The sequence below is a fragment of the Ovis aries genome, chromosome 25, assembly GCF_016772045.2.
Source record: "Ovis aries strain OAR_USU_Benz2616 breed Rambouillet chromosome 25, ARS-UI_Ramb_v3.0, whole genome shotgun sequence".
Lineage (NCBI taxonomy): Eukaryota > Metazoa > Chordata > Mammalia > Artiodactyla > Bovidae > Ovis > Ovis aries.
The window spans coordinates 44,633,364-44,772,216 of record NC_056078.1 but is presented as its reverse complement, the minus strand read 5'-3'; the positions used below and the strand labels follow the sequence as shown (position 1 = coordinate 44,772,216).

The window sequence follows — 138,853 nt, the reverse complement described above, 5'->3', positions numbered from 1 at the left end:
GCTCTGGGAGGCATGGGCGTCAGGGGCTGTGGCTCCGGGCCCTACAGGAGCAATAGTCGTGGTGTGTGCACTTAGCTGCTCCACGGCGTGCGGGATCTTTCTGGATCGAACCTGTGGCTCTTGCGTTGGCAGGCAGATTCTTTACCACTGAGTCAGCAGGGATGCCTGAGATAACACATTTCTGACTTCTGCCAATTTTGCTGAGGCCCAAGGACCATTGAAGAATCAATAAACACCCAAGACAGCCGGGCCGCTTGTGTTACACATGTGGAAGCCGACACCAGCGGAGTGTGTGGATGGTGTCCCTCCACATGTGGCGCTGCTCAGGCCGTGGTCCTCACTGACGCCCAGGGTCTCTCCTGAGCCCACCGCTTCCTCCCCCAGGTGAGAGGAGAACACGGGGACCCACACCAGGCCTCTCAGGGTCTGTGACCCTCGGGAGGCATGTCTGAGGGTCTGGGGGTCAGACAGAGCCTGTATCAGAGGGGCTGAGAGGGGCCGGCTCCTCTCCTGCGGCCCAGCTGTGAATTCTGCGGGCTCACTTTCTACTCCTCGCGGTGACCAAGAATGTATAGCTTCCCAGGGAGGCCCCTTCCATATTTTAACAAGAGTAGTAAAGGGTCCTTCCTGTCACTGTATATTTTATTTGCTACAAGAGCTTTGAACAAGCAGTGACCCACTCCGTTAAGCCGTCATGTAATGTAGACGCTTCTAAGAAGGGTTCCAGATAAAACTTAAAAAAAAAAAAAAAGGTCCTAGGCAATTGAACCACTTGAGCTGTGACATAAAATCATGTCCTTGAATCTAGTTTATTCATTGTGGATAGCACTCCAGAATAATACTTTAAAAGTCATAGTGGTCTTTTTGCCCTCATTTCTGAAGGTCTTTGCTGGTGGGCCCCATCTGTCTGAGGAGATCCGGATGTGAACATGAAACAGCATCGTCTCCAGTCTGGTGAGCGTTGCCATTCTCCTCTTCTCTGCAAGGGAAACACCACCTCGGCTCACCCCCAGCTATTTTGCACTGTCAGGAACGGAGGCCAACAAAGCCCCTGTGCTGTACTCATAAGTGTAACTGGATCCCTTAGAAACCAGCCCAGCTAATCTCCACCCTCAGGAGCTCTGACACCTTGCTACTCAAAGTGCAGCCAGGGATCTGCAGGAACTGGCATTTCTGGGGAGCCTGTGAGAAATGCAGAGCCCCAGGCCTGTCCCATCCGCTGCCTCCAAGGCTGTAAGTATCCTTTACTTTACTGAGAGGAAGGGGAGCCTGCAGACCCTGATGCAAAGCTCAAAGCTTTATCTTTCTCAGCAATTGTGAGAGCGCATGTCATCCTTCCACCATTTTCTGTTGTTTTTTTTTTTTTTAATTGATGCATAGCTGACATATCCCTTCATGTTCATTTTGGGTGTGCAACATAATGATTCAATATTTGTATATATTGTGACACTATCACCATGATAAGTCCATCTCACGTCCATCATATTACACTGTGACATCTTTTGTGTGTGTGTGATGAGGACTTTTTAGATCCACTCTTTTAGCAACTTTCAAATACACAAAATAATTTTTTAATAGTATTATTAGCCATAGTTGCCATGCTGCGAATTATGATCCCAGGAGTCACTTTCCTGTAATTGGAAGTCTGTGCCTTTTGACAACCTTCGCCTACTTCTCACGCCCATGGCCCACCTTCTGCAAACACCGATCTGTGCCCTGGATTGACGACCTTGGTGCTTTGCTTTTCATTTATTTATTTTTTAAGATGCCACATGTAAGTGAGCTCACCCTTTTCCTGTGCACCTGTAAGACTAGTGCAGGTCTTAGTAGGTCCTGGATGTGTTACCCTCTCAAAATTCCATGCGGAGTCTTGGCTGCTGTGTGAGAATGATCATTCAGTGGATGGTGAACTCGGTAAGATGGGAATGTGATCTCCTCCCACCGCCTGTCATGGGGCAGATTCTCCCAGGCCTGGTGTGTGGCTCTGGGGCATTTCCACTCCACATCAGTAAAGCGTGTGGTCATTCAGTAATGACTCTGTTTCCAATAATCGTGATAACGGACATCACGTTTGATAAACATTTCATTAATTAGAGCAACTACTGTTTGGAAACACAAGTCCAGACTTGAATCTCTCCCTTTGAAAATTCACACATCTGGCAGGGAACAGCTCCCTAGGAGACTTTCCCCCAGATTTTAGTCACAGAGTCAGCAACCCTGAAAACTTCACATGTTCTATAGGCCTTTACAGAAGGTTGCTTTTACATTAACTAAGCCACAGGAGTGGGTTTGAACCTGCCCTAATCCTAGGTGATGTAGAACTGACTTCTGTAACTCAGGGAACATTAATTGTGCTCTTGGAATCTATGGACAGATAGGAATGAGAATTCACTCATATGAAAAGCCACAAGCAAAGATCTTAACCGTTTCTCAAATTTTAATTGCAGGTATGGCTGGGAGAGTTTTGCCCTGTATAGTTCCCATTTCAGAGATTGTTGAAAGCTTTGAATAAAGTGAGATTCCCATGGGGAGGACCCCTTGTGTTTCTAGAGTACACGTTTCAACCTGATTGATTAGTCCCCCCAGAGGACCCTGGGGTGAGGGAATTAAAGCCAGGTGATCATCAGTCACTTTCCAGTGTCAGCATTTACCGGAAGATAAAGGCTGCCGTGAGTCAGCTTCTCCATTGTGCAAGCATGGCTAGTTCTAGACCTTCAGACACAACACTTGGTTCTTTGGCTACAGGGCTTTAGTGCCCGGGAAACTATGTGGCCAAGTGCATGACTATGCGGTTTTGGTGGCTATTCTCTGAGCTCTGTAGCTGGAGGAAGATCTCAGACATTATGCAGATTATTTTATGTGTGTACCAAGCAGCTGTCACTCTTAACTCTTTTATCCACAGCCTAATCTTGAATCTCAAGTTCAGTACAAGGAATGTTCAACCAAACATCTTGGAGCAAATGGAACAGGCTGGGGGTAAGCCTAAAGATTAATAGATGTCTGAGCTGATGAACGTTAGCAATTACCTCGTCCAGTCTCCAAATCCTCCGAAGATGTGTGGCATCTCCAGATCATCGCAGAGCCAGGCCCCTCCCAGCACACCCCCGTCACTCATCCTTCAACCATCCATTCAACAGTGACCGAGAATCAATGTGTCAGGAGCCAGCAAAGAACCACGAGCAAGACACAGCCCTGCTCTCCCAGAGTTTTCTGTCCAGCAGGAGATTCCATAAGAACTGGCAATCTGATGAATGTGACAGAGGGGGAATGCAGGTGCTCGGGGAGCTGGTGGAAGGGTTAGGAAGACGCCCCTGAACAAGGAGTACTGAACATGAAGATGAAATGGTGGGAGCTGGTGGAACAAGGGGTAGGGAGAAGAGCTCCCCAGGCAGGAGGAGCGGCATATATAAAGCCTTGACTCAGGGGGAAACGTACGGTGCCAAGCACTCAAAGAAGTCCAGGATGGCAGGGAGATTAGCGTGAGGAGAAACACAGGGGTCATTCATGGAAGGTCCTGGAATCGTGGGTCTGGTGGTAGTGAGAAATTACTGAAATTTTAAAGGAGGATTTGGGTTTTTATTTTTTTAGTTGCATTTTCTGCTGTAGGAAGCATAGGTTGGAAGGAATGCAGAGAGACCCTTTGGGGGCAGGGGGCAGGAAGAGATGGAAAATTTGACAAATCAAGGCAGAAAAGGGTGGGAGATTCAATTAAGGGGTGATATTTGAGACAGAAAGTAGAGTAAACATCACTCTGAGAACTCGATTCAGCTTGACCATTCTCCTGAGAGGTTTCCCTGGTGGCTCAGATGGTAAAGAATCCACCTGCAATGAGGGAGACCCAGGTTCGATCGCTGGGTTGGGAAGATCTCCTGGAGGAGGGCCTGGCAACCCACTCCAGTATTATTCTTGCCTGGAGAATCCCCAGGAATGGAAGAGCCTGCAGGGCTGCAGTCCATGGGGTCACAAAGAGACACAACTTAGCAGCTGAGTAGCAGCTGAGTACACAGGCGCAGTGTTCATGCTGGTGAGATTTCTGGGAGCGATGTGACCAGCTGGACGTCTACCCACAGGAGGTTTGTTCCAAAGAACAGAATGCACAGTGTAATGTGAACTAAATTCACAATGTCTCTAATGTATAGCCCTCAGCATATGCTTTAAAAACAAACAAATAAACAAAAGCCCTACCATATTTCTACAGTGGAGGTGGGCAAACCTCTATAAAGATCCAGAGAGTGAATATTTTAGCTTTGCCACATGACATCTGTTGGATCCACTCAGCTCAGTCATTGTATCCAAGAAGCACCACAGATAAGAAGTACATGAAGAGCCTCTTTCAAGAAAACACTCCTTATAGACAATGAAATCTGGATGAATATGAGTATAATGAATAGAATTTTCATGCTGCAAATATTAACTTTAAGAATTATTTTCAACCATTTAAAGGTAAAAACCATTTTCAGCTTTCAGGCCCTACCAGCACAATCTGGGAGTGGAATTTGGTCCATGGGATGTAAGATGCAATGGCCTATTCTATCCATTTATAGTGGACTCTCCCACCCATAGGGACCGCCATTCCAAAACAGCGTGATTGAGCTATGTGCTGTAACTATGAAACCTATACTCAGAAAACAAAACCCAAATTACCAAAAGCTGCCTGAGGTGTGAGGGTTCACGTCCTCCCCAGCCCCAGGATACTCCGCCCCTGCCCCGCCTCCCACTCATGCGTGGCCGCCTTGTTACTGCCAACATCTCTCCTTTCTCTGCCCACCAATGCTCAATGAAAAAATACGGAGACGGAATTTTGGAGGAAGTAGACGGCTTTACTCCTCAGCTGGCCAAGGGGAGCACACAGCAGGCTAGCCCCCAAGGAACAGGGCCCTGTCCCTCCTGGGGGACCCGAGAGACTGCGTACAGCCTGGGTCTCCTGGGTCCGCCAGCCTGCCACCTGCCTCCCGAAATGCAAACGGCTCTAAGGGGTGACTTGCTACAAGAGGGTGCAGGGAGAGCAGAAACGTGGTGCAGGATGGAAAGTACGCAGGATCGGGGACTCCTGGTTACAGACACACAGGTTAGAAACGCCTCAAGTAAAACTAGGAGTGATTAACTCTTTGGCGACCGGCCACGTTTCTCGTCTAGTCTTCGCTGTTTACTTTCCTTGCTCTCAGGACAGGAAACACTGCATTTCTCTTTTGCTGCAACAAGCTCATTTGTGCATCCCCAGCCTCCAGCAGGAGGGAAGCTGTCCTGTTCGGTACCCCTTTCCTGCTGCGCGCTGGCGCCCATCGAGTTTTGAGCAGCAGTTACTTGCTGGGCACAGTTCCTCGCCCATCAGGTCGTCAGTACCTACTGAGGCTCCCAGCGGGACAGAAGCCGCCTTTCCAGCCCCAGCCCTGGAGCTGGAGTCCAGCCCTGAGAGTGACTCTCTGACGGCTGAGGAGCAGCCGAGGCGGGCACTGCTCTGTGCTCCGCGCACCCACAGCGGGTCGGGCTCAGACCTGCCCTTCAGGCGCACCCCCAACAGCGTGGGTGACGGTGGCGTTTCAAATCACCAACCCTCTTATTTTGGCCGGGGAAAGAACGCCTTCTACAAAACCTTTATAGAGAACCTTTCTTCCGCCCAGGGTGGGAACTCTGGGTTCTTTCACACCAGAGACGTGGATCAAAGAAGCGGCGCGCGTGCAGTTGACCCCAAGTCGTAGTTTAGGGGCCGCCCCTGCGCTCCGCGGGCAGACGGCGAAGCCGCCTCGCTTGGTGTCCACCGGCCCTGGGGCTGCAGCTGGGGCGGGCGGCGGAGCCGGAAGCCGAGGCGGCCCCGTGTCCGCGTCCGACGGCGCCTCCAGCGGCCGCATCTCCCTGGCTGGGACTGCCGCTCGGCCGGCCGCTCCGGGAAGCCGCGCCCGCGGGGCAGGCGACGCGCACGGACGGCCCGGGCCGGGCGGGATCTGGGGTCCGGTCCCCGCAGGAGCTCCGGGCCCCTGGCCGCCGCTGGAACCCGGGAGCCCGGTGCGCCCCGAGAAGCCGGGAGGCGGCGAGGAGAGAGCGGGGCGGTCTCCGTGCCCCGGAGACGTTTCCGATCCCCCGCGGGCAGGAGATGCGGAGGACCCGGGGATCCCGCGGGCGGCACAGCGGCCCCTTCGCCGGGCTAAGGGCTTCCGACCGACCGGGCTCGGCCCCGCGGGGAGAAACTGCACCCGCTCCCCGCACGCGGCCACCAACAGGGCCTCGCGTCCCCGCCCGCTCGCCTCCCCGGGCCCGACCGCGGCCCTCCTGCCGCTGCGGGAACCGGGACCGGAAGACCGGGAGAAGGGGCGCGCGGCACACCCGAGCTCGGTCGCGAGGCCCAAGGCTCAGACGTGCGGGCGCCCGGGCCCCTCTCCAGCAGAAGACCGGATCGGGAAGCTCCGGGGCTGGGGATCGCCGATGGGCCGGGGCGGAAGGAGTCTCCCGGGGCTCCGGGCTCAGCATCGGTGCTGCTTCTCAAGTGGTTCTTGATCTCAGCGGGCCGAACCGCCCTCTGCAGTCCTGCCACGCTGCTGTTAATACGCTGCGCTTTTGTGTTGAATGGACGCTGTAGACCAGGACATCACGGGGTAACTAGGAGTTAAAGAGGGTGGGGCCCTTGCACAAATCGGTGGTGAGAAGTCTTGGCGTCTCAGGGACCCCCACACGCGCAGCAGCATCCGGCCCACCCAGCTCCCACCCTGACATCCGGGGCTCCTCCTGCCTGAGCCTGCAGAGGCCTCGCTGTCCCTTGGATTCCGAGCCTGTGTTCACCGGGACCTCGCCCGCCTCAGCCCTGTCTGTGCAGACCGCACCCACCCTCCCCGACCTCATGCTTCAGGAACGACCCCAACAGGTGTCACCCAAATGCAACCTGATCGTCGTTTCTCGCGGGTGAAAAATTAGGAAAGCATTCTTCTAGGCCTGTTTATTGTGACCCACATTATGGCCCAACTGTTGTGTTATCTGTACGTCATATTTTAGCAGGTGATGCTACTCTGAGCTGTTGTGAAGGGACTTTGCAATTGTTTAAAGTAATTTTCTCTCAAGTTGCGCAGAGAGAGTAGTGTGATCAACAGTTTCCCTCCCCCTAAAGACGTCTGGGTCCTAATCCCCAGAACCTGTGACTGTTAACTCACCGGGCAAAAGGGACTTGTGTGGGTGTGGTTAAAGAAAGGATATACACCCGGAGGCCCTCGGGTCACTGGTGAGGGTGCAACGTAGTCCCAAGGGCCCTCAGAAGTCAGAGAGGGAGTCAGGAGGGTCACAGCTGATGAAGGAGCCGTGAGGACGTGAGCCACCGCGGGGCTGAAGTGGCTGCTGCGCCCGCAGGCGAGCAGTGCGGCGACCCCTAGGAAGAGTACCCCCAGGTCCTCCAGAAGGAGCACCTCAATGTCCACGCAGCAAGATCCACATCGGACTTCTCCAGACGGATGAGAAAGTGAACTTGTGCTCATTTGTTATACCAGTTGTAAGAAATGAAAACAGGTAGGGAAATGTATCTTTTTTAAAGATACATGGTTTCCTACTGATAGGAAGAATTTTTTTAATTTAAAATGTGTTCCTTAAAAATGTATCTTTTAAAAGATACATGGCCCCCCCTTCTGGTAGGAAGAATTTCTTTGTATCAGGGAGTTAGAATGAAGAAAGGTAATTAGATAATATGTATCCTCTGAAAAGCAATTCAGAAGCCACTCCTCTGAGCAAGAGGGAAGGGAAGATGTGGGTAGATAAGAAAGGCCCTCCCTGGGGGCAGGAAGGGACTGCAGGCAGAGGAGCCTCAGGGAAACAGCTGGGAGGGCTGTGTGCTCATGATCTTACTCAGATCTGGAGATGCTCTGGAGACAGCTGAGCTGAGAGAGGGTGATGCACAAGGGGGCTCCTGGGGCCTTGCGCCTGCATCTTCACCACCAGGTGAGCGCCATCCCTCAAAGATGAGCATCTAGAACCAGGGGGGGTCGCCACTGAAGGAAAAGAGTAACCAGGAAAAAAAAATGACCTTATATCACAACGTGCCCCATGCAGACTTAGCTTTGCATCTTTCTCTTTCTTCTGATGCCTAGCTGAGTGTGACAGCAATGCGGAGGTAAGAAGCCAGTCGTTCTCAGTGCACAAGCCTGAAGCAACTGTGCTTGTGTGAGCAGGGTGAACACGAGCTGGCTCTGAGTCACACAAACATCCACATACCATCGCTACCCCTGTCTACTTGTGTGACTTTGGACAGGACACCTAATGTCTTTAATCACCTGTTTCTTTACTTCCAGAGTAGAAATGACAATCCTATTGCTCACAGAGCTGTGTGAAAAATTACATTAGATAAGACATGCATTGGCACTTCTATGAGGGGAGCTCAGTTCAGTTCAGTCCTGCAGTCATGTCCAACTCTCTGTGACCCCATGGGCACCAGGCCTCCCTCTCCATCACCCACTCCCGGAGTTCACCTAAACTCATGTCCATCGAGTCGGTGATGCCATCCAGCCATCTCATCCTCTGTCGTCCCCTTCTCCTTCTGCCTTCAATCTTTCCCAGCATCGGGGTCTTTTCCAGTGAGTCAGTTCTTCACATCTGTGAGGGCAGCTAGCATAGTGAGGGTAGCTAGCAATCCCCCCAAACCCCAGGGAATGACTCGTGATACTGAGCGCAGGGTGACCATGCTTAGCATCCTCTGGATTCTGGTCCTGCTTTGGATTCTTTCTAGCCATCTGGCCTGTTTCTACTTTGCATCCCCCTTGGTTCAAAAAGACCTCATTACTCTCAACTTTAAAAGTCTACTTTTCAACCTTCTACTGTACAAGGTTGGAGGATTTGGTGAGCAGCAGCCTTTCTCTGTGCCCACTCTGAGCCCTTTGAGTTCAGGAAACAAGGTTCTGAGGCAGCTGACAAAGCTCAGACTTTGCTACTTTTAGAAACCCAGCCAAGATTACAGAGCAAGTGAGAGTGACCAAGACTCAAATGCAGATGAGTCCTGTCCCTGGGTCTCAGGCCCACAGGGGTCCGCTTCCCACTCTGCTCAGACCCACGGGGGTCCGCTTCCCACTTTACTCAGATCCACGGGGGTCTGCTTCCCAATCTGCTCAGATCCCTCAGCAGTTGCTTTCATGTCTCTTTGATTATAGATTTCCTGCGCTTCCCTGGAGGCTCAGCTGTAATAAATCTGCCTGCAGTGCTGGAGTTATGGGTTCCATCCCTGAGTCGGGAAGATGCCCTGGAGAAGGAAATGGCAACCCACTCCAGTGTTCTTGCCTGGAGAACCCCAGGGATGGGAGAGCCTGGGGGGCTGCAGTCCATGGGGTTGCACAGAGTAGGACATGACTGAGCGGCTCAGCAGCAGCAGCAGCCCATAGTGTTTTCCCCTTGACCCCAGAGAGAGCAGGGTTCCCCTTATCTCTGCATGCCCGTGGTTTGGTGGGAGGGGTCACCCCCAGGTGAGTGTTGGGGACTCAGCCTGGAGTATCCAGCAGGGCTTTAGAGGCTTGGCTCTCATGATGGCTTTCTGTCTCCTCAGCTTTATCTGGTCAGTTTCAACCGTCCTGCGTGAGGATGCAGAGGAGGACAGTGGGGGCTGAGTTCTTGACCTTGAAACAACGAGAGGGACTTGCTCTCTTTCCTCGTTTGATCTGTGTCTTGCCAAATTGTCCGGTTTCTCCTTTCGGCCTGGATCTTCTAACACCACCCAGGAAATATTGATGCCAGTGACATCCACCACTCTGTTAGGCCTATGGCAGCTCAGGGACTGATATGGAAACAGCCTCTTTCTGTCATTCACACCCGCTCGCTACAGCATCTGTAAAGGTTGTGAGTTTAGAGGATATTAAAAGAAAACAACAACAACAACAGCACCCCTGAGGCTCACTGGAGAAAACCCCTGATTCACCATGGGAACGGCCCCGTGGCCGCAGGTGTGCAGCGGGCATAGACGACAGTGATGAGTGTGAAAAAGGTCCCCAACCAGGAGAACAGGCGTGTCGTCAGGCAAGCCCAGTGTGATGGAAGCTGGGGCAGAGGTGGTGATGGGCAAGGAGGAGTAATGAGGGCTTATTTACTTTTCCCAACTTTAAAAAATATTAAGCTTTTATAGACTATGTTTGAACATTTTGGTAGCTACAAAACAGATAAAATTTTCTCACTACCTTCTTCACAATAACTCAGTTTCTCTGTGTTTTTAAACTTTGTTCGGATTTGAAGGCTGAACGCAATGTGTGTCGATTCTCATTTCTTATTGCTGAGTGTGCATTGAGGAGAAAGGGTAGAGTGGACCGAATAGAGCGCAGGGCGGTGGAGAGCAAACTACAGACCAGGGCGCTCCAAGCCCGCACTCTCCACAGTGAAATCAGTGAAGCCACCAGGGTCTGTCAGCGCAGAGGACCCGAGAAGTAGCAACAGTGATCTCTTCTCTGCTCCCACCATTGCCAGCCCTAGCAGGGGTCCAGAGTGGCTCCTGGGGTATGTGTGTGCTTCTATGTTTGTGCATGTGTGTGTGTGCTCGTGTGCGTGCGTGTGTGTGCGTGTGTGTGTGTGCGTTCGTGTGTGTGTGTGCGCCTCGTATTTCTTCCTGCCACAGACGTGAGTCTGGATGCTTCAAGTAAGCAGTGGCCATGCCACGCAAACAGCGCGGTGAACAGGGTAGTGTCCTTTGGAGCTGAGTGTGCACAGAGTTTGTATAATGGGTCCAGGTGCAAACTTCCAGTTTTCCCCATGGTCCACACCTGTTTCGTGAGGGGAATGGTCTTCCCTGGGATATCAGCTCAAAGCTTATGGAGGGAAGGACTACACAGGTGTGTGTTAGAGCCAGCAGCTCTGGGCACGCATGATTGGGCAAGCCAAGTGAATAGCTCGAGGCTCCTGACCTGAAGGAAGAGACTGTGGAAATAGGGATCCCAGGCCTGCAGAGTCAGAGCTCTGATTGCCCGCAGGGGCTCTGGGTGTTAGTGGAGCAGAGAGGTGGAGGGGCTGAGATGCCAGCTGCCTGTCCCAAGGCCAGAGCAGAAGGGAGCAGAAAAGCACGTCGTGTGGCCCATCTTTGTTTCTGCACGTCTTTCTGTCCAGACACCAGGCTATAGGGAAACCTCGATTGTTACTTTTGAAAACCTCTTTAGCTACTCTAACTCTTTACTTTTCCACTGCATTTTTTAAAAAGGTAAATGTGCATATATATGCACCGCTGGAAGTGCTAGAACTTTCTGTTTTCATTTAACAATTTGCCATAGATACCTTTCTAATACCTATAGATCTAACTCACTTAAATAACACCAGTAAAGCAAAAAGCAAGTTGATAGTGTTGTGTTATGTAAATACACTGAAGGTTTACGTAACTGGTCCCTTGCCATGTTTTCTAAATATTCTGTGATTAAGTAATGCTGACGTCAACATCGCTGTTATACGTGTAGTTGCACAAATGTTTCCGTACACCCATTTCTTGTCATCTGACTCTGTTTGCTAAAGATTAAAAGATCAGTTACCTAGTCAAATTTTCAGTCCTTTTCTTTATGTCTTCTGAGCCTTGGCTTTTATACTTCAGCAGCATCTAGACTCTGAAATTACAGAATAAAATATCTTCCGTGTTTGCTTTTTTTCTTTCTTTGTGTTTCTGTCGCTGTTTCAGCCTGCAGTTCACACAGCCCAGCCCCCTGCAGAATCTCCCTTGCTCGGGTTCGCCTGGGCCTTGCATCTCGCGGGGAGGGCCTCTCCGCCGCGGCCTCCCGCTCTCCGCCCGCCCTGGGCCGCTCCGCGCCGTGCTGTCCCGAGCGGGGAGCCCCCTCCGAGGCAGAGGCCCCCGGCGAGCTCGGGCGTTCGGGCGGTAGGCGCCACTGCGGCCTGCCGGCGACGGCGCCTCGTCCCGGGGACGCTCGAACCGGTTGTCGTGCGCCCCCGGCGGCCGCTTGCAGAGCGTTCCCGTCCTTCGGCGACCTTCACAAGGGCTGCGATTCAGCCGGCAAACGCGGAGGAGAGCTCCAGAGGCCGGCAGTAGTGGCGGTGATAACCCCGGTGCTGCTGAGGCCTGGGTAGGCCTGCTCCTGCTGAAGTTTGGATCTGCAGTGTTCCGGGAGGCGGCCTGGCGCCGCAGTGGAGTGGTGTGGCTGCTCGCTCGGGTCGACCAGCATCTCCCCGCGCCCATCCATATGTAGGACTTCGGAGCGGGCAGAGAAAGGGTCTTCCACGCCGGAACGCTGTTGGCTCGGCAGCCAGGCTCTGGGGCGTTAGTTTTCTTTCTACGATAACCCCGTTCCAGGCTGCGGGGTTTGGCCAGCCCGCGCGAGTCCTGCTCGGAGAGCTCGTTGGCGGGCGCGCCGGGGCCCCGTCTCCCGGCCTGAACGCGTCCTGCTCTCGCTTGACTTGAACGGGCAGGCTTGCGTGGCGAGGCCGGGCCGTGTCTCTAGGAGCTGGAGAGCGGTCGGGACGTTTCTCTGGTCCCGTGTACCGCCTGGGCTATAGCTGGCGGCTGAGACTCACCGTGCCCCGCGGGATGTCCTGGGCCACATTGTTCGGTTTTCCCGTTTTGGTTGCGAGTTGCCGTGTCTCCGGCGGCTAACGCGCTGGGTTCCCCGGCCGTCCCTAGATCCCCTCCCACTTTCCCGAGAGCGGGGACCGGGCGAACGCACGGGGCAAGGCGGCTCTCGCCGCCTGGGGCTCAGGTCCGCAGCAGAGTAGGGAGGCGGGGAAGCTGCTCCTCGACGCCCATTGTCGTTTCTCCAGGCTCTGCGATCGTCCGAGGCCGGGCTGCGTCTTCACGGGGACCGTCTGTGGTCCCTTCTGCTCCCTTTGCGGCCTTGGATCGCACACTAATGGCTTCCCTCAGCGCGGGTGATAATAGGGAGCGTGGCCCAATGCCTGGCTCCAGTCCTGCCTGGGCTTTGAGGTCAGAAGCGCCGAACAGATGTGACACAGAAAGCGTTCGGGGCCGTCCGTTGGAGGATGCTGGGGGCGTGGTCTTTTAATTAGAAGAGCCTCTGAACACGGGAGGATGGGGGAGAGAGAAATGCAACCTCCGGCGGACTCGGAGGGAACGGGTGCGGAGTGGTCATGCTGTGCCTTCCCCCTGCGATTCGGGTTTGTCCTGGTGGCGTTTATGCTGTTAAGTTGCAGCTGGGTCATCGCCGTCGACCAGATGGCCAGACAACTTTGGCGCTTTAAAGTTTGCCACAATGCAGGTTTTGGTAGTGAGGAGGCAATGGCAACCCACTCCAACATTCTTGCCTGGAAATTCCCGGGGGCGGAGGAGCCTAGTAGGCTGCAGTACACGGGGTCGCACAGAGTCGGATAGGAGTGACTTCACTTTCACTTTTCACTTTCATGCATTGAAGAAAATGGCAACCCATCCCACTGTTCTTGCCGGGAGAATCCCATGGATGGGGGAGCCTGGTGGGCTGCCATCTATTGGGTCGCACAGAGTCAGACACGACTGAAGCGACGTAGGAGCAGCAGCAGGTTTTAGTAGCTGACAGTGAAATCTATAATGAAAATTGCTATTGTTACTCGGCGTTACTGTAATTATTACTGTTGTCTGTAATTATGAAGTTTATCTGTAGAACAGCTGCTCAGTTGAAGATGGCCCAAAAGGAGTTTCAGTATGTCTAAGTATATAAAAGCAGAGAAAACTACAACCCACAAGGCCTTGTCCCCTGCCCCATAGCAACCATTTTGGAAATCCACATCCCCAAACTGCTGCATTAGGCCTCAATGTCTGGTCTGGGCCAGTGACTGTTTCCTCCCCTGCGCTTTCCAATTAGAAACAAATCGGTGGGAACATGCTCCTCTAAGCAATCCCGGGGGAGCCTCTCTTCCCCGCAGCCGGCCTCCAGCTTCCCTACATCACAAGCTCTGAGCAGGACATGCCTTCCTGGTTTGCTACCACTCCTCTGCGTACCCCTAGTCTCAGCCTAATGCAAGTGGTGCTGGCTGACCCCTTGCAACGCAAATAGTAGCTTGGAAATGCACATCCTGGTCTGTATTTTAAGATCTTTATAAACATGACAATGGAAGCATAATGTTGAGTGAGGAACATGTGTAACACGGTCAACGATTTCTTTACTAAAGCTATTCAAGGAGGGGAGAGAGGCTCAAGAAGCAAGTGATGGACAAATATATACATGTATTCAATAATTATGGCTAATTTGCATTGTATGGCAGAAACCAACACAAAATGGTAAAACAATTTTCCACCAATTAAAAAAAATTTTAAAGGAACAATACTAAAGCTATTCCAATGCCTTTCGTAGGCAGAGAGATATCCACGTTACTCTGCATTTTTTCCATAGAATTCTAAAACTGGCATGACGACGAGGTTTCCTGACATCTTTAAAACATTGCTTTCTAGAAACATATCCATTTATGTATGTGTGTACTGCTCACTAGCCTTCATTTAATTGCCATACTTTGAAAAAAATTTAATGTGGAAGGAATTTTTATTTTTTGCTTTGAGACCAATGTTTTTGTGTTTTTATTAATTATGGAATCTCACCTCTGTGTCCTCCAATGGGTAGTCGATAGACTCAAAGGGATCATTCAGCAGCTGTGGAACTTTTTCTGAGTAGCTCCCTCCTTTCCGATGCCCTGCCACACAGATCAGAGCCTCGTGGCTGCCAGAATGTTCATGGGCTCCTCTGCCTGCAGTTGCAGCGTGAAGACCGCCTGAAGGCAGAGAGCAGCGGAGTCATCAGGTTGGTGTGTGTGCTCACCTTCGCGGGAGGAACCTAGCCCTGGAACCCCCACACTGCCTGCTGTTCCGGGTCTGAGAACAGTTTCCTGTTTTGTTCAGCTTTCTAATTCCCAATGGTAGGTGAGCAAGTTAGACACTGTTCCTATTATCGTTGCAGGAAGGGGAACCCTCTGCAGGGCCCTAGAGTGGGCTCACACTTGCTGACAAAGCAAGAGACTTGGCTGGAGGGGCGCCCGGGAGGACAGCAGCAGGGTGGGGAAGCCCCGGGGACTTCTCCGCCACGTGACCTGCATTCTCAGGTTTTATGTTGATGGGGTTGGTTTCCAGGTTGTCTCTGGCCAAGCATTCTGACCCGGGGTTGGTTTCATGTAGTTTGTTCAGCTTTCTAATTACCAGTTACTAGTGCTGAGGAAGTCCAGACACTCGTATTTATTTGGAAGCAGAAATCACATTTTAAGAGAAAATTATACTTCTGCATCAATAATTTAAAATCACCTAACCACACATGCGTGAAGGCGTCTGTCTCATATTCTTTGTTTTTGCTCATGAACATGTTAAAATAAAATGAAATAGGACAAGACACTTAGATGGCTTTCCTCACCCCCCAGAAGAACATTATGCCAGTAAGTCCTGGGTAAGGTCTTAGGAGTCTCTGAATTTGAATCCTTCAGGTAGCATCAAGTCACTGAGGCAATTTTTGCTCCTGTTTTCGTAAGATCTGTTGGTGTAATAAGTCACACTAAATTTTCCCACAGCTTATACTGTGGAGAATTTTTTTTTTTTCCCTGAATCCCAGTGTCCATCTTCTTGCATATCAGTGTTCATCCCAATGCGGATGGGCAAAGTGTATTATAATAGCACATCATCCATTCAGTGCCCTGCTGTACAGGAGAGCATGTCCTGATGGAGCATGCTTAACATACCACTCTTTGTGTTTTTAGTTAGGGCATGAAGGAGAAATATACTTTCATGTTTGCTTACAGGGAACTAGAAGGATCCGTAAGAAACAAAAACTACCTGTGGAGGGCAGATGGTCCTGGACACACAGGCTAAATGATAGGAGGCACAAATTAAGGCAAAGCATATCCTGTACCTGTATTATATCCTCTTGGGAATTTTCACTAAATTGAATTTTCTAAAACCTCCAAAGAATAAAATGCATTTTACTGTTTTTATTTTACGATATTATTTTACTGTTTTTACCAACTGAATGGATTTCTGGTTTGTTTTACGAAGGCTGCTGTTGGGCTTCTCTAAAATGTCTATCCGTGAGATTTTCCTGGTGGTTTTGATGGTTTTTATTTAACTTTGATAAAGAAAAAGATTTTTCTCAACACCCTAGGTAGTTCATCCGTTTCTTTTTTCCTCCTTTCAGATACTTTGTATACTTTGTGGGTTTTGGCACTATTTTCACAACTTTTGTTTGCAGGAAAGAGGATAAAGCTTTGCTAGTTTGCTAGGGTCGCCAGAATAAAACACCGCAGCCTGAGGCTTAAATAATAGCGCTGCATCCAGGTTATCCAGCCTCGTAGCATCCGGCTGTGCAGAGTCCTCCCGCAGTGCTCTGCTTTGTCGTATCAGCAGTAATGTTTCCTCTTCTGTTCCTGTTGTCTTGTCTCTTAGTCAATACAGCTAAAGATCTGTTACTTATGTCAACCTGGTTGAAGTAACTTTTGTTTTAAATTGATTTCTTTGGTTTTCCTCTTCTGTGTATGTATCTGAGAGCTAATCTTTACTATTTTCATTCCTCCTTCTAGCTTTGAGTTTGGTTTGATCTCCCTTTTCTGCCTAGGTGTAAAGATAGGTTGCATATTTGAGCTTTCTTTTAAACGCATGCATTACCAGCTTTGCATTTCATTGTTGATGTTTTTGCAGAATCCCGCACATTTTGGTATGTTCTGTTTATATTTCGGCTTGTCCCCAGGTATTCTCTGAGCTCCTTTCTTATTGCTCTTGCTTTTAGCCTGCTGGTTACGCAAGAGTGTGTTCAATCTTCACCTGTTGCGGATCTTCCCCCCTTTCCTTCTGCTGTTAACTTTTCGCTTCGTTGCATTGTGACAGGAAACAGTGCCTTTGCAGGATTTGAGTCTATTTATAGTGGGCTTATTTTCTGGCCTAACATCTGGTCAATTTTGGAGAATGTTCCCCGTGCACTTGTGAAAAGTATGGAGTCTGTCTGTCTCTGCCCGGGTCACACGGTGCCCTAGCTGCACGGTTCTCAGGGGTCACCTCTCACTGTCAGGCGCGCCTGTTGGGTCGGGCGGCCATTTTCATGCATTAGTCACAGGGGAGATCACTGGGACAAAGGGGACTCCTTTCTGTCAGCCGGTGACTCTGAGTACCCCCATTCTATGGTAGATAGGCTAAGAGTGAGCTCTGGTACGTCCCAGGAGCCTCTTTCAGACTCACCCCTTGGCTACATTCTCAGAAACTGGAAAATTTAGCCCTGCAAAGGCCTGGCCCAAATACAAACTCAGTTCAGTTCAGTCATTCAGTCGTGTCCGACTCTTTGTGACCCCATGGACTGCAGCACAGCAGGCCTCCTTGTCCCTCACCAACTCCTGGAGTCCACCCAAACCCATGTCCCTTGAGTTGGTGATGCCATCCAACCATCTTATCCTCTGTCATCCCCTTCTCCTCCTGCCCCCAATTGCTCCCAGCATCAGGGTCTTTTCCAATGAGTCAGCTCTTTGCACAAGGTGACCAAAGTATTGGAGTTTCAGCTTCAGCATCAGTCCTTCCAATGAACACCCAGGACTGATCTCCTTTAGGATGGACTGGTTGGATCTCCCTGCAGTCTAAGGGACTCTCACAAGTCTTCTCCAAGACCACAGTTCAAAAGCATCAATTCTTCGGGGCTCAGCTTTCTTTATGGTCCAACTCTGTGTTCACTCTTGCTATTGTAGCCATGCATTCTGTGAAACAAACTCACTCAGAAGGACAATGCAGATAGTGGAGTGCAGTGTATTACACCGGCTGGCCCAAGGCAGAGTCCTCTTAGCCAAGGACCCGACCAGTTCTTCTGAAAACCTTATATACCCTAAGTGTACGTGTCCAAACCCACCTCCCCAAATTCCCTGAAACTAATCTGAACAAAGAAAAGAAAGATACAAAATTAATCCATAATTCATATGCCTTAAGCCCAGGTAGTTAACAGTGGACGATTATCAATAGGCCTATGGTCATACCCCAACAAGCATAATAGAATTTATGATTCTATTCGGTCACACAGATAATCAGGGTATTCTTTTAGGCAACAGAGAGTCCAGGTACGAGCCCGGGGGCTCTTCCCTCCAGGGGCCTGGTTTTCCAGTTGGTGTGCCGTTTCCATAGATACTGGGAATAGAGCTCAAAGTCCATGGTCTGGCCCAAGATGGAGTCCTGCTTTCAAGATGGAGCCTGTTCTGTCTGTTTCCTCCTTCATTGCCATCTCCTGTTTAACCACTTCCAATCTGCCTTTATTCATGGACCTAACATTCCAGGTTCCTATGCAGTATTGCTCTTTACAGCATCGAACCTTGCTTCTGAGACCAGTCCCATCCACAACTGGGTGTTGTTTTTGCTTTGGCTCCATCCCTTCATTCTTTCTGGAGTTATGTCTCCACTGACCTCCAGCAGCATATTGGGCACCTACCGACCTGGGGAGTTCATCCTTCAATGCTTGTTCACACTGTTCATGGGGTTCTTGAGGCAAGAATGCTGAAGTGGTTTTCCATTCCCTTCGCCAGTGGACCACATTCTGTCAGACCTCTCCACCATGACCCTCCTGTCTTGGGTGGCCCCACACATCATGGCTTAGTTTCACTGAGTTAGATAGGGCTGTGGTCCATGTGATCAGATTGGCTAGTTGTCTGTGATTGTGATTCCGTCTGTCTGCCTTCTGAGGCCCTCTCTCAGCGCCACTGTCTTACTTGGGTTTCTCTTACCTTGCACATGGGGTGTCTCTTCACGGCTTCTCCAGCAAAGCGCAGCCCCTGCTCCTTACCTCAGATGTGAGGAAGCTCCTCTCAGCTGCCGCCCCTGACCTTGGACGTGCGTTAACTCCTCCCAGCTGCACTCCTGCGCCGTCGCAGCTGCTGCACTCCTACACCGTGGGGACCTCCCAAAAGATGGCCTCTGAAAGGCACACTAGCTTTTGCCAAAAGCAGTGAGAGAACTCAGAATCTCCTTACGTTCAGTCCTCCGTGGCCCTCAGTCGGAATCCGGATTTCAGGGACTCATGCCACATGTCTTCCTGTTGCCTCCCTATCTCCTGTCCCCCTCTGTCTCTCTCCATCAGGTTTCCTAGACGACCCCTACTCGACCTTTCATGTCCACATGATCTCTAGGAAAGGGTTCTGAGGTTCCCTTTGGTCCAGGTCTTTCTCTGTATTCAAAAGCCTGAAGGATCAAAAGCTCTCCTAACATTCTGAAGATCACCTTCTAACTATGCTTGTCTCTCAGGTGGGCAGGGAACAAAGCTTCCCCCACCCCTGAACATCCTAAAGAATTCCCTTGTAACTATTCCTGTTTCTCAGGATGGGGAAGAACCAAGCTTCCCCCACTTCTGCAAACTCCTGTAACCCTTCAGGTCCTTCTGATGGGACAAAGACCTCCCTTCCCACCAGAGGGACAATCCAAGATTTTCATCAGCTGATCTGCCCCTGATATCAGAGTCAATTTGAGCACTGTTTGGCCTATAATTTAGGTATAAAGGGATCAACCTGGTGGCTCAGAGGGTAAAGTGTAGAGAGAGACCTGGGTTGGATCCCTGGGTCGGGAAGATCCCCTGGAGAAGGAAATGACAACCCACTTCAGTCTTCTTGTCTGGAAAATCCCGTGGACTGAGAAGTCTGATAGGCTATAGTCTACAGTCCATGGGGTCGCAAAGAGTCGGACAGGACTGAGTGACTTCACTTTCACTTCAGTTATGAAACTGTGACTACAGAAAGGAAAGGCAACTTTCTGACACAGGATGGCCACGATATTCTTTAGACTCTGGAGAAAACTGGTTAAAGTGAAAAATTTTTTTCTCGGAAACTGCAAAATCAGTTCTTTTTGCATATGCAATTAAAAACAAGTTTGTTAAAAAGCCTGCCTAGGGAAAAGCTTGAAGTTAACCCTTTCAAGTCCCTGAAATACACAGCCCACTTTGCCTGAGACCTCAGCCTTGGGCAAATTAGAACTTCAAAAAATGGGGAGGGGGTCAAAGAGACATTTTAAATATCAAGTGGAAAACTATGAGATTTCCATCTGTCTGTCTGAATTTGTGTATGTCTCAGTGTGTGTCTTTTGTTTGTTTATTTGTTTTAATAATATTGTCAAAATGGTAAATGAGTTCTAATAATTGGCCTAAAGAAAAGTTGAATAGGAGGGGCGGTCCTAAGATGGCGGAGGAATAGGATGTGAAGACCACTCTCTCCCTCACAAATTCCTCAAAAGAACATTTCAACACTGAGCAAACTCCACAAAACAACTTCTGTAGGCTGGCAGAGGACATCAGGCAACCAGAAAAGCAGACCATTGTCTTCAAAAACAGTGAACCTCTCTGGGTGTCCCTCAATGTGGAGAAACTTTTCATCTTTAACCTAGATGTTTTATCATCGGTGCTGTATAGATGGAGAAGTCTAGAGGCTACTGTAAAAATAAAACTGAAAACCAAAAGCAGGAGGGCTTAAGTCCAAAGCCTGAAAACATCAGAGAACTCCTGAATTCAGGGAACATTAAGCAATAGGAGCTCATCAAATGCCTCCATACCTACACTGAAACCAAGCTCCACCCAAGGGCCAACAAGTTCCAGAACAAGACATACCACACAAATTCTCCAGCAACACAGGCACACACTCCTGAGCTTCAATATACAGGCAGCTCAAAGTTACTCCAAAACCTTTGACGTCTCATAACCCATTACTGATCACTCCACTGCACTCCAGAGAGAAGAAACCCAGCTCCACCCACCAGAACTCCAACACAAGCCTCCCTAACCAGGAAACTTAGACAAGCCACTGATACAACCCCACCCACAGTGAGGAAGCTCCATAATAAAGAGAACTCCACAAATTACCAGAATATAAAAAGGCCACCCCAAACGCAGCAATATAATCAAGATGAAGAGACAGAGGAATACTCAGCAGGTAAAGGAACAGGAGGGTTGCCCACCAAACCAAACAAAAGAGGAAGAGGTAGGGAATCTACCTGAGAAAGAATTCCGAATATTGATAGTGAAAATGATCCAAAATCTTGAAATCAAAATGGAATCACAGATAAATAGCCTAGAGACAAGGATTGAGAAGATGCAAGAAAGGTTTACAAGGACCTAGAAGAAATAAAAAAGAGTCCATATATAATGAATAATGCAATAAATGAGATCAGAAACACTCTGGAAGCAACAAATAGCAGAATAACGGAGGCAGAAGATAGGATTAGTGAAATAGAAGATAGAATGGTAGAAATAAATGAATCAGAGAGGAAACAAGAAAAACGAATTAAAAGAAATGAGGACAATCTCAGAAACCTCCAGGACGATATGAAACGCTCCAACATTCGAATTATAGGAGTCCCAGAAGAAGAAGACAAAAAGAAAGACCATGAGAAAATCCTTGAGGAGATAATAGTTGAAAACTTCCCTAAAATGGGGAAGGAAATAATCACCCAAGTCCAAGAAACACGGAGAGTTCCAAATAGGATAAACCCAAGGTGAAACACCCCAAGACACATATTAATCAAATTAACAAAGATCAAACACAAAGAACAAATATTAAAAGCAGCAAGGGAAAAACAACAAATAACACACAAGGGGATTCCCATAAGGATAACAGCTGATCTTTCAATAGAAACTCTTCAGGCCAGGAGGGAATGGCAAGACATACTTAAAGTGATGAAAGAAAATAACCTACAGCCCAGATTACTGTACCCAGCAAGGATCTCATTCAAATACGAAGGAGAAATCAAAAGCTTTACAGACAAGCAAAAGCTGAGAGAATTCAGCACCACCAAACCAGCTCTCCAACAAATTCTAAAGGATAATCTCTAGACAGGAAACACAAAAAGTGTGTATAAACCCGAACCCAAAACAATAAAGTAAATGGTAACGGGATCATACTTATTAATAATTACCTTAAACGTAAATGGGTTGAATGTCCCAACCAAAAGACAAAGACTGGCCGAATGGATGCAAAAACAAGACCCCTCTATATGCTGCTTACAAGAGACCCACCTCAAAACAAGGGACACATACAGACTGAAAGTGAAGGGCTGGAAAAAGATATACCATGCAAATAGAGACCAAAAGAAAGCAGGAGTGGCAATACTCATATCCGATAAAATAGACTTTAAAACAAAGGCTGTGAAAAGAGACAAAGAAGGCCACTACATAATGATCAAAGGATCAATCCAAGAAGAAGATATAACAATTATAAATATATATGCACCCAATATAGGAGCACCGCAATATGTAAGACAAATGCTAACAAGTATGAAAGGGAAATTAACAATAACACAATAATAGTGGGAGACTTTAATACCCCACTCACACCTATGGACAGATCAGCTAAACAGAAAATCAACAAAGAAACACAAACTTAAAATGATACATTAGACCAGTTAGACCTAATTGATATCTATAGGACATTTCACCCAAAAACAATGAATTTCACCTTTTTCTCAAGTGCTCATGGAACATTCTCCAGGATAGATCACATCCTGGGCCATAAATCTAAACTTGATAAATTCAAAAAAATCAAAATCATTCCAAGCATCTTTTCTGACCATAATGCATTAAGATTAGATCTCAATTACAGGAGAAAAACTACTAAAAATTCCAACATATGGAGGTTGAACAACACACTTCTGAATAACCAACAAATCACAGAAGAAATCAAAAAGAAATCAAAATATGCATAGAAACTAATGAAAATGAAAACACAACAACCCAAAACCTGTGGGACACTATGAAAGCAGTGCTAAGAGGAAAGTTCATAGCAATACAGGCATACCTCAAGAAACAAGAAACAAGTCAAATAAATAACCTAACTCTACACCTAAAGCAACTAGAAAAGGAAGAATTGGAGAACCCCAGAGTTAGTAGAAGGAAAGAAATCTTAAAAATTAGGGCAGAAATAAATGCAAAAGAAACAAAAGAGACCATAGCAAATATCAACAAAGCCAAAAGCTGGTTCTTTGAAAGAATAAATAAAATTGACAAACCATTAGCCAGACTCATCAAGAAGCAAAGAGAGAAAAATCAAATCAATAAAATTAGAAATGAAAATGGAGAGATCACAACAAACAACACAGAAATACAAAGGATCATAAGAGACTACTATCAGCAGTTATATGCCAATAAAATGGACAACGTGGAAGAAATGGACAAATTCCTAGAAAAGTACAATTTTCCAAAACTGAACCAGGAAGAAATAGAAAATCTTAACAGACCCATCACAAGCACGGAAATTGAAACTGTAATCAGAAATCTTCCAGCAAACAAAACCCAGGTCCAGACGGCTTCACGGCTGAATTCTACAAAAAATTTCAAGAAGAGCTAACACCTATCCTCCTCAAACTCTTCCAGAAAATTGCAGAGGAAGGTAAACTTCCAAACTCATTCTATGAGGCCACCATCACCCTAATACCAAAACCTGACAAAGATACTACAAAAAAGAAAACTACAGGCCAATATCACTGATGAACATAGATGCAAAAATCCTCAACAAAATTCTAGCAATCAGAATCCAACAACACATTAAAAAGATCATACACCATGACCAAGTGGGCTTTATCCCAGGGATGCAAGGATTCTTCAATATCCGCAAATCAATCAATGTAATTCACCACATTAACAAATTGAAAATAAAAACCATATGATTATCTCAATAGATGCAGAGAAGGCCTTTGACAAAATTCAACATCCATTTGTAATAAAAACTCTCCAGAAAGCAGGAATAGAAGGAACATACCTCAACATAATAAAAGCTATATATGACAAACCCACAGCAAACATTATCCTCAATGGTGAAAAATTGAAAGCATTTCCCCTAAAGTCAGGAACAAGACAAGGGTGCCCACTTCCACCGCTACTATTCAACATAGTTTTGGAAGTTTTGGCCACAGCAATCAGAGCAGAAAAAGAAATAATAGGAATCCAAATTGGAAAAGAAGAAGTAAAACTTTCACTGTTTGCAGATGACATGATCCTCTACATAGAAAACCCTAAAGACTCCACCAGAAAATTACTAGAGCTAATCAATGAATATAGTAAAGTTGCAGGATATAAAATCAACACACAGAAATCCCTTGCATTCCTATACACTAATAATGAGAAAGTAGAAAAAGAAATTAAGGAAACAATTCCATTCACCATTGCAACGAAAAGAATAAAATACTTAGGAATATATCTACCTAAAGAAACTAAAGACCTATACATAGAAAACTATAAAACACTGGTGAAAGAAATCAAAGAGGACACTAATAGATGGAGAAATATACCATGTTCATGGATCGGAAGAATCAATATAGTGAAAATGAGTATACTACCCAAAGCAATTTACAAATTCAACACAATCCCTATTAAGCTACCAGCCATATTTTTCACAGAACTAGAACAAATAATTTCAAGATCTGTATGGAAATACAAAAAACCTAGAATAGCCAAAGCAATCTTGAGAAAGAAGAATGGAACTGGAGGAATCAACTTGCCTGACTTCAGGCTCTACTACAAAGCCACAGTCATCAAGACAGTATGGTACTGGCACAAAGACAGACATATAGATCAATGGAACAAAATAGAAAGCCCAGAGATAAATCCACACACATATGGACACCTTATCTTTGACAAAGGAGGCAAGAATATACAATGGAGTAAAGACAATCTCTTTAACAAGTGGTGCTGGGAAAACTGGTTAACCACTTGTAAAAGAATGAAACTAGATCACTTTCTAACACCATACACAAAAATAAACTCAAAATGGATTAAAGATCTAAATGTAAGACCAGAAACTATAAAACTCCTAGAGGAGAGAATAGGCAAAACACTCTCAGACATAAATCACAGCAGGATCCTCTATGATCCACCTCCCAGAATACTGGAAATAAAAGCAAAAATAAACAAATGGGATCTAATTAAAATTAAAAGCTTCTGCACAACAAAGGAAAATATAAGCAAAGTGAAAAGACAGCCTTCTGAATGGGAGAAAATAATAGCAAATGAAGCAACTGACAAACAACTAATCTCAAAAATATACAAGCAACTTATGCAGCTCAATTCCAGAAAAATAAACGACCCAACCAAAAAATGGGCCAAAGAACTAAATAGACATTTCTCCAATGAAGACATACGGATGGCTAACAAACACATGAAAAGATGCTCAACATCACTCATTATTAGAAAAATGCAAACCAAAACCACAATGAGGTACCACTTCACACCAGTCAGAATGGCTGCGATCCAAAAATCTGCAAGCGATAAATGCTGGAGGGGGTGTGGAGAAAAGGGAACCCTCCTACACTGTTGGTGGGAATGCAAACTAGTACAGCCACTATGGAGAACAGTGTGGAGATTCCTTAAAAATTGCAAATAGAACTACCTTATGACCCAGCAATCCCACTGCTGGGCATACACACCGAGGAAACCAGAATTGAAAGAGACACATGTACCCCAATGTTCATCGCAGCACTGTTTATAATAGCCAGGACATGGAAACAACCTAGATGTCCATCAGCAGATGAATGGATAAGAAAGCTGTGGTACATATACACAATGGAGTATTACTCAGCTGTTAAAAAGAATACATTTGAATCAGTTCTGATGAGATGGATGAAACTGGAGCCAATTATACAGAGTGAAGTAAGCCAGAAAGAAAAACACCAATACAGTATACTAACACATATATATGGAATTTAGGAAGATGGCAATGACGACCCTGTATGCAAGACAGCAAAAAGACACAGATGTGTATAACGGACTTTTGGACTCAGAGGGAGAGGGAGAGGGTGGGATGATTTGGGAGAATGGCATTCTAACATGTATACTATCATGTAAGAATCGAATCGCCAGTCTATGTCTGACGCAGGATACACCATGCTTGGGGCTGGTGCACGGTGATGACCCAGAAAGATGTTATGGGGAGGGGAGGTGGGAGGGGGTTCACGTTTGGGAATCGCATGTACACCCGTGGTGGATTCATGTCAATGTATGGCAAAACCAATACAGTATTATAAAGTAAAATAAAGTAAAAAAAAAAAAAAAGGAAAAGAAAAGTTGAATAACAAAGATTCTTAAAGTAAGGGTTGGGGGTAGTTGGTTGGTTTGTTTCACTTAATGGCTCTCTAGTTGTTCCACCACCACTTGTTGAAAAGACCACCCTTTCAGGATGCTTGTTGCAAGTCAGCTGGCCGTATATTTGAGGGTAACATTTCCCTGGTGGCTCAGATGGTAAAGCCTCTGCCTACAATGCAGGAGACCCGGGTTCAATCCCTGGGTCGGGAAGATCTCCTGGAGAAGGAAATGGCAACCCACTCCAGTGTTCTTGCCTGGAAAATCCATGGACACAGGAGCCTGTTAGGCTACAGTCCATGGGGTCGAAGAGTTGGACGCAACTGAGCGACTTCACTTCACTTCAAAGAAAAATAAGTACTTACAAATCAGACAATTCTAAATACAAGTGAAGTTAACCTAAATGAATATCCGATTCACATGAACTGGGAAATATTCAGTATTGAATATCTAGTATTAATGTTTGTTTGCTAATCTAATGTAGACATGTCTAAGAGTCATTAACATTAAGCATAATGTTTTCATTGTGCCTAGGTTTATTATAAGTTAAATATTGTTATATTGTTATATCTGCTACAAGTTTGTCAACAAGGAAAACTCTAGGGGAAAAAAAAACTCCTAAGAAATGTAAATGAGATATGAACTTTTAGATACACTATTGAGAATAATTATATTTTAGGAACGTCTGTCTAAAATAGCCTCTCCAGATTGGGGTAACTTGAGTTTCCAGGGGTGTGCTAAACTAAGTGACAGAAGCTTATTGAATAGCCAGTCATGTCCAAATAAAATGAGATTCTCAGACATTCATTACTGAATACTAACTTCCTCCTAGAGAGAAACTAGAGATTTTGGACCATTAATGAATAATGTTTGAATCCATCCTGAGATGTTCTCTAGAGTTTTCCTTAGAAATTATCACTGGTAATTATGTTCACCAATCTATAGAATGCTAATATAAAGGTCAGTTCTTGGTTGATTAAGGAAAGCAGGATGTATGTTATCAGTAAAAAAAGATGAGAAATGAAATTACATTTTATGAAGGGAGAAGGAAATAGGTCTGACTTACAGGTGGCTGTTTCAGGATGGGAGAACAAAGTAATGGATACAGAACGTGATGAGAAGGTTTTATGGGAAGTGGACCCCAAGGGAAGAGTTTTGTGCATAAATACAAGTTTTCTTGAGATGTTGAACTGCCTTTGATCATGGATTTCAAGTTTCTTCATCTCTGAAGTGATCTATGTTTACCTTTGAAATCTTTTGTTAACTTTGGCTAAGTGAGTAACTATTGTTTCATAGTGACTTATATGATCCAATCCGACTGAGTGTTATAAACCGCTTGATATTTATTGAAAACATTTCCAAAATCATTTGACTTCGAGCTAACTTTGGGGTGCTCCACAGGGCCCCTGAGACATCCTGAAGAGAGATATTAAACTACCTGAGTACATTTGAGATGTTAAATTACATGGGGAGCATTGTTGGAGGAGTGATGAATCTTCCCAGGTTATATTGTATGGTTGATGTTACTAATATAGATATCCTAGAAAGTATGTGAAATTCATGAAAATCTGATATGTCCTGGTAAAATGTTGACAGTTATAATTCTAGTTATCATATTAAAGTGTTACATATCACAGCAATGATCAGGATACTTTGTCAATTGCAATTTAATCAGATTTTAAGCATGCCTTCTATGGTCTCATTCTGATGCCTTTGCAAGAATACTGCTACTTCAAGATTTATGGAAAAGACTTCTAAGATTAAATGATAAACACATTTTGTTTGTTTGTTATCTGGTAAGCTGGTACCAGACTGGAATTTAGTCTTCTCTGTGTTAAGAGAACAAAATTTTGTTAGAATGAGGCCTTCAAAAACAGATTATGAATTTCTTTGCCTTTAAGTGATTTACATTTGTTTTTAAAATGTTTTTGTTAATTTGGTAAAGTAAATAAGCATTATTTAAGATTGGATCTTCCCTGGTGGCTCAGAGGTTTAAGCATCTGCCTGCAATGTGGGAGACCCGGGTTGGATCCCTGGGTTGGGAAGATCCCCTGGAGAAGGAAATGGCAACCCATTCCAGTGCTCTTGCCTGGGAAATCCCATGGATGGAGGAGCCTGGTGGCCTACAGTCCATGGAGTAGCAAAGAGTCGGACACGACTGAGCGACTTCACTTTCAAGATTATGGAACTTGTAAAAGCTCATTCTGCTTCCACAAAAAAATAACCCCTCACTGTTTGACTTTTGCTATTCTGATGTCTTTAAAACATGGCAACAGTCTACTCCTAAAATGGGGAATTAAAAATGCATGAACAGTAGCTGTAAATCAAAGAGTCAGGGCGGCCACTTGGCTTCTCCCAGCTCCCTGACAAACCTCATTTTTAGTTGATGGGTTAAAGCCTTCCCTGGCTACAGGGTTAATGCCCTCACAATGACAAAAAAAATTATATTTCACTTAATATTAAGTGAAATTTTGTTCGTTAAGGTCTGTATTTACTACAACTCACTTCTGAGATAGTTCCTTGTTGTTATGTTATATTGCTAAAAGGTTTAATTAATTAAGTCATTTAAAAGGACACTCTAAGTTTGTTTCTAAAGCTTATCTCAGTAACCAATCTTTGGATAAAGGTCAGGTCCTCCATGATGTACAACCAGGAGATTAACACCTGGCTATAATCATTTAACTAAGTGAGATAGCCTGATATACTGGGCTCTACCTAATGAAAGTTCTTGACATAAATTCTTGCTTGTGACCTTACTAATAACTGCTAGCTATGTTATTTACTGTCGCCTGTTTCAGAAGATTGTTTCTTACATTACTAAATATGTGACTGACCTGTGATAAAATGCTGATATGCAGTCCCGTATGATGTCAATGACTGTAATAATGCAACTCTAGATATGGAAAGAAGCAACATGAGGGAGTATTCTCCTGGGCCAAGAGGCTAGTAAGACAGGTATGGCCCTGAGACTTTTGCTACTTGCAAGGTCTGGTCTAGTAACAGCACACAGTGGCCTGTCAATGGAATCTTCATCAGACCCGGGACACAAGGGCCGTGAAATGCCCCCAAAGCATGGTCAGATCTGTGGCTATGAAGGGACCCTGCTGACTGGAAGTTGGCACTTGCCAGCTGTCTCTACAAAGATTACATCATGACCACTGCAAGCTGCTGACCTTGAAAGGAGTTCAGGGTGGAGATCAGAAATGAGGCACTCTGTGCTCTGGGAAAAAACCAGAAGAACCGGCCTGCAGAGAGTCGGGTGTTTTCAGGTAAAGGTTATTATGAGCCCAGCTTCTCGCCTCTTCTTGCACCTAGAGAGACACTAACGTCGCGGTCCAATGTCTGATCCTGGTTCTCCCCCAGCTCCTCGGGAGCTTTTCTGCTTCTCTCAATCTTTGGGCCATGTATCTTTAACTTTCTTGTTAAGTTTGCTTCTTCTAGAATACAACAAATCTCCAACTGATAGTCTGACAAGAATATTCCCTGGCCAACACCCAGACAACGCTGAAACAAGCCGCCTTATCATTCCATGGACTCTCATCTCCTTCCGTAAAGGCACCCTGGCAGAGAGCAGGCAAGGGAACCTAGAGCCCCAGACGCCCCTACAGCCTGAAGAAGCCAGAGCGGTCACCGTCCCCTTTCCCCCTGAGGCCAGATTCCCAAATGCCTGAGAAGAGAAATAGGCAGATAGTTAGACGTGAGCAGGGTATCAGACGGGGCCAAAGAATGGGCCCTAAAAATAAAGAGAGGGAGGAAGGTGGAGACCCAAGGATGGAAGAGCAGAGAAGACCAAGGGGAAGGGAACGCAGGAACGGAGGACCCGCCCTGACCATCCTTCCCTCCCCCATGGTGTGCCTACTAATGGATTTCAGGTCCTCCTGAGCAGTATAACCTGTCTCCCCTCCTGGCCCTTAGGGAGAAGGTCTTTGCTTTACTCCCCACCCTCCCCTTCTCATCCAATCAGCAAATGACCCGCAAGACCCCTATCCTGCTCCCTGTACCCTGGGTATAAAATTGGACTAAGGGCCCCTGTTCAAAGACGGTTCTCTCTTGAGCTGGCCCTCTAATAGCATCTCCCACTCGAATAAACTTTATTTCCCTTTCACTCTGTCTCATGTCAGGAAATTATTTTCCAACCAGCGCCCAGACCACAACAATTTTCCTTACTGCTGTTACAAAATACTGATTAAATTTTCCTATCTAAAATAGGAATGTCTGATTTACTTACAAGGATGACTGTAACTGACACAGGAAGCCCCGTGAGGCTATCAGGGGATGTCTCAGAAGAAAACTACAGGCCAGGAGAGGGTAAAATGGAATATTCAGAGGGCAGAGCAATAAAATTGCCAACCAGGAAAACTCTATTCACCAAACTTATCCTTCAAATATGAAGGGAAAATAAAGGCTTTATTTCTGGAGTTCATCACCACCAGACCAGCCTTGCAAAGAAGCCGAATAAGTTCAAGCAGAACAAAAAAGATGCAAAGTAACACATGAACACACATATGTGGCTCAGAGGTTAAATCATCTGCCTGCAGTGCGGGAGACGTGGGTTCGATCCCTGGGTCTGGAAGATCCCCTGGAGAAGGAAATGGCAACCCACTCCAGTACTCTTGCCTGGAGAATCCCATGGAGAAGCCTGGTGGGCTACAGTCCACGGGGTCACAAAGAGTTGGACACGACTGAGCGACTTAACTAACTTAACCCACGAACACACACAAAAGTATATAACACACTAGGCAAGGTAAAAATACGTACTCAGATTTAGTTAATTCCAATTACTTAGAAGAGGGCTATATGAACAGCTTCAAGTATAAAGACTCAAGGAAAGGATGACTAAGAGTAACTACAGCTAATCCACCTTATTACCAAACACAGCATAAAGGAGAGAACGGGACCATCAAAGCCTTACCGAGGGAGAGGTGAATGGGGGCCGCTTAATTGGCGAATAAAGACCGGCTGCAATCAGCACAGGAGAAACGGCCTTAGGTGTACATTTTAATGTAAGCTTCATGGTAACCACAGTAAAAATCTAGAGTAGATGCCGGAAACATAGAAAGGGGAAACAATACCCTGATGAAGAGCCACCAGCTTACAAAAGTCAGAAACGAAGGGAAGAGGAATCAACGGAGACAAACAGCAACCAGAAAGCATCACTCAGACGGCAGGAGTCGGTGCTCACACATCCGCACCCAGTCTAAATGCAACCAGAGTGGGCGCACCAACAAAAGGACACAGACGCTTATGAAAAATAAGACCCGACTGTGTGCTGTCTACAAGAAACGCACTCCAGCTTTAGGGATACACAAAGGCTCAAAGCGAGGGGATAGATAAAGGTACTTCACAGAACTGAAATCAGAAAGAAAGGGGGCATCGTAATTCTTATATCAGACAAAATAGACTTTAACAAAAAGCGATACAAACACCAAGGAGGCCATTGTATGACAAAGGGTTAATACATCGAAAAGTATACATACACACACTCACACATATGCAAACATATAAAACAACGTTGGATCACCCAAGGATTTTAAGCAAATAAAAACAGATCCATAGGAAAAAAAATAGACAACATTACGAAAACGTAGGGGGTTTCAACATCTCGCTCTTAGCAATGCATAGATCATGCAAACAGAAAATCAAGAATGACATGTTGGGATTAAACCAAACTTTAGACCAAGTTAAACTGAGAGACATATAGAGAACATTCCACCCAGTGGAACCAGCATACACATCTCCTCAGGTCTACAGAAAACCTTCTCCGAGGACAGACAGCGTGGCAGACAGGACACAAGCAAGTCTAAGCAGACGTCGCGGTTGTTGCAGATGTTGCAACGTCTCTCAGCTGCGTCTGACCCTTGAGAGCTCTGTCCTGAGATTTCCCAGGCAAGAATCCGGGAGTGGGTTGCCATTTCCTTCTCCAGGGGATCTTCCTGACCCGGGGATCAGACCCAAGTCTCCTGCATTGGCGGGTGGATTTCGTACCATCTGAGCCCCCGCAGAAGCCCCCAAGAAGTGTATACTACATGTGTTACAAATAATTTTATTCCCTTAAAGACAGTAAAGTGCTGGCTTAAAAATTGTGCACAACCTAAAAGTTTAGAGTTATGTCTTATTCAGCAGGAATTTTTAGGATTTCAAAACAGGGAGAGAGCACCTCAAGAAAACCTGAGGGAACTGCTCTGAGGTGAGGGGGGAGCCAGGTTATGTAGAAGTTTTGCACAAAGGGCAAGTAGTCAGAACATCAGCGATTATTGTTAATTAAAAGAAAGCCAGATATCTCAAGTGAATGAATTTAGCACTTTTCTATGTGTGGGAAGATGCAAGAGGCTGGGCTCACTGAAATCCTTCCTTGGATATGCATCTCAGCTGTTTGGGGACAGGATCCTGTGGTTTTGTTCTGGAAGGAATAGCAGTCTTTATTTATTTATTTGGCTGTGCCAGGACTTGGCTGTGGCACGTGGGACATTTTAGTTGTGGCATGTGGGACCTAATTCCCTGACCAGGGATGGGACCCCAGCCCCCTGCACTGGGGGGCACAGTCTTGGTCTTGAAGTAGGATCTTATTTCCCCATCTAGGAAATGAACCTAGCTGCCAGTCCACCAGTGGCTAGAGGCTACAGGCTAAGTTCCTTGATTCTGACTCCATTTGAAAGCAAAAATGTTTCAAGGAAGCAAAAACTGCAGAACAGGTGCAAAGTTTTTTATATAGAGACACAGCGCAACATGTAGGAGAGCACTCAGAGAAATAATTATGTCAGAAGCACGACGGTAACACAGACTGGGAGAGGAGCACGGGTGTGCTGAATGGGGAGCGCAGTCAGGAGCCGATTTAAAGCCCTTATATAGGAGTGCCCTTATATGGGGTCTTTGTTTACATTTGGCCAATTATTTTGTTTCTTTTCTCACACCTGGCTGGTCCTTCGACCCTAAGATGCTTGTGCAAATTTTTGCTAATATGGATTCCACCACACAGGCCAGTAGGTGTATGTCCACACTTATGGTGCGGGACTCCCTTCCCTTTCTGACCCCAACAAGCCTTCCTGCACATGTGTGGACAGAGATGTCCTCTTAAGGAGTGGGCACTGTATCTCTTTACTTCAGCAGAGCTCAGTGTTTGCCACTAGCTTTGTCCTTGGAATGTCTGGGTGAGAGCAAAGCTTCAACTTTACTCCCCTTGACAATCACCAGGTGTCCAGCCTGGGACCCATCTCTATCCTACCGCATTTTCACGTCTTGAGTTCCCTCGGGGCTCGCCATGGGGCACAGCTGCAGTGCGAAGGCTGCCAAAGGGCAGATAGCCTTTCCCTCCCGAGTCCCCTCAGGGCGTCACCAGCTCAGCTTTGGCTGGCGGCTGCAGCACTGATGACTGTGAAATCGTTTGTTACTGATATGGCAGGAAATATTCCATTTCTCAATGGGAAAGCAAAGTATAATAAATTCTGATTCCTTAAAATATAAAACCTGCCGACTCAACCACCACGAAGGATTTTAGCACTTTTCTAGATACTGGGAAGTACAAGAATTGGTCTTATAAACTTGACTCCTGAAAATATCTATCTGAAGACTTGTTCCACCAGCTTTTCCCACAGCAGAGAGGGCTTCATTTCTGCTCTCCACCCTGAACTCCTGAAAATCAGCAGCTGCAGCAGCACATTATTTAATCCTTGCAGAGGCAGAAGGCACGTGACCATTGCAAGCGCCAATTTGCAGTTGACAAGCCCAACCGAGTGCGTTTTAATACAGCTCAGTTCTACCTTTTCAATATTTTCTCAACTACTTCCACATGATATCACTGTCAGCTACAAATCGGCACTTGTAAAGAGCACTCGCCAGGGACTGACCCGCAGCAGGGGATTTGCCAGCTGCCTCAGCGGAGACGGAACCCTGTGCTGCTGAGGCTGCTGACCTTTAGCATCTGCTGAGGGGGATTCAGGGAGGAGAAGCAGGCACCCTGCTCCAGGGAAACTGGCGGAACAGGCCTGTTAGATAGTCATATATTTTCAGGAACTGATTTCTTGATCCCAATTCTCACATTTCTTCATATCTAGAAAATCACTAAATCCCTTCATGGTGACATCGTGACCAGCAGAAAACCTTTTGTACAATAAGCGTTTGATTGCACTGAACTCCCCATTCACCAAAATCTTATATATTGACCTTCCCCCACTGCCTCTTTGGAGCAGACTCTCAGAGTTATCTGAGGCACTGTCTCCTGGGCTGCAGTCCTCATTTTGCCCAGAATAAAATTTAGCTTGGCAGCTATCTATTGTGCATATCTCCAGTTTTCTCAATGAGCTCTCTAGTCTTTCTCATTCTATTGCTTTCCTCTATTTCTTTGCGATGTTCAGTTAAGAAGATTTTCTTATCTCTCCTTTCTATTCTTTGGAACTCTGCATTCAGATGGGTATATCTCTCCTTTTCTCTTTTGCCTTTCACGTCTCTTCTTTTCTCAGCTCTTTGTAAGGCCTCCTCTGACAACAATTTCTTTCTTTGGGGGATGGTTTTGGTCACTGCCTCCTGTAAAACTTTATGAACTTCCATCCGTAGTTCTTCAGACACTATCAGACCTAAATCCCTTGAATTTATTTGTCTCCTCCACTGTATAACCATAGGGATTTGAGTACATCATACCTGAATGGCCTAATGGTTTTCCCTACTTTCTTCAATTTAAGTTTGCATTTTGCAATAATGAGCTCATTATCTGAGCCATAGATAACTCCTGGTCTTGTTTTTGCTGACTGTACAGAGCTTTTCCATCTTTGGATGCAAAGAATATCAGTTCAGTTCAGTTCATTTCAGTCGCTCAGTCGTGTCTGACTTTCCGCGACCCCATGAATCGCAGCACGCTAGGCCTCCCTGTCCATCACCATCTCCCGGAGTTCACTCAGACTCATGTCCATCGAGTCCGTGATGCCATCCAGGCATCTCATCCTCGGTCGTCCCCTTCAATCTGATTTTGGTACTGACAATCTGGTGATGTCCATGTGTAGCCATCTCTTGTGTTGTTGGAAGAGGGTGTTTGCTATGACCAGCGCGTTCTCTTGGCAAAACTCTGTTAGCCTTTGCCCTGCTTCATTTTGTATTCCAAGACCAAACGTGCCTGTTACACCAGGTATCTCTTGACTTCCTACTTTTGCATTCCAGTCACTACAAACAAAGCTAGTGGAGGTGATGGAATTCCAACTGAGCTATTTCAAATCCTAAAAGATGATGCTGTGAAAGTGCTGCACTCAATATGTGCCCCAAATTTGGAAAACTCAGCAGTGGCCACAGGACTAGAAAAAGTCAGTTTTCATTCCAATCCCAAAGAAGGGCAATGCCAAAGAATGTTCAAACTACTGCACAATGGCACTTATTTCACATGCTAGCAAAGTAATGCTCAAAATTCTCCAAGCCAGGCTCAACAGTATGTGAACCAAGAACTTCCAGATGTTCAAGCTGGATTTGGAAAAGGCAGAGAAACCAGAGATCAAATTTCCAACATCCATTGAATCATAGAAAAAGCAAGAGAGTTCCAGAAAGACATCTACTTCTGCTTCCTTGACTATGCTAAAGGCTTTGACTGTGTGGATCACAACAAACTGTGGAAAATTCTTCAAGAGATGGGAATACCAGGTCATGTTACCTGCCTCCTGAGATACCTGTATGCAGGTCAAGAAGCAACAGTTAGAACATGAAATGGAACCAACTGACTGGTTCAAACTTGGGAAAGGAGTATGTCAAGGCTGTATATTGTCACCCTGCTTATTTAACTTATATGCAGAGTACATCTTGCGAAATGCCAGGCTGGATGAATCACAAGCTGGAATCAAGATTTCTGGGAGAAATATCAATCACCTCAGATATGCAGATGACACCACCCTTATGGCAGAAAGCAAAGAGGAACAAAAGAGTCTCCTGATGAAGGTGAAAGAGAAGAGTGAAAAAGCTGGCTTAAAGCTCAAGATAAAAATAAAAATGAAGATCATGGCGTCCGGTCCCATCACTTCATGGCAAATAGAATGGAAAACAGAGACACAGTAACAGACTTTATTTTCTTGGTTTCCCAAATCACTGTAGTTTGTTGACGGCAGCCATGAAGTTAAAAGATGCTTGCTCCTCAGAAGGAAAGCTAGGATGACCCTAGACAGCATATGAAAAAGCAGAGAGACTTTGCCTACAAAGGTCCATAGAGTCAAATCTGGTTTTTCCAGGAGTCCTGTATGGACGTGAGAGTTGGACAATAAAAAAGACTGAGCACAAAAGAACTGATGCCTTGGAACTGTTGTGCTGGAGGAGACTTTCGAGAGTCCCCTGGACAGCAAGGACATGAAACCAGTCAACCTGACAGGAAATCAACCCGGAATGTTCACGGGAAGGACTGGTGGTAAAACTGAACCTCCAGTGCTCTGGCCCTGATGCGGAGAGCTGGCTCATTAGAGAAGACCCTGATGCTGGGAAGGACTGAGGGCACCTGAGGCAGAGAGCTGGCTCATTAGAAAAGACCCTGATGCTGGGACGGACTGAGGGCAGGAGGAGGAGGGGATGGCGGAGGATGAGACAGTTGGATGGCATCACTGACTCAATGGACATATATTTGAGCAAACTTTGGGAGATGTTGAAGGACAGAGAGTCTGTACTTCAGTCCATCGGGTCACAAGAGTCAGACACGACTGAGCGACTGAACAACAACCCTTATGATGAAAAGAACTTTTTTTTGTTGTTGTTGTTAATTCTAGAAGGTGTTGTTCTTCTCCGGCATTAGTGGTTGGGGCATAGACTTGAATTATTTTGATGCTGAATGGTTTGCCTTGGAAATGAAGTGAGATCATTCTGTCATTTTTGAGATTGCACCCAAGTACTGCATTTCAGACTCTTTTGTTGACCTTGAAGACTACTCCATTTCTCCTAAGGGATTCTTGCCCACGGTAATAAATATAATGGTCATCTGAATTAAATTCATCCATTCCCATCCATTTTAGTTCACTGATTAAAATGTCGATGTTCACTATTGCTATCTCCTGTTTGACCACTTCCAATGTACCTTGATTCATGGACCTAACATTACAGGTTCCTATGCAATATCGTTCTTTACAGCATCCAACTTTACTTTCACCACGAGACACCTCCACAACTGGGAGCCGGTTCCACTTTGGCTCAGCCTCTTCATTCATTCTGGAGCTATTTCTCCACTCTTCTCCAGTAGCACACTGGACTCCCACTGACCTGAGCGGGTTTTCAGTGTCATATCTTTTTGCTTTTTCATACGGCTCATGAATGCTAAGTCATGGAAAATCTCAGTGCTCAGCCTATCTGCAGATGGCACTTGTGATGCTCTGATCCAGCCGTGCCTGCTCTCATGCCTAGGGTGTGCCCGACTCCTTGGAGCCATGCTTGAAGAATAAGAGGGTCATCTGGCTTTTAGGTCTTCTGGGCGCGGGGGTGTGGAGATGCCTCTATTCTGTGCCACAGTCACCATATCCATTTCAATTCCTAGAAAAGAGCCCCCAACATCCACCATCAGATTCTCCACTGGATGTTTAACCCATTAGACACAGAGGACAGCTGCTGTGCTTGGAATAAAATTTTCCAAACTACTATACAGCCTTGATCACAATCACAAATAACTGAAACAGAAGGTGGAAGTGGAAAATCTATGGACTTTTCGCCATTTGAGAATAGGAGGCCAGAGTTAATTCCAAGGAATCAATAGCCATCTGAAGCAATGGGATACAGCCGGTATAGCTTGGAGCTTGTCAGGTAGGGAATCAAACTGTGCTTTTCCCTCATTTAGCAAATCTGTTGTAGCCACGCGTTCTGGGAAACAAACTCACTCAGAAGGACAATGCAGATAGTTCAGTTCAGTTGCTCAGTCGTGTCCAACTCTGCAATCCCATGAACCGCAGCACGTCAGGCCTCCCTGTCCATAACCAACTCCCAGGTCTACCCAAACCCATGTCCATTGAGTTGGTGATGCCATCCAACCATCACATCTTCTGTCATCCTCTTTTCCTCCTGCCCTCAATCTTTCCCCGCATCAGGGTCTTTTCAAATGACTCACCTCTTCGCATCTGGTGGCCAAAGTACTGGAGTTTCAGCTTGAACATCAGTCCTTCCAATAAGCACCCAGGAGTGATCTCCTTTAGGATGGACTGGTTGGATCTCCTTGCAGTCCAAGGGACTCTCAAGAGCCTTCTCCAACACCACAGTTCAAAAGCACTAATTCTTCAGCGCTCAGCTTTCTTTATAGTCCAACTCTCACCTCCATACATGACCACTGGAAAAACCATAGCCTTGACTAGGTGGACCTTTGTTGACAAAGTAATGTCTCTGCTTTTTAATAATGCTCTCTAGGATGGTCGTAACTTTCCTTCCAGGAGTAAGCTTCTTTTCATTTCATGGCTGCAGTCACCATCTGTAGTGATTTTTGAGACCCCCAAAATAAAGTCTGACACTGTTTCCACTGTTTTCCCATCTATTTGCCATGAAGTGATGGGACCGGATGCCATGATCTTCGTTTTCTGAATGTTGAGCTTTAAGCCAACTTTTTCACTCTCCTCTTTCACTTTCTTCAAGAGCTCTTTAGTTCCTCTTCACTTTCTGCCATAAGGGTGGTGTCATCTGCATATCTGAGGTTATTGATATTTCTCCCGACAATCTTGATTCCAGCTTGTGCTTCTTCCAGTCCAGCGTTTCTCATGATGTACTCTGCATAGAAGTTAAATAAGCAGGGTGACAATATACAGCCTTGACGTACTCCTTTTCCTATTTGGAACCAGTCTGTTGTTCCATGTCCAGTTGTTTGTTTGTTTGTTTGTTTGTTTTTCTGCCGTGTCCAGTTCTAACTGTTGCTTCCTGACCTGCATACAGGTGTCTCAAGGGCAGGGCAGGTGGTCTGGTATTCCCATCTCCTTCAGAATTTTCCACAGTTTATTGTGATCCACACAGTCAAAGGCTTTGGCATGCAGATAGTGGAGTGCAGTTTATTACACTGGCAGGCCCAAGGCAGAGTCTCCTCTTAGCCAAGGACCCCAACCGACTTCTGTGGAAACCTTATATACCTTAAGTGTACTCATCCCCAAATTCCTTAAACCTAGCCTGGGAAGTGTTAAAGGGAGATACAGTCAGGTTACAGCCATGATTCATAACCAGAAGTCAGCTGGTGAGACACTGCAGCCTACACCAGTGGGTGCCATAAAGCTTACAAAGGTAACTGACTATAGAGGGGAGTATTACAATCTTTTTGGCAATGGGAAATCTTGGTATGGAATCTCATGTTTGTCAGTCTGGGAGGCCAGTTCGGCCAAAGGCGTCTTATCCCCATGGCTACCAGGTACATAGTCCTGAGAGAGAAGACTCTTGAGAGTCCCTTGGACTGCAAGGAGATCCAACCAGTCCATCCTTAAGGAAATCAGTCCTGAATATCCACTGGAAGGACTGATGCTGAAGCTGAAACTGCAATACTTTGGCCACCTGATGCAAAGAGCTGAGTCATTTGCAAAGACCCTGATGCTGGGAAAGACAGATTGAGGGCAGGAGGAGACGACAGAGGATGTGATGGTTGGATGGCATCACCGACTCAATGGACATGGGTTTGGGCAGACTTCATCTCAGGCAGAGAGACACTTCAAGGCTGAGGGAGTTTCATCAGGCCCCTCTCCCACAATAAGCATTTCTGAGATAGAATGGCACAAGGTGTGTCATCCCCAGCCATAAAACAGTTGACATGAATACTGATTTGTTGAGCCATTATCAGCCCAAGGTTTGAGACAAAAGTCAGTCTTAGGCAGAACCGATTTGAAGAAAGTGGGATCCCAAAGCAAGTACATAGTTTCATTAGCATAGCTGAAGAGAAACATTTCCATAAGAAAAATGCATTGTTTCACTCAAGGTTTGAGAAAAGTTCAGTTCAGACAGAACCAGGTGTCACTTGCAGCTTATTTCTTCCTGCTGCTTTGGGGCCCCTAGCCTCCCTACTGAGGCTGCTAACACTCTCAGTTGTTACCATTAGCACCACCTGGCAAGCTCTCTTCATTTAACAGCTCATAAAAATAAAATAAAAATCACTTTCAAATAGCAAGTGATTCTTCTTATTGATTTTCCTCCAGTCAGAGATTCTGGGACCAGCAACCTTTATCTGTGGATTTTCCATCATCAACATGTGTTCCTTGGGCTTATTTCACTCGGTCTTAAAGGGGAAATGTATGGCACATCACGGGGCGTGATTTCATATCCTGAGCGTATACACGGCAAACACCCCTTCCACATTCCATTTACTTGCTGGGAACCACTTCCATGTGAATTATCTGTCCTTAGGGCTCCAGAAAATGTGTGCCTTTTAGAGGCTGCAGGTGGGGTATCCGAAAGAACTCACCTTCTGAGCAGAGCCCTTGGTCCAGTGTTGGTGCCTGTGCGGGGAGGCGGGGCACAGGTGCGCTCACTGTCCCCGGGCCTGCACATGCCCTCTGGCTGGTGCTGGGACAGGGCAGGTGTCCTGGCCATCCTGCTACGAGCTCGCCTGCCTCTGCGCACATCAGGAGCACAGGCCTCCTGAGACCACCCATGCCAACGACCCGCCTATTGTTGCTGGAGTCAGAGGACACGTTTGCCTGTGCCTGCGCTTATGCAGCTTCTGATCCAAGCCCTCTTGGTACAATTTGAAAACTAAAGCCTAGAAAGAGGCAGACTTGTCCGGAACACAGTATGTGAGCAGAGGCCAGTAGGAAAGTGAGGACCCCAGCTCCCTAAGCCAGTTCGCAGTCCTATCCTTCATGCTTGCTTTGGAAGTGAGAGACCCTAAGTTCCTGGTGAACTCTACCAACCTGGCCCCATTTGGGCCATTATTCTCTGTGCATTTTCATGCTCACACAAGCAGGCACAAACAGAAATAGGGTCCATGGTGGGGGACGATGTCAGATGGTAAAGGAAGAGAACACACAGTGTCAGTGCTGGGAGCGCAGGAAGGGCTGGAGGCAGCTCTGCCATGGAGCAGGGGCCTCCACACCCCGCTCCTGGCAATGGGCGATGCGTTCAGAAGTCCAAAGCGCGAGGGGGATTCTCCACGCTCCCTGAGTCCTGTCTGGGTGTGGGCCCTCTCCACAGTGTTCTCCAGTGAACACTGGCTCAGTCCCACAGTCCTCCTTTCCGGGCTTTTAAAGCCAGGCTGAGCACACACTCCATTCCCCAGTGTAGACGGTGCTACAGGACAGAAGGACTTGCTTTCCTTTCCTAAACATTGTGTGCTTGCTATTGGACCCCCCAAGGGTTCACTCAGTACGCTTGGGAAATCTGTCGACCTTGGTTCCCCACCTTTGACTCCTGTGTTCTGAGAGCTTGGAAAATGCTTTCCACTCACAGAGGTCCCTCGGACGAGACAGTAGCTGAAGGAACAAGGGCTTGTGGTGAGCAGGAGAGGGCACAGTTGTGGACTCAGAGTCAGGGTTCCAGAAAGGAGACCAGCCCTAGCCGGGTTCTAGAGGTTCTCATCTGAAAGTAGGAGGAAATCATTGTCCTCTGTGAGCCGAGGATGCAACATGAGCGAGCTAAACGCCAAAGAGAGGAGAGGAAATGAAACATCAGAAGGCGATTCCCGGGTCTCTCCACAGCCCTGGAAGCCTGCCTGAAGTACACTTTCGTCTCTGGAACTCTGGAGAGCCTCTACCTTGAAGACCTGAATGAAGGTTCCGGTTAGTCCTGCAATGCTAGCGTGGGCCACCAGGAGGCACCAGGTCGGGGTTGCTGGCTGAGCTTTGCTGGAGCAACTGGAGAGAGAAAAAGGATGGCGGAGGTCATTGTGGCCATGCTCCCGCCTCAGAAACAGCATGCGCTTCCTAGTAAGAGTGATCATCTCAAGAAACTGACCTGGACAGAAGGGGAAGGGGAGCCCCAGGATCTTCCCGTTTATTTACTCAGCACCCAGGCTGTGAGTACTCACTCTATGCCAGGTGACTCAGTGGTACCAAGGACAGTGCTGAAAATGACCAGCGGCCCCTGCCTTTCAAGGAGCTCTTGGTCTGGAGTGAGGAAAGAGAAAAGTATGGAAACCAGACAGGGGAAGGAAAAGAACAAGAGCTCTACAGAAAATAAAAAAGGGCGTTGTGAGGGAGGGCTTGGAGTCACTGGTCAGGAGGATCTAAAAGGCCTTGCTGTGGTGACCAGGCGGAAGGGAAGGTGCTGGGCCTGCACAGTTCTAGGAGAAGCGCAGCCCTTACACAGGCATGGAGAGCAGGCAGCCCTTACACAGGCATGGAGGCCGCAGTGAGCCGCCAGGTGAGGCTGGGAGTGTGAGTGTTGTGTCCAGAGGGAGGCTGGTAGGCGATGGTGCTCAGTGGTGGGGTCAGTTCCTGGTTCCTGGTAGACCGTGCTTTCTGTTCCTCTCTGACAGCATTACTCCAACACTGCACTCTTAAACCTTGCCTATTAAACTCCTCACAGTCTGTGAGCCAGAAATGGCTTACTTGGGTGTTTCTGCCTCAAAGTCTCTTTGCTGCGGTGGCGGAGAACTCAGCTTATATTATTTTGGAGCTTCAAAATCATTGCAGGTGGTGACTGTAGCCAGGAAATTAAAAGATGCTTGCTCCTTGGAAAAAGAGTTATGACTAACCAACACAGCATATGAAAAAGCAGAGACATTATTTGCCAACAAAGGTTCTATGAGTTAAGGCTATGGTTTGCCCACTAGGCGTGTATAAATGAGAACCAAAGAACTGATGCTTGAAAACTGTGGTGTTGGAGAACACTATTGAGACTACCTTGGCTGCAAAGAGATAAAACCAGTCCATCCAAAAAGAAATCAGTCCTGGATGCTTACTGGAAGGACTGATACTGAAGGTGAAACTCCAATAATTTGGAAATCTGATGAAAAGAAATGACTAATTTGAAAAGACCCTGATGTTGGGAAAGATTGAGGCAGGAAAAGAAGACAACAGACGATGAGATCGAAGGATGGAACCAACAACACAAAGGATATCACACTGAAAAAATTCTGAGAATATGCAAAGGATAGGGAAGACTGCCGACTGGCAGTCCATGGGGTTGCCAAGAGAGGAACACTAGTTACTACATAACTGATATGAAATGAATGAATTCATGCATGCAGAGGAATTCCGAGGGCTCACCATTCACATCCTAACACACTTCTGGAAACATATGTCTGCCCACCTACCCTCTCCCCTTTAGGGGTCTCCCCACCCCAGACCCCTGCCTGAGGACAACCCCTCCCCAGATAACAAGAAACCCTTGCCTCAACTTTGCTCTCCAGTGAGGTCCACTCCGATTTCTGTGCTTTCTCAGGGGACACTCTTCTAGCGTTCAGGGTCCTGGCACCAGAAGCTGCCGGGAGAGGGGCACATATGCTTTTCTCCCTTCAGAACCATTGGTCAAGCCCCAAAGCGAGCTCATTCCAAAAGGCATAGACTTGCTGCAACTTCGGGTTCATTGCTTCAGCTCCTTTTGTGTCTCCGTGGCCTATTTCCTTCCTTTTCCTTCTTCCGTTTGTTCTGATGGTTGTTGTTGCTGTCGTTGCTTCCTTTGTTTGTTTTGGGTTTTGAGGGTTTTATTTTTTTGTTTTCCATTTATTTCTTATTTTTGTCTCTGTGTGTTCATGTTGTTATTTATTTGTTGCTTGTATTCTCTTTCAAATTTTATAAACACTACTTGACTCATGCAGTCGTCTTTCCAATTCCAGGCTCAAAACCCGCTATAAGTCAAGGTATAAAAAAGGTTTCCCTCCTGGAGGAGGATGACTGTTGCTTTCCTTCTCGGTGTGGGACAGGTGTGTTTGTTTGCTCTCCCGTCCTGGACATTATGCTTGCCTTCCAGGACGATGGGGGTTTCACGGTCCACGTGTTTCCCATACATAGCTGAAGCGTTGATTCCGTGGATCCTTACTATGAAAGAACAGCCCTGACCCCGCTTTCTTCCTTAGCCTCTTGCACCCCTCCCACGTCCCGCTTCCCCATCCCATCCCAGGACCCTACCGCTTTGTGCTTTATTGTCCAAGTGCTCACACCCTTGCTGTCCTCTTGCCTCCTTCCCATGGCACAGAGAAGCGAGATCAGCCAGTATCTTTCTCGCTTTTGCACGGATTTCCCCCAGCATAAGGCCACCTTCCCACTTGCTCTGCCACGCCGCTCCAGTCGCCATTCTTCTCCTTTTTCTCCTTCTCCTTCTCCTTCTTCTTCAGAGGGGGTGGGTGGGGCAAGCAGTAAGTCCATTGGAGACGATGGGGCGGAGGAAGATGGGTGGTGATGATGAGGGAGGGCTGTGGGCGGCTCCACGTCCTCGCGCGGGGCACGCTTGTTCGTGTTCTTGGGGGAAGATACTGCTCATCATTCTTTTCCTCTCCACGTGTGGAGGGCATGGTGCGCTGTAGGTGAGCATGAGGGGGAAACGAGCCATCAGAACGTTCTCTGTTCCATGCCACGCCTCCTCACGCAGTCAGCAGCCAGAGCTGTCCCTCGAGGTCTGAGATGTTAAACCGCAAATTCCCGGTCTGCCCTTTGCTGGAGTGTTTGGGGTTCGCAGCCGTCAACCAAGAAACAGAAATAAAATGCAAGAGGTGATCGATAAGGGTCCTCAGGCGCCCCTCCACCGGGTCATGGGAATCATGAGGCAGTCGAGAAAGCAGCTAGGGGAGGACAGTTTCCCCACCGCCCCAGGCACTTCGGAGGCCGGCCGCATCCTCTCGCGTCCAGCGGCGTTTGTCCGGGGCCCAGCTGGAAGACACAACTGACTGCCAGGCAGGACGGGCAGGGTCGGAGGTCCAGTTGTCTTGCTATCCCAATCTAGGGTAGGCTCGGGCCTTTCCTCAGTGCGGGGAGGACCTTTGCTTTCAGAAATGAACGTTGCGCGACGGATCTCCACCTAGGCCCCGGTGCACAGCTGGTGGAGAGGTTTCTTTGGGACTAGTTGGCTCGCCTTTCTCCCCTTGGCCTTCGTGTCGGTGCTGGTGGTGCCGGTGGTGGTGCTCATGGCATCGTGGATCGCTTCTCCTGTTTGGCACTCGGCGCTTCTCCAGCATGCTCCTTGCACCGGAAATGGAGCCCCAGGGAACTTTGCGGACGAGCGTCCTGCCAGGGACGCACGGATCCCCGCCTCATTCCTGCCGGACACGCTGTCTAGTAGCCCGAGGCCTCCCGAGGGCAGCCACCCATAAAGACTGCTTGCCCATCTTCCCCCCCAGACGCTGCTCGACGTTTGGGGCATTTTCGAGAGCCTGGCCGGCTGGAAGGACACGGTGCGTGGACCTGCACCCGCTCTTCCTTTCCCCTGGAAGGGCTCCGGAGATTTCTGTCTCCTTGCTCGGCTGGCTGTGAGCGTTCTGGGAGGCGGCTCCAGGCCGCGTCACTCACCAGAGGCCAGCGGTGTGGCCAGGGACTGGAGACGGGGGAAGAAAGGCAAGGCCACACCCAAAGCCCCATCCAGAGAGGACTCTCCCCCCCTCGCAGAAGTGGCAGGCCCTGGCACCGTGCTCAGACCCGCTCACGCGCCCCATTCGCTCCGCCGACTTCCCAGCAGAGCCAGCCCTCGAGAGCCGAGCCGCTCGGGCACAAACCCGTTCCCAGGGAACACCGAGACCCCGGGCTCACTCCCGGCCCCGCCTTTCCCCCGGAGGCCGCATCGTCCTCACCGCCAGAGAGGAACTCGCTCCTCGTCGGCACTCTTGGTGTGTCGCCCAGGGCGTGCCCCACGCAGGGTGTGCCTGGGCGTCTGCACGCGTGTGCATCAGAGCCGGCCTACCGCCACAGCCCCAGAGATGGCCGCGGCTTCTTGTTCCTCCCCTTGGTCGCTCTGGCCCTCCCGCTGGCACAAGGGCTCATCCCTTCGGCCTCTGTGTCCCCCGGGGAATCCTGCGACCCAGGAGCTCTGCCGCTGGCGTCTCCTGCAGGCTGCCCGGGGTCTGTGGGGTCAGCCCCGAGGGGGGCCGCTGCCCCTCCCCCAGCGCCCCCTTCCCACGCACCCTCCCGGGCGTAGAACAGGACGTAGGCGCTCTGGCTCAGGGCAGCGGTCTCGTCACAGGCGGTCACCTTGGCATCGTCCATCTTATACCACTGGCCGCTGCCCGCTCGGATGTAACAAAGGTAGTGTCCTCGCTCACAGCTCCACCCGGAGTGCACCAGCACGGCATAGAGCACGTAGCCCAGTGGCCCTGCCTTCCGCTCAGACGTGTAGGGCTGCATGTCCAGGCACTGGGGATAGCGCACCTCCTGAGCCCTTTTGGCCCCGCTCAGCTGTGTGAACCGCTTCAGCACCAGCACCAGGACCTGGGAGGTCCTGTGCAGAGTCAACCTCTTGGTGGCAGGCACCTTCCGGAGACAAACGCCACAGTCATAGGCATTTTCCGCCTCCAGCTTCTCGGGCTTGACCAGCTCTCTCAGAGCTTGCTCCACACTCTGAGCCGCCGTGATATCCAGGCTGATGTCCAGATAAGGGTCGAACGTGTCCGAGACACCGAGGCAGTGGAGACACTGGATCTGAGACCTCCACGTCCCGCCGAAGATCTGACGGACGACGCTGGTGTCCTCGGAGGCGTGGCCCGACTGCTGGGATGCACTCAGGCACCCTTGCTGCATGCCATTCAGAGTGAACATCAGAAACTCGTGGGCATCTTCCTGCTGGTGTCTGTGGAAGCCCGCCAGCAGGTCCCTGTGGGGCCGGATCACCTCTCCCGCGTGAAGGAGGGCTCGGGTCACGTGAGCTTGCATGGCACAGAGCGTGCAGGAGCCGCCGGCCGGACAGAGGGTGGCGTGCTGCCGGGACACCAGCCAGCTGGCCAGGGGCGGCGTGTGGCTCAGACACTGCAGCGCCGCATTCACGTAGCACGTGTTCCCCAGATTCTGAAGCCCAGCGCCCACCCCCCACGGCTCCTAAGCTAAAAGCATAGGAGAAAGGAAAGTTATAAGCATTTGAATGCAGAGTTCAAAAGAATATCAAGGAGAGATAAGAAAGCCTTCCTCAGTGATCAATGCAAAGAAATAAAGGAAAACAATAAAATGGGAATGACTAGAGATCTCTTCATGAAAACTAGGGATATCAAGGGAATATTTCATGCAAAGATTGGCTCAATAAAGGACAGAAATGGTATGCCCCTAACACAAGCAGAATATATTAAGAAGAGGTGGCAAGAATACATAGATCTGCGCAAAAAGGATGTTCATTACCCAGATAATCACGATGGTGTGATCACTCACTTATAGCCAGACATCCTGGAATGCGAAGTCAAGTGGGCCTTAGGAAGTATCACTACAAACAAAGCTACAGGAGGTGATGGAATTCTAGTTGAGCTATTTCAAATCCTAAAGATGATGCTGTGAAAGTGCTGTACTCAATATGCCAGCAAATTTGGAAAACTCAGTAGTGGCCACAGGACTGGAAAATGTCAGTTTCCATTCCAATCCCAAAGAAAGGCAATGCAAAAGAATGTCTAAACTACCGCACAGTTGCACTCATCTCACACACTAGTAAAGTAATGCTCAAAATTCTCCAAGCCAGACTTCAACAATACATGAACCATGAACTTCCAGATGTTCAAGCTGGTTTTAGAAAAGGCAGAGAAATCAGGGATCAAATTGCCAACATCTGATGACTCATCAAAAAAGCAAGAGAGTTCCAGAAAAACATCTGTTTCTGCTTTATTGACTATGCCAAAGCCTATGACAGTGTGAATCACAATCAGTTCAGTTCAGTCAGTGTCATGTTCAACTCTTTGCGACCCCATGAATCACAGCATGCCAGACCTCCCCGTCCGTCACTAACTCCCGGAGTTCACTCAAACTGATGACCATCGAGTCGGTGATGCCATCCAGCCATCTCATCCTCTATTGTCCCCTCCTCCTCCTGCCCCAATCCCTCCCAGCATTAAGGTCTTTTCCAATGAGTTAGCTCTTCACATGAGATGGCCAAAGCATTGGAGTTTCAGCTTCAACATCAGTCCTACCAATGAATATTTAGGACTGATTTCCTTTAGGAGACCCTTTGATCTCTTTGCAGTCCAAGGGACTCTCAAGAGCTTTTTCCAACACCACAGTTCAAAAGCATCAATTCTTTAGCTCTCAGCTTTCTTTATGATCCAACTCTCACATCCATACACGACAACTGGAAAAACCATAGCCTTAACTAGACGGACTTCTGTTGACAAACTAATGTCTCTGCTTTTGAATATACTATGTAGGTTGGTCATAACTTTCCTTCCAAGGAGGAAGCAGCTTTTTATTTCATGGTTCTGCATTCGCTATCAGCAGTGATTTTGGAGCCCCCCAAAATAAAGTCTGTCACTGTTTCTCCTTCTATTTGCCATGACGTGATGGGACCAGATGCCATGATCTTTCTTTTCTGAATGCTGAGCTTTAAGCCAACTTTTTCACTCTCCTCTTTCACTTTCATCAAGAGGCTTTTTAGTTCCTCTTCACTTTCTGCCATAAGGGTGGTGTCATCTGCATATCTGAGGTTATTGATATTTCTCCTGGCAATCTTGATTCCAGCTTGTGCTTCTTCCAGTCCAGCGTTTCTCATGATGTACTCTGCATACAAGTTAAATAAGCAGGGTGACAATATACAGCCTTGACGTACTCCTTTTCCTATTTGGAACCAGTCTGTTGTTCCATGTCCAGTTCTAATTGTTGCTTTCTGACCTGCATATAGGTTTCTCAAGAGGCAGGTCAGGTGGTCTGGTATTCCCATCTCTTCCAGAATTCTCCACAGTTTCTTGTGATCCACACAGTCAAAGGCTTTGGCATAGTCAATAAAGCAGAAATAGATGTTTTTCTGGAACTCTCTTGCTTTTTTGATGATCCAGCGGATGAAGGCAACTTAATCTCTGGTTCCTCTGCCTTTTCTAAAACCAGATTGAACATCTGAAAGTTCATGGTTCATGTACTGTTGAAGCCTGGCTTGGAGAATTTTGAGCATTACTTTACTAGCATGTGAGACGAGTGTAATTGTGTGGTAGTTTGGGCATTCTTTGCCTTCGTCTTTCTTAGGGATTGGAATGAAAACTGACCTTTTCCAGTCCTGTGGCCACTGCTGACATTTCCAAATTTTCTCGCATATTGAGTGCAACACTTTCAGAGCATCATTTTTGAGGACTTGAAATAGCTCAGCTGAAATTCCAACACCTCCACTAGCTTAGTTTGTAGTGATGCTTCCTAAGACCCACTCGACTTCACATTCCATGATGTCTGGCTCAAGGTGAGTGTTTACACCATCATGATTATGTGGGGCATGAAGATCTTTTTGTACAGTTCTTCTGTGTATTTTTGCCACCTCTTCTTAATATCTTCTGTTAGGTCCATACAATTTCTCTTCTTTATCGAGCCCATCTTTGCATGAAATGTTCCCTTGGCATCTCTAGTTTTTTTTTTTAAGAGATCTCTAGTCTTTCCCATTCTGTTGTTTTCCTGTTTCTTTTCATTGATCAGTGAGGAAACCTTTTTTCTCTCCTTGCTATTCTTTGGAACTCTGCATTCAAATGGATATATCTTTCCTTTCCTCCTTTGCTTTTTGCTTCTCTTCTTTTCACAGCTATTTGTAAGGCCTCCTCAGACAGCCATTTTGCTTTCTTGCATTTCTTTTTCTTCGGGATGGTCTTGATTTCTGTGTCCTGTACAGTGTCATGAACCTCCATCCATAGTTCATCAGATACTCTATCAAGTCTAGTCCCTTAAATCTATTTCTAACTTTCACTGTATAATCATAAGTGATTTGAGTTAGGTCATACCTGAATGGTCTAGTGGTTTTCCCTACTTTCTTCAATTTAAGTCTGAATTTGGCAATAGAGATTTTATGATCTAAGCCACAGTCAGCTTCTGTTCTTGATTTTGCTGACTGTATAGAGCTTCTCCAACTTTGGCTGCAAAGAATATAATCAATCTGATTTTGGTGTTGACCATCTGGTGATGTCCACATGTAGAGTCTTCTCTTGTGTTCTTGGAAGAGGGTGTTTGCTTTGACCAGTGTGTTCTCCTGGCAAAACTCTATTAGCCTTTGCCCTGCTTCATTCCACATTCCAAGGCCAAATTTGACTGTTAGTCCAGGTGTATCTTGACTTCTTACTTTTGCATTCCAGTCCTCTATAATGAAAAGGACATCTTTTGGGGGTGTTAGTTCTAAAAGGTCTTGTAGGTCTTCATAAAACTGTTCAGCTTCAGCTTCTTCAGCATTACTTGTCAGGGCATAGACTTGGATGACTGTGATATTGAATGGTTTGCCGTGGAAACAAACAGAGATCATGCTGTCGTTTTTGAGATTGCATCCAAGTACTGCATTTAGCACTCTTGTTGACCATGATGGCTACCCCATTCCTTCTGAGGGATTCCTGCCCGCAGTAGTAGATATAATGGTCATCTGAGTTAAATTCACCCATTCCAGTCCATTCTAGTTCGCTGATTCCTAGAATGTCGATGTTTACTCTTGCCATCTCCTGTTACACCACTTCCAAGTTGCCTTGATTCGTGGACCTGACATTCCAGGTTCCTATGCCATATTGCTCTTTACAGCATCGGACCTTGCTTCCATTACCAGTCACATCCACAGCTGGGTGTTGTTGTTGTTGTTGCTTTGCTTTGGCTCCATCCCTTCATTCTTTCTGGAGTTATGTCTCCACTGATCTCCAGTAGCATATTGGGCACCTACCAACCTGAGGGATATATCTTTCAGTGTCCTATCTTATTGCCTTTTCATGCTGTTCATGGGGTTCTCAAGGCAAGAACACTGAAGTGGTTTACCATTCCCTTCTCCAGTGGACCACTTTTTGTCAGAACTCTCCACCATGACCTGTCCATCCTGGATGGCCCTACACAGCATGGTGCACAGTTTCATTGAGTTAGATAAGGCTGTGGCCCATGTGATTAGATTGGTTAGTTTTCTGTGATTATGGTTTTCAATCTGACTCTCCTCTGATGGACAAGGATAAGAGGCTTATGGACACTTCCTGATGGGATAGACTGACTGAGGCAGAGTCGGACATGACTGAGTGACTGAACTGAATTGACTGAAACTATGGTGGAGGTAATGATGATAATGGTGACCTCTCAAAAGATCCCATGCGTATACTGCTACCCTCAATGTCCCCGACCCTGCAGCAGGCCAATACCAACCCACACCTCCACCGGAGACTCCTGGATACCCACAGACATGTCCGGGACAGTCTTTTGTGGGGTCACTGCCCCTTTCTCACGGGTCCTGGTGCACAAGGTTCTGTTGTGCCGTCCAAGGGTCCATTTCCTAGTGCCCAGAGCCCCTGCACCTGTGGCAGACCACGGCTGGCCCGCACGTCCAAAGCAAACGCTCAAACACTGGGGATGGCAATGGTTGTCGAACCACTGATCACGCAATCAAACCCTCTTTGGCATACATCTTCAGTATTCTAATACAGTCTTCTATTAGAACCTGACAGCAATCTCCTTTAAGATTGTCTAAGCCATCCCCACACTTTTTTTTTGTTTGTTTTTTGTTTTTTGCTGTATTTCACATCCGTCTCTATCATAGTGAACATGTTTGGTTCAGCTTGACTATTTCACATAATGAGCCCCCATCTCTGCCTCCTAGAATGAGCACATCTTTTCCAGTGTAATCTTCTGTTCCTGATACCCTGAAAAGTGAAGAATGAAAGTGGTTCAGTCATGTCCGACTCTTTGTGACCCCATGGGCTATACAGTCCATGGAATTCTCCAGGCCAGAATCCTGGAATGGGTAGCCTTTCTCTTCTCCAGGGGATCTTCCCAACCCAGGTCTCTGGCATTGCGGGAGGATTCTTTACCAGTTGAACCACAAGGGAATCCCACAATGATAGCCTGGGGTATATGCCAAATCACTTTCCACCAAATTAACAACCCCACTGAGGATAAGAACATTTCGAAATTGTTTTATTTTTTCATTTTTATTAATTTATTTTCTTATTGAAGGATAATTGCTTTACAGAATTTTGTTGTTTTCTGTCAGACTTCAACATGAATCAACCATAGGTAAACATATAACCCCTCCCTTTTGAACCTCCCTCCCATCTCCCACCCCATCTCACCCTTCTAGATTGATACAGTGCCCCTGGCTTGGAGAATTTTGAGCACAACTTTATTAGTGTGAGATGAGGGCAATTGTGCGGTAGTTTGAACATTCTTTGGCATTGCCTTTCTTTGAAATTGCAATGAAAAGTGACCTTTCCCAGTCCTATGCGGCCACTGCTGAGTTTTCCAAATTTTCTGGCATATTGAGTGCAGCACTTTCACAGCATCATCTTTGAGGATCTGAAATAGCTCAGCTGGAATTCCATCACCTCCAGTAGCTTTGTTTGCAGTGATACTTCGTAAAACCAGTTGATTCACACTCCAGGATGTCTGGCTCTAGGCGAGTGATCATGCCATTATGTTTATCTGGGTCATGAAGATCCTTTTTGTACAGTTCTTCTGTGGATTTTCGCCACCTCTTGTTAATACCTTCTGCTTCTGTTAGGTCTATGCTGTTTCTGTCCTTTATTGAGCCCATCTTTGCATGAAATGTTCCCTTGGCAACTCTAATCTTCTTGGAGAGAGCGCTAATCTTTCCCATTGTACGGTTTTCCTCTGTTTCTTTGCATCGATCACTGAGGAAGGCTTTCTTCTCTCTCCTTGCTACTCTTTGGAACTCTGCATTCAGATGGGTGTATCTTTCCTTTTCTCCTTTGCCTTTCGCTTCTCTTCTTTTCTCAGCTGTTTGTAAGGCCTCCCCAGACAGCCATTTTGCCTTTTTGCATTTCTTCTTCTTGGGGATGGTCTTGATCCCTGTCTCCTGTACAATGTTAGAAATCTCCGTCCAAACTTTCTCAGGTTTAATTCCTTGAATCTATTTGTCACTTACACTGTACAATTCTCCTTGGAGGGAGAAAGGCTGCCCACCTCAGTATTCTGGCCTGGAGAACTCCATGGATTCCAGAGGACTGCAAACAGTCAGACACGACTGGGCAGCATTCACTTTCACTTTTTACTGTGTAATCGTAAGGGATTTGATTTAGGTCATACCTGAATGGTCTAGTGGTTTTCCCTACTTTCTTCAACTTAAGTCTGAATTTGGCAATAAGGAGTTCATGATCTGAGTCATAACCAGCTCCAGGTCTTGTTTTTGCTGACTGTATAGAGCTTCTTCATCTTCGGCTGCAAAAAACTATAATCAATTTGATTTCAGTGTTGGCCATCTGGTGATGTCCATGTGTAGCGCCATTTCTTGCGTTGTGGGAAGAAGATGTTTACTATGACCAGGGCATCCTCATGGAAAAACTCTGTTAGCCTTTGCCCTGCTTAATTTTACACTCCAAGGCCCTAACTTGCCTGTCACTGTAGCATCTCTTACTTCTTACTTTTGCATTCCGGCCCCTATGATGAAAAGGACACCATTTTTGTTGTTGTTATTTCTGAAGGTCTCGTAGGTCTTCATAGAACCGTTCAGCTTCTGCTTCTTCAGCGTTAGCGGTCGGACATAGTCTTGGATTGTGGTGATCTGACTGGTCAGCCTTGGACACGAACAAAAATCTCTTTGTCGCTTTTGAGATTGCACCCAAGCACTGCGCTTTGCACTCTTTTGTTGACCCTGAGGGCTACTCCATTTCTTCTGAGGGATTCTTGCCCACAGCAGTAGATTAATGGTCCTCTGAATTAAATTTGCCCATTCCAGTCCATTTTAGTTCACTGATTCCTAAAATGTTGATGTTCACTCTTGCCATCTCCTGCTTGACCACTTCCAATTTACCTTGTTTCATGGACCTAACATTCCAGTTTTCTATGCAATATTATTCTTCTCAGTATCAGAATTTACTTCCATCACCAGTCAAATCCACGATTGGGCATTGTTTTCACTTTGGCTCAGGCTCTTCATTCTTTCTGGAGCTATTTCTCCACCCTTCTCCAGTAGCATATTGGGCACTTACTGACCTGGGGAGTTCATCTTTCAGTGTCATATCTTTTTGCCTTTTTTTTTTTTTTAACTGTTCATGGGATTCTTAAGGCAAGAATACTGAAGTGGTTTGCCATTCCCTTCTCCAGTGAACCACGTTTTGTCAGAACTCTCCACCATGACACATCCATCATGGGTGGCCCTACGTGGCATGCTCATAGTCTAACTGAGTTAGACAAGGTTGTGATCCAAGTGATTAGTTTGGTTAATTTTCTGTAATTTTGGTTTTCATTCTGTCTGCCCTCTGGTGGATGAGGATAAGAGACTTGTGGAAGCTTCTTGATTGGAGGGATTGGCTGTGAGGGAATCTGGTTCTTGCTTTGACATGCTTAGTAAATCTTTAATCTAATTTTCTGTTGACAGGTGGGGCTGTGTTCCCTCCCTGTCGTTGGCTTGAGGCTGAACTATGGTAGGGGCGATGGCAACCTCCTTCCAAATGGTTTACGCCAGGACTGTTGTACTCAGTGTCCCTGACCTCGCAATAGCCATGTTGGCCCGTGCCTCCCCTGGGGACTCTGGACACTCACAGGCGAGAATGCCTCAGCCTTGTGAGGGTCACTGCTCCTTTCTCCTCATTACTAGTGTGCTCAAGGTTTTGTCTGTGCCCCCTAAGAGTCTCTTCCACCAGTCCCATGGAAGTTCTGTAATCAAACCCCACTGGCCTTCAAGGTCAAATTCCCTGAGGGTTCTCAGTCCCTTTGCTGGATCCTCATGTTGGGAAATCCGTTGTGGGCCTTAGAACCTTCTTTGGAATAACTGATGTCCACTTTGCGGGTTGTCTACTCGGTGGCTCTATGGCGGGGCCCACACATTGCACCTCCCCAGTCTGCTGAAGCCGCAGCCCCGGCCCCCGCAGCAGGCCGCTGCTGACCCATCTCCCTGCAGGAGACACTCAGACTCTCAAAGGCAGGTCTGGCCCAGACCTGCATCCGTGTTTTAAAAATGTGACAAGTTTCCTTTTTGCACTAACTTGAATGCGAGAATCTCATTTTGAGGTGTTGTCTTCCTCTGTCCCACTCTTTCTTAAGGACTGTTAGGGGTTAATGTTATCTCCAAGGTGAAAACAGCCTTGGGAGGAGCAGCCTACACCTGGTGTATAAAGGCAAAGTCTGCAGGAAGAGGAGTTGCGGGGTGAAGAGTGTCAAGTGAGGTTTGTAGTTTGAGTTATCAGTCTCAAGGAGGAAAAAAGAAAAGTGAGTCCTCATCATTTGATCATGGTATTCAGAGCCAGAGGCAGGGACCTTGGGAAAGTGAAGAAGAGAAAAGGAAAGAAAAATGTCAAAATAAAATTGGGATGTATGGGGGCAAGAGGAGGGAGAAAGTCTGAGAAAATGGGGTTGGGTGTATGATCGCATTGATTTGCTCCTGTTGTTTAGTCTCTAAGTCGGGTCTAACTCTTTTGTGACCCCACGGACTGAAGCCCACCAGGCTCCTCTGTTCATGGGATTTCCCAGGCGAGAATACTGGAGAGGGTTGCCATTTCCTTCTCCAGGGGAATCTTTCCAACCCAAGGATCAAACCTACCTCTCCTTCATTAGCAGATGGATTCTTTATTGCTGAGCCACCAGGGAAGCCCAATCACATGGTTACTGGCCTCAAACACAAAAATTTGCTATTCCTAGTGAAAAATGGAATCAGCTCATTTGAGTCACTCAGTCCTGCCTGACTCTTTGCAACCCCATGGACTGCAGCACGCCAGGCCTCCTTGTCCATCACCAACTCCTGGAGTTTATTCAAACTCATGTCCATTGAGTGGGTGATGCCACCCAACCATCTCATCCTCTGTCATCCCCTTCTCCTCCAGTCTTCAACCTTTCCCAGCGTCAGGGTCTTTTCCAGTGAGTCAGTTCTTCACATCAGGTGGCCAAAGTATTGGAGTTTCAGTTTCAGCATCAGTCCTTCCAATGAATATTCAGGACTGATTTCCTTTAGGATGGACTGGTTTGATCATGCTGTCCAAGGGACTCTCAAGAGTCTTCTCCACCACACAGTTCACAAAGCATCAATTCTTTGGCGCTCGACTTTCTTCGTAGTCTAATTCTCACATACATACCTAACTACTGGAAAAACCATAGCTTTGACTAGGTGGACCTTTGTTGGCAAAGTAATGTCTCTGCCTTTTAATATGCTGTCTAGGTTGCTCATAACTTTTCTTCCAAGCACCAAGTGTCTTTTAATTTCATGGCTGCAATCACCACATGTAGTGATTTTGGAGCCCCCCTCCCAATAAAGTCTGCCACTGTTTCCATTGCTTCCCCATCTATTTGCCATAAAGTCATGGGACCAGATGCCATGATGTTAGTTTTCTGATTGTTGAATTTTAAGCCGACTTTTTCACTCTCCTCTTTCACTTTCATCAAGAGGCTCTTTAGTTCTTCACTTTCTGTCATAAGAGTGGTGTCACCTGCGTATCTGAGGTTGTTCATATTTCTCTCGGCAATCTTCATTCCACCTTGTGCTTCATCCAACCCAGCATTTCTTATGATGTACTCTGCATATAAGTTAAATAAGCAGGGGGACAAAATACAGCCTTGATGTACTCCTTTCCCAGTTTGGAACCAGTCTGTTGTTCCATGTTCAGTTCTAACTGTTGCTTCCTGATCTGCATACAGATTTCTCAAGAGGCAGGTCAGGTGGCCTGGTATTCCCATCTCTTTCAGAATTTTCCACAGTTGATTGTGATCCACACAGTCAAAGGCTTTGGCACAGTCAATAAAGCAGAAATAGATGTTTTTCTGGAACTCTCTTCCTTTTTTGATGAGCCAGTGGATGTTGACAATTTGATCTCTGGTTCCTCTGCCTTTTGTAAAACCAGCTTGAACATCTGACAGTTCATGGTTCATGTACTGTTGAAGCCTGGCTTGGAGAATTTTGAGCATTACTTTACTAGTGTGTGAGATGAGTGCAATTGTGCAGTAGTTTGAGCATTCTTTGCCATTGCCTTTCTTAAGAATTGAAATGAAAACTGACCTTTTCCAGTCCTGTGGCCACTGCTGAGTTTTCCAATTTTGCTGACATGTTGAGTGCAGCACTTTCATAGCATCATTTTTGAGGATTTGAAATAGCTCAACTGGAATTCCATCACCTCCAGTAGCTTTGTTTGTAGTGGTGCTTCTTAAGGCCCACTTGACTTCACATTCCAGGATGTCTGGCTCTAGGTGAGTGATCACACCATCGTGATTATCTGAGTTGTGAAGATCTTTTTTGTATAGTTCTGTGTATTCTTGCCACCTCTTCTTAATATCTTCTGCATCTGTTAGGTCCATACTACTTCTGTACTTTGTCGTGCCCATTGTTGCATGAAATGTTCCCTTGGAATCCCTAATTTTCTCGAAGAGACCTCTAGTCTTTCCCATTGTATTGTTTTCCTCTATTTCTTTGCATTGATCACTAAGGAAGGCTTTCTTTTTTTTTTTTTTTAATTTGATCACTGAGGAAGAAGATATGGAATAGTTTCTGCCATATCAATAAACAAAGGATATCGCAGTCATCAGCAATTGCAGCCACCATGGAAGGTAAGCTAGTGAGCCCTGAGGGTCGTCAGGATGGAAATAGTGCCTGCAGTCTAGCAGCCATCAAACTGCAGCCTTTCCCTATGGTGAGTCCTGAGGGAGCGCAGACGTGCAAACAGACTGCTGGCCCCAGGTAGTTGAGGGCGTATCAAAGGAATAACCTCAGTAAGCCTAGTCTCTTGCATCCTCCTTTACGTAGAAAAGCGCTAAATTTCTCAACTTGCGATATCTGGTTTTCTTTAAGTTACAAAACATTTTTGACGTTCAGACTACCTACACTTGGTTGCAAAACTTCTGTGTAACCTGATCCCCACCTCCCTGCCTCCTCACAGTAGTTCTCTCAGGGTCACTTGAGCTGGTATCTCCCGGACTTGAAGTCCTAAAAATTCTCACCGAATGGAACATGACTCTCAACTTTAAGGCTGTGAATGGTTCTAAGTAGACACTGCCTTAGATTAAAAATAAATATGTATGCGCACGTATTAGTCTGCTATGTTCTGACTAGGCAGGTGATGAGATGCTCTTTAAGAAGAGTGAAGACCAAGGTTATTCAAAGGTGCTCCCTTAAGAAGAGTGAAGACCCAAGGGTACTCCGACCTCCCAGCTGGATCTGAGCCAGACCTGGCGCAAGATCAGGGAGAAGATCCTGGAAGAATGCTGCAGGTACATTTTTCCCAGTGGAAACGGTGGCTGGAGAGGAAGCCCCAGACTCCTCCAGCCAGTGCCCTTCAGCCTCAGACCTACCTGACTGGGAGCCAGACTGCCCAACCCAGCTTGCCTGAGCTGCAGTGCCGCCCTCCGCCGCACGGAGGCAGCGTGACCTGCAGCGCGGCGGCAGCGGCGATGCCCTCGCCCCTCTTGGCGGCGGCGGGCGGAGCCCGGCCCGCGGAGCCCTCGCTGATTGGCCCCAGCGCGGCCGCTGCCATGTTGGCGGAAGTGGCGCTCTCCGTGCCGCGGCAACTGGCTGTGGCTGCGGCTGCGGCTGCAGCTGCCGGGTCGGTGCGCACAGGGTCTTCCTTCTTCCCCTCGCCCGGGGTTGGCGCTGAGAGGCGGCGTCCGGTGGGATGGAGAAAAGTAGGATGAGCCTGCCCAAGGGGCCGGACACGCTGTGCTTCGACAAGGACGAGTTCATGAAGGTGCGCGCCGGGGCTGCGCTCTCGGAGCCGGGGCTGCGCTCTCGGAGCCGAGGCGGGTGGCCTGCCGTCCTTTCCCTCCGGGGCCTCCTCGGGCTGCTCTTGCGGGGTCCTGGGCCGCGCACACCCCGGATCAGCTCCCGGCGGGACCTCGCTGCCTTCGCAGTGAGTCTTTGGGCCTCAGGTGTGGCAGGGGCAGCCTTCTGTGAGAAGGCACTTCTGTGAAATTGTGCATAGTGACCAAAAGGCCTGAAGTTGTGAGCAAGTGGTTTCGAGCTAGGTGTAAAAGCTCCTGTTATTACCCGAGCCCGTTACCATGCAGTGCAGTCGGAATTGCCAGATCCTGGGCAGACAGAAGTTTGTCGACCGCCGCCTTGCACCTAGAAGCTCAGTACGAATGTATTGACCAAATCTCTGGACCCACGTCCCTACCCAGGGATTCAGTTCAGTTCAGTTCAGTCGCTCAGTCGTGTCCGACTCTTTGCGACCCCATGAGATTAGGTGGGTGGAAAAGGCAGTTGAAAGTTTTTCCTTAACGTTCGCCTAAAGTTTCTGAATGGGATATTTAAAAGATTAGAATCTTATTACTGATTTTGTTGCAGTACAACAAAACAAACCCCAGAAACAGAATTGCTGGATCGGATGGTAGGCCTATTTTTTAAAAGGTATATACACTTAAGGAGTATAGCATTATACTTCAACATCTGTATAACTACAAAGTGAGCACCATCACAAATTTAGTTACCAGTCATCACCATACAGTTGGCCCCCTTCCCCTCTGGTAACCACTAATCTAATCTCTGTATCTAGGAGTTTGTACTGTTTATAAGGTGAACTTGAAGTTGGTCTGCAGGTAAATATAGGACATAAGCTTACATAAACAGAATTGAAATATTATGGATATTAAAGGTTTATCAGGCACAGCCTTGAAAATGTCCAAGATTTGAATCAGAGCTGGGTGGAACTTTGCATATTTTTTTGGTGCAATGCTCTGGGACTGTACATACACCATCAAGAAATACAGTTATCCTTTATTTCTAAGGACTGAGGTTTTTGATACCACTTAGTGGATGCTTTCAGTGTTAAAAAGTTAAACGTTTTGGCTCAGTAGACACGTAAACTTTTGAGCAACTGAATTTAAGTCTTACTTTTCTTGTTTTTTTGATGACTTCAAGTCATAGTATTTTTTTTCTTTGTAGCTTCATTAGTTTATCTTTTTGATACTTGCATTCAGTTCACAGTATCTGGTTTTAAAAAGTATTTACATCTGTTCTTTTTTATAGCTGAGTAGTATGTACCACCAGAGAAGGCGATGGCACCCCACTCCAGTACTCTTGACTGGAAAATCCCATGGATGGAGAAGCCTATTGGGCTGCAGTCCATGGGGTCATGAAGAGTCGGACACAACTGAGTGACTTCACTTTCACTTTTCACTTTCATGAATTGGAGAAGGAAATGGCAGCCCACTCCAGTGTTCTTGCCTGGAGAGTCCCAGGGACGGGGGAGCTTGGTGGGCTGCCGTCTATGGGGTCGCACAGAGTCGGACACGACTGAAGCGACTTAGCAGCAGCAGTATGTACCACATGGACATGAGCTTGGGCAAACCTGGGGAGACGGTGAAGGCCGGGGAAGCCGGCGGCGCTGCAGTCCATGGGGTCGCAGAGAGTCAGGTGTGACTTGGGGACTGAGCAACACCGCATCTTCTTTATCCATTCCTGTGAACTTTTAGGTCGTTTCCGTGTCTTGGCATCTCAAATAGTGCTGCAGTGAATATTAGGGTGTGTGTCTTTTCAAATGATGAGTTTCTTCAGATATATGCTCAGGGGTGGGGCTGCTGAATGATGTGGTGGTTCTGTATTTAGTTTTAAAGGAGCTTCCATATTGTTCATAAAAAAGCAGGATAATGCCATTTGCAGCTACGTGGACGGACCTAGAGATTATCATACTAAGTGAAGTAAGAGAAAGACAAGCATGCCATTTACATCCGGGCTCTAATAAAGGTGATGCGTGCGCGCATGCATGCCCAGTCGTAAGCGACGCTTTGCAACCTCATGGACTGTTGCCCGCCAGGCTCCTCTGTCCATGCGATTCTCCAGGAAGGAGCCCTGGGGTCGTTTGCCGTTTCTTTATCCGGGGGTATTCTTAACCCAGGGGTGACGCTCACGCCTCCCGCGCTCCCGTGCTTCGGCAGGTAGTTGATTTACCGCAGAGCCACCTGGGAAGCCTGGGAAGTGATGGCAAAGGAACTTATTCACGAGGCAGACACGCAGATCTCAGCGTTAGATGTATGGTCCAGCTCAGTTCAGTCGCGCAGCCGTGTCTGACTCTTTGCGACCCCATGGAGTGCAGCACACCAGGCCTCCCTGTCCCAGAGTTTACTCAAAGTCATGTCCATTGAGTCGGTGATGCCATCCAGCCACCTCATCCTCTGTCGTCCCCTTCTCCTCCCACCTTCAGTCTTTCCCAGCACCAGGGTCTTTTCCAACGAGTCAGTTCTTTGCATCAGGTGGCCAAAGTGTTGGAGTTTCAGCTTCAGCATCAGTCCTTCCAGAGAATATTCAGGACCAATCTCCTTTAGGATGGGCTGGTTGGATCTCCTTGCAGTCCAAGGGACTCTCAAGAGTCTTCTCCAACACCACAGTTCAAATGCATCAGTTCTTCAGTGCTCAGCTTTCTTTATGGTCCAGCTCTCACATCCATACATGACTCCTGGAGAAACTATAGCCTTGTCTAGACAGACCTTTGTGGTTAACAAAGGGGACACATGGGGAGAGGTGATAAATTAGGAGATTGGGATTAACATATACACATTACTATATATAAAATAGATTAGCAAAGGTTTACTATATAGCACAGGGAACTCTACTTAGCACTCTGTAATAACCTACATGGGAAAAGAACCCAAAAAAGAGTGGATACATGTCTGCATAGAAACGACCTACTTTGCAGTACATCTGGAACTAGCAGAACGTTGTATGTCAACTAGAATAAAAAAAATTAAGTGATGTAGTTTTTTTTAAAAAAGCGTTTCCATCTGGCTCTTCTCCAGTGTGGCCATGTCGTCTATTTTATGCAGGCCATCTAGACCCAGGAATGATGTGCTCTTGTTCTTGTACAGTGATGTTTCTGCTTAGCCTCTGTAACGAAGGGCGTAATTTGAAAGGGAGTGCAGAGTGAACTTGCTGATCTCGAAACACTTTGTCCCATGTCCTGGCTGAGAGCTGTCCTGGAGCAAGGGGCAGAAGGAGAGCCTGATGAGAAGAGGTGTGATGGACAAAGCCAAGGCACAAGCAGCGATTAGGGGTTCGGCCTGTTCAAGAATCTCGGAACACAGAGAGCTTAACGTGACCAACTGTTGCCTCCTTCAAGGCTTCCTTCAGGCTCAGCACCAGCATTCTTTCTGACTTGCTAGCCCCACCATGTTTCTTGCTCTGAACTGATAGAATGCCTTTGGGAAGAGAGGCTTTGGAAAGTAGAAACCTCAGAATAAGTTCGAAAGTAGAACCTGATGAAGGAGAGAACAGACTGGGGAGGTGGCTGACATGGCAGCAGTTTCACATTCTTTCATGCCTCTGAGTGTGCTCTGTAATTTGTAGTGCTAACAAATGTGACCACTTCACATGTAAGAGAAAAATACACAGGACAGCTGCCCTGTGTCACATGTTGGTTCCTCGGCGAGACTCGGAGATAAAGGCTGCTTGCAGTTTCCTTCAGAGAGACATTTAGAAAGTTCCGGTCACATGGCAGAAATGAGAGAGAGTTTGCCTTCGGGGTTATATTTCTTAAGTCTGTCTGTGAGAAAGGTAGAGAATGTCCGATTTGCATTAGGAGAGTGGAGGTTACTCAGAAAAAATCCAGTCATTGGAAACTTCGTTTCCAGTCAAAGGAGACTGTCACACGTGTGATGAGGCCCTGTTAGGACAATCGCAGCAATCATTCATTTAATAAACAGGCACTCATTGATCACCTTGGAGAAGGAAATGGCAGCCCGCTCCAGTATTCTTGCCTGGAGAATCCCATGGACGGAGGAGCCTGGTGGGCTACCGTCCACCGGGTCGAAAGAGTTGGAGACGACTGAGCGACTTCACTTCACTTGACTTCACTTCAGATAAGATTTAGGCTTTTGAGTATGGTCACAGAAAGACCACAGTATGTGCTGAGAAACTGGACTTAGTCCAGAGAAGCTGGGAGGATGACCAGAATTGAGACGGGAAAAGTAGGACAGCTGGGTGGGCTGCGGGTCGCTCGTGTGCTGCACTGAGGGGCTTGCGCTGGATGAGCTGCGCTCAGCTGTGCAGCAGGGAATGACGCAGTCATGTCTGCTGCATTGAAGCCGTGTTAGAGGATGCCGTGCCACTGGTTACTTCAAGTTAAATTAGGGTTCTGTTTCAAGGGGAAATTATGGTGGATCTGAACTGATGAGCTAGTATTTTGGTTTGGGCCATTCTTGCACATGTATTTCAGCCCTAACTCAATGTCGTAGTGGTATCTCAGACTTTTAGGAAGTTATTTAATAAAAGCTTAAGAAACAACCAATTACCTTTCTGAACTCAGAAAAAAGAGGCTACTGAAAATGCTTCAGTGGTCCTTGTAAGATCCAATGAGAAATACAGAGCAGAGGACAGACTTGTGAAAGATGCAGGGAGATTAAAAGACGAGAGTGGCAGATGGTAGTAGGCTTCTATCGCTTGGTAATAGAGGTGGTGATGACATCACAGCCTTAGTTTTGTCAGCTTAAAAAATACAAAAATCCTTAGCGAGGGTTGATAGCCAACTAATACACGGAATAGGACATAAGATACTAGTAGTACGGGACAGAAGAGGCTGCTAACAAAGACAAGTGAGACCCATTCCCCTAGGGGTGCTGCTGAAATCTATCCTTCTATCCCAGCATATGATTCCTATTTTATAGAAAAAATAGTGCCATCGGGTGGGGACGTCGTCATCTTAACTGATGACAGCTCCCGTCCTGTGTGTGTGCCCATCCCCTCTCTCCTCCTCGCCTGTTTAGGAAGGGGTTTCCTTCCTGAGGTTGGTCCTTCCCACCCCACTCCTCCCCGAGCTTGCAGCCCAGACCCCCTGGTGCTCTCCTCTGACCTCACGCCCAGGGGCTTTTAAACACGCTCCTGCTTTGGTCTCTTCCTCTTGGCCCTCCTGCCTCTAGTCATTTCCATATCACTCTCTTCCGCATCACAGCCAAACTCTTGAGTAGTTTTTAATTTCTTATATGCTGATTGGCTATTTGTATATCTTCTTTGGAGAAATGTCTATTCAGATCCTTTGCTAATTTTTGAATTGGTCTGTTTGTCTTTTAGCTGTTGAGTTGTAAGAGTTTTTATACTCTGGATATTAGACCCGTGTCAGATACATGATTTGCAAATATTTTCTCCCATTCACTGGGTTGTCTTTTCACTTTTTAAATAATGTGTTTTGACACACAAGTTTTAATTTTGATTGTGTTCAGTTTGTCTGATATCTTGATGCTTTTTGTGTCAATGACTGCCTAATTCAAGGTCACACATATTCGCACCTGTTTTCTCCTTAGAGTTTTATTGTTTTAGCTCTTCTATTTGTCTTTTAATCTATCTTGAGTTGAACTTTTGTGTATAGATACCAACCTCACACTTGAGGTTGGTATCTAAATCCACTCTCTTCCATATGGATATTTTCTGGATGATAATGTGAGTCGCTGGATGCTTAGCAAACCCACAGCATAAAGTGAAACTTTGTGGTGAATGAAGTGCGGCAGCTGTTCTGCGCCACTGTGAGTTTGAAGCTGCTTGCTCCCATAGCAGAAGCTGCCTCATCCAGCATCCACACGCGCTCTAAGCCATTTTCTCCTGTGTGGCGCATCATTTATCCAGGAACAAACAGACAAATGGCGAATTGAGCACCAATATTGGCTAGTAGCATTTGTTAGAGCTCCAGCTCTGTGATCTAGAATGCCGTCATGAAGTTCAGATCTGAACTGCATCCATTTGGAGTTCATGCTCTCAGAGTAACAGGCCGAGTGCTCCGCGCAGTCATGCGGCGGGTCAGTACCTAGGCCGAGATGTCAGGCTGAGCCCTGCCCCCACATTCTTTCTGATTGTTGTGTGACTGTGAGTCTGTGTTATCTGAGGTAGTCTCAAGAAGTAAAAGAAGCACATGGTTTTTCACTAGGTGGCTGTGAAATTATAGTTTGGTAAGAAATTGCTTATCTGACACTGTTACAGCAAGTGTTTGGGTGATTAGTTAAGAAAGTCCGTTTTTATAAGTACTCTTACAGAATGGTGCATGTTGTCCTTGACATACGTGTACATCTGTTCTACACTGATGTGGCATGAAATTCTTTTCTCTGGAAATTTGTCAGTGAATTAGACTTTTTTGTTGTACTTTAAGTTGAATGAGAACCCTAAGGCATTTGCAGAGAATCTGGTGGAGAACCCTTCGAGATCCGTGTGGTCCTCCTTCCCACAGCGCTGCCTGGCTCGTGGTCATCTCGTATATCTAATGTGATTCAGCAACGACTGTCTTATCAGTTTCTCAGCAGCAGGTCTTTGCAAAGCATCTGCCTTAGTTTTCATGAAAACAGTTACCATTTTGTACTTATATTTTGTAGGTTTATACAATGTTTAATAAAATTATGTAATTTTGGTGATAAGTATAAGTGGCCTTAACAAGTCTGGGAATCACCATACCTGACACTTGATAACCAAACAGCTCAGTTAGTACCGAGGTCATAAGTAGACAGTGATTTGCTGTCTGTATGCCTGTGTGCCTACCAGGGGCATCAGAATGTTATAAAGGGAAACCGGGCATAAGGATTCTGTGAACAATGCTTGGAAGTTGGTTTTGAAAGATTTTGAACATCTTTTCAGTTGAATACTCAACATCCATATAAAATGTCAATACCAATTAATATGTATTATGAAAAGACATTGGAGTTATATGTAAAAGGAGAAAAATAGCTTAGAAAAGGTTTATTAAGATTCTGTGTATGTGTGTGATTCTGCGTGTGTGTGTGAACATAAAGGTCAAGGGTTTCATTCAAGGAGGATCCTACAACACTTACCTCCTCCCATGGACACATGAAATCAGTAGCTAAACCTGGAATAGTTTCCTCCTCTGAGCAACTCCTGCACATCTGGCCAACAGCCCACATCAAAGTGGATAGGAAAGGCTGAGACATGGTCTCACCGTCCACCCCACTCCCAGCATGGTGACCCACAATTGGAAGGAAGCTACCATCCCCAGCTGCTGCCTGAGAAGTGAAGGGTGTGAACCCTAAGCTTGGCACCCCTCCTGTAAAGACTTGCATCTGGGAGCTGAGCCCCCAGACGTCTACCTTTGAAAGTCAGTGGAACTGCAAGACCCACCAGGCTCATGATGGGAGAAACCGCTTTTGAAGGGCAGCGTGAATTTGGTCACCCTCCTGGGGACTGGCACGGGGACAGCAGCTGAAAAGGGTCCAGACTTTCTGTGAAAGAGGCTTATCTCAAAGCATCATCAGCCTAAGGGGCCGACCTCTAATTTAACACTCTCTAGGGGCTTGGCGGCGGGCAGGAGCCATCTTTGCTCTCTCTGCCTTGTTCCAGCCGGACAGTATCTCCTAGAAAGGAACTTGAGTACTTACCTGGTGCCCTGATGTTTGCAGTTGCTGCCCGGAGACGACTCTAGGCCACCCGGCTTTGGTGGCCAGTGAGGCTCACACTTGTAGGTCCCCAGTGTTCACTGCAGGATTATTTGCAATCGTCAAGCCACGGAAGCAGGCTTCGCACCCACTGAGAGGTGAATAGACAAAGAAGCCGTGATCCACACACTCCGCACACGCAGAGGAACATCATCCAGCCGTGAAAAGGAGATGAGCCTTGACTCCCCTGGTGGTCCTGAAACGGAAAAGTCACAATTTTACATGGCCTCCTGCTCGTTCCGCCTGTGTAACTCAGCTTGCTCCTTGCAAAGTCAATCACGTAGGTCACGTAGTCTCAGAAAGTGGGGACTCAAAACACTAGGAACTGGAGCTTATCTCGCCACCCTTGTCCTGCTCTCTGCAATTCCCCAGCCCCTGTAAACCTGCTTAATCATGCCTGTCCATGTAAAGGCCAGGCATCCCCCCCCGCCCCCCCCCCCGCCCCATCTTGACTGCTGTTCCCGGAAACTGCTTAGTTTAAACCAGCCTATTAGCAGCTAGTGTAGCCCGCCGTAGTCTGTCTGTGAAAACTCTGTAACGCCTTTGTTTGGGGCCCGGAGCTTGGAGTGTTAACTGCTCTGGGCCCGCTGGCGTCATAAATGTGAGCTCTCCAGCTCTCTGAGTGTGCTGCTTGATGTCTCGATGATTGGTTTCTGCGAAAGTCCAGTGGCTAAGGATCTGCCTGCCAATGCAGGGGGTGCGGGTTTGACCCCTGGTCCGGGACGATTCCGCCTGCCACGCAGCACAGGAGCCTCTGAGCCACAGCGGCTGTGCCTGTGCGCTGGAGTCCATTGCCCACAACAAGGAAAACCGCCACAGAGAGGAGTCTGCAGACGGCAACGCAGAGCAGCCCCTGCTCGCCACAGCTAGAGAAAGCCTGCCCGCGGCAGTGAAGGTGCAGCACCGTCAGGAACAGTAAACAAAGGTGTTTTTAAACAAGAAAGAAATCTTGCCATTTGTGGCAACGTGGATGGACCTTGAGGGCATTAATGCTACATGACATAAGTTAGGGAAAGGTGATCATGATCTCAGGTTTATGTGAAATATAAAAAACAAAACAAACGTTAACTCAAGGGTACTGAGGACAGGTTGGTGGTTGCCAGAGCAGGGGCTGGGGAATGGACGAAATGGGTGCAGGGGTCAAACGGTACAGACTTACAGCCCATTAGTTAAGTGACTCGTGGGGATGTGATGGAAGCATGGTGATTGTAGTTAATAATACTGTACTGCACATTTGAAAGTGTAAGAGAGTAAATCTTAAAATTTATCATAGCAAGAAAAGGAAATTTGTAACTGTGTGATAGATGATACCTCATCGATCCTCACAGTGAAAATATTTGGGAAAAAAATTCCAGAAAGTTTCAAACACAAAATTTGAATTTGCTGCAACAAATAGTTGGCAACTATTTGCATAGTATTTTCCATTATCTATATAACATTTACATTTTATTAGGTGTTATGTAATCTAGAGATGATTTAAAGTGCATGTAAGTACTGTGCCATTTTATATTAGAGACTAGGACATACTAGATTTTGGTGTCCTCGGCTGTCCTGTAAACAGGCCCCCATGGATGCTGAGGGATGGCTTTATTTATAGGTTGAAATTGTCACAGTGAATATTTGTTACTTTTAAAACTTAAGGGAAAAGAAACTATTTCTGTTTTGAGAAGAGCCTATTTAATGTGTGTAGTTAAAAACGAATGAAATCCCTTTTAGGATTTAGGCAGCAGGAGAGAATGCTCTTGGTCAGGGGCCTCCCTCTGGGCACCTTGATCGTGTGCAAGCGCCTTTATGTCCTGTGTGTTTAAAGGGCTTTATCCTGACAGCAGTTAACCTTTCAAATGAACAGAATGGTGTTTCTCTGTTATTCTCTCTCCTTTTATTTTTATATGTAAGATGTGATGTTGTTGCGATAATTCTTTTCTTCTGGCTTTATTTTCAGGAAGACTTCGACGTGGATCACTTTGTGTCTGACTGTCGGAAGCGAGTCCAGCTGGAAGCGCTTAGAGACGACCTGGAACTCTACTATAAGCTGCTCAAAGCAGCCATGGTCGAGCTCATCAACAAGGACTACGCAGACTTTGTCAACCTGTCGACGAACCTGGTAACCCTGGCCTGCGCAGCCCTGCCCGCCAGCGTGCTCACACAGGCGCTGGACACTTTCTTCCTCAGTCACGTTCATTCTTGACAGCTCTGAGTCTTTTTAGAAACCTTTTAGTTATTTTTTTTCCCCAGAAACTTGAAGGGATTGCTAATCTTATTAATAAAGGAACTAAGCTTTCTTGATACACATTTCTTGTTTTTAGTTTGGTTTGATGATTTTTTGAATGACTTATTAAGAAGTGTTGAAAAGTAAAGGATAGCAACACCAAGAATGTTTGTTTTTGTTAGTTGCTAATTGATTGCCATGAAATCTCACCAGCTTAGACTAATTTCCGAGAGCAGATGTCAACTCTTCTTAAGGAAATGTTTACTTTACTTTCAGGCACATGTGCTAGCCAGAGGTAGGTTGAGAAGACATTGGCCAATATTAATCATTAAGAGGCCTATTTTTACACATTTTATAAAAGTGTAGGAATTGTTTATAAGAAGCATATCAATTACTTGGAAAAGTTGCTTAGAAATACTTGAGTTCTCATGGTTGTGAAAGTCTTCTTCATATTTTAAGTCTGTTTGTCAAAAGACAAATGGAAAATAGCCATCTGTATGGGAATTTCAAGAAGCATTGAGAATAACGAGCCATAGTTGCTTTTGGGAAATACACCACTAAGATAAATGTTCCAGTAGGATTAGAAACCCTGAAAATTTTATTTCCATCCTGTTTAATTTGGATTTTTCTGAAGGGTTGTAATAATGCTTAGGAGAAATGTAGTCCATCAGACTTTCATATCAGCTGGTTGACTGTCATAAACAACAGATATAGCTATTTTTCCTGTTAGTTTTGTAAGTCATTAAAAATTTCATCCAAAGGCAAACTGTGCATAGGAATTTTTGACTTATTATGACTTTCCTTATTTTTATAGTTCTTGTATATCAACAGGTTTTTCACATGCAGTGAGCAATATTTATGGCAGAGGAACATTTTTGTTACGTGGTTGCTAGCAGAGTATAATTGTGCAGAAAGAATAGCCTAAGTCTGGTACGGCTCTGATCGTTAAGCGTAGGCTTCCCTGTTAATCCTGGCCCTGATGTGTTTGTGCCAACTTGCCTTTAGGTCGGCATGGACAAGGCCCTCAATCAGCTTTCTGTGCCTTTGGGACAGTTACGAGAAGAGGTTCTGGTAAGTCCCCAAGTAGCAGTGAACAATCTGCCATAAGGCGTCTTACACTTGTTTGCCTTCCCCGAGAATTCTTTTATTAATCTGTTAGAGTGTTGTTGGTGGTGTTTTTTAATGTTCCATGATTATAGGGTAATGCTTTCAAAATGTAAATGATTTGCATGTGATATTACAACCTAAGAAACATATTTGGTTTGAAGAAGGCAAATTCTCAAGAGTAGACACTTTTAAATGTCGGGGAGGAGGAGAAGGGTATTTCAAAATTTAAATTTGTTAATACCACCTCACCCAGTGGTCTCCAGCTTAGAACTGGCTTACTTATATTTTAAAATTTGTCATTTTACAAGTATTTTCCCAGACAATATTTTATATGTAGTTAGATTCGTGGACCAGTTTATACCAGCCATTTAACCCCTGATGTAACTGAAGGGTAATATAAATGTCATGTAATACCTAGTTTCTCTGAGAAGATCTCTCCCTTGGGAATGGAACTGTCTGCCTCTAAGCCATGAGAACAAGGACTTCATCCAGATGAACAGTGGAGAGGGAGTTTTGGTATCACCTCCGACAGAAAACTGTGCCGCCCTGTCCCCCTCACCCTCTAAGCTGTGCTGGGCACCTGGACCTCCATCCTCCCTTAGCTGTGAAGCACTGTGCCGTCACTTCCGGTGTGTGTCAGCGCTGGACCGTGCCGGACCCAATGGCCTTACGCACCTTGCCTTGAGACAGCAGCTGGCACACGCAAGGCTCTCAGCAGATAGTGTGATAACGAGCTTCTGCATGGATAAAGCTGCAGGAAATGCAGGACAGTGGGAATGTCAGGGCTGAGAAGTCCCGAGGAGGCCAGGCAAGAAAAAATTCGTAAAAGAGGTTGAGTTGTGAGCTGTGCCTTGAACTAGCAGGTTGTTTGAAAGTTTGTGTCTTGTTTGAAGTTTACAAAGCTTATTACAGTGCCTTTTGTTGGAATGGAAAAGAAAGAAGTTCTTGGTCTGCTGCTGGATTCCACACCAGCCGCTGTGTGGCCTTCCTGCCCCCTTTTCAGGACTCCTCTTCCTTCTCCCAACCTGTAGCCATGACAGTTCCCGAGCCCCATCCTTTATTAACCTTCCACTCTCTGAACTCTCTCCACTCTGCTGACCTGTGCTTGAACTTCCTCGACGGCTCTCATACCTTCAGGCTCTTGTCCTGCACTGCCAGCTGCCAGCCCCGCCTCCCGTCCCTTACTCTGCAGCTGTCTTTATGACCTTCCTTCTCCTCATCAACCATAGAGCTCACCTGCCTTTTTATTCTCAACTCAAGAAGCTTCTCTGGGATTCTGAAATCATTGAGGGATAAGACTGTTTCTGTCCAGTTCATCGTGTATCCTCATTGGCTGACAGTTGGTAGACATTTCATGGTTGCTGAATGAATTAATTCACTTTTCTGTAAAATCTTTGTGATTTGGCTGGTGGTGGTGGTTTAGCCACAGAGTCGTGTCTGACTTGCGACCCCGTGGACTGTAGCCGCCAGGCTCGTCTGTCCATGGGATTCTCCAGGCGAGAGGACTGGAGGGGCTGTCACGTGTGGTTCCTTCTGATCGTTTCTTTCGCCTCTGTTTTGGCCTGATTCTTCACATTTTGTTTAATTTTTTAGCTTCTGGACATGTTTCTCCACCTGTGAGCTGCCTTTTCCTGGCCCTTCTGTTCCTTACTCCTTGATTCTTAGTATCCTTAGAACAGCAGGGCGTCGTGGTGTGTCAGTGCTTAAGGATTGCTTAATTCCTGATAGAATCTAGTCGAACATCCTCCTAAATCAGCCCCCGCCCGTTTATTTCTGCTTCTCTCCTGAAGGAAGCCTGCTGTGCACTCGGGCGTACCCCCCAGCCCCGCGTGTGCCCTGGGAGCTCTGCCCCTCCACCCTCTGTCTTCTGGTGACTCCTCCCCTCCACCGTCGGCCCCTCAGCTCTCCACGGCAGACTCGAGTTCCATCCCCTGTGCCAGATCCTCCTGTTCTTTGATTCGGATGATTCTTTCTGTTCTCTGACCAAGTATGACGGTGATTGTATATGTATTGGGTTGGTGAGCAAGTTCCACTGGTTTTTAGGTAAAAATAAAAGCAGTTTTCATTTCGACCAAGAACTTTATTGAACAGTGTATTCACAGTTTTGTTCCACTACCTTCCGCTGTTTTTTCAGGCAGCTTCATAATTCCATCTTCCCAAAACTTTTCATATTTTTGAGCAAAGAACTGTTGCGAGTGCCTCTTATGGTCTTCCAGGGAATTGAAATTTTTCCATTAAGAGAATTTTGTAAAGACCAAAATAAGTGAAAATCTGAAGGTGCAATGTCTGGTGACTGTGATGGATGAGTCAGAGCTTCCCAGCCAAGCTGTAACAGCTTTTGCCTGGTCATCAAAGAAACGTGGTCTTGAGTTATCCTGATGCAAGACTGTGCGTTTTCTGTTGACTAATTCCAGACGCTTTTCATCTAGTGCTGCCTTCAGTTTGTCTAACTGGGAGCGAGTGCTTGTTAGAATTAATCATTTGGTTTTCCAGAAGGAGCTCATAATAGAGAGTTCCCTTCCAATCCCACCATGTACACAGCATCACTTTTGGATGAAGAGCAGCCTTTCGTATGATTGTGGTGGTTCGTTTTGCTTGCCCCACGAGCGCTTCCATTCCGCACAATTGTACAGTATCCACAGGGGAAGAGATGGTTGGATGGCATCATCGACTCAATGGACATGAGTTTGAGCAAACTCTGGGAGATAGTGAAGGACAGGGAGGCCTGGCGTGCTGCAGTCCACGGGGTCGCAAAGACAGACACAACTGAGCCACTGAGCAACAACAGCAGTCCAGTTTTCTCTCTCTGTCACAATTTGTTTCATTTTATCTTTTAAAACATCTAACTACTCTAATTGGAGGTTGCTTACTTTACGACATTGTGCTGGCTCGCCACACATCAGCATGAATCCGCCACAGGTGCGCTCATGTTCCCCATCCTGGACCCCCTCCCACTGCACAAGCTGTTTTTAAAACATTTTTTTGTTACTTTTAAGTAGAGAATTACCTGTGGAAATACGGTCAAGAAGGTTCTTTTTTCACTTCACTTATGTGGAACCCAAACATCAAAATGATTCACATAACCAAACTGGTACAAATGGTGTTCAGCAGTTGATTTGAATGTTTTGAGTATGTTGGCCATCTCCTGCATGGTATAAATATTGAGTGTTCTCAGTTAAGGTCTCAATTAAAGTGCTGTCAACTTCAACTGCTCATTTCAACCGTGGCGAAATCTATCCAGTTAGAAGTCTCCAGCACAGAACTTTGCAAGGCATTTTGACACTTGAGTCAGTCACAGCAGCTTCTCCATACACTGCACAAATCTTCCTTGCATTTCAGTTGTATTTCTACCTTTCTTGAAATAATAAAGCATAATACATAGAAAATGTTGAATTTTTTTCCTCCTTTGATATTAAAATGACTACACAAAAATTCAGTAGTCGTGATTTTTTTTTTAGTGCACACTGATATGACAGCTGTCACAGTACAGTCTTACAAAATTATTTCTAATGAAATTAAAGACAGCCAAGCACTACTAGAGCCATCTTATGATAAAAAGTAAGCTAACTTTTTTGCCAACCCAATATTATTATTCTTTTGGCCGTTAATCCTAGCTTTATATGTCATTTTGCCCTCAATTCATGAGTACCCTCAACAGCAGCTGTATTTGATATTATGTATTTTTGTCAATATCTACATAATACTGGCCCAAAGATAATTAAGTCACTTGGAATTTAATGTATAAGTTTCGTAATGCCACAAAACAGTTTCTGCAGTACGTTTTCTTTATTCTTTTAGAGTCTGCAGTCATCTGTCAGTGAAGGGATTCGGGCAGTAGACGAGCGACTGTCTAAGCAAGAGGACATTAGGAAGAAGAAGGTATCCTTGAGCGTCAGACTGGGAAGCATGGGCTCATGGTAGCACCTTGGCGCTAGCGGCACTGTCACGGATGCGGTGTGGTGTACTCCTCTTGGTACCTTTGCAGAAAGGAGTGTGGGACCTCCCTTTCTCTTTGGGCATCAGCATTCAGCCAAGCTCCGGAGGGGTTCAGCCGGAGCTGGAGCCCAGGTCTCCTCATTCCTTAGCTGATTAAAGTCCTATTAATAAGAAGGGTGTGGTGAGGTGACTAATTGAAGAAAAAGATGAAGAATATTGCATATTCTTCTTGTGCTTTATTAATGATAGCGTTAAGATTTAAATGTAGATTTCTCATGCTACGTGCCAGCTAAAAGCCTCATGTCTTCTCACCTTCTCACCATATGAAACTTTTTTTTTCTTCCCAAAACTGTTTCTATGCTTCTAATGTCATGTTAACTGTTTGAAATAAAGCAGAATTTTAGAGGTACCCAAATGGGCACAGAATTAACATTCCTCAGTTTTTCCAGAATAAGAAACAGTAATAACCGGTATCAGTGAAGCATTTTGCAGTTTAACAGGCATGAAACTAATTTCTCAGCACCCTCAGCAATTTTAGTGATTAGGGAGCAAGTAGGCCTCTACGGCCAGCTCTCCCGCTGTTCTGCTGCAGGTTGAAGGCTAGTGAGTCGCTCTCTCTTTCTGCCACGTTCGCTGCTTTTGTTTCCACTTCGTAACTGCGCCTCTGCATGCACCGCTTTTAATTTTTAGCAGTCTTACGTTTTGGTTTTATTTTCTGACTTTAATGGATATATAACATTATATATCCATTATTCTATGTATTATAATAATATATAATATATATCATATATATCCATTATTATTGGATATAATAGGATTAGAATTTGAGACAATTACCAGCTTTTGTCCAGAGATGTCAAGCATGTAGTGCCTTTCTAGAAAGGCTGTAAGCTCTATGAGAGCAGGGACGCTCTGACTGTTCCATTCCGTCGTGTCCTCCCTGTCTGGAACAATGTCTGCACAATAGGTGCTCAGTAACTATTTACATATTTTGTTTTGTCTTTTTTTAATTTAGTTTTTATTGGCGTATGCTTGCTTTCCACGTCTTAGTTTCCGCTGCAGAGCGAATCAGTCACACTGTGTCGCGTGTATCCCCTCGTCTCTCGGTTTCTCCCCACTCGGGTCACTGCAGAGCACTGACTAGAGTCCCCTGTGCTCTGCAGCAGGTGCTGGCAACTGTCTGTCTAATGACTGGCTTCATGGCTTTCTGCTCTTTTAAGGATGGGATCTTTTATACTGCTCAGCTTCTTCGATGGTGTTGTGCAGCCATGCCGTTGATGAATGGGCGCTTAAGCATATAATCATGTCATATACATGTAAACAGGGTAAAGATGATCAGAAGCTACGGTTACGACGTGGAAAAGGCTCATAAGAAGGGAATGTAGCACCTATAGAGGCTCGTTTAAGACAGGACAAGAAAGGAATAAAAGTGTGGGAAATGAGAAGACAAACAGTCTGGTTTTCTTCTTCTTTAACTATAAACTTGCAGCAGAATATTGAAAATGTGCTTCTTCTTGACACCTAAAATTAAGATTTGCGTTCTTGGGAATTCAGTTTTCTGTAGAAGTATTCAAAATATAGAATGCCCTACATACTCTAAGTTGACTTTTTGCTTTGTATTTCCCTGTATTTAGAATGGGGAAATAAGATGGTTAAGATTAAATATCGTGATAAGTTTTTTTTGCTTAATTATTATTTTATAGATATGTGTATTGCGGCTTATACAGGTTATTCGATCAGTTGAGAAAATTGAAAAAATCTTAAATTCTCAACATTCTAAAGAAACATCTGCTCTAGAAGCAAGCAGGTAAGTATTTTCTTTACTAAATATTACATAAATTAATACTTCACATCTAGCCTAATTTTTCTTTTTTTTTTTTTTTCTGTTAAAATTCATTTCTGAAAGAGAAGAAAAGCCAAGTCTGTGGTTCAGTGTTTTTGAGTGTAGCTTGTGGGAAGTGGAGGGTGTGAGACAGTAAAGTTTGTAATACATCCTTATAAAGCCTTTATGGTTATGGGCCGCAGTTCCAATACATCACTTCACAGGGAATCAGAGGAGTGTGTTTTATTGCAATAATTTTATCTTTGGAGTTGCCTTGTAGAAGCACGGGCAAAATTTTGTTGATCTTCAAGATGTGAAATAGCTTTCATCCTTCCTAAATTCATTTAGACGAGAGTAACGCCCAGAGTGTTGTCACTTAAGTGGCTAACCCTAGCATTACATCATTAAGAAGCAGGATAGGCACGTTTAGTTAGCATTTGTCAACAAGAAAAAAAAAGCTTGTGAAATTAGAAAAAGATGACCATTTTCTTTTTGTTATATACTGCAACTGTCTTATCTTTCTAGTCTGAATTTTAAATCAGCCAGGTAGGTGAGTGACTCGGGAAACGAGCAGCTCACACCAGCGCCATGGGAAGCGCCGTGGTGCCGTGGACAGGTCTGTGCTTCATATTCCACTGGGCAGCCTGAGCCGTGGAGCCCAGCTCCTGGTGGTGTTGACAGTGGGAGGCCAGTGGGAGCTCTGCTGGCAGGGCTGTGACACTGAGACACCGCCAGCCCCCACCTGGCATGCAGTTGGCCCTCAGCTCAGTGGCGTTGCCCAGTCGTGGTCAGCTGTTTGTGACCCCGTTTGATGGGTCATCCCTCCTGGCCCATCCAGGTGCGCTGTTGGTCTCAACTGTTCCAGGCCTCTCGCCTTGGCAGCTCCTGCCGGCTTATCCTCACTCGGCATCCGCCGTGCCTGCCTTCCTGTTTGCTTTCCGTTTTTGCCCAATCCTACTCTTCCTTTGATAGAAGTGCGTCACAAGGTCTCTTTCTGTAATACTGTCCCTTTGTGATGCTCCGTCTTTAATGTAATAGATACCATGCTGGTTCTTGCTCAGAATCACCTTCGAGGACTTTTTCAAAATTCAGATCAGCAACTTTGGGTTGTAGAGGAGGGAAACCAGGGCAGTGTGATGAGAATAACAGGGCAGAGCTAAAGGGGGAAGGAAGTTAGAATGAAGAAGGCCCTGAACGGGAGAGACTGGGGGAGGAGACGTAGACACCCACGCTGGCCTGGCCACTCTTGCTTCTCAGCTGGACCCTGTGGTGGGGCTGGCAGTGTCGGGCGTATGCTTAACTGTTAGAGTTTTCCGCTGCCCTAGAACAAGCTGTAAAAGCTCATGGCACAAAGGATGCTATAGCTTCTGCCTTATAACAGGGGGGCTATGGAAAAGCACAATGGAAGCATCAGGATTGCTGATCATGTGATGTATTCTTGGAAATTAAAAAACTTTAGGAATTAACTCTTTTCAATTGTCTCCACTAGCCCGCTTTTGACTGGACAAATTTTGGAGAGAATTGCCACAGAATTTAATCAGTTACAGTTTCATGCTGTTCAAAGCAAAGGCTTGCCTCTTTTGGACAAAATAAGACCAGTAAGTGTTGTTTTAGATCTTCACCCTTCAGTATTTAGGAATTTGCTAAATGGTACAGGCAGACCTTGTTTTATTGCCCTTAGATTTATTGTGTTTCACAGATATTGCACTCTTTTCCAACAATTGAAGGTTTATTCAGCTCTGCGTCAAGGAGATCTATCACCATGCCAGTACCCTTTTAACAGCACTTGCTCCCTTCACGGGCTGTTATCCCTGTATCTCATTCTGGCAGTTTTCACAGTATTTCAGACCTCCACCAGCAAAACGATTGTAGCTTGCTGAAGGTTCACATGATGATGGCATTTTTAGCAATAGAGCATTTCTTAATTAAGTAAGGTCTGTATCTTGTTTTTCTACATATAATGCTTTTGCAAACTCCGTATGCTCCCTGTAGTACAGTATAAACATCCCCTTTATATCTGCTTGGAATCCAAGAAGCCCCATAACTGGCTCTATTGAGGTGGTAGTCGGCTCACTGCGGCGGCCTGGAGCCGCCCCTGCAGTATTGCCAGCGCGCGCCTGTGTTGTTCTGACAGTTGTGGTCTGCAGGGTTTTGAAACTGGCTTTGAATTTTCTCTCTCAGTTTTTGTTTTTAGGCCCCTGCCTCCTAATGCGTCACACAGTATAGACTTTGTGTAAAGACACAGGCACAGTCTCTGAATTATAAGGGTGGCATTAGCTCTAAATTTCACGTGATTGACACACTGTATGATTTAGTCAGAATTGGTTTATCCCGAACTCTTGACTGGACTTTAGAATCATGATGTTTGTCAGATTTACTCTGTAACTTAAAAGAACCTCATTCTGAAGTGACATCTAAATCCTCCTTTGATACAGCCAAGATTAACTTAGAAAGAGATGTGAGGAGGAGGAGAGATTCATTGTTGCTCTCCAGAAAATGTTAATTTTACGTATATTCTGTTGGAATAAGAAATGTGTTATGTGTGTGTTTGGATCTTTAGAAATTATTTCAGCTGGAGCTTTTTAACCTGTCTTTCTTGCAGCGCATAGCTGGCATCACAGCCGTGCTGCAGCAGTCACTGGAAGGCCTCCTGCTAGAAGGCATTCAGACTTCCAGTGTCGATATTATTCGGCACTGCTTACGGACTTACGCCACGATCGACAAGACCCGGGATGCAGAGGCCTTGGTCGGTCAAGTCCTTGTGAAGCCATACGTAGACGAGGTTCGTGTGCTGTGGGATAAGGCCTTCATTCAGCAGATGTTTGTGGAGCATCTGCTCTGTCTTGGATGCTTTACTGGGTGTAAGGGGTGGCTTAGAGGCCTTTCTGTAAAGATTCTCAGTTACTGTAGTACCATCAGTTGTGAGAAAAGGTTGGTCCCTGGTGGTTACAACCAGCATGCCGGAGTCAGGCACCTTCTCAAGTGTTTTTAGTGATGCTATAGCCCAGGGGTCATGTTAATTTAGTGGGAGGAGGGTCTTGCCTAGGGAGAAGGAATGTATCAAAACATTTTTAGGTCAGTTTTATGGTATGTAAATTATTTGCCACTAAATTCTTAAAATGAATTTTTAACTGCTGGTCTAGTGGGTAAAATGGAATGAGTAAGCAGATACCAAAACTGCAGTGTTGCTGGTAAAGGAGCCTGCTGAACCCCGACCATGGAAAGCCTGTGCTGAAGGGCGTCTTCACAGAGCTGTGGCCTAAGTCTTGAATACTGAGGAGTCTCTTAGCCAGGAAGATGGGAGGGAGGAAACAGTCACTGACGCAGGCCTTTCATAGGCAGATGAGCGGCACAATATGCTAAGTCCAGAGCTTGCCTATCCAGTGTCCTTCATCTGCAAGGATACAGGTAAACTTTGGAGAGTGAGCATATTCTTCCTTTGAGCAGCCAGAATATAAACTGTACCACATGAAGCTGCCAATACTCAACATTTGCTGACACACAAAAATGGCAGCTGCATCTGGTCCAAACTGGTGAGAGTCACAAGCCCGCCCTCAGTATCTGCAGGCTTCTCCAGTCCTCCGTCGGCGCGGACGCTCTTTCTGCCCAGTAAGCAAAAGCCCTGCTTTCCGTGACTTTGGGATGAAAGTCTCCCATCTATAAATGGGGGAAATTGAATCTCACTGATAAAAATGAAATTTGAGGATTAACGTCAGTAATCCTCTCAGCTTTTACTAAAAATAAATGATCTGTCAGACTCCTCTCTTCCTAACCTGTTAAGTTTCATATCTAACTTGATAAGAATGAAAAAGACAAATTACCTACATTATTTCTTTATCAGTAAGTGAAAATCGTTACTAACTTATGCCTTTGTTTTTCATTGAACTGAACCTAATGTGCTAACTTAGAGAAACATTTGATGTTTCAGTGGCATATTAAATAAACTAAGGCCACATTTTAATTTTTTTTTCAATTCATATGCTTATCTTGTCATTAACCTTTTAACTCTCAACCTTAACACAAAAGATAAAATAATAAAGTAAACTAAAATATATATTTCCATCTTTCTCTGTCTCACACCTTCCCCTGATCTAAATTATGGTAGAAGAAAGGGCCAAGGTCGGTACAGGGAGGGGCTGTTGTTATGGGAAATTGTCATTTTATTTTGCTTTCAATCTCGGGAGGGAAGGAGGCAAATGTGCTTGGCTTCCCAGCTTCAGGCCAGTCTCTGTCACCCAGCCTGTGTCTCCCGTGGGTCAGAGCTGTGCTTCCAAATCCTGAAACTAGTTCTGAGTATAGCTGTTACTGTTAGAAACATGTTAGCTGGGGAGGAGGGGCATGAGGAAGCATACTTTTGAGGTTTTCTCTATTATTTTTCCTGTAGTGTGTAATTCACACCTCTCTTTTAGATGCTTTTTAAAAAATGCTGTTCATTTAATAGGTGATTCTAGAGCAGATTGTTGACAGTCATCTGAGTGACCTCCAGCTCATGTATGCTAAGCTCTTGGAGTTCGTTCCGCATCACTGCCGCCTTCTTCGAGAGGTCACAGGAGGAGCCACCTCAAGGTAGTTTGAGCAGCTGTACTTAGAGCTTGCGCCGGCTGATTACCGCCGCCTTGTCTGGGGCGGGTTCCTCTGCACTCCCCTAGTGAATTGTTACCGTGGCACTTCGAGGTGGGTGTGGGTCACCCCTCAGAAGGTCATCGCCTTAGAAGGGAGCGGTAATGAGCAGGGCAGAGGTGAAGGGAGCATCTTTCTGAATTCACGACCCATACTTTCCCCTTTTCTATACTTTTTCCTAAATTACTTGTGAAATAAAAGTTGGTTTCCTTACATTATTCTAATGTTGTAATCTGTTTATAAATATCAGTTCAGTTTAATTCAACAAGTTTTACATTAATTGTGGTTAAAGTCATCTTGTGTTCCCTCCTCTTGCCTGATTTCCATACTTTTAGCTTTGTTTCAAAAATACCCGACTGCCTTTCACCATCACCACTGGCCTGATCCGGGCCTTTGTCATAGTTTTATCCAGAATAACAGGATCTGCCCACCTCCTCTCCCTGCCTCCACCCTCTCCCTTCTCACCCTTTCCCTCTGCCCTTCGGCTGTCGCATTTACCCGCAGTTCTGATATTTAGGCACTGCCTTCTTCCTAGGTCTTCAGTGGCTTCTTGCTGCTCGTCAGGGAAAGTCTAGGCTTCTTGACGCGGCACTGCCTTCTCCCTAAGCCTGCAGTGGCCTGTTGCTGCTCATGGGGGAAAGTCTAGGCTCTTGACGGGGCACTGCCCTCTCCCTAAGCCTGCAGTGGCCTCTTGCTGCTTGTCGGAGAAAGTCTAGGCTCTTGGCGCGGCACACGAGGCCCTGCGTGCTCTGGCCTTGGCGGTCCTTGCACGGGGCACTCTGCGGGCTCCCCTTGCTCCGCTGGCCCAGCACACACCCCGTGGGCCTGGGTTTCCCTCCGAGTCCTCTGCCTTTCCCTTTCTCTTTGTTGGTCTGTCATTCCGTGTGAAGCCCCACCTCAGATGCCACTTCCTTCAAGAGACCACCTTTCATCCTGAAGTCTAGCTTTAATCCTGTTCTCTGCAGGCGATTGCATGTTGCTTTTACTTCTGTTGAGGACTAATTTCCATCTTAACTGCTTGCTCCCATCCTGCACAACGCATACTCCCCACCCTTGGCACAGTGTCTTAAGACAGCAACTATCCAATGTTTTTGAAATGAAAGACTCCGTCAATGTGCAGCATTAGAAAGGCAAATAAAGTCCCTTTCTTCATGGAGTAAAAATTATTTTTAGTCTTGAATTTTTTTCTTTGAAAGGAGAAACCTGGGGAATAATTGTGCTGATAGACGGTGAACTGCCCTCTCTGTTTCCACTAGATGATTTCAGATGAAGCTTTGTTTTGCCACTTTTGTTTAATAATCATGAAGATTTAGTTGGATCTGGATTTGGGGTAAGAATTTAACAGAAGCCATCATGTGAAATTAAAGAGGCCACAGCAACGAAACAGCCAGTCATTAGACTTGACAAGCCTAGTCTTGGTCCTGAAGTGTCAAGTCTCATGCCTCACGTTTGTCCTCTTCCACAGTTTTCAGTGTGGCAGAACTCATGTAGAAAGCTCAGAAGTTTGAGTGTCTAGACTGTGCCTTGGTAGGTCATCTGCCTTCGCTTCACGCCCCATCGTCTTGTTGCCCTGGACCCTCCCTTGCTCAGCATCTGCCTTTGGGTGCTTTGTATACCCAGCAACACCAGTGATGTTCAGGAGTTATTTTCCAGAGAACATAAATTAGCCTTTCTAATGGTTGATCTTGCAGATTTAAATTTTCTTTTTGAGGCTTTAACTGTATATTTAGTTTGGAAATGAGGTGATCTTGTCATTCATTGTTGCTCATATTATGTGCATTTTTATTATAAAATCTTCAATTTTGTTCTCTCTTCCTATACCTGATTAGAGCTGGTTCTTATTGTGATTAAAAGCATGATATGATACGTGAAATTGGGTATGTGGGACGTAGGCATCTCCTTCCCCTCATTGAATGTAAAGAAGATTACCTTAATATAGAGCATGTTAACAGTGCACCGAAGTGGGTAGGTCAGTGAGGTGGTGTTGCCTGAAGATATTTACAGATTTTTAAGTGCAGAGAAGCTTAGGGAGCCCACCTCTTTTATTTACGTACCGTGTATTTCACACTGTTAACATAGCACTTACTATATGCTGCTGCCCTTGCTGCTGCTGAGTCGCTTCAGTCGTGTCCGACTCTGTGCGACCCCATAGACGGCAGCCCACCAGGCTCCCCCGTCCCTGGGATTCTCCAGGCAAGAGCACTGGAGTGGGTTGCCATTTCCCTCTCCAATGCATGAAAGGGAAAAGTGAAACTGAAGTCACTCAGTCGTGCCCGACTCCTAGCGACCCCATGGACTGCAGCCTACCAGGCTCCTCCATCCATGGGATTTTCCAGGCAAGAGGACTGGAGTGGGGTGCCATCGCCTTCTCCCTACTATATGGTAGTAAGTGCTAAATGCTTTACAAATCTTATTTCATATAATGACCCTATGATTTTAAAGATGAGGAAACCAAAACACAGAGAAGTTTAGTGACCCGAGATTTGAACTGAGGTGCTGTGGCTCCTGAGAGCATGATTTTATCTCAGTGTTCTCTGTCACCTAAGTGTGTGAATTAGAGACTCAGAATTCGGCCTTTTTGCTGACGATGCAAAATAGAGCATGTGCATATGGAAACCATGAATGTTAGCAGTTTTCTTTATTAAGATTTGTGATCCAGATTCTACATGAAATGAAATTTTACATCAGACCTGAAGATAGTCGGAGGCAGCTGAGTCACAAAGCTGTTAGTGATTGGTAAATTAGTGTGACTTATAGTGTTTTAGAGTTGAGTGTGGAGAAGGTGATGGCACCCCACTCCAGCACTCTTGCCTGGAGAATCCCATGGACGGAGGAGCCTGGTGGGCTGCAGTCCATGGGGTCGCTAGGAGTCAGGCACGACTGAGTGACTTCAGTTTCACTTTTCACTTTCATGCATTGGAGAAGGCAGTGGCACCCCACTCCAGTACTCTTGCCTGGAGAATCCCAGAAACAGAGGAGCCTGGTGGGCTGCCGTCTATGGGGTCGCACAGAGTCGGGCACGACTGAAGCGACTCAGCAGCAGCAGCAGCAGCAGAGTTGAGCGGTGTTAAGATTGAATACAAAGATTGCTTTTCCTGTGGTACTAGATTGCTGCTTTTTCAAGATAGTGTGTAAACGTGGTAGCCCATTTTAGGGGAGAAAGCTGTGCCACGGCACGTCTGCGTAGTTTTCCGTTACCTTGACCCCAGCTGTCTGCTCTGTGATGATTGTAGGAGTCGGGACACAGAGGGTGCGTCAGGCTGTAGGTGAGAATGAGATCAAGGAGTGAGAGAGAAGTCTGGGCCTAAAACAAGATAATTGACAGATACAGTTGTTTTCAAAAGGTCAAAGTAAACTTTAGGCTGAGGAAGTTTTGTTTTAACGAAACACCACAGTGGGATTCTGCTTTTTGTAAGTAGATGTTTCTGGTGTATTTGACTGAAACTTTTCTCTCATCTCACAGTGAAAAGGGCAACACTGTTCCCGGCTATGATTTTTTGGTGAATTCTGTCTGGCCAGAAATAGTACGAGGATTAGAAGAAAAATTGCCCTCGCTGTTTAATCCTGGGGACCCTGATGCGTTTCACCAGGTACCTTTTCCTCTGCTGTCTGGACTTTTGATGGTGCTGACCTGAGATAATCATGTCTTTTTTGCACAGTCTTGGTTCTGTGGTTCATGGAGCCAGCATTTACCTTAAAAATACAGACATTGTTTTATTCAAGTCATAGTCTCTGATACTTTGGGGACTAAGAATATTTTTTAGGATGTAAGGTAGAATTCAGTCGAGAAGCACTTATGACTAGATATGGATGTTTTTTATGTAAATTTTAAAAAAGATCTTAAGGACTGTTGAAAACAAATCTCTTCACAGTTGTTTTAGATGAAACATTAAGCTTGTAGAACTCTGCTATATCAGTTTGAAGGAAAACAGGAAGTAGTGATTGGATTGCAGTATATATTATATCCAATCACTGCTTCTTGTTTTCCTTCAAAGTGATACAGCAGAGTTCTACAAACTTGATTTTCATCAAAAACAACTGTAAAGAGATTTATATAGTTAATATTATAATTATTAATGTAGTATAAAAGTATCCTATATAATTTGAAAGATTAGGAGGCCTTGATATTTCTTTAAAAAAAAATCATGTTTTCTATTTAAAGGACTTCGTGGTTGATATATCAAAAGTGAACCCATATGTTGATTTTCCATTTTTTAAAGATGTTATGTAGTGTCCTGGAGAAGAATGAAGACTCTAGGCCACACGGCCTGAGCCTGCACCCCGCTCTCCTGCTCAGTACCCTGCTGCTCAGGCTCTTGGTGCCTCTCCTCCTCTTCTGCTCTGGATTTTGATTCTTGTTTTTTATTCTTTTATTCAATATGACCATCTTTGTCTTATAATCACGTGATTTATTAACTTTACATGACCGTAGTGACGGATACACTTGTGGATTTTTCAGTTTTTCCTATGTGTCCCATTTTTCTTCCTTCTTTTCCTTTCTCTCTTCATTTTTTTTCTTTTCCACCTTCTTTGTATTTTTCACTTTTGGGAATTTGTTTCTCTCATTTATTCTCTTTTACCCCTCTACTAATTTAGAAGTTCTGCCGTCTATTTATTTGTGTATTAAGTAACCTTAGTGGTTACTTAACAGAATTTAAAGTTACTGGTGTCCTTTGGCCTCCCAAACAGCACAAGGATCTCAGACGCCGATCATGCCATCCCGTAGTGTATGTTAGTTACCAGGGTCTTCTTTCTATTCTGATTTCTCATGCCCCCAGTTGGGCATTTTCTCATTGCTCTGACACGGCCGTCGTCCTCCTCTGAAATCCCTCTGCATGTTCATCGTGTGCTCTGCTCACTGCTGCGTCTTGGGCGCTAGGCCTTTTCTCTTGGGTCATTTTCCTTCCTCCTGAAATCCATCTGTTACCAATTTCTGTTGGTGATAAATTTCACTTTTTTATGATAAACCCTCAGTTAATATTTGTTTGAAAATAACTTTGTACCTTTTATGTTTGAAAGGTGGTTTTGCTGGAAGCAGAGTTCTCTGCACTTTGAACTTTGTCACTTGAAGGCAATAGTTGCTGCTGTCTCTTGGGGGTCACAGCGGCTTCTCCCCCCGCTGCTGCCGCCGCCGCTGAGTCGCTCGGTCGTGCCCAACTCTGTGCGACCCCACAGGCGGCAGCCCACCAGGCTCCCCCGTCCCTGGGACTCTCCAGGCAAGAACACTGGAGTGGGCTGCCATTTCCTGCTCCAGTGCATGACAGTGAAAAGTGAAAGTGAAGTCGCTCAGCGACTCTTAGCGACCGACTCTTAGCGACCCCGTGGACTGCAGCCCACCAGGCTCCTCCATCCATGGGATTTTCCAGGCAAGAGGACTGGAGTGGGGTGCCGTTGCCTTCTCCGCTTTTCCCCCTGGCTCCTTTTAAAATTTTCCCAGTGACTTTGGTGTGCTGTTTCGTTATGATATATCTAGTGCAGACTTCTTTTTATTTGCTGAATTTAAGATTTGTGGGGTTTTCTGAATCTGAGGATTGGTGGTTTTCTAAATCGTTTCTATATCATTTTTGTTCATTAACTGAATTGTGCTTCTGTCTCATTCCTTTATCATTCGCCTTTAGACTCTTAATTAATCGTCCTCACTCGATCTTTCATGTTTCCTGAATTGACTTTTTTATTTTTGTCTCTTTGTGCTACATTCTGGGTAATTTCTTGGGACTTTTCTTCTAGTTCAAGAACTCCTTCTTCAGTTGTGTCTGAATTCTTCTTCACCTGTTTCAAACTTATCATTATTTTCGTTTCTAGAAGCTCTATTTGCCTCTTTTTCTAATTGTGCTTGGTCGCTTTGCTTACTAATTTTTAAAGTGTAGAGAGGCAGAAGTTGAGTGTGGTGAGCCTGGGCCTAATAACTTCACAACAGATAAGACACCAAATTTGGAACTTTATTATCCCAGAAATACCACTTATCTGTTCTCTTGGCCCTTGTTACAGTGTGTTGAACCATATAATTAGGTAATATGATTTTCAACAAGTTGTGTGACACTGAGTTTTGTGAGTTTATAAAATAAACCTTTATAAATAAATAAAGTAGGGCTTTTAAAAATAGATACCATAAGCAGAATGAAGTAATGGTCTTAAGCATTAGCAATTTAGACCCTTTACATCCCTCTTTGAGAATCATATTGATCATGTTAGGCTCAGGAGATTTTTCAGCTCAGAAATGAAGCTTTCTGGTGAAATGTTGACTTTAAAATTCTAAACCAATACTTAATGTTCATGGTTAAACATTTCTTGCAAGAAATGCTTTCAGTTTTCAGTGTTAATGGGACATGCTTTTGAGAAGAGAGGAGTATTTTTACATTTCTTTAACATCCATTATATGCAGGGGTGTAGTTTTATCCCAAAAGGGATGAGTAATACTTTTCTTTGTCTCGGCTCCTCACATCTAGACCACACTTAGGAAATTCAGTAAGTGTAGCTGAGAGTCTGACATGACTGAGCAACTTCACTTTCACTTTCCATTTTCATGCACTGGGGAAGGAAATGGCAACCCACTCCAGTGTTCTTGCCTGGAGAATCCCAGGGATGAGGGAGCCTGGTGAGCTTCCGTCTATGGGGTCTCACAGAGTCGGACACGACTGAAGCGACTTAGCAGCAGCAGCAGCTCAAAACCGGCTGAAAGGAATTTAACACTATAGTAGTGTTTACTGTCCTACAATTCCTGTGTAGTCACAGGCGCCATATCTAGGTGACTGGTTTGGTGACCCGTGTAGTCACAGATGTCATATCTAGGTAACTGGTTTGGTGACCCGTGTAATCACAGGCGTCATATCTAGGTGACTGGTTTGGTGACCCAGAATAGAACTTCTCTTAAATGGGAAGTGCATGGGAAATCCTGCGGTGTTCTCCGTAGAGCCTGGGGATCCAGAGCCCTCGCCAGGGGATGTGCAGCTGCAGTTTTGCGCTGCTGACTGACTGGGCTTCTGGTTCCTCTATGTCCTTGCTTTGTTTCTGAGTAAATTCTCTCTGAGCCTGAGCAGAAGAGGAAGTGTCATCTCTGTGGGAGATGATAATAAAAGCAGTCAACCCAGTAGTGTGGTTTGCTGGGTTAAATTAAAGAATACAGTTGTAAGCACTGTGTCCAGATGATACATGTTAAGTAAGTGTTACCTGCTGCTCTTAGTGGTGTTGCTAGATGCCCCTTGTCAGTCTTCATGGTGGCCTATCTATAAAAATGATGTAATTACTCACATGGTTTCAGTAATTTCTTTCCTTTTTTCTCCCCCTCTTTCCTTTTTTTAAATTTTCTACTTCTTCTCGAAAGGCAGTGAAAATTATACCACTTAATCTGTGATCTCTTGTGGTTCCAGTGGACAGTTAGGGGTGCCCTAGAAGACGAGTGAGAGCTGTCCCTTAAAGACCGCTGGAGTTAGAATGCCTGGGTCTCTTGAGGGGCTTGCCACCTAAGACCTTGAACAAGTCGTAGAGCCACTTCGGGCGTTGAAGTGTGGGGACCTTCAAAGGAAGATGCTGTAAGGCCTAATGAGACCCAAAACTTGGGATTCTGTGTGCTGGTCTTCATCTTGATTTCCATTTTTCAGTATTTGATCCCGATTCTGGTTAGTTTACTTAAAATGAAAATTCCACCTGTTTGTTCTTATTTTAGAAATATACCATAAGTATGGATTTTGTAAGAGCGTTTGAACGGCAGTGTGGATCACAGGCCAGTGTCAAAAGATTAAGAGCGCATCCTGCCTATCACAGCTTCAATAATAAGTGGAACTTGCCTGTTTATTTTCAAATAAGGTCAGTAATTTATTCCCATCGCCTCCACCCTTCTGAAATAGGATGTGAACACCAGTTCAGATGGACTGAACCCCGTCTCACAGCCCCTTCCTGGAGATCATCATGTTATTCCTGGGAAACAGCTTAGAGCAGAAGTGCACAGAAGTGCCGTGATTGCCAGAGCTCTGGCTTATAAGACAGAAGGGTTGCGCTTCACTCCTGTGTCTCTGGCAAGCTGAGAGCGCTAGTCCAGGGGAGCGAGCCCGGCCCGGCTTCCTTCCCGGGTGCTGCGCCTCACTCGCCATGAAGGACCGCGGGAGCTGGCCGCCTGGCAGCTCCCCTCCCCCTTCCCCTCCGCCAGCGCCTGCTCCGCGGGGCAGCCCTGCCCTCTGTCTGTAGCTCTGCCCAGCTGTGACAGTTTATCTTCAGAGGGAATCACGAAAAGTATCCCGTCTTGAAATATTTTTTGTAGCTGATTCCATCCATCAGTTTATAAGAATTGTAGTTATTATTTTGGCTTCCTTTATAATCTTGGTGAGTATTCTGGAAAATGGTGACACTTTCCTTCCAGATAGCATAGTGACATCACCAGTGTCAGTTAAGTGGTCCTGTAGACGGTTTGGGGCAATTTAGGATAAATTCTTAACAATGTATGTTCCTCTAGAAAAATAGATGATAATATAGCCATTTTTGCAGATTCTCTTGAATGAGGTCACAGTAAGTTCCTCCATAAAATGGTGTTAGCTAGAGCATTTTAGGTAGGATGGTCTTTAAAGACTTGCAAGCTTTGTGTTTAAATTGTGGACGCTTCCATTAATCATGGTGGAGCCCTTCCCTGGAGTTCTGAGGAGTAATTGACAGAGAGGGAAATACGTAGATACCTTGACTTGTAATCACTTGCCGTGATTGGGAATGTGTATAGTCACCTTTCGATGAGGAAGTCAGAGCTGTCACACTGTTAGTATGGTGCTCTTTTAGATATAATACTGAGCTTTATACTTAATTTTTCAAGGTTATATTATCATGTAGCTAAGAAATTAAGGATTTGTTTATCTGAGATACTCATGGACTGCATGGGGAGTAACCGTTATGCGATGATCAAGATGTAGCCAGGGCAAGAAGCCCTTTTGGTTTATGAGAAAAATTTAAAATGGTGAAGCATCATTTTATAGTGTAAGAGTGCCATGGAGAAATAATACTTAGACTTTCCATATCTCCTGTAGTCTACGTTTTGGGTTAGGTTGCTTTAGATCCCTAATAACCGTCACAGCCCATACCCCTGCTCACTGCCTCCAGCAGCCTCTTAGCCATTCACTTCCCCAGGCCCCACACCCCCACACTTGGTCACCTTGCACTCTCGCATCATTCCGCCTTCTGGAGTTCTGGGCCCTGCAGGGTAGCACAGCCTGGCCTCAGCCCGTTCTCCTCTCACCATAGGTTCTCTCAAAGCTGGTAATTGAGTCTTAAACGATGCTGAAACTCACCCAGTCCCATGAAAAACATTTTTAATCTTCACCAGAGTTTACCATAAGCATTCAAAGGAATTGCTTAACTTTTCTTTGTAAATAGTTTTATTCAAAATTTATGAAATTAAAAAAGTTACATTTGAGTTATGAGGTGTGGAACCTGTTTTCAGTACATTTGCTCTTCCACTTAAAAAGAAATTCAAGTAATACTTTATAGAACGCCACTCTGTTGATTTTCGTCAGTGGTTGGGTTATTTATTCTCTGGGATAACAGAATGTTTTGCAAACATGGCTAGTGTCAAAGCTGTATTGCTCTCTGATTCGCTTCAGGGTCATTGAAAGTAAGCCTGAACGCCAGTAGGGTGGTGATGTTCCAACAAGTTTCTAGGAAGGAGTATCAGTACTAATACTGCACTCTCGGTAGCGATTCGATAGCCCCGGGTCTGACTCTGCCTGCGCCCCCATCATCTTCAGGAAGGAAGGCCCGCCTCCCGCCGCCAGTGTCCCGTGAGCCACGGGCGCCCCTTGCGTCTCTGGCGCCCTGTTGCGTCAGCACTCCATCTGTCCTTACGGGAGTTTTGGAAAGTAGGGTTAGGAATTACTTTTCGTAGAAAGAGATTAAATACACATGGGCCCCCAACAGTCTCAAATGGTAGTAGATCAGTGGCTGCCTGGAAGCTGGGTGTTAGCCCCTTAAATGCTACAGGCAGTGTTCTCTCTTTTTAAATTGGACTCCTGCTGGAGTGTTCTGTGCCTCCAGGATGGCCACGTGTGTGCTGTCCCGCTCAGCACGTGCTTAGCAGGGTGTAGCTCCGTCACAGCATGGAGTCTGGGTGGTGCTAGCCTGCCTGCCTTCCCCTGCACCCTCCTCACGTTGTGTCCATGCGTCAGTAGACCCGTGCTTGGGGAAGGGGGTGTGTGTCTCCAGATCATCCCCATACCCAAATGTGAGACTTCAGGAGTGTTTGTGCTTGGGGTGGCCTTTCTTACAGATCCTCTATCAAGACTAGGATGGCACCCCATATACATGTGAAACTATAGGATAACTTCAAATTTCACCAAAGCAACATCTCGATGAATTTGTTTATTTTCTAAGAAGTACAACCTAACACTTCAATCCTGGAAGTTACTGGCCAGCAAAGCTACTTGAGGGGCTGGTGCTGGGCTCCTGGAGGGCAGGGCGAGAGGGCACGTGGGCCACCTGACACGGACAGTTTAGTTTTAAGGGCCTCACACCTGGTCACACGTAACCTGCAAGTCTGTGTAAAAGGCATTAATGTTGGGGGTGTGCTGCGTTTGCTTCTTGCACTTTCTCGTTTGTATGGTTTTCGGGTTGTTGTAGCATACGCGTAGTTTTATCCTGTGTCTTTACTCACACTGGATTATGCCTGTTCCTCTGGTGGCCGCGGAACTTCAGGCTGGCCTCTCTTCACGCTGCCTTCAGTCGGACTGTGCCGCAGGCTACCGCAGCCTTCCCTTCTGGGGCTGCGAAGGCCGCTTCTGGTTTTCCGTGCTCTGAACAACGCTGTGTTAGTGTTGGGCCTTTTCTGTGTTGAAGCTTACTTCCTGTGTTTTATGTATTAATAGATCTGGGCAAAAGGTGGAATTAGGGTCTGAGGCTAATGCAGGAGCCGGTCTGCTCCCTTCGCAGCAGGGCAGCCCCTGCCCTCTCCTCCCCGCTGTGCTCGGGGGCGCCGCCTTCCTCGCGCTCTCCAGCGCTCTCTCCTCTCCCTCCACTTCCTCTTCTGTCCCTTGTTCCCTCCGTGCCTCTGCCTGCTGCCCGGAGAGACCCGCCCTTCGCAAGCTGCACGGGGCAGTTGCTGAGTTCTTTCCTCCGCATGGGGCGCGGCCCGCTCCAGCAGTCAGGGTGGCCCAGAGCCCGCTGCTCTCAGCCGCCCGTGCGTTTGCGGGCAGGGCTGCTGCTCTTTGTTGGAAGCGCTGCTCCGTTTACGCTCCAGTTTCCCGAAGATAAGTCTCTGAACCGCTTTTAAAAAGCATATAAGTACTAAAAAGAGCCAAGATTATGGATTAGGTAAATTGATGTTAAGTATGTGCGAGAATTTCTTGGTAGCTAGGGGGCTAGTGGGTGACAGGAGAATGTATGGTAAAGAAAGTATGGACATGGAAGGTTACATAGGTGGGAAGGAGGGTGCTACACAGGCAGCTAAGGAAATAGATACACAGTTTTAGTTCACAGTCTTAACAATGTGTCCACATCAGATATTAAAACGGAAGTCTGTGAGAAGATGGTATGAAATGACAAATGGCTCAGCAGAGAAAACAGGAAGCGCATCGGGGAGCAGACCCTGAGCCTCAGGGTGGGCACGCAGTTCCCAGTAGCAGCACGAGAGACGGGCAGCAGGCGCTTGGTGAGCGCCAGGCAGAGACTTGTTCTAGCTAACTGCCTCCTTTCAGTGACATGTCTCAAGCTGCAAACAAAGATACAGAATAGAGCTTCTCCATTTCTTAGTTTGAGGGACATTTGCTTTCTTCTGATAGTGTGGAGGTAAGAGGACTGGAAAAACCAGTCTTAGGGTCCTGAAATGATTACCTGATTATAGGTGGTGGGACCTACCAGAAATGGTTTCCCGGTCAAGTAATTCAGATAAGTTTATTTCCTGCTCAGTTAAGCAAAAAAGTCTGGAGGCCAGGCATCAGGGCTGCTGGGACATCTCTGAGGCCCTAACCCCGCGAGCGGGCAGGAGAAGGGTCCTGTTGCCTGGGGCGGGGGAGGCTGGGGGATAGGCACCTGGAGCAGAAAAGACAGCCGTTTACACTCTTGTTTTTCTCTCAGATTTAGAGAAATAGCGGGATCCTTAGAAGCAGCACTTACAGATGTCCTGGAAGATGCACCAGGTAACATCCTCACAGTGACGAAGGCCAGCATTAAGTGGGTTAATTCCATTCGCCAAGTCTTCTTGGCGGCCTGAGCCCCCTGGGAGCACCTTGACCTTTTGCTGTCTTCCAATAGTGTTGCTCGCTCAGTCGTGTCCGACTCTTTGCAACCCCATGGGTTGTAGCCTACCAGGCTCCTCTGTCCATGAAATTCTCCAAGCAAGATTGCTGGAGTGGGCAGGCATTCCTGACCCAGGGATCAAACCCAGGTCTGCTGCCTTGTATGCAGATTATTTACCATCAGAGCCACCAGGGAAGTGAGTTAGGCCCTGAAGATAGGGTTTAACTTCTTTTTAAAAAAAAAGGTTTATAGAGCTTCCGGCTGTATAGAGACGATGTAAAGGGTGCTTTAAGAACACGGGAAGGAGGCCACATTTTCGCTTCTGGATATAGTGTGTCAAGGGGATATAACCCCTGCTATGCTCAAGTGACAGCCTTTTTTTGTAGCCATGTGGCCACCCTCCGCTCCCCTCTCAAGCTGAGGTAAAGGATCAGAATGACCCTTCCCTGCAGAGGACGACTCAGCCCAGACTGTTGCCTCAGGCTTCCAGAGCCCTTGGCCCAGCCCTGGGACAGTGGGCAGGCGACTGGGCTCAGCCTGTACTTTGCAGACATGTCTGCGTCTAGTCATGTCTTAGGCGTCCCTGGTGACTGCTCACCTAGGTGTCTGTTCCTGGAGTCACCAAGCTCCACTCTACTGTGCTCCCTTTTGTGGAGCCAAGTTCCATCTAAACTGCGCTCTTTTAGCCTCAAAAGTTTATTTTCAGCTGTCTTTGCAAAAGTAGCCATGTGCAGTTGACTTCCTATGTTTAAATAGCATATTCAGGAGTGGAAGAGAAGACAGGACAAATTCAAAACCAAAGATTAAACCCTTGCAAGCGATTGCCACTCCAATTCGCATTTGCTGATTTATTATAAAGTACCTGTTAACTGATTATTTCTGATTGTTATGTATGTTTAATATGTGTCAAATGCCTGGGAGAAGGAGTCATATAAGATTGGAAGACAGCGTTACAGGAGAGAGGCAGGGATGTGTCCACGTTATGGCCTCTTGGCTGTGCACGCCGCCTCCCTAGAGCTTTGCTGACCTCATAGGATTCCTCAGAATGTCATCAGCTTCACTCTTGGCGTGTCCATTGAAGATTTTAGCTGTTATCCCTTCTGCTGCGGCTCCTTAACTGTGCGTTTTTACCTCTAGCTGGGAGCTCGTATCGCCTTTTGGCTTCTCATAGGACGTGGAGCAGCCTTCAGAGGTGCTGGTCTGACGAGATGTTCTTGCCGCTGCTGGCGCATCGTCTGTGGAGGCTGACGCTGCAGATTCTGGCCCGGTACTCCGTATTTGTCAAGGAGGTGAGGGCTGGCTGGTGCTCATCCCTAATCAAGACTGAAATGAGTTACAGATAGGTTAAGCTAGACGTGCCAAGAGTTTTAAAGCCCGTGTGGTCATGAGAGGTTGATGCAAGGGCTTTAGTCCAACTTCCGAAGTTTCTGTCCTTTTCACTGGATGTCCTTCTCACTCTTGTTTGCGTGGCCTTTAGGGGCGTCAGTCGCCGCACATTCATTGCTTTGTCTTTTTGAAAAGCACCGCATTGACCTTGTTTTCCCGCAGGAAAACCGGAATCTTTGTATGGTGCCTCCAATAGAGAGGCACCATAAAACAGAGATGATCGTTTCAATGAAGATGATAAAAATATGCATATTTTTTCCTTAATATTTGGAAATTTAAAAACGCCAAATGGCTGAGATTAGAAGGTCGTACAATTGATTAATCTTCCCTTTGTTTCAGAAACCCTTTTCAGCTTGGATGTGTTAGGTATTCACATGGCTTTGATGATTGATTAGTTTCTGTGCATAAAGCCACAGGAGCATTCGTGGGGTCCAGTGCTGAGCGTCCGGCCCCAGCTGGTCCGCTCCAGGTCTCAGAGATGCCTGCTGCACAGACAGCTCAGTGACAGACACACACCCTGGCCAGTGCAAGGTGATGGGTCTAAGAGAGCGTGAGCAGTTTAGGAAAGATGACATGGAGAAGCCATCATCCGCGGACACGGAGGCCCTCTGTCAGCTGGAGGAAGCGTCTCAGTAGAAAAAGCACAGCTTCAAGTCAAAGTCAGACCTTGGCGCTGCTGCTCTTTAATTTCGTGGTCTTAGGGAAATTGGCTGAATCTCAGATTCTTCATCTGTAAAATAGGAAAACAGCTTCTACATGTGCTTGTTGTGAGGAGTAAAGAGATTTCTTGCCCAGCAAAGTGATAACGAAGGTGCCCAGCAGATAATGGTGCTCCATCCAAGTTCCTCTCCTCTTCCTCCTCTGCCTCCCTCTGCTCAGAGGGGTCTCAATAGAGCACCCTGCCCTGTGAACCTGGTCACGAAGATCGTGCAGTTCCTGGGACACCGTGGACTCTATACGATTCTGTGAGGCCTGGGCTTGCCTCAGCATCCCCAGCAAGATGCCAGCCAGTGATCATTCTTACACCTAGAATACTCCGTCCTTTCCTCGATGCGAGTGCTCTTCTCAGGTTTTTTCCCTTGCAGCAATGCAGACGACATACGTGTTCATATGCAGAGAACACGTATGTTGTCTGCATTATTGGAAGCATAACTGAGGTTGAGACTTGTTTTTTACCCTTATGATAATAATTTTTCAAGTAAATACAGTAAATTGTTTACTTTTTAAAACCTATGAGGTTCCAGGTCTTAATTTTCCTTTAGTTTGGGACCTCTTGCTCTGTTTCTGACTGTTGCTTCAGTCAAGGAGGGGAAATGCACGTAGGGTCCAGGTGTGCCCTGCTCCTGGTCTCACGCCCACCTGGAGAGACAGGATGTGGTGTCCTTGCCTGAGTCAACTTTCACTTAATACTTTGTGGACAGCTGGCATTTTGTGTTGAGTTACATGCTCGTGTATCTCACAGGTGGAAACATTTTATCACTGAAACCTTTTTTCAGCTTTTACTCAGGCCCATCTCTAATGAAAGTGCTAAGGATATTAAAAAGCCTTTGGTAACTGGCAGCAAAGAGCTTTCTATCACCCAAGGAAATTGCGAAGACCAAGCAAGTGGCCCGTCTGAAACAAAGCCCATTGTTTCCATTTCCAGCACTCAACTTGTCTATGTGGTCACAGACCTGGACAGGCTTCAGGAGCAGGTGGGCGACCCTCTGTTGCGGAGGATTCTAAATGTGGGGTTCCGTGTTCTCACTGTCTGGCCTCATGGGGTTTAGACTTGTGGGCCCAGGGCTCCTGAGAGGGAGCATCCCTTTACCTCCCTTCCGGTGTTGCCTCCACCCCCTGACTGGCGTGCTCTCCTCCTTGGGTAGCAGCCTGTCTACAGCGTGCCTGCCTGGAGCCCTGGCTTCCCCTGAGCAGTGACGCCACAGGCCAGGAGCAAGCCAGGCCCTCATTAGCTTGCTCTGTGGAGCCATGGTCTTTAATGGGTTGGATTCTAATTATTTCTAGTCTCCTTACCCAGTACTTATACTTTGAAAGTGCTGAACTATTACAACGTCTTCCTGTTTCGTCCACATAGGTTTCATGTTCTTGCTTTTACCATTAACAGGACTTTGTTTTAGAACAGAATGTGTTTAAGTGCTGTGATACGTAATTCTGCTTTTTTCAGGCTTAAGTGTTTTGTGGTGCTTGGACAAATACTGTATGTGTTGAGCAAAAACATGGTCTTTATCATAAGGTTTTTTTGGTATCGAGGGGAGCTACAGAATAGTGTTAATAGCCGTGAAAATTTGATTTTCCTTGTGGTTGAATTATTGTCTAGTGAAAGCATTAATTAAGAATTTTGTTTTCTTCTGATGAAAGTTATTGAAAGTTCTGAGTTTAGTTTTATCATTAATTAATAACATTCTAGAGTTGTAGGTGCATATAGAATTGCCTCTTCCTTTGATTAATAAAAAGTAACTGAATATATAAAGTACATATTTATTTCAGCTTCCAGAACTCTTAGAAACAATCAAGCCAAAACTTGAAGTGATGGGCTTTAAGAATTTTTCTTCCATCTCAGGTAAAAATGAATCTTTAGATTCAGCAAATCCTTGAATAAGAAATAACTTAAAATAGAATTTTAGAGACTGAGATATATTTAATTAACAGTTTTTTCTGGTCAAAATTCTTGGTTGTTTCTGTATTCTGTTCTGTGATTTGTAACTTCTCTGAATGAGATATTTAATTTCTAATAATTTGATTCGATTTGGTTTATTGTATACTCTCTTTAGGCCTGAGCCTGAATAGAGTGATAAAACACACCTTTCCATCTCCGCAGCAGCCCTGGAGGACTCCCAGCTGTCTTTGTCTGCCTGTGTACCTGCCTTGAGTGAGAAAATCACCCAGGACTTAAGTGAGTCTTGCTTTAGTCATCTGAAAAGTGCCCTGGAGGTTCCCAGGCTGTACCGAAGAACCAATAAGGTCAGTGCACTCATTGAAAAGCATTTTGAGGTGGGGAAATATGTATCAGGAAGGCCAGAAGGGAAGAAATGGTTAAGTGAGAATAGAAATAGGTTCTCCAGGGGAGACTCCATCTCATTCAATTGTGAGAAGGAGGCTCCTCAGTAGATGGCCAGGGCCTGGGCACAAACATAATTTAGGTAGCTGGACTTAGGCAGTATGGACTTTGGGCCTTGAGGAAAAATAGTATTTTCGAAGAAAGCGTTTTAATAAAATGGTTTAAGTCCTGCACTTCTTTTGGGCTTCATATTCTATGTTTGAGAAGACCTGAATTTACCTTGTTTCCTTCATATTGCCATTGGAAGTGCCTGCTTCTGTCTTTTACTGGATATGGAATAAGAAAGCTACATTAAAAGATGTTAAAGGCATTCATGAAGTGAAAAGTCGAGCTTATACTGGTATCCAAAGTCAGATTCTCCTTTGTCTTCACTTTGTGGAATAGGAATTGGGGATTTGTTTTCAGAGTGTTTCAGTCTTTCTCTAGAACTCTCATTTTCAACTGTTTATACTCATTTCATTCTTGCTAGTTCTTATTTTCCTTCTAATTTTCTCTTCTCCTGGTTGTAAAGTTGGACTTTAATTTGCAACTAAACTCATTCTCAGGAGCTGTGAAGGCGTCCTCAGCGCTGCGCCGTTCTGGAGCACCCCTGCTGTTTGCACACACACCGGTGCTCAGCGCTGCGCCGTTCTGGAGCACCCCTGCCGTTTGCACACACACAGCGGTGTGGGGCCTGGCTGCTGCTGGTGTTGCAGCTCCCCTGTAGCTCTGGATGCAGGGAGTGGCTGGGCTGGGTCCTGAGACGAGACGAGCTCATCTCTGTGGCTGTTCTCCTTTTCCTTTTAAAACCTAGGGCGTATAGCAGAATTCCCACTCCTGGGGACATCAGCAAGAGTATCTAATCTGATGTTCTGGTCTGAAGTGGGAGAGACAGACCTATGTTAGTTTTCCAAGTTCATCACTTCTTCTTTAGGAATCTACCAGCTTTCCCTTTTTCATCAGCAGGGTGTTATCGTATTTACCAAGTGCTTGCCTCTGGGTCAGGCACTGTACTAAACACGTTATACTGTCATCCGTCCTGTGAAGTGAGGATCAGTGCCCTTATTTACAGATGAAGAAACCAAAATTAAGAAAAGTCTTAGCTTGTTATAAATGCATGGTCTCAAAACTTGGCCCCACTCACCTCCTGCCCAGAACACACACAAAATCAGACCTGGAATTACTGAGGTGGCCAGGCGATCCGTGTGGACACAAGGTCAGGGCGCCTGAGTCCAGCAGCTCTGGACACCGCCCTCCGTGGCTCCCTCTTGGTCCCCAGGATCTTGCTGTAGACAGCGCTTGTATGTGTCTCAAAACTGGTACCTGAGTAATGTCCTTTGGAACATGAGGTTTTTGAGTAACTTAACTTTCTCTTTTTCTGTTCATCTTTAACCTCTACCAACATTATCCCAGGAGGTGCCCGTGACAGCCTCCTCTTACGTGGACAGCGCTCTGAAGCCATTGTACCAGCTTCAGAGCGGGCACAAGGACAAGCTCAAGCAGGCCACGATTCAGCAGTGGTTAGAAGCCACCCTCTCTGAGAGCACGCATAAGTGAGTAACTTACAAGTAGACTATTCTGGACTTTCTTAGAAAAGTCCTAAGTCAGAGATCACTGGGGCCATCACAAGTTGCTGTCTGTGGCCTCATCACTGGACAAGGCTGGATGTGGGCACCCAGCCGCTTCCCATCTGTGCTCACTCCACCCCAGCCAAGGCTCTGCCTGGCCTGCAGCCCTGCCAGCCCCGCCTCCCGCAGCTCTCACACCTTGCGGGACCCAGGCATAGGCCACCGTCCCCCTGAGCGCGCTGCCTTTGGCTGCCCTTGATGTCACTTCATGTAGGAGTGCTCTGCAAATCTAGGCGCACTTTCTCCTTTCAGGTCCTTTCTCCTCAACTCTGCCGGTCCATTGTGGCCCCAGTCCTGCCGATGTCAGCAGATTTGCCCTGGGACAACCAGGGTGATCAAGGGAGCAAACGTGTTCATTGTGAAGCGCAGTTATAACTCTTACAGCACTGCTGTCGATCCTCAGGCTGATGAGGCCAGAGCAGGTCTTCTCTCTGGTTGATTGTCTCTTCAGTTCTAGTTCAGCCAACTATTTTCCCCAAATCCAGCATTGAGTTACATCAAAATATATTATTTGATTTTGTTGTTGAATTTTAATTATTAATTTTGCAATAATACTTTGTTTCTTCCTACTGCTTATGAATTAAGCAGCATTTGTGAGTTAATTTAGAACACAGCAACGAGTTACAATGCAGTTTCTATGGGCAAATGTATTCTAAATGCCAGGTAACCAGCTTGTAACTAAAATTTTGAAATATATCTCATTTATAATTTGGAAATCATTTTGAAGGCAATTAGTTTTCTTTAAAATTTTTGAAATGCTTTTTACTCTTTAAAAAAGATAAGCTGTTCCTAGAACTGATTGTAAATGAATTTGCTAATTACATTTGTGAATTGAGCTGCTGTTCAGCCTTGATATAGGAAAGACTTTGGCCTGTGATTTCTCTTAGTGTTCAGGACGGACATTTTAGACAAAAATCATATACATAGTTCTTAAATTCTGAGGGAATACAATGCTAGAGAGTCAAAACCCTGTTTTCCTTTCAGTCTTAAACAGTACTTGCCGTGGCTGATCTCCTATTGGAATTGAGTTTTTAACTAGACAGATCCCTTTGCTGGTCCTCCAGGCTCGTGGGTGTGTTTGGTACCGCCTCTCTTTGACCACTCTGTCTTGTGTTCAAGGTACTATGAGACCGTGTCGGACGTCCTGAGCTCTGTGAGGAAGATGGAGGAAAGCCTGAAGAGGCTCAAGCAAGCCAGGAGAGCCCCTCCCACCAGCCCGGCTGGCCTCAGTGGCGGTGGCATGAGCGATGATGACAAGATCCGACTGCAGCTGGCCTTGGACGTTGCGTATTTAGGAGAGCAGGTGACTCGCGCGCCGCTGCCCTTCCAGGGGCCTGGCTGCATTCCAGGGGCCCAGCAGGCACCGGGCGATGACTGGGAGAGACCAAAAGTTCGTTCCGGTGCTAGAAGAGAGGACCAGGGCCCCAGACGCTTAAGGAGGAGGCTGTGTGCCCAGCGATATGAGAAGGGAAAAGCAGACTCTGTGAGCCCAGTGAACTGGCATTCTGTTGGCTCGCTGGTGCTCCTGTTCCCAGAGCTGCTGGGACGTGAGCCCGTAGGCAGAGGTGCTGTCCTTTCGGTCCAGTGCCTGAAACAAGCTTGATATGGCCTTGGTGCTGGGTGCTGAGGATCTTTTGAGGTATTTGTTAGTTTGGCTTTAGAATAACTAGAGAAGCATTAGGCCGCTGATTTCTCCATGTGGTGCTTGAGAAATCATCTCAGCACGGTTTCTTTGCCTCCCTGCCTGTGGTTTTTAGGTTTTCTATAAAACATAAATTTTGGTCTCACACAGTGGATGGGGGCACATTCACGTAGGTACCATCACCTGTGGGCAAGTGTGGATCCTATGCAGGGCCTTCCATCCTTACTGAATATCAAACTTTTGAATGTTCAGAAACTGGCTTTCTCAACTGCTTAGGTTTTCTGTAGCAATAAATCCTCAAGAAAGACCTTTTTAAAAATGGTCTATTCATTCATTTTTGGCTGCACTGGGTCTGTGCTGCTGCTCACGGGCTTTCCCTCGTTGTGGCAAGCGGAGCTGCTCCTGGCCGTAGCACACACTTCTCAGGCAGCGGCTCCTCCTGGGGCAGAGCACAGGTTCTGAGGCCCGTGGTGCTTCGGAGGTCATAGCTTGTGGGCTCGGTTGCTCTGAGGCATGTGGGGTCTTCCTGGATCAGAGACTGAACCCACGTCCCTCGCATCGGCAGGCAGATCCTTGACCACCGGGCCGTCAGGAAGACCTTTTTGCTGGAGAAGTGGCGTCATAACGTTCCCATCACAAGACGCTTGATTTTCTAGTCCCTCTTTCTTACGGCTCAGTGTCACCACTGAAGATCCAGATTTTCCCTTTTCAGGTGGATTTACAGGGACATCCTGGCAGAAAGTCTATTACCTTCTTCTGTCTACTTACTCTATTTCACAGAGAAACTTAAAGTCTTTTTATGGGCCGGAAAGTTGGTCATGGACCAATGAAGAGCAAATAAGCAAAAGAACAGGGAGGTGGGCTCCTCCCAGCCCCCAGACAAGCCACAGCATGCCAGCAGAGGCGACATAGTCGGTCTGGAGTTTTCCAGACTCTGCTGTGCGTGGGCGCACGTGTGCTTGGTGGCAGCGTGGAATAAAGGGTGACGAACGCCGCGCTGCAGCCCTGTTGCCGTGTGCCTGCGCGCCAGAGCTGTTTCTAAGAAAAGTTGTTAATGATATGCTAAGAGCTTAAGACCTCAGACAAGTCGTTTTTTGAGAATCCTGCACTTAAAAAGTTCCTTTTCTTAGTGTGAATTTTCTTTCAGCCTATAAGAGAGGCTCTTATCCTGGTGAGAGGATGATTTAGTGAATGGAGATAAATTGACACTGACTTGTTAGAATGACCTCCAGAAATAAATGTTATAAGTACACTTTTTTACTTCATTTATTTGAAAGTAAAAAATTATTGTACCAGTCTTCAGGAAACTGCCTTTTTCTGGTTTAGTGGAGGGTGAGGTAAGGGTAGATATCTTGTTTTCTGCTTTGTAAGGGTCTCTTCCACATTCAGCTAACTTGATTCATTCCCGTGGCCTTTACAGATAGAAAAGATGGGCCTGCAAACAAAGGACATAAGAAGCTTTCCAGCTCTTGCAGAGCTCGTTGCCGCTGCCAAGGACCAGGCAACGGCGGAGCAGCCTTAAGCATCTTGGAAGAGCCCAGGGGGATAGAAAGTTGGACCTCACGCCTGCAGGGAAGAAAGCGGCTCTGTTCTCTCTCAGGCTGCAGCGGGGACGCACATCCGCTGGTCCCCGAAAGTGCGCCAGGGCAGCTCCCCTCAGCGCCCTTGGGTCTTCTTTCACTAAAAAGAATGCAGAAGCTTTTTCCGTTGTATGGAAGATCATTTTAAGATGTTTGAACCTTTCTACTATAGTTTACAGAGCAAATTATTTTATTTTTATTGTAAATCTTAGCGTGGAAGAGATGATTTCTAAAATATGATTGAAGTAAATACATGTAGGTATGAATATAAAAAGTCATCTTTCTGGTCCTGCAGTTAGAAGTGACTGGCTGCAGAGGGGTGCCTACTCTATGCCAACACCCTTCTCTGTGATGACTCACTGCCTTTCTAGATGGAGCTATACTGGTGGCTTTCCATTCTCCCGCTAGGTGTTGAGAACAGTGCTCATCGCCTAGACTTCTGTCAACAGCAAGAAGCAGCACGGGGGTAGGTTCCTAAATAAAAGAGTCTGCCAAAGCATGTGCACCTCTTATGTGTGAATTCCGCAGTCAGATGCCACGTCCCGTCTCCTTCGCACCTGCAGGGTCCTGTCCATCATGGGGTGCCCTTCGGGTATGTGGCAGGTCTGGGCTGCGGGAGGGCAACCCAATACACCTTCCCGCTGAAGTCAGCAGGACCCCTTCCTAGCAACCTGCCCCCACGTGCGGGAGAAGCGGGCGAGCTGGGCGTGTTGGGAGGCGGCGCTGGAAGCATGTGGTCGCTTTGTTCGCCCCCATATTCACACTCGAGTGCAGAGCACTTGGCGTGGCTTCGGCTCTGCCCCTTCAGCCCCACACTGACATGAGGGCAGGTGCACCTCCTCCTCTGGGTTAACTGTAGGGGGAGAGAAGGAATCAGTAACAGGGAAGGGAGCGAGCAGGCCTGGGAGCTGGCGGGAGTGACAAGATGGAAGTGGAGAAGCGGGAGGGAGCGGAGCAGGGCCCCAGAGAGCAGTGAGCACTGCAGGCGGGGCACGGCCCGGCCCAGGCTGCCAGCCCCCAGCGGGGCGTGCTCGGGCATCTCCGCTCTCTGTTGGAGAACAGGCGCCCTCATCTTAGCAGGGAGGGCCCTGCCCTGGGACAGATGTGTGTCTGGGTTTTAGGGAGCTGGTGAGAGGAGCAACACTGAGTGAGACAGCAGGAGGGACCCACCCTGAGGGCCTGAGCCCTCGTCCGAGGAGCCAGCTCGCCAGGCTAGGCTGTGGTGCTGGGCACGTGGGTGGCAGGGGCAGGACAGGGAAGAGAGCTGGGCGCACAGTGGAGAGCTGCTGAGCTGGCACCTGCAGGCTGAGCGGGGTGCTGGCCACCCTGGGGCTCCATGTCCAGCACCGGGGTGCCTGGCACACACACCTAGGATCTGAGGAAGCCAAGGGAAAAGGCCTGCGGTGCCCCCAGCCTCATGCTCCAAGGTGAGCCTGTAACAGCATAACAAGGTGCCTGGCACACCCTGCATCGCCTCGCGAGTCACACCTGTTCCCTGAGGCCCCGCCGAGCTCTCTGCACCAGCGCAGCCGCCCCGGCAGCTGTGCCGTCCAGCCTTGGACAGAGGTGGGCTCCAGCACTGTCTCCAGCCACTCTACCTCTCTTGATTGTTTCTGAATGTGGCGGACAGCAGTCAGGTGTACCGCCCCTCGTCACCAGCACTGCTCTTCCCAACCTGCAGAAGAGGGGGCAGAAATTAGGGCGTGAAATGAGTAAGAGATTTGGGATCTGATGGCGTTCTTCATGGGGCCTTGAGCTGGCTGCGCCTGGCTGGCCCCAGGCCAGGGCTCGTGCCCACCAGGAATACCAGATCGGAGGTGACTGGCTGCTGGACGGCGACCGTATTTACTGGGTAAGCATCTGCAACCCCAGGAAGATACAGGATTTGCTGCGGAAATACTGAGGAGAAATCTCTACAGTTAATATTTGTGTGTTGAATAATCTAGACCATGCTGCTATGAGTGTCCTGACCCAACTTTCGTGTTGTCAGTACAAAAGCTCCGCAAGGACAGCGAGTGCATCAGTCTGCTGCCAGCTGCTTCCTGAAATAAAGTCAGAAACACCAACCTTCCTCTTCTTCCCGGTGCCGTGGCAGTGCCGTCCCCGGCCTGTGCAGACAACTTCAAACCCCAGTTATGACTCAGGACAACTCGTCCGGCTGGGTCCCCTCACCCAGCACAAAGCTGGGCTTTCAGTGGGCCCCTCACAAATATATGTCAAATGAAGAAAGGCATTTCCTGGGAGGCTATTTTTTGACAGGCAGCTCTGAATCCAGTAATCACATATTCTGAAAATGACCATTTTTTGTTTGAAGTTGTCTTAGGAATTACAGAAGACACTGAAAAGGTTCTGCTCCTGATTTGAACATGTGCCCCTTTGAGACCCTAAATCCGAGAGGCAGGCCCTGACCGGTTGTGGCCACGTTCCCTTCTGGGGGCCTGTGTTTGGAGGAGAGGTGAGCCCTGACCGGCTGTGGCTACGTTCCCTTCTGGGGGCCTGTGTTTGGAGGAGAGGTGAGCCCTGACTGGCTGTGGCCACATTCCCTTCTGGGGGCCTGTGTTTGGAGGAGAGGTGAGCCCTGACCGGCTGTGGCCACGTTCCCTTCTGGGGGCCTGTGTTTGGAGGAGAGGTGAGCCCTGACCGGCTGTGGCTACATTCCCTTCTGGGGGCCTGTTTGGAGGAGAGGTGAGCCCTGACCGGCTGTGGCCACGTTCCCTTCTGGGGGCCTGTGTTTGGAGGAGAGGTGAGCCCTGACCGGCTGTGGCCACGTTCCCTTCTGGGGGCCTGTGTTTGGAGGAGAGGTGAGCCCTGACCGGCTGTGGCCACATTCCCTTTAGGAGCCTGTGTTTGGAGGGGAGCCTTTGAGCATCACTTAGAGCATCGCCCCCTAAACTCTGGTGTGACCTCTGGGCCTCCCGTAAAGGTGCGCATCGTGACCCAGGAGGTCTGGGTGAGGCCTGAGGGCCTGCCTCTCACAGGCTCCCGGGGCAGTGCTCCCACGAGGCTCTATGGGAGGGTCCTGTCCTTGCCTTTCAAGCTTCTTGGGGCTGTGCTCCCAACTTGCACTGTGGCCCCGAGTCACGTATGCTTTCTCCTCTTCCAGTCTCTCTGTTCCTCCCTCTGACAGTGATGGCTGTGACCGCACTGAGAGCTCACCAGCAATCCAGGGTTACCTCATTTCAAGACTAATCACGTCTGCAGAGCCCCCTTTGCCATCTAAGCTCATGCTCATGGATGCTAGGGACTGGGACCTGGCTGGCTCTGGGTGCCATTATTCAGCTTGCTACAGCTGCCCGCAGGTAGGCGCCCCAATCCCTGATGTAGTTCTGTGGAACAGGGCTTCTAGACAGGGTGGAGGTCATGAACTCTGTACGGACTAAGGTGATTATTATTCATTTATTCACCCAAGCGTTTCCCATTTTACAAATAAGGATGGGGAGGCCCAGAGAGCCGAAATAAGTGGCTCTGGGTTAGTATCTGGACTCCTGCCAGCCGCTGTCTCTGGAACCCCTGCTCCTAAGCAATCGCATGCTGCCTCGTGTGCCCAGCGCAGCAGACTAGAAGCCTCTGATGTCGAAACTAGGCAGAGGGTTTTCAGCTGCAGAAGGGGCACTTGGGTGTGTGGGGGGAGAGCCTGAGATGCTGGCCTGTGCTGGCCTTGGACCAGGTGCAGACCCTGCCTCCATCCTCACAGCTCCCTCTGGGCGAGCCAGACCCTTGGAATAGCTGCCATGGCCCAGCCAGGGCAGACCGGGCAGCTCCTACAAGCAGACCACAGACACCACCCGTTTCCACCCTGCAGCCTCCCAGCTCCCCTGTCCCCCACCCTGCTCCTTGACCCCTGTGATAGCGGCTGCACTGCAAGCCTACTTGGTCCTCTGAGTATTCATGGGCGCGAGGGAGAGAATGTGCTTTCCGTCCATTTCACAGTTAGGGGGAAACAGCACGGGCCCACCTCCTTCCCAGGGTTTAGAAGGTGGGGACCCCGCTGAGAGGGACATGCGCCCATGTTCATGGGTGAAGATTTCTTTCTCCATCTTCCGATTCCAGGCACAGGGTGAACAGCGCTCCAGGGGGGTCCAGGAGGACGAGTGACAGCTGTCCCCTGCCCAGTTTTGCCAAGCGAGGTCTGTGCAGCTGCTCACCACCGCCAAGAACTTCTCCAGACAAGGCTGAGGACAACCTGTGCCTTCATGAAAGCCCCATGCAAACAGGGCCCCAGGCCCTAAAAAGCCCTTATGTTGCTACGCTACAGCCTGCTACTACCTCACACATATTTGTCCTGCTGCTGCCAAGTGAAAGAATTTTTCTGTTTTGTTTATTGTTGCAAGACATTTATTAGTAACACAGGGATAATCAGCCAGGGATTACGGATGAACATACATTCAGACACTGGTGTTTTTCTCATAATGTGTTTTTCAGAAACCGCACGTATCGGGAAGGGAAAACAGAAACCCAGAGAAAGGAAGGCATTGGGGGACCACTTGCAGGTCATCGTCACCGTCAATAAGCCAAAGGTAAGCCTGCGGCAATGAGAAAGGGGTGTTTTAATTTTAATGCCCAATTTTGTTCTCAGTGAAAAAGGAAACCATTTTTGGTTTCATAGTCAAGCTGACGTGTTCCAACTCTATCAGAAGCAATGGCCCGTGCAAAATGTGGGCTCGAGGCCCGGCGTCCTCCACCCCCCGAAGGCTGCTCACTGTACCCAGTGTGCGTTTCCTGAGGAGCGGCTGCTCTCAGCTCCAGGTGGACGTGTGGAAGCGAGCAGGGGCGTGCACCGACAGGGGTGGCGACCTCACTCAGCGCTCAGCGGGCGGGACACGCGGCCCAGGAAGTGCAGGGCTCCCGAGCTTCTCTCCAGGACAGCCAACAGGAACGGGCTGTTCAAGGTCACCTCCAAGGCCTCTGGCCCGGCCGGCTGTGGGACGGACTCTGGGGCCTGCTCTCCATCTGCTTTCAGTTCAAAAAGAACGCTGTTCAGCACCTGCAAAGCAGTGAGCCTAGGCATCACTCCTGAAGGCCTGGGCCCCAGGGGGGACCATTCTCCAGCCTGCCCACCCTCACTTGACCCAACTCACAGGACATGGCGGCTTCTCTCCAAAGTGTCCCTCAAACCCGCCCGTCTCCACTCTGCCCTGCTGTCCCAGGCAGGTGGAGTCTGGCCCCTGGCCCCTTGTGTGCCAGGGCTTGCTTCCCCTCTCTGCTACCACCACAGAGAGCTCCGAGGCCAGGACTGTGAGCCACCCCCACGTCTCACCCTCCCAGCATTAAGGCACTTCTCAGCTATGGGGTTGCATCACCCCTGTGCTCCTGGGACAGTCCGTCCACTGCTGTGTGCTTCCCTGAAGCCAGGAGCTGAGTGCCAGGGCCGGCGGCCAGCCTAAAGGCTCTGCTCTCCAGGCCGTAGTCCTGACCCTGCTGTGGGATCTGGAGAGGACCCAAGGCGAGGCCTGGCTGCACAGAGCCACGAACACATGCAGGGGAGGGTCCCCTGCTCTGCAGCTGTCCTTGGGGAGACCCAGAGAGCGCTGGCCACTTTCCCACCCTGGGCCAACAGCCTCCTGGCCACCTGCTCACTCCTCTCCATCCCAACTGCCTCTACCCAACCCCGCACCCCACCCCCTCGGTGAAGCCTCCACTGTGTCCCTCTCGTGGGTGCCTCCCACTCCACGAGCACACAGCCTACAGCAGGCATGGATGCCACCCGCCCAGTACCTTTCCAACTCTAAGGTTGGCATCGCTGATTTTGCCCAGGTTTGCCTCGGCGCCCAGCAGGGTAGGCAGCTTGGCCTGGGCAAGCAGGTCCTGCAGGTCATAGGATGCTTTCAGAGTCAGCTGGGGCACGGTCAGGTGGATGGCCCTGGGGAGACGACACATGGTTACCAAGGGTGTCTCACAGCGTGAGGCCCTGGGCACGCTGGGCTCACAGAAGACCCGGAAGCGTGTGCTCCTGAACGAGCAAGCGTGTGCTCCCGAACGAGGAAGTGTCGCCACGCTCACTCGGCTAGGGTGTCTCGGGAAAACACTCAGCAGTAAGTACACTGGCAAGCTTCCATGTTCTTTGAGACACTGCGAAAGGGAGGCGCTGAATTCAGCGGTGGGCTCTCTGAGGGGCTGGTGTGAATAGTCGTCAGCTCTATCTTCTGTTCCTTCTTTCGGCTGGCTGCATTGAAGCGTACTCAGTGGGTAATTCTCAAATGGTGTCCTCTAAAGTAATGTCATGTCTTATTACCTTCCGGTGCAGTGGTGAGCTCCCCGCGGGAGGGAAAGGGGAGGGGCAGGCACAAGGTCAGCCTCTGTGTGGGCATGTCACTTAGGCGCCTTCACCTCCACACAGAAGCCCTGCCTTCCTTGGGCGTCCCTGAGAGCCCATAGAAGTCTCCAGCGACCGCACATGGCTGTCAGCACGCCGTGTCTGTAGCAGTCTATTCTCAGGAGCCAAGAGCTAGAAGGGACCCAAGTGTCCCCGCAGTGGACAGATGGACACACGGAAGGTGGCGATACACACAATGGAATACTGTCGAGCCTTAAAAGGAAGGGAATGCTGACGCGTGATGCAGTGTGGATGAGCGTCGAGGACACAATGCTAAGAGAAATAACCCAACACGAGAGGCCCAGTACTACATGGCGTGCCACTTGCTGGAGGCACACAGAGGAGTCGGCACACGGAGACAGGGAGCAGAAGGGCGGTGGTCAGGGGCTGGGGGAGGGGAAATAGGAGTCAGTGTTCACCGGGCACAGAGTTCCCGTTTGGGAAGAATAAAAGTTTCTGAAGATGGAGGGTATAGCACAAAAACGTGAGGGTATTGATGTCCTGTTGATAGGTGATCGATTCTATGTTAGTGTCTTTCACAGTTTTTTAAATGACTTAACAAGTGTTGACCACAGGAGGCCCCCTGTGCCCCTTAGTGCCTGTCTCAGAGCAGAGGGCCTGTTGGATGTGGGCCTCCCAACCCTGCAGCTAAGTGTCAGCACATGGGGAAGAGGATGCCTCCTCCCCTGCCTCTTCTGTGCTCAGAGAGAGAAGATGAGAAGAGCTGAGTCTGTGCCTGGAGAGGGTGCTTGTGTGGGGGTGCCCAAGCCTCTACTCACCTTTCCCACCCGCCCCCCCCCCTTGCCTGCTGGGCCCCCAAGACTCAGCCGACACCGTGCCCTTGCCCACCCATGCCCCCCGACTCCCTGGGCAGAACAGCCCACGCAGATCCCCGTTCTCCAGGGTTGGGGGGCAGCCCAGGAGGGTCCAAGCAGTTTCTGGAGCCATACCGAGGAGAGAGATTCTTCATTCGGGTCAGGAAGTTGTGCTGGAAGATGAGGGCCTCCACCTTTCGCAGGTCGAGGGTGTGGTGCGGCTGGATGAGCAGCAGGTAGCCGTTGGCACTCAGGGGCACGCGGGTCATGGAGAGGTGGTTCTGGTTGTCACTCCAGTAGTGGAAGGTGCCGCTGCCGGAGAGCATGGGCACCGGCACTGAAGTGGTGTTGTCCACCCAGAACTCCGTGAGCCCTGGCAGCAGGGAGAACCCCTTCATCTTTCCTGGGGACCCAGCAGGAGACAGGAAGGGGAGAGTAAGGGAGAGCACGGGGCTCTGGTGGAGCAGAGGGGCAGGGATGCCTCTAAAGCCTCCAGCACCACCAAAGCCTCCTTCCTGGCCCCACAGCTTCACCAGCCCCAGGGCACCCAGCAAAGCCTTCCTCCTGCAAAATCCACCGGCGGCCAATGTTGAAAACGTGGAACACGCCAGACCCCAACCTGAGGCCCACAGAGGAAAATCCTACCCCGCTATTCACAGACCAGGTAAACTCAGGCCCAGAGCTGTCCTGGCCCCAAGCCTGGGCTCTGCCCTGCTCACTTTAGAAAACAAAACCACTATTTTTTAGAGAAGCTTTAGATTCACAGCAAAATTAGGAGGAAAGTGCAGATATTTCCCGTGTATCCCCTACTCCCCAGCAACACACAGCCTCCCCCACCACCAGCCCCGTTAGATGGTGCGTTTGTTAACACTGACGAACATCCTCATCACCCAGAGTCCATGGTTCACATCAGAGTTCACTCTTGGACATTTCACAGGTTTAGACAAACACGCAGTGACGTATCCACCATGGTGCCGTTGTGCAGAATTCCTTCACGTTTCTTGGTACCGCTTGCTGCTCGAGACCCAGGATGACCAGTGGATGTGAGCTGTGTAAACCTTTGTGCTGGGCCCAGAGGGGACGGGCAAGCCCTCTGCTAGCACCCCTGCCAGTAGGCTGTGGCCTTGGGCTTGAGGAGCTGAGCTGCCAGCTGACTTGGCTACTGTTGAGCAAATTGTTGAAAGCACTGTCACTTGGGCTGTCTCCATAGCAGCAGCTGGGCACACCAGCATACCCCTCCCTTGCAGTCTTCCTAGCCCCTTGAAAGGCCCAGTTTTGCGGTTGTTCCTGGGAGAACAATGTGACGCTGAGGACGAGCCCCTCATGGAGTGGCCCCGGACATCTGGCACTTGGAGGTCTGAACAGAGGTGGCTGAATGAGTCAGGGCTGTGAGTCCTCGGAGGAGCGGGAGTAGGGAGCTGGGGAGGGCGCCCAGGTGTTGTGAGACAGGAGTGGCAGGGTCCCCAGCCCCACCTTGTCCTCTAGCCTGGGATCCCTGTGTCTTCAGGCAAGTTCAGCTTGCAGGGGGGCTGCACGCAAGAAGCTGGCCCACGGGACTGAGAGGAGGCTTGTTAGTTAGTTTATGGGGGAAAAAAAGGACACTACCTCCAAAAAGATATGGGAGTCTGAAACGAGGGTAGCTGCCGCCTACTCTGCTCATCTCATCGGACAGCATCCTGTCCTCATCCAGAGATTAAGAACATCTCGCCAGGTTAGGACAACAGGTGTGGCCCATTTCTGGGCCAGAGGCTCTCTCTGACTTTGCCTTTTGGGAAGCAGGCCTTTCTCAATGAGCTCTCCTGCTGGGCACCTGTTAGCAACTCTTGGCTCAGCCCAGGGGCCCCCTCGGTCCTACATGGGGTGCAGCCACCCTCAGCTATGTGGTCCCTGACTGGACGCTGCTCCCAAGACCTGTCAGGGCCTGGGTCTGTACGATCCTGGGCTGTCACCTTCCTCCTGCTCCCGGGGGCAGCCTGCTGCCTCTTCTCGGCAGCTTTTCAGACTTCCAGGTTATTGTCAGAGTAAGAAAACAACTGTGTTTTGGTCAACCTTCCTCCGTCCCCACAGTTCTGCCTTCCGGCCGCCGACGTCCTTGTCTCTCAGTCCTATTTGTTGCATATATTGATGGGACCTCACACACAGCTTCCCTGGCCCACTCATCCATTCACAGAGCTTCAGAGTCTTGTTCCTGGAACCGTTTGCTGAGCAATTGCATAACCTTCCAACCACTCTCCCTGCCTCCAGTCCCCATAGCACAGGCCAGGGACCTCTGAGCAGAATGCCTGGCGCCCAGCTCCCAGCCACCCACAGCTCCAACCTCCCATTAGCACATTCAAAGTCTCAAAATCTGGCCTTGACCCATCTCTCTGGCCTTGCCTAACACTGATCCCATTCTCTTCCTCTGAGCTCAGGCCAAACAAAATCGCCCCTGCTCTGGTTCCTCGCCCTGACCTTTGCAGTCTTGCACCGTTTCCCAGCCTTCCTTCTGGCCTCTCCCAGGCAACAGCCTTCCCCGAGTACCCTGAGCCCCGGGCACCTGCACAAAGCACCTTGCCTTCAGCTCTGGGGCTGAGGCATTGGCCTGTGGGATCCAGCCTTCTGGTTAACCACAGTCAGCGAGCTGAGTCGGGGCTTGTGCTATCTCCCTGTTCTCCCCTCTGAAACACCAGCTCAGACTCTTGCAAGTAATGCTTCCCCAATCATCATTTCCAAATGAATGAACATCTTGTGTGTGACGCATTATTTTGGTAATAACCTTCTCCCAATATGAAAATGATCCCAGCAAACAAACTGGATATTTTTGCATGGGACAGTGAACTTCTCAAGGACAAGATCCCTTGACCTCAACAGACATGAGCCCAGCCCTTCTGTGTGTGGAGCTGGGCCACGAGCTATGTGTTTAGAAACTAGGCCCGTGCTTGTGGGTGTGGCATCAGGAGCGGTCACTTTGTCTGTCTGAGTCTTCTTCGTCACTGGTAAACAAAGGCAGTCATACCTCCTCACCGCATCTCTAGGGGGTCCGATGACGAAAGTTAAAGGGTTCAGCACGGCAGTGGCACAGAGTAGGGTGGCAGATGGGGAGGCCAATGCTCAGATAATTCTTGTCCAAGGAGCCCTGTGGGGCAGCCGCTTGGTGCTTGCTCATCTGCCCCCGTGCCCATCTCTAGGCATGGCCCTGCTCAGCGGAACTGAGATGCTGGACAGTAAGTTCACAGAGAAAGAGGACTGCCACCCTCCTGCGCTGGCCAGGGGCAGAGCCCCGCCGAGGACCGGCCTTACCTTGGAAGTGGACGTAGGCGTTGAAGAGCAGGGTGCTGTCTGGGCTGGCCGCTGCCAAGGGCCTGCCCATATTCCACCCCGTCGCTGAATGCATGAACCTGTTGATCTTCTCAGCAGCGAGATTTGGGTCCGTGGACAAGTCTAGTGAGCGTGGGAGAGTGATTGGGGCGAAGGAAGAGAGGCCCTGCACAAAGGGCTGCTTCAGGTGCAGGCCAGGGGCTGTGAACAGGCCAACCACCGTGGACAGGAGCAGCCTGGCCTGACTGCTGGCCCCACCCGGGGCGACCAGAAGGCCCTGGATGGTCTGCAGGGAGGACAGGACCTTGCGGCCGTCCAGCCGGGAGGTGCAGCCCTGACCCTCCCCAGGGACACCCAGGAATGCCTGTAGTCTGCTGGCCGTGGGGTCTAAGGCCCCCGTGTAGAAAGAGGTCAGGGTGCTGAAGAGGGCCACTGGGGAGAACACAAGCCCACTGGCCACGCTCCATGTCTCGCTCAGTGTCTTGTACACGTGGAAGCCCATGAAGTTGAGCAGCAGCCCCACCTCGGAGGCCCGCAGCCGGTCTTCAGCCTCTAGCTTCTCAGTGGCTCGAACCAGCTGTTCCCACAGGGCCTCTTCATCCACTGGGGATGACTTGGTCTGAATGGGTACAGGTGTGAGAGTCGGGTCTGCAGGTGTCTCCACACTGGGTTTCTCCAGCTGGTCACAGTTGCTCTTGCTGTGGACGAGGAGGTGGAAGGGGTGTATATACACCCGGTCGCCAGCAGCCAGGCCAGCCCAGGCCAAGAGGCAAAGGACGGTGGCTCCTAGGCTCAGGCCAGCGGGAGCCATCTCTGACCGGGCACTTGCTTCTGCTATCCTGAAATAGTTTGTGAAGAGTTAAAGGGGATTATTACGTGTCTTCCAGCAATATTCCCTGCAGCCAGTCAGCACATGGGACACCTATCCCTGTCTCATACATTTCAAGGAGAAGGGGTGGCTCAACGCTCTCTGAAAGCCAGCTACAGAGGCGCTCCAGCTGCAAGCACGCTAGCGTGGGCTGAGCTGTGTGTTTGTGGGGCTTTATTGCAGGGGTGGGTTTGGGTTTTATTTTGTTTAAATTTTAAAGTGGTAAGCACGTCTGAATATTAAGACATTTGTGGATTTTAAAGAAAAATACGAAATGGGGTTATTTTTAATGTAAACGCATGTTTTCACAAAGTACTGCAGGTGTCTTTTGTCAAGAATATGTAAGCGGCTGATACATTTTTACCTTTGTTAATTAGTGGTATGATGCTCCAGTCAATAATGACATGTTTAACAAAAGAATAATATGGAAGCATCTTAATTCATTTTTAAAGGAATGCTTTGAGTGAAGAAAGTATCATGATAGTTGTTATGCAAAAATTTAAAAATTCACATGTCAGAGTTGATGGAAGAGATTTTCACATACTGAAGTATGGAGAAGTCATTCTGGTTTATCCAAAATGGAGCTGGTGGTCATTGTGGATGTTGTCTCAGACACGTTCATGTATCACTGAGAACTTGAGTTTTCTGAGCGATAACAGACCATAGCCGTAGCTGCCAGCTGCAACCTTCTGGTCTCAAGGCCTCCCCTTGTAACTATGCAACCATTTTGAATCCCAAACAATCCTTGCTTAACAAATACCCTTACTTGCCAGTTCCAGTCCTAATTCTTGACAAGCAACGTGCGTAATTTTGCAGTTCCTGCCTCCATAAGCCTCCTCTGTGTTTCGTCTGGTAGAATACAACTCAAGCGCTTCCTGAATCTGTGTCTCTCTGCGATAGGCCTCAGTTTGGCTCAAATAGAACAGTTGTCTATTCTTATTATAGATTATTTATTGATTATTTCTGTTAACAAAGTCCTGACCCCTAGTGCCTCAAACTGCGACTGTATTTGGAGACAGTCTTTAAAGAGGTAATTTAGGTTTAATGAGGCCTTTAGGGTGGGCATTAATCCGGTCTGACCAGTGTCCCTATAAGAGATCAGGACACAGGGAGAACCGCATGAAAGCATTAGGGGCAGACGGCCTGGAGACCACCTGCAAGCCCAGGAAAGACGCCTCGGAAGAAACCAACCCTGTCAACTCCCAGCCTCCAGAATCAAGAGAATACAGATTTCTTCTGTGTAAGACTCCAGTCTGTGGCTCTGCAGTGGCAGCCTATAACACCAATATGCCCACCTGTTCAAGGCTATAAATTTTCCCCAAAGAACAAAATGTGAGGCAGCAAGGGTCTTTGTGGGGCTCCAAGCCCTAGGGTAGGTGGTAAACCATTTTGGAATACAAGACCAACTCACACAGAGGTTTCTCCTGTGTTACAAATTAGCCTGACAAGAAAATAATCCAGCTGTGTGGGAAATGTTCCCTTATTTCCCCAGCCAAGTTGTGTAATTTAGAATGGAGATCTCGTATTTGTTTGGCTCTTTCCCATAGATTATCCAACCTAACGTGTCACGTGAGCTAAGATTGTTCCACTTCTTTGCAGACACAGAAAGGGGAGTTCTGGGATACGGAGAAACATCCCCAAGCTCATGTTACAGCAAGGAGGTAACAGAGATCCGATTCCAACCTACTTCACTCTCACAGGTTATGCTCCACCCGAGTGCTCACAGGACTCACCCAGAAAGCCTGAGAAACTATTGCAATCTGAGTCTCACTTCCAGAGATGCTAATTAAGTGACCCTGGGAAGGGTCTGAGAAAGGGTTTTTAGTCTCCCGGTAGCCCTAACCTGCAGCTGGAATTAAGCACCATAGACTCAACCTGGAGAAGCCCAGACATCCCTGCCTGTCTCAACCCCCTCCCCAGCGCGCACCCGCCCTGCAGAGTAGATCCCCGAGGGGCTCCGAGTCGTCTGTGCCTGAGCCCATTCATCAGCAGCCAGATTTCACCGGTCTGTGCCCAGTTCTCCCAGGAGGCGCAGACGTGCCTCCGCAGTGTAGAAGCTTTCCCTGCCTCACCTGGGGCAGGTGAGGTGGGACAGTGCTCAGCACCTCTGCCTCAGCCTCACTTCTAGCCAAGAGAATGGGCGTGGGCTGAGCTCCTGGGAGAAAAGGCTCCTGGGTCGGCTCTGCTGGCTTTTTCCGCGATGGCTCTCACTGAGAGAATAAATATTCCTTTATGGGTTCATTGCGCTCTAGCGGCTTGCTTCTATATGACACCGCCTTCATTTTGAGGGAAGGCGAGTGCTGTACTACCAGGTAGCCGCCCAGCCTTCCCATTCCCCCCTCACTCTCCCCTGCCCTCCCAGAGCTGGCCTGGGCCTCCTTGGAGCTATGGTCCATCACCACCAACTCCAGGTCGCCTCGAAGCCTAGCTGGCTCCTGCACACCCACGCGTGCCTGGGCAGGTGCGGCGACGGCAGCCGCTCGGCGAGGGCTGACATGCGCTGCGCACCCTCTCTGCTCTAAGTGTCAAAATGCCAAGGGAACTCTGACCTCTGACCTTAACTCCCACCTACTCTCCTTCCAAGCCGTTTGACTCCACCCACTGTTCCCACAAGGAGTTACACAACACGGAAAAAAAGGACAGAAACTTCTCTCTTTATAGGCCTTCCTGTCAGGCAGGCCTAAGTTGCCCATTGACACCTCTCCAGGGGAAACTGGCGGGGCCTGAGTGTGGAGAATCCTTCAGGAACAGGCCTAAGGGTCCTGGGCTGGGGCCGTGCAGGTGATTGCAGCCGCCTCCCAGCTTCCTTCAGGCGCAGGCCCCGTTTCAGGCGATTTACCAGGTAGAACAGAGGCTGTTGTTTGCTCTCGGTTGTGGTCTGTCTCACTGGCCTGGGTGCCAAGTCAGCGCACAGCTTCCCAGCCTGACAGCGGTGCCTTGGGTTTTCTCTTCCACCTGCCTACACCTGGCCTCCCCCTTGACCAGCCTCTCCTGCACGGCTCCCTACATCTCAGGGCTTGTGCTCAAGGCTGAAGAGGATAGTAGCAAACACAAGTGCAAGGCTGCTCACAGCTTCAGTGACTTCAGGGGCCAAGTCTGAACCCTCACAGCAGCCTACCTTCTTGTCTGGGCCTCCCCACCAGATTTCACCCTTCGACTGGCCCTCCACGCCTGGCACTCTGAACTCACTCCCCCTGCCCTCCTCTCCTCTCCCAGTGGTGCGGCTGCTAAGTCACTTCAGTCGTGTCCGATTCTGTGCGACCCCACAGACGGCAGCCCACCAGGCTCTGCCGTCCCTGGGATTCTCCAGGCAAGAGCCCTGGAGTGGGTGCCATTTCCTTCTCCAATGCAGGAAAGTGAAAAGTGAAAGAAATCGTTCAGTCGTGTCCGACTCTGTGCGACCCCATAGACAGCAGCCCACCAGGCTCCTCCGTCCCTGGGATGCTCCAGGCAAGAGCCCTGGAGCGGCGCCAGTGCCTCCCCGCCCGTGGCGCTGGTCCCCTGCAGCTCTGGTCACTGCGTCACTCGTGTGTGTCTTATGTCCAGCGTGTATCGCCGTCTCCTCCCACACGGATGCAAATCCTGTAGGACTGAGGTTCTTGCTCTGTTTTGCTTACTGATGTGTCCCACATTCCCAAAAATACAAGTGGTGGCTAAAGGATGCTGTCCTGCAGATGAAGAGACAGGTTTGGAGACTTGCTCAAGTTCACACAGCTGGTAAGAGACAGATCTAGTGTTCGAGCCCAGAGCCCAGGACTCCATACTCCATACACTTAGGCACTGATCTATACTGCTTTCGAACAAGACTGTGTCTTTTTAGTTTATTCTCAAGTTTAGAAAGCACTATCAGGTATTAGCACTCTTAATTTATAGCATAGTTCCCGAGAAAGGGAGACCAGGTATTGCTGCTGGTTCCATTTTATAGACAAGCAAACCGAGGCTCAGGATACAGAGTGACGAGCCTGACTGCTCAGACCCGGGCCTTGAGCCCAGGACTAGAGCCGGCACTGCCTCCGAAGAGCGGCAGGGAAGTAGACCACTGCTCCCCTGAGCCCTGTGGGGACACAGCCCCAGGCTCACTGAGCCTGCCCTTCTCCCCAGCTCCACTGCCTGCACAAGCCTTGCTCGTCCTCGGGCTGGAGGAGGACCCAGGGGACTCCTTCTGCGCCAGCCCCCTAGGACCCAGCCCTGCTCAGAGGGAGCGGAGGACCCCGCCAGCCTGCCTGCTGCTGAAAGGAGCAGTTCCTCTGGTGAGACCCATGATGCGCTCAGGGGAGGGCCAGCCTGTGCCTCGGGGCGCTCGGGGGAGGGACAGCCTGTGCCTCGGGGAGAGGCACCCTCCGAGTCTGGTAATGCCACCTGCAGCCCGGGTCAGCGCTGTCCCCTGGTTCCTGGGTGCAGTTTAGCCACAGGCTTCCAGCAGCTCTCCCCCATACCTGTCCACCAGAGCGCCCAGATTTCTCCTACCAGCAAACAAGGCAGCTGTGTGAAGAGAGCTGGGGAGGGTGTGCATGGAGAGGGCCCCCACTCACCTTCCGCTCTTGTCCTCAAGACAGGGTGGCTTCTTCCTCTGGCTGGGCCACCGAGGCCCTATTTATGTCTGAGGGGTGGGGATGGAGCGGTTCCCAGACCAGCCTGTGCTCAGGCCAGGGGGAGGGTGTTTACATGACTTGGCCAGGCCGTGGGGGTGGGGGCCTCAGCAGCCTCCCAACTAGAGGGACAAATGCCAGGCCAGGCGACTCTCAGGATGGGCCTCCTTCCAGGAATCCAGGGGGATCGATGCACTGTTGCTGCTGACAGTGAACTGGTGCACAGTCAAGTTACACATTTACTGAAGTTTGCTCGGCCTGGGGCTGCTGTTATGGGACACGGGAGAATCCCATGTGGGTTGTGATGCATCTCTGCCCCTGGGTGTGATGGCCTGAGGTCAGCCACCCAAGCCTTGAGACTGAGCCCCCTTGGGGAGTGATTCTGAGAGGCCCCAAGAACATGTGGGCTCATGGGTCCAGCGGGAAGCAGAAAGCCCTGTTCAGGTAGCCTGGGGGTCACCTGACCCCATGGCCTTGAGTGGCTCAGTGGTTGTACAAATAGCCACTGGGTCCCCACTCCATGGAGAGGCCTCTGATGGAGACACACACAACCCAGCAAAGCACATTCTAGAGAGCAGTGATTCATCTGGGGACACCACTAGACACCAACAGCAGGGAGACGGGAAGGTGCTCACAAGAGCTTTTAGATTCTGAGACAGTTTAGTCTGTTAGAGCTGGAGAAGCTTTCAAAGTTCTCTCTGTCATTTGAGTCACATCTTGAAGGATAAATAAGTTGGTTCTTTGAGGTTCATTTCCGTTCAGTCGCTCAGTCGTGTCCGACTCTTCGGGACCCCATGAATCGCAGCACGCCAGGCCTCCATGTCCATCGCCAACTCCCGGAGTTCACTCAAACTCACGTCCATCAAGTCAGTGATGCCATCCAGCCATCTCATCCTCGGTCGTCCCCTTCTCCTCCTGCCCCCAATCCCTCCCAGCATCAGAGTCTTTTCCAATGAGTCAACTCTTCGCATGAGGTGGCCAAAGTACTGGAGTTTCAGCTTCAGCATCATTCCCTCCAAAGAAATCCCAGGGTTGATCTCCTTCAGAATGGACTGGTTGGACCTCCTTGCAGTCCAAGGGACTCTCAAGAGTCTTCTCCAACACCACAGTTCAAAAGCATCAATTCTTCGGTGCTCAGCCTTATTCACAGTCCAACTCTCACATCCATACATGACCACAGGAAAAACCATAGCCTTGACTAGACGGACCTTAGTCGGCAAAGTAATGTCTCTGCTTTTGAATATGCTATCTAGGTTGGTCATAACTTTTCTTCCAAGGAGTAAGCGTCTTTTAATTTCATGGCTGCAGTCACCATCTGCAGTGATTTTGGAGCCCCCAAAATAAAAGTCTGACACGGTTTCCACTGTTTCCCCATCTATTTCCCATGAAGTGATGGGACCGGATGCCATGATCTTCGTTTTCTGAATGATCTTCGTTTCTCTGAGGTTCATTCATTCATTTCATTTCAGTCGCTCAGTCACGTCAGACTCAAGAAGGGCTTTCCAGAGGTAGAGGCTGATAAGGCAGCAACAGAGATGGGAAAGCATGGGGCTTGTCTAGGGGCCGCCAGCAGGCCCGGGGCTGAGAGGGAGCTGCTCCTGCTTCTGGGCTTCCCCGCCCTCCCCAGTGGTGAGAGAGGACCCCAGGGAAATAGAGCTTCTGCACAGGATGCCAGGCTGGGTCTGGGCCGCGTAAAGTGAGTGGGGGAAGGGAGGACGCTGATTAGTGCCAGACACCGCGCGGGAGGGGAGAGGCGCTGCTGCGGAAGGGACTGAAGACGCCTCGGCGAGGCGCGGCACGTGATGCCTGACTTCTGCTGTAAGAAATGTTCTCTGAAAGCGATACTGTCGTGAGGAAAGATGGAGGGGGCCCGGGCACCACAGCGCCCAGTTCAGGCTCCTGAGGGAATGAGGAAACCAATAACCCTGAGAGGGACGCAGGAGGCACGCGAGCTCTAGCGAAGGGCGTGCAAAGCTGAGTTTGGACGGTATCCTCTCGAGGTGCCTAGTGGAACTCGGTGCTGAATGCTCGCTTAGATGGTTCCGATGCTCAAGAGGGAGATCCAGGCTGGGGCCACAGATGTGGAAGGCAAAGGCACCATCATGCAACCCGAGGCCTGTGGGAGGAGGTGTTTTACCCAGGGAGAGTCAGAGCGAGGAGAGGAGAGGGGAGGGGAGGGGAAAACCTAGTGAGAGAGGGAATGGGGAGGAGTCGGCCACCACAGGGGGCACCCAGGGGGCAGCGACAGACACAGGGAGTGGTGTTCAAGGAGCCAGGAGGCAGTTGTGATAGGCGAGGACTTGGGGCCTGAAAGAGGTCTTTCAGGCAGAGTCATTACTACTGAGATGTCTCCTCCCAAACTATTTTTGATCCATCATTAACTAACATTTTATTGCTCAGCAAAGGCCAGGAGGAGGTGAGTGGAGATCACCGGCAAGTTGGAAAGCAGCCTCAGGGAAGGGTGAGGGAGGGGCCAGGCTGAGACAGTTTGATAAGACCTCGAAGAGAAGCAGGTAGATTGAACAGTGAGCTGCTCTTTATTGAAACGGGATCATGAAAGAAGAGGATTATTCCATATTTTCAACTTTAAAATAGAAGGATGAAGGGATTAACATTTATCCAGTGGTTGCTACATGCTGGGTATATAGATCTTTCAACGTGGCTACGATACAGATCTTAGTAACCTCTCAGGGGAAGCTCGCTGACTGAAACCGCCCACCCTGGCCAGGCACCATAGTAACCGTTTGCATGAGTTGTTTTACGACAGGAGGTCCTGATAAGGGAACTAATAAGCCACCACCCACCAGGGGAGTTCAGGAAAGGTCTAACACTGTGTGTCCAGCCACCTCCCAGAACCCTTCCTGCTGCTGTCCATCTTGGCTGAACAAGGCTTGCACCACCAGAAAGGACTCTGAGTCAGAATGATTGGCTAAGGACAACCTGGAAACTAACCCCATCACCATAAAACCCAAGACTGTGAGCCACGTGACAGAGCTGTTCTCCTGGTTCCCTTCCCCTCCTGCTCTCCACCCGGGTGCCCTTTCCCAATAAACTCTCTTGCTTTGTCAGCACGTGTGTCTCCTCCAACAATTCATTTCTGAGTGTTAGGCAAGAGCCCACTTTCAGGCCCTGGAAGGGGGTCCCCCTTCCTGCAACATACCCACTTTCCAGGGAGAGAAAACTGAGGTCCAAAGAGGCTGAGCTATTTTCTAAATGTCACGCTAAATGAGTGACAGGTTTATCCGAAACCAACACCTGTTCTTTTCATAGCACTTTTGTGCATTTGTCCATCAACTGTTTATTGAAAACCCGTGACATGCCAAGATTGGAATTCACCTCTGGGGTGACAGCTGGAGGCAAACCAGGGATGATCACCACCCTCATGAAGCCGACGGTTTGGCAAGGTGTCAAGACTAATCAATTGTCACATAAATAATGACTTATTTGCAGCTTGGATAAATGTTAGGAAGAAAAAGAATCGTGAGCAGCCTGAGGATGTGACAGTAAGCCCGGTCTAGCCCGTACGGTCAGGACAAGACCTTGAGGATGAGTGGAGTGGTCCCAGGAGCCGTGCTGGTGGGGCTGGGCCCACACTCCCCGGGTCGACCTGGACCCACATCTAACAGTCAGTGATTGGCTTTAAGTTTTTGCTTTGTAGTGGGATGTAGCCGATTAACAATGCTGTGACAGTTTCAGGTGAACAGTGAAGGGACTCAGCCATTCGTGTACATGTATCCGGTCTCCCCCATACTCTCCTCCCATTCAGGCTGCCGCATGACATTGAGCAGAGTTCCAGGTGCTAAATGACAGGTCCTTGTTGGTTACCCATTTTAAATACAGCAGTGTATACATATCCGAGCTCCTCAACTACCGCTTCCCCCGTCCCTCCTGCCCGGGAACCATCAGTCCATTCTCTCAGTCTGTGGAGACAGCGTGTGATGCTCGCAGAGATGGACAGACTAAGGGATGGCACAGCCCCACACCAGCCTGGGCCGTCGCTTTCCTGCTGGGCTCTGCGTGTTTTCTCATCCTCTCTCTGCCCTGAGTGACCAGGAGCGCCCTTCTAGCCCTAGGACTCGCTTACTATCTGTTTAGTAAACTCACCTGGCCCTGCAGGGGCACTGAGAAAAAGATGCGCTCAGCCCAGGGGAGGGTCTTGGCTGAGAAAGGTGCTCTCCCACTTGGCAGTCCACTTTCCCTTCAGGCACTTGGTTTAGGCATGACAAATAAAATTTAGATTGTGCTCATCAATGTAGAATTGAAATGGGTCTTAGCCTAGCTCTCAAAAGCACCAGAATGTTTCACCAAAATGACAGTATTGAGTTGTGGGGGGATAGCTGCCATCTAGACGAGTCATAATGCGCACGTTTATTGAACTAGTGAATTCGGGGAAGCACCTTGAACCCCAAATATGCGTGTAACAAGATTTGGCTGCATCGTTTCAAACTGGCTCAGCAGCAGTGGGGAAACTGAGTCCCGCAGACGGGAATCTTGGGACCAGAACTAGAAAAGGCCTCCCGAAAGTTCCACCCTTAGATCCCACAAGCCACTCTCCAGGCACGTTCCTCCAAATGTCCTACGTTGTCTGACTCCTGGGACCAGTGGAGCGGGCGGACCACGGCCTGTCTCGCCCCTGGTTCCCGTTTCTCCCCTGCAGGGCACTCACTCTTCAGGTGGTGTCGGGGGTTGATCACATGTCCAGGTAGCTCTGAGACTTGTGCCTATAGAGCATTTCAGTTAGAGGGAGGCTGCCCACTAATGAGATCACTCTTGCTGGCTGGCACAAGATTGGTTGCACTGTCTGTGTGTAGCAGGATGAGGGATGCGCGTGTGTGTGCAGACTTACGTGGTGTGTGTACAGACGAGTGGTATGTATGGTGTAATGCGTGTATTCACGTTTGGGTGTGGGTGTAGTGTGGTGTGCGATGGTTTGTGTGTGTGATGTGGTATGTGGTATGAGTGATGAGGTGTGCATGTGTATGTGGTGTGTGCGTGTGTGTGTATGGCATAGCATGGTGTGTGTATCTGTGTGTGTGAGGGGAAGTGCCGTGTGTGTGGTAAGTGCCCATGTGTTCATGGCATGTGTATATCTGTGTGGCGTGGTGTGCATGTGTAAATGTGTGTGGTATGGTATGTGTAGAAGCAGAAGATATTAGGAAGAGGTGTCAAGAATACACAGAAGGACTATACAAAAAAGATCTTCAGGACCCAGATAACCTCGATGGTGTGATCACTCACCTGGAGCCAGACATTCTGGAATGAGAAGTCAAGTGGGCCTTACAAAGCATCACTACGAACAAAGCTAGTGGAGGTGACAGAATTCCAGTTGAGCGATTTCAGATTCTAAAAGAGGATGCTGTGAAAGTGCTGCATTCAATATGCCAGCAAATTTGGAAAACTCTACAGTGGCCGCAGCCTGGAAAAGATCAGTTTTCATTCCAATCCCAAAGAAAGGCAATGCCAAGAAATGTTCAAACTACTGCACAATTGCATTCATCTCACATGCTTGCAAAATAATGCTGAAAATTCTCCAAGCTCAGCTTCAACAGTACGTGAACTGAGAACTTCCAGATATTCAAACTGGATTTAGAAAAGGCAGAGGAACCAGAGATCAAATTGCCAACATCCGTCAGATCATAGAAAAAGCAAGAGAATTTCAGAAAAACATCTACTGATGCTCTATTGTCTGTGCCAAAGTCTTTGACTGCGTGGATCACAACAAACCGTGGGAAATTCTTAAAGAGATGGGAATACGAGACCACCTTACCTGTCTCCTGAGAAATCTGTATGCAGGTCAAGAAGCAACAGTTAGAACCAGACGTGGAACAATGGACTGGTTCCAAATTGGTGAAGGAGTATGTCAGGGCTGTGTATTATTACACTGCTTATGTAACTTATATACAGATCACATCAAGTGAAATGCTCGGCTGGTTGAAGCACAAGCTCAGATCAAGATTGCAGGGAGAAATACCAATAACCTATGATAGGCAGGTGACACCACCCAGATGACAGACAGTGAAGAAGAATTAAAGACACTCTTAATGAAAGTGAAAGAGGAGAGAGAGTGAGAAAGCTGGCTTAGAACTCAACATTCAGAAAATTAAGATCATGGCACCCTGTCCCATCACTTCATGACAGATAGATGGGGAAATAATGGAAACAGTCAGAGATCTAATTGGTGGGGGGGGGGGCTCCAAAATCACTGCAGATGGTGACTGCAGCCATGAAATTAAAAGATGCTTGCTCCTTGGAAGAAAAGCTATGACCAACCTAGACAGCATATTAAAAAGTAGAGACATTACTTTGCTGACAAATGTCTATGTAGTCAAAGCTATGGTTTTTCCAGTAGTCATGTATGGATGTGAGAGTTGGCCTGTAGAGGAGGCTGAGCACTGAAGAACTGATGCTTTTAAACTGTGGTGCTGGACTCTTGAGAGTCCCTTGGACTGCAAGGAGATCAAACCAGTGAATCCTGAAGGAAATCAGTCCTGAATATCCACTGGAAGGATTGATGCTAAAGCTGAAGCTCCAATACTTTGGCCACCTGGTGAGAAGAACTGGCTCATTGGAAAAGACCCTGATGCTGGGAAAGATTGAAGGCAGGAGGAGAAGGGGATGACAGGGGATGAGATGGTTGGACGGCATCACCGACTCAGTGGACATCAATTTGAGCAAGCTCCGGGATTTGTTGATGGACAGGGAAGCCTGGTGTGCTGCAGTCCATGGGGCTGCAGAGAGTGCATGCAGCGCACAGCCGGGCAACTGAACTTACTGACCGATGGTCTGTGTGTGCAATTGTGCGGTAGGGTGTGGTGTGTGTGTGGCATGTATGTATGTGTACAGGGCATATGCATATTCCCACGGGGTGTGTGTACGTGTGTGTGGTGGCATGTGTGTGCACGTGTGTAATATATCTGTGTATACGGTGGCGGTGGTGGCGGTTTAGTCACCAGGTCATGTCCGACTCTTGTGACCTCATGGACTGTAGCCTGCCAGGCTCCTGTATCCATGGGATTCTTCAGGCAAGAATACTGGAGTGGATTGCCATTTCCTTTTCCAGGGGATCTTCCCGACACAGGGATCAAACGATCAAACAGGTCCCCTGCACTGCAGGCAGATTCTGTACCACCTGAGCTGTGAGGGAAGCCCTGCAGGGTGTGGTGGGGTGTGTGTGTCTGTGGTGTGTTCTGTGTGTGTTTATGTGTGGCAGGCAGTGTGCTTGTTTCTGTTGTGTGTGTGTGTGTGTGTGTGTGGTGTGTTCTGTGTGTGTTTATGTGTGGCGGACAGCGTGGCTGTTTCTGTTGTATATGTGTGTGTGTGTGTGTCTGTGGTGTGTTCTGCGTGTGTTTATGTGTGGCAGGCAGTGTGCTTGTTTCTGTTGTATATGTGTGTGTGTGTGTTTGTGTGTTTGTACGTGTGTGGTGGGCTGTGTGTGTGTGTGATGTGGTGTATGGCTGTACATCCGCAGTAAAGGGTTTGTGTGTGCTCTGGTGTGTGTCTGTATGCATGTGGTGGGCTCTGTGCAGTGGTGGGGAGCTGGGCGTGTGGACTGATAGTTCCCCACCCACACGAACATCACGCGGCTCTTCTGTGAGTCCACTCCTCCCGGATGCGTCACCCAGGTGTTTGGCTCCTGGCTTTCCCCCAGCACTGTCTAAACTGGAGGGGAAGAAACACCGTGTTTACTCCCAATAAATACCCAGTTCCTTCCTCTGTCCTCCAGTCTTTCCCTGCGCCCAGGAATTGCTGGTCCTGACCTCTTCTACCCATCTTCCTGGACTCACTGGGTCCCCAGTTCACGCCCAGGTTAGCCCCCGACTCTGCTGGATGGCCGCTCCTTTCTGGGCTCAGCTCAAAGGCTCTCCTCTCATCTCTAGCCTTGGCCATGTTCACCAGACCTAGCTTTCCTCCACCTCCTCTGGGAGCTTCTGCAAACCCTACCCTTGCGTAATTCTCCTTGGAGAGCCCCGCTCACTCTCAGCTGGGAAGGAGCCTGCCCACGATCATACATCTTTTAGTATATTTGAAGCAGCTTCTCAGGGATCACAACTGACACCAAAGTTCATTTCAGCTTCGTCGTGACGAGAGAGGCTCTAAACTAATGAAGTTTCTGTCTTGGTGACGATATGTTATTGGGGAAAAATAAGGAAATAGTCATTGTCAGGTAGAACAGAGTAAACTGTATTTGCTCACATTTTCTGCAGGATTTTGGTTCAAGGTCCTCGATCAGCTTTTAAGGGTGACTATCAGCTGGATGGGTTTCCTACGCGAGGCTTTTAAACTCAGTAAAATAAGTCAGAAAGCAGCTAGAGCAACTTATCAGCATTTTATCAAGAATGTGAATTATCCTTGGCTGCTGCTGCTGCTGAGTCACTTCAGTCGTGCCCGACTCTGTGCGACCCCATAGACAGCAGCCCACCAGGCTCCCCCGTCCCTGGGATTCTCCAGGCAGAAGTGCTGGAGTGGGCTGCCATCGCCTTGGAGCACCTACTCCAACAAACCACAGAATTTTGACGCAGTCAGATTTAGGACAGGTGGTGCTAGTGGTAAAGAACCCTGCCGCCAATGCAGGAGACACAAGAGACACGAGTTCCATCTCTGGGTCGGGAAGATCCCCTGGGGAAGGCCATGGCAACCCACTCCAGCATTCTTGCCTGGAGAATCCCACAGACAGAGAAGCCTCGCGGGCTATAGTCCATGTGGTCCCAGAGAGTCAGACACAACTGGAGCAACTCAGCGTGCACGTAAGACAACCTCTTTCCAATAGGTGCTCTTTCTCGTGCTTTCACTGCAGCAGTGGAAGTTAGGGACAGTTTATCTGCGGCTGAATAATGATTTGAATGAAAGTAAGTGTTGGCTGTGGAGGACTTCACTCAGAGTTGGATCCACAGACCCAGCGTGGGACCAGTCAGCAGTCGTGGGCTGCAGTGGCGTGGTGGTGAGGGATGTCCCTCAGGCCGATGATGTTCAGGCCTTTGTGGCTCTCATTTGGGAGATGAGGCTTGATCCAAACCAGAACTCCAGCTTCCCCAGTTCCTGACAGACCATCCCATCATGGGACCAACGCACACAGAGCTACTGCGAAGTGAAGCCGCCAACCCAGGGAAGGAGAAGTGATTTATCTACGTATGTGAGGCAGTCCCATTTGGAACCAGCTTGCAGGGGGTAAGGAAACAATGAAAGGTAAACACAAGAACTGGGTTTCTATTTTTATACCAGGACAAAGCTAACTGTTTCACAGAGGATTTGTCTCTGCCTGAATCAGACAGTTTTACTATGAGCATGCTTTGTTCAAGACACATAAGCACTAAACTCATTATTTACTGAAACCAGGGGATGGGGAGAAGCTCCCTGTCCTACATCCAAGATTTTCTGTTTGTGATGAGGACACTCCCACCCTCTCTGAGTCCTCATTGCTGCTCACCTTCATCAAGTGAGCTGGGACAGACCTGAGGGTCTGTCTTTGCAAAAAAGGCTCATTAGGGGAAAGTCCATTTCTTTCCAATAAAGAGCACTCACATATTAATACAAAGAGTTTTGTCAGTTGGCTCAGTGAGCTTTAGATTTCCGGTAAATAAAACAAAGTATTCCCAGCCTCCCCATCTCCCCAGGAGGAATCCGTAGGGGGAGAAGACAGTTCATCATCTGTGTAACGAAGCTTGGGGCCGCACCTGCAGACTGCTGTGCGCAGCCTTTGCTGGCAGAAGTGTGGCTGCTGCTCCGGACGCAGCAAGCCGTGGACTGGAGCAGATAGTAGTCTGGGTTAGCAAGCTCTGGGAGATGTGATTGGGTCCTGTTTCGGGAGTTAGAGCCAAACTGATGGCTTTTCTTGGCCATCGAGTGCAGCTGTATAAATAAGAAGTGGGTTATTCGTCCCTATTAATTTTAACATTAGATGACAAAATTTGTGAATTCAGTTCCACGTTCTTGTGAAAAGTGGTGATAAACTTAATGCCAAACACAAATGGACACCGAACCCTCCCTCTACACTTTTCTCCTTTGTCCACATCCGCGTAGAAATTGAGAAAAATAAACACTCTCTTTCCTAGCCTCCTCTGTAACCATTAGTAGCCAAGTAAGAGACTTGTGGCCAATGGGAAATAAACAGAAATCTGCCTAGGGCTCCTGGAAGTGCTTCTGCTTTCCTTTTATTAGCGGAGTCAGTGGCTCAGACCCCACCCCTTCTTCCTCCCTCAAATGTTGATGTGATGTCTGGAGGCAGGGCAGTCATCGTGCAACCATGAAACAGCAAAGCTGAGGGCCGAGGCCAGCCAGAGCACTCGCGTGGAGGGGCAGAGCGACCTGGGCTTCCGGCCGGCATGCAGAGCTGCCAGACTAGAGCCAGCAGTTGTCGTGTCTAACACCTGTTTGTCTGGACACAATTAGGGCATTTTTAGATGGTTACATGAAGCTGAAAACATCCGTAAATAACTCAATAACTGAAATTTTAATCCCATCCGGAGGCCAGAAGAGCATTAAAAAAAAAAATTCAATTCCACTGATATAGTGTATTTCCTGTCAAATTTCAACCTCTTTGCAATGGGTTTTCCATTTTACATTTGTTTCCGTTGGTTTCATTTTAAAGGGAGCATGCAAAGCATAATGAAGTATAGCAATTTCCCAATTAAGCTCAGGACTTAATCTGCTATGCCCAGATGAGGTTAATGACTCTAAACCTTGGATGAATAATACGGTTAGTGTTATACCTTGCTTTGCTATTAGTTTTTATTTTAGCATATAATATGCTTCATCCATAATTAACCCTGTGATGAGGGTCTGGACAGTATTTCTGCCTCTATTTGCAATAAGATTGGAAAATGATTACCATCCCTATACCCATTCACAGGAGGTGAATTGTTCTTAATGTAATACTGCAAGGTGTTGAGTTCTGAGAAAGCTAGGTGTGACTTTCATGATACACACATTGTTGGTGTACAATGTTTCAATCACAGCTGCCATCCTGAATGACTAAGCGAAAAGAAACCATCTCTAATGTGTATTCTAGGAGCTCCCTACTTATAGCTGCCTGTGGTCAATCCTGGCAAGTAAAGGATACTTTTATAAAATAAATGGAATGAACATCCATTCCAGGAATTTGCAAACTATAGCCCACGGGCCGAATCTGGACCATGTGTGAACAGCGTTTTAAGGAACATGATCACGCTCATGAGTTTTCACAGTCTGTGACTGCGTTCAGGCCACTACAGCAGAGATGACTGGTTGCCGCAGAGAACATATGAGCTGCAAAGCCTAAAATATTTATTACCTGGTCCTTTTTAGAAGAAGCTTGTTGACTGTAACCTAATCTGTTAGTTCAGATTGCCAGTGAAAGACTTGTATATTCTCTCCTTTTAGTTAAAAATTAGCTTTGTAGGCGTATGCTGTATTTATAGCCCTTATTTCATGTATAATTTACATTATTTCACTCCTAGATGAAGGAATTACTACCCAGAGAATTCTGAACATAATGACACAAACAAAGTCAGGTAACATGATGACTGTGACAGGTAGAGAAAGCCTGCGTGGCCTGTCCACAGAGAACGGCTGGAGCACCACGCCATGCACTTAGTCACCGACGAGACTTGACTTTAAAAAATGCAGTTGGTGAAATTTAGAGCTGCAAAGTTTAAGCCTTGGATACTGGACTTGACCAAAGTGGGGAAACAAAGGGAAACAAAGGGAAATTGTGTGTCTGGCCAGAAAAGAGGACTTTCAGTTGCAGAAGCTGTCACCAGGAAAGCTTAATGGTGACGGAATCTACTCAATTGCCCAGCTCTTCACTACAAACTCTAAACGGAAAAGAATTTATCCTCATGAAAGGTACTTCTGAGAAATCAAAATGGAAAATGTTTCTTTAATTAATTTTAGAAAAATAAAAATGATTTAACCACAGTATATAGAAATTGATTAAGGAATTAAATTGGCTTGTGATGTGAAATTTGTTCAGTTGTGTCCGACTCTTTGTGACCCCATGGAGTGTATAGTCCATGGAATTCTCCAGGCCAAAATACTGGAGTATAGCCTTTCCCTTCTCCAGGGGATCTTCCCAACCCAGGGATTGAACCCAGGTCTCCTGCACTGCAGGCGGATTCTTTACCAATTGAGCTATGAGGGAATTTATTCCAGAAAATACTTTTTTCAATGAAAACTCATTAGGAGTCATATAATTGTGAATACAGTGTTCTCATTTAAAATGGCACATTCTCACGTATCCTGTTTGTTTTGTGGGTGCCTCCCTAGTTCAGAAATGGCCCTGAACAGACCTGAAGAGATTTTTCTGTGTCAGTAGAGTGAGGTGCTGTGAAAGCAGACACAGAAATACTATTTCCAAGTCTACTTTTCCATTCAGACTCTCTTGCCCCTACACTACTGCAAGTGAGGTGGCTGGACTCCGTGTGTTTGTTTTGGCGCTCACGCAGTGGGAAAAGTCTACCAAGGACAGTTCCGCTCACCGTTCAATAAGTTTAGATAAGAAGCAGCTGTCGAAATGGAAAAATGTTATCACCCTGTTCCCACTGAAGCCCAGCATTGTGAGGATAGAAATTCTGTGCTTGTGGGCCTGAGATGCTATCTCTTATGAAAACCAAGCTCCAGAAATATTTAATTAATGATCAGTTTCTCTTCTTTGAGAATCATGGCAGAGAAATTTGGAAAGAGAACAATTAATGCCTTTCTACTGCAAATGAGAAGGAGCAGAGGACTCTGAGTGTGGCGGGTCTGGCGCTGCCAGCGTGTGGGGAGGACCGCCAGGACACCCGCAGGGAGTCTGGGTCCCTCAGCACCCCACCCCCCGCAGTTCTGTGCAGAGAGCTGACCGGCTCCTCCTGTCCGAACACCTGTGTGAGAGGCACCCGTGAGAGTCGCTTTGGTCATCTTCACCGTGAGAGACCAGCTGCCTTTATAACTGGTTCAACGGCAGATGGTCAAGCTAACTGGACATAAGACTTGGCCTTACATGTCACACTAATAGCCCAAGTGAGAGAGAGCTCTATTTGGTTTGTACGTGCAATATTTTAAATAATGAAACAAAATTAAAAAGATTTAATTGACTACCTATATTACTTTATTATATCCGTAATCAATAGTAGATGACGTGAATCTCCTCTGGCATCCTTTCTGAATACCCTTGTTCCATAATTCAATAAAGAGTCATCGGTGTATGGTTTTCGAACGGAAAGAGTCACAAAGTCCAGACGACCCAGGGTCAGCCATCCCATTCTTCCTCCTGTCCTCCAATTGTTTTCACTCCCCACCTCTCAACAGGGCCTCACTGAGCCCAGGTGCTGTGCCCCCAATCCCTCTCTCCCCCCTCATCATTCCGTTGGATCTCAAAATATTTTGCAAGAAGACACCTGGGCTATCTGAGTAAGGAATAAGAAATTTGGATGAAAAACCTAGACGTCTTCCCTTCTCCCTCTCTTCTAGATAATCATGTCTTGGGGTCCTTCTCAAGTCAAAGTTGCCATCTCATAATCATAGTCATGTCTGTACCATGATTGATGAGTTCTGGGAGTTTCTGGCACCCCAGCAGGCCCTGGGGAGCCCAAAAATCATACCAGTGGTACCCAGGTGTGACTTTGATGCTCAGAAAAGACTATCTCTCCTCCTCAAGATTCTAGACAAGAGGAAAATACAACTTCGCTTAGCTCTCTGCTCCAGATATTAGACATCCCCTGTGCCAGGAACTGCTGCTCATACGTGAATCCAATTGGGTGACCCACCAGGTCAGGGCAGAGAGAGCATCTCATAATACCAAGCAACCAAACTGAGAATCCCTGATGTCTTCACCAGGATGCAGACATCCAACCGCACTCACTGGGTTATTCCACAGCCTTAACCGGAAACTATCAATCAACTGTCAACAAGTATTTACTGAGCACACATAAACAGACCACAGTTGCAGAGGAAACCGGAAAAGTTGAGAGGGAATTCTAAATACAGTTCTAAGCCATGAAGGGGGGAAACCTAAGTGACATGCATAACCCATATAATCAATACAGGTTCAAGATGAAACAGAAACCCCAAGTAAATGAGCAGAACATGAAACATTCAGTCAAAATTCTCCCCTTTTAAGACACCATGCTGGAGTGGGGAAAATGACAAGTTCTCTCCACTTGTAACGAACCAGTAATTCTCATCTTTTGTGAATCATTATTGAGCACCTACTCTATGTTAGGTCTTGACCTAATGCTAGGAGACATACCAAATAGGAAATTCTCCAGCCTTCTCCTGTCTTATGCCAAGCTGAAAAGGCAACATTTATACACATGAAAATATAGCCAGTGATCTATTGGCAAGAATAATAAGATGCTGTCGTTTGCTAGGCACTTTCGATATCCTTACAACGTTATCAGCCGCTTTCCATCTGCTTCCCGTTCCGTCCTCCATCACACAGCATGCAGCACAGGGTGGCCGCATGATTTGCACTGTGGTTCTTTCAGGGCAGGGATTATTCTTGCTCTTGCATCATATATTCTTTAGATAAAGTCAAGGAACATATCTGGCGCATCTTGGCATTCCATGAAATCCCCAGGAGAAAAATTCCTAGTTCATGGTTCATTGTGAGGATAAAATTAGTTCACATATGCCAGGGTTTGGAAGAGGGCCTGGCTTGCAGTGAGTGTAGGTGAAGCCTTAGCTGAGCTGCCTTCACTCATTAGAGGTCAGCTGGTGGCATGATTCTCAGCCAGCAAGCTGGGGAAGGAGAGGAGACCCCCCCCCCCCCAGAGCTAACTTGTCCAGGCTCACAGCAACAGCAATGCGTAGGCAGGCTGACACTCCCCTGACCTGGAGCCGACTGCCTCTGCGATTTCTCCACCAACTGCCTTGCAGGCCCCGTCGCCCTTTGGCCACCACTTTCCACCTGCTCGCTGGACTTTCACCTACTCTCAGCAGCAGCCTGATTATGCCTGCCCTCTGCTCCCCGGGGCTTCCAACACACAGTGGACCCTGTGCAAGGACAGATACAAGTCTAAAATCCTTCCTGTTCAGGGTGGGAAAGAGACTCCCCTCCCATCATTCTTCTCAGAGCATTCATCCTAGAAAATGCCTCATTGTAAGTGCTTTCTCTTCCCTTTGAAATATAAACATTAGATGAGACAGCTCCCTACCTCCCAGTTCAGTGGGCACCTGGCTCCAAGTTGCAAAACTACCTCCTGTCGTAAAGATGTGAGTTTGTTTTTCCACTGCTCTTTCATAGAGAAGGGGCTTGTGTAACTCGATAAAGTTGTGAGCCATGCCGTGCAGGGCCACCCAAGGTGGATGGGTCATTGCTGATAGTTCTGACAAAACGTGATTCATGGAAGGACGGCAAGCGACCCCAGTATATTTGATGTGAGAACCTCATGAACTGTATCAAAAAAGATATGACACCAAAAGATGAGTCCCACAGGTTTGAAAGTGTCCAATATGCTACTGGGGAAGATCAGAGGAGAGCTACTAACAACCCCAGAAAGAGCGAAGTGGCTGGGCCAAAGCAGATACCACTCTCAGCTGTGGGTGTGTCTGGTGATGGAAGTAAAATCTGATGCTGCAAAAAACAATATTGCATAGGGAACTGGAATGTCAGGTCCACGAATCGAGGTAAACTGGACGTGGTCAAGCAGGAGATGGTAAGAATAAACATCAGCGTCTTATGAATCAGTGACCTAAAATGGACGGGAATGGGTGAATTTAATTCAGATGACCATTATATCTACTACTGTGGGCAAGAACCCCATAGAAGAAACAGGGTAGCCCTCATAATCAACAAAAAGAGTCTGAAATGCAGTACTTGGGTGCAACATCAAAAAAGACCAATGATTTCAGTTCATTTCCAAGGCAAGCCATTCAACGTCACAGTAATCCACGTCTATGCCCCTACCACCAATGCCAAAGAAGCTAAAGTTGATCAGCTCTATGAAGACCTAAAAGACCTCCTAGAACTAACGCCAGAAGAACAGATGTTCTACTCATCGTCGGAGATCGGAATGCAGAAGTAGGAAGTCAAGAGATCCCTGGAGTAACAGGCAAGTTTGGCCTCAGAGAACAAATGAAGCAGGGCGAAGGCTAACTGAATTCTGCCAAGAGCATGCGCTGGGCTTAACAAACATCCTTTCCAACAACACAAGAGATGACTTTACACACAGACATTACCAAATGGCCAATAGTGAAATCAAATTAATTACGTACCTTGTAGCTGCAGATAGAGAAGAGGTATTCAGTCAACAAAAACAAGACATGGAGATGACTATGGCTCAGATCATCAGCTTCTCATAGCAAAATTCAGGCTTAAACTAAAGAAAGTGGGGAAAACCAATAGGCCAGCCAGGTATAACTTAAATCAAATCCCCCATGAATATGCAATGGAGGTAATGAATAGATTTAAGGGATTAGAACTTATAAACAGTGTGTCTGAAGAATTATGGATCAGTTCAGTTCAGTCGCTCAGTCGTGTCCGACTCTCTGTGACCCCATAAATCGCAGCACGCCAGGCCTCCCTGTCCATCGCCAACTCCCGGAGTTCACTCAGACTCATGTCCATCGAGTCCGTGATGCCATCCAGCCATCTCATCCTCGGCCGTCCCCTTCTCCTCCTGCCCCCAATCCCTCCCAGCATCAAAGTCTTTTCCAATGAGTCAATATTGTACAGAAGGCAGAGAACAAAGCCATCTCAAAGAAAAAGAAAAGCAAGAAGGCAAACTGGTTGTCTGAGGAGGCCTTACAAATAGTTAAAGAAAGAAAAGAAGTGAAAAGCAACGGAGAAAAAGAAAGGTATATCCAACTAAACCCAGATTTCCAAAGAACAGCGCGGAGAGACAAGAAGGCCTTCTTCAATGATCAGTGCATAAAACTAGAAGAAAACAACAGAAGGGGAAAGACTGGAGATCTCTTCGGGAAAACTGGAGATATCAAGGGAAGATTTTGCCCAAAGATAGGCACAATAAAGTATGTAAATGGTAGAGACTTCGCAGATGCTGAAGAGAAGAAGAGGTGGGAAGAATACAGGGAACAACTGCAGAGAAAATCCAAATGACCCAGACTGCTACGGCGGCGTGGCCAGCCGCCCAGAGCCTGACGTTCGGAAGAGTGGCTGTCTGGTGGGCCTTCGGAAGCACTGCTGTTAATAAAGCTAGTGGATGTGATGGAATTCCAGTAGAACAATTCAGCACCATAAAAGATGGCGCCCTCAAGGTGCTGCATTCAATATGGGAGCAAATCCGGAAGACCCAGCAGTGGCCACGTGACTGGGAAATGTTGATCCGCACCCCAGCTCCCAAGAGGGGTAGTGCTAAAGCACGTGCTAACCGTCGGACAAGCGCACTCATCTTCCACGCGAGTAAAGTCATGCTTAAAATCTTTCATGCTAGGCTTCAGCGTTATATGAACCAAGAACTCCCAGATGTCCAAGCTGGGTTTAGAAAAGGAAGAGGGACCAGAGATCAAATTGCCAAACTTCACTGGATCATAGAGAAAGCTAGAGAATTCCAGAAAAACATCTGCCTCTGTTTCATGGATTATGCCAAAGCCTTTGACTGTGTGGATCATAGTAAACTGTGGAAAGCTCTTAAAGAGATGGAAGCACCAGACCCTCTTACCTGTCTCCTGAGAAACCTGTATGTGGGCCAAGAAGCAGCAGTTAGGACCCTGAACAACTGATCGGTTCAAGATTGAGAAAGGAGTGTGGCAGTGCTGTCTGCTGGCACCCTGCTTGTTTACCCTGTCTATATACTGAGGTCATCATGAGAAAAGCCAGGCTGGATGAGTTACAAGCCGGAATCAAGACAGGTGGGAGGGACATCAACAATGTCAGGTATGTGGATGAACCCACTCTATTGGTACAAAGTTAAGAGGAACTACAGACCCTCTTGATGAGGGTAAAGGAGGAGAGTGAAAGAGCCAGTTTAAAACTAAATATTAAAAAAAAAAAAAAAACAACAAACCTTAGATCATGGCATCCAGTCCCATTCAGTTCAGGTCAATTCAGTCGCTCAGTTGTGTCTGACTCTTTGCGACCCCATGAATTGCAGCACACCAGGCCTCCCTGTCCATCACCAACTCCCGGACTTCACGCAGACTCACGTCCATCGAGTCTGTGATGCCATCCAGCCATTTCATCCTCTGTCGTCCCCTTCTCCTCCTGCCCTCAATCCCTCCCAGCATCAGAGTCTTTTCCAATGAGTCAACTCTTCGCATGAGGTGGTCAAAGTACTGGAGTTTCAGCTTTAGCATCAGTCCTTCCAATGAACACCCAGGACTGATCTCCTTCGGAATGGACTGGTTGGATCTCCTTGTAGTCCAAGGGACTCTCAAGAGTCTTCTCCAACACCACAGTTCAAAAGCATCAATTCTTCAGCACTCAGCTTTCTTCACAGTCCAACTCTCACATCCATACATGACCACTGGAAAACCATAGCCTTGACTAGACGAACCTTTGTTGGCAAAGTCATGTCTCTGCTTTTGCATATTCTATCTAGGTTGGTCATAATGTTCCTTCCAAGGAGTAAGCGTCTTTTAATTTCATGGCTGCAATCACCATCTGCAGTGATTTTGGAGCCCCCCAAAATAAAGTCTGACACGGTTTCCACTGTTTCACCATCTATTTCCCATGAAGTGATGGGACCAGATGCCATGATCTTCGTTTTCTGAATGTTGAGTTTTAAGCCAACTTTTTCACTCTCCTCTTTCACTTTCACCAAGAGGCTTTTGAGTTCCTCTTCACTTTCTGCCATAAGGGTGGTGTCATCTGCATATCTGAGGTTATTGATATTTCTCCTGGCAATCTTGATTCCAGCTTGTGCTTCTTCCAGCCCAGCATTTCTCATGATGTACTCTGCATAGAAGTTAAATAAGCAGGGTGACAATATACAGCCTTGAAGTACTCCTTCTCCTATTTGGAACCAGTCTGTTGTTCCATGTCCAGTTCTAACTGTTGCTTCCTGGCCTGCATACTTCATGACAAATAGAGTGTGAAAAGGTGGAGCGAGTGACAGATTTTCTCTTTTGGGGCTCTAAAATCACTGCAGATGGTGACTGCAGCCATGAAATCAGAAGACATTTGTTTCTTGGCAGGAAAGCTATGACAAACTTAGACAGTATGCTGAAAAGCAGAGACGTTACTTTGCCAACAAAGGTCCATATTGTCAAGGCTATGGTTTTCCTAGTGATCTCCTGTGGTTGTGAGAGCTGGACCGCAAAGAAGGTGGAGCACCAAACCATCGATGCCTTTGAACTGCAGTGCTGGAGAAGACTTCTGAGAGTTTCTTGGACAGCAAGGAGATCAAACCAGTCAATCTTAAGGGAAATCAACCCTGAATACTCATTGGAAGGATGATGCTGAAGTTGAAACTCCAGTATTTTGGTCATCTGATGGAAAGAAATGACTCATTGGAAAATTCCCTGATGCTAGCAAAGATTGAGGATAGAAGGAGAAGAGGGCATCAGAGGATGAGACAGCTGGATGGCATCCCTGCTGCCATGGACATGAACTTGGGCAAACTTGGAGATGGTGAGAGACGGAGAGGCAGTCCATGGGGTCTCAGAAGAGTTGGACATGCCTGGGCAACTAAACAATAGCAGGGCCAAGTGGCCAACACAAGTGGTCCCCCAGTTACCAAGTAAAGCTGGGATGAACTCTGTGACCAGGATGCAATCCAGTCTGTCCACATGAGGTCTGATTACTGTTTATCACGACAACATACATGGGACTGGTTATATTTGCTTGTCTACAGGAAAAGGGCAAGGTTGCTTCTTGTTTTTGCAGCCCCTTAGTAGATTTCCTGTGATACCCACAACATTCTGGTGTGATGCTTATTCAGTAGTAAAAGTGTTTGCTTTCCCAGCTACTTTGTGGAGAGGATTTGTGGGGCTGGGAGATGACTGCGGCCCCAGCAGTGCCCTGTAACTGAAAGGTTGTTGCTGAACCCACGAAAGATGCTGGGATTCTTGGCCTCCAGAGGAGAAGAATTCAACCTGGGGCCACAGACGAGGCTTGATCACTCAGAGCTTTTGTGCAATAGAGTTTTATTAAAGTATAAAAGGGATAGAGAAAGCTTCTGACATAGATATCAGAAGGGGGCAGAAAGAGTGCCCCCTTGCTAGCATTAGCAATGGAGCTATATACTCTCAAACTAGTTATCACAGTGAATCAAAATAATGTCGGGAGGTTGTAAAGACCTCACCAGACCTACTCCCATAATTTACATTTTGAGATAACAGAATTAGCCAGAAGGTTTTTTGACTGTCCTCAAGCAGGACACATTATTGTCATATGACCCTAAGGAACGGAGAGGGGAGAAGACTTTGTCCTTTCTTCCTCCTTGAGAATTCCAGAGCCTTCTCCCCTGGGGACCCCTGGACTTGCTACCAACCTGCCCAGGAAATGGCTCTCCCATAACTCTGTCTGATGTTTGCGTGGCTCCTTCCACGGGCCTCCTGACCAGGCTTCCTGCTTTCCCTGCTGCCCCTGCCATCTATTATTTATGCGGCTTTCAGTGGAAATCAAATCACATCATATCCCTTCCCAGAGTTAAAGTCCCCAAAAGGCAGCATTCCCATGAGCCAGCTGCTGCCTGTCTCTAAGCCTCACCCTGAGCCCATCCCTGTCCTCTGGACTCCAGCCATGCTTTCTCTGTCCCCTGAACACAGAATCTCAGTGTTGCCCATCTCCCCGCCCCTCTGTGCCCCTCCCCACCCCACCACAGCAAGGTTTCTTTGTGGATCTGAAGCAGGGGGTCCTAACTACTCAAATCTCAGTTTCTTTGTTTATGAGGGTGTGCTTTGCTGGGCAGTGTACCTGGAGCAAGCTATTTTTGGAGCACCTCAGGGCCAGGCTGTTAACTTAGACCTGGAGTACTTTCAGAGTTTGCATACTGGTATTTAACTCTTGTTCTGTTACTACGGAGAGATTTAAGATTACTTTTTCCAATTCTTAACCTCTGAAGTTTGGGAGCAAGATCTTCAGTGCTGAAAAGAACTCGGAGTTGTGATACACAAGTAGGTTCTCTATAATTTCTTAACTGGCACAATTATATGGCACCAACATCATGAACGAAGAAGCCCAGGTTTGTAGCTTGGTTGGCATTTGGGGTGAAGGATTTGGTGACAGAAGAAGCCAAGTGCCCAAGTCTACTCTGTCCAGGCCACTGAGATGGGAATGCTTTAAGTAGTTTCCACATAAAATTTTTAAAAAGCGTGGTTTGCCGACAAGCTTAGAGTGGAGTCTGTGATTTCCAGGGTCTGGAGCATTCTGTGGCCACTATCGTTGGCGTCCCGAGACCTCCATTTCCCACGTGCTTCTGCCAATGTTTGAGAGCAAAACATACTTGCAAAATAGCTGGTGCCGGAGGCCCGTCATTGGGTTTCGGTAGATGTACAGTTTGGTTCTTCCACTTAACCAAGTAAGTCCAGATTTTTGATCCACCCATATATAGTCTGGGGATTGGTCAGCTTAACTATGCGGGGTAGGTACAGTTCCTCCAAGTTGTACAAGGATGGTTTATGAGCCATTCAGAACATGCGATTTGGCAGACATTGGCACCAAAAAGGGTGGTGCTGGGGTTGCTCACATTTTTATTGAGAGGTTTGAGGATGCCCCCCCGGGCTCAAACTGCAGGGTGTGACTGCAACATTGTCCTGGAATGTCACACTAGGAAGGTCCAGTATCTCGTTCGTTTCGGTGAAGAGGGAAAGTTTCTATTGT

General features: G+C 47.6%; 2 protein-coding genes across 7 annotated transcripts; one reads left to right on the top strand and one right to left on the bottom strand.

Moving 5' to 3' along the window:
- The first annotated feature begins 58,240 nt into the window (after nucleotides 1-58,240).
- On the top strand, nucleotides 58,241-101,791 carry COG2 (component of oligomeric golgi complex 2). 5 transcript variants are annotated; one of them, XM_027962397.3, is made up of 18 exons: nucleotides 58,241-58,452; nucleotides 68,064-68,225; nucleotides 69,336-69,401; nucleotides 73,236-73,316; nucleotides 75,077-75,180; nucleotides 76,685-76,793; nucleotides 77,798-77,977; nucleotides 79,637-79,761; nucleotides 83,279-83,405; nucleotides 87,479-87,618; nucleotides 91,858-91,919; nucleotides 93,157-93,308; nucleotides 94,902-95,099; nucleotides 95,893-95,965; nucleotides 96,227-96,366; nucleotides 97,856-97,995; nucleotides 99,190-99,373; nucleotides 101,133-101,791. In XM_027962397.3, the coding sequence occupies exons 1-18, from the start codon at nucleotides 58,381-58,383 to the stop codon at nucleotides 101,232-101,234; spliced, it is 2,217 nt and encodes a 738-aa protein (XP_027818198.1). In that variant the 5' UTR covers nucleotides 58,241-58,380; the 3' UTR covers nucleotides 101,235-101,791. The 5 variants fall into 5 exon arrangements, with proteins under 5 accessions (XP_027818198.1, XP_004021628.2, XP_027818196.1 ...); XM_004021579.6 differs by having other exon boundaries at nucleotides 96,224-96,366; XM_027962395.3 differs by having other exon boundaries at nucleotides 96,224-96,366; nucleotides 99,190-101,791.
- A 3,805-nt stretch (nucleotides 101,792-105,596) lies between these two features.
- On the bottom strand, nucleotides 105,597-117,153 carry AGT (angiotensinogen). 2 transcript variants are annotated; one of them, XM_060406789.1, is made up of 5 exons: nucleotides 117,118-117,153; nucleotides 111,700-116,253; nucleotides 108,556-108,823; nucleotides 107,008-107,152; nucleotides 105,597-106,276 (listed from the first exon to the last, which is right to left on the bottom strand). In XM_060406789.1, the coding sequence occupies exons 2-5, from the start codon at nucleotides 112,526-112,528 to the stop codon at nucleotides 106,088-106,090; spliced, it is 1,431 nt and encodes a 476-aa protein (XP_060262772.1). In that variant the 5' UTR covers nucleotides 112,529-116,253; nucleotides 117,118-117,153; the 3' UTR covers nucleotides 105,597-106,087. The 2 variants fall into 2 exon arrangements, with proteins under 2 accessions (XP_060262772.1, XP_011960976.3); XM_012105586.5 differs by having other exon boundaries at nucleotides 111,700-112,556.
- Between the last annotated feature and the right edge of the window lie 21,700 nt (nucleotides 117,154-138,853).

What these genes read in the sequence shown, in the direction of transcription:
- COG2 (XM_027962395.3), top strand. Translation starts at nt 58,381, where the DNA reads ATGGAGAAAAGTAGGATGAGCCTGCCCAAGGGGCCGGACACGCTGTGC. An exon ending in TCTGCTCTAGAAGCAAGCAG is followed by an intron (nt 75,181 to 76,684) that starts GTAAGTATTTTC and finishes TGTCTCCACTAG; the next exon opens with CCCGCTTTTGACTGGACAAA. An exon ending in TGTCCTGGAAGATGCACCAG is followed by an intron (nt 91,920 to 93,156) that starts GTAACATCCTCA and finishes TTTTACCTCTAG; the next exon opens with CTGGGAGCTCGTATCGCCTT.
- AGT (XM_060406789.1), bottom strand. Translation starts at nt 112,528, where the DNA reads ATGGCTCCCGCTGGCCTGAGCCTAGGAGCCACCGTCCTTTGCCTCTTG. An exon ending in CGCCTACGTCCACTTCCAAG is followed by an intron (nt 108,824 to 111,699) that starts GTAAGGCCGGTC and finishes CTGGGTCCCCAG; the next exon opens with GAAAGATGAAGGGGTTCTCC. An exon ending in ATGAAGAATCTCTCTCCTCG is followed by an intron (nt 107,153 to 108,555) that starts GTATGGCTCCAG and finishes TCGTCTCCCCAG; the next exon opens with GGCCATCCACCTGACCGTGC.